The 144,179-nt window shown below is 35.2% G+C and overlaps 1 protein-coding gene across 1 annotated transcript; it reads right to left on the bottom strand.

Annotated features, from left to right (window-relative positions):
- Positions 1-38,350: 38,350 nt before the first annotated feature.
- Positions 38,351-122,232, bottom strand: SCN7A (sodium voltage-gated channel alpha subunit 7). Its single transcript, XM_039250145.1, has 25 exons — positions 122,042-122,232; positions 103,923-104,187; positions 100,830-100,942; positions 100,163-100,252; positions 99,199-99,327; positions 97,713-97,804; positions 90,109-90,315; positions 86,130-86,199; positions 84,388-84,529; positions 80,481-80,687; positions 73,381-73,483; positions 72,471-72,709; positions 70,752-70,925; positions 68,478-68,834; positions 62,014-62,451; positions 58,862-58,964; positions 56,875-57,029; positions 53,792-53,965; positions 51,652-51,759; positions 46,874-47,152; positions 46,040-46,093; positions 45,130-45,267; positions 43,491-43,592; positions 42,676-42,946; positions 38,351-40,077 (listed from the first exon to the last, which is right to left on the bottom strand). The coding sequence occupies exons 1-25, from the start codon at positions 122,230-122,232 to the stop codon at positions 39,011-39,013; spliced, it is 5,268 nt and encodes a 1,755-aa protein (XP_039106076.1). The 3' UTR covers positions 38,351-39,010.
- Positions 122,233-144,179: the final 21,947 nt, after the last annotated feature.

The following is a 144,179-nucleotide window of genomic DNA, read 5'->3' as shown; positions in this document are numbered from 1 at the left end:
ATTTTGGTGTATGGTGTGACAAATTGATCTAGTTTCATTCTTCTGCATGTTGCTGTCCACTTCTCCCAACACCATCTGTTAAAGAGGCTGTCTTTTTTCATTGGATGTTCTTTCCTGCTTTGTCAAAGATTAGTTGGCTGTATACCTTTGGGTCCAGCTCTGAGTTCTCAATTCTGTTCCATTGGTCTATGTGTCTGTTTTTGTGCCAATACCATACTGTCTTGATGATGACAGCTTTGTAGTAGAGGCTAAAGTCTGGGATAGTGATACCTCCCATTTTGGCTTTATTCTTCAATATAACTTTGGCTATTCGTGGTCTTTTGTGGTTCCATACAAATTTTTGGATAGTTTGTTCTAGTTTTGAGAAGTATGCTGGTGCAATTTTGATTGGAATTGCATTGAATGTGTAGATAGCTTTGGGTAGTAATGACATCTTAACTATATTTATTCTTCCAATCCATGAGCATGGAATGTTTTCCCATTTCTTTGTGTCTTCTTCAATTTCCTTCATAAGTTTTCTATAGTTTTCATCATACAGATCTCTTGTATCATTGTATAGGTTTATTCCTAGGTATTTTATGGTTTTTTATGCAATTGTGAATGGGATCAGCTTCTTGATTTCTCTTTCTGTTGCTTCATCATTGGTGTATAAGAATGAAACCGATTTCTGTACGTTGATTTTGTACCCTGCAACTTTGCTGAATTCTTGGATCAGTTCTAATAGGCTTCTGGTGGAGTCTGTCGGGTTTTCTATGTAAAGTCATATCATCTGCGAAAAGTGAAAGTTTGACTTCCTCTTTGCTGATTCTGATGCCTGTTATTTAGTTTTGTTGTCTGATGGCTGATGCTAGGACTTCCAGCACTATGTTAAACAACAGTGGTGAGAGTGGACATCCCTGTCGTGTTCCTGATCTCAGGGGGAGAGCTCTCAGTTTTTCTCCATTGAGGATGATGTTAGCTGAAGGCTTCTCATAGATGGCTTTTATGATGTTTAAGTAGGTTCCTTCTATCCCGACTTTCTCTAGAATCTTTATTAAGAAGGGATGCTGTATTTTGTCAAATGCTTTTTCTGCATCTATTGACAAGATCGTATGGTTCTTATCTTTTCTTTTATTGATGTGATGGATCACATTGATTGATTTGCGAATGTTGAACCAGCCCTGTAACCCAGGAATGAATCCCACTTGATCTGGGTGGATGATTCTTTTTATGTGCTGCTGGATTCGATTTGCAAGGATTTTTTTGAGGATTTTTGCATCCTTTTTCATCAAGGATATTGGCCTGTGGTTCTCTTTTTTTGCTGGATCTCTGTCTGGCTTGGGAATCAGAGTGATGCTGGCTTCATAAAATGAGTCCGGGAGTTTTCCTTCAATTTCTATTTTTTGGAATAGCGTGAGGAGAATTGGTATTAATTCTGTTTTAAACGTATGGTGGAATTCCCCAGGGAAGCCATCAGGTCCAGGGCTCTTATTTGTTGGGAGATTTTTGATCACTGATTCGATTTCTTCACTCGTTATGGGTCTGTTTAGATTTTCTATCTCTTCCCGTGTGAATTTTGGCAGTGAGTGCATGTTTAGGAATTTTCCCATTTCTTCTAAGTTTCCAATTTGTTGGCATATAATTTTTCATAGTATTCCTTGATAATTGCTTGTATTTCTGAGGGGTTGGTTGTAATAAGTCCATTTTCATTCATAATTTTGTCTATTTGGGTGCTCTCTCTTTTCTTTTTGAGAAGCCTGGCTAGAGGTTTGTCAATTTTGTTTATTTTTTCAAAAAACCAACTCTTGGTTTCATTGATCTGTTCAATGGTTTCTTTGGTCTCTATGTTGTTTATTTCTGCTCTGATTTTTACTCTTACTCTTCTTCTGCTGAGTTTGGGGCGTTCTTGTTGCTCTGCTTCTAGTTCCTTTAGGTGAGCTGTTAGATTTTGTACTTGCGCTTTTTCTAATTTCTTGAAATAGGCCTGTAGTGCAATGTACTTTCCTCTTAGGACTGCCTTTGCCACATCCCATAGATTTTGGATTATTGTGTTTTCATTTTCGTTCATTTCCATATATTTTTTAATTTCCTTTCTAATCGCCTGATTGGCCCATTCATTCTTTAGGAGGGTGTTCTTTGACCTCCATGTTTTTGGGGTTTTCCAGACTTCTTCCTGTGATTGATTTCAAGTTTCAAAGCATTATGATCTGAGAGTGTGCATAGTATGATCTCAATTCTTTTATATTTATTGAGGGATGCTTTATCTCCCAGTATGTGATCTATCTTGGAGAATGTGCCATGTGCACTTGAGAAGAAAGTAAATTCCCTGGCCTCAGGATGTAGAGTTCTAAATATATCTGTCAAATCCATCTGTTCCAATGTGTCTTTCAAGTCCATTATTATTTCTTTAGTGATTTTCTGTCTGGTTGACCTATCCATTGCTGTAAGCGGAGTATTAAAGTCCCCTGCTATTAGCACATTCTTATCTATAAGCTTGTTTCTGTTTGTGATTAATTGTTTTAAATATTTAGGTGATCTCATATTCGGTGCATAGACATGTATGATTGTTAGTTCTTCCTGATGGATGGACCGTTAATTATTATGTAATGCCCTTCTTCATCTCTTGTTATTGTCTTTAATTTAAAGTCCAGTTTGTCTGATATAAGTATAGCTACTCCGGCTTTCTTTTGATTTCCAATAGCATGATATATATTTCTCCATCCCCTTACTTTTAATCTGAAGGTGTCCACCAGTCTAAAATGAGTTTCTAGTAGACAGCATATAGATGGATTTTGTTTTTTTATTCATTCTGCTACCCTATGTCTTTTGATTGGAGCATTCAGCCCATTTACATTCAGTGTTATTATTGAAATATGTGGGTTTAGAGTCTTTGTGTCCTTTGTAGGGTTCATGTTTGTGGTGGTGTCTCTGGTATCTTTGTTCCTTGCAACCTTTCCTTCAGAGTGTCCCCCTCAGGATTTCTTGTAGGGCTGGCTTAGTGGTGACAAATTCTTTCAGTTTCTGTTTATTTGGAAAGACTTTTATCTCTCCTTCTATTTTGAATGACAGGCTTGCTGGATAAAAGATTCTTGGCTGCATATTTTTTTCTGTTCAGCACATTGAAGATCTCCTGCCATTCCTTTCTGGCCTGCCAAGTTTCAGTAGATAGGTCTGTCACCACTCTGATAGGTTTCCCTTTGTATGTTAGGACCCTTTTCTCCCTAGCTGCTTTCAAAATTCTCTCTTTGTCCTTGTATTTTGCCATTTTTACTATGATATGCCATGCCGAAGATTGATTCAAATTACGTCTGAGGGGAGTCCTCTGATCCTCTTGTATTTCAACGTTTACTTTCTTCCCCAAGTTGGGGAATTTCTCTGCTATAATATGTCTCAAGACTCTTTCAGCACCTTTCCCTCTCTCTTCCTCTTCTGGGATTCCTATGATACGGATATTGTTGCGTTTGACCATATCACTGAGCTATCGAACTCTTCTTTCATGTTCCTGGATCAGTTTATCTCTTTTTTTCTCAGTTTCCTCTTTTTCTATAATGGTGTCTTCTAAATCACTTATTCTCCTTTCTTCCTCTTCAATCTGTGCATTGGTGGCCTCTAATTTATTATGTATCTCATTTATCGCATTTTTTAATTCATCATACCTATTCTTATTCTCCATGTTGTCTGTTGCCATAATTTCTTTGATGTCCCCTATGCTTATTTCAAGCCCACCTATTAATTTTATGATTATAATTCTAAAATCTTGTTCAGTTATGCTGCTTATATCTGTTTTGAGCAGTTCACTAGCTGTCAGTTTTTCTTGGAATTTCTTTGGAGGAGACCTCTTTCATTTCATCATTTTAATTAGCTTTCTGGCTCTTGTTAGTTTTAAAGACTTGTTATGCTCTCTGCACCTGTGAGCTCTGCTGTATCCAAGAAGGCTTTTTGACTGCTCAGGGCCTATCCTTTCAGAGAGTGGGATTTTTTTTTGTTTTGTTTTGTTTTGTTTTTTTTAATGGTATCTCTTGGTCTCTCTTGTTGAGACCATGGTTATTTTATTTTCCTACTCGTAGTGATATTTGGGACTCTCCACCATGTGTACTTTGGCTTGTTTCTTGAGGTAGCCCTGGAGAAGAAAACGGACAGAGAAACATACAGGGAGTAGAGGCACTCAAACGCACAGACAAATCCAACTAACCTGCAAACCGAGAGGGAAAAAGAAAAAGTTAAGAGAAAAGACGGAGGAGGGAAGGCGAATAATAGGAAAAAAAAAAAAACATAAAAAGGTCAGAAAGAAGTAGAGAAAAGGAAAAAAGAAGAAAATCAACGTACAAAGAATGGTTTATAGCATATAACCAGATTTACCAGCTACAATTAAATAGCCTGGTGTATGCAGTGCTGGTTGAAGAGCATAGAGAAAGAGAGAGAAGACAGGGTGGGGATGAGGCAAAATTGGAACTAGAATGAACAGGCAAAAGGGATAATAAGCTTTTTTCAAAGAGCTAAAGGGTGGAATATGGTTGGACAAGTGAGAGAAGGACCCTGGTGTTATCCAGAGAAACTATATAGTCTAATTACTCCTGAGAGAAAGAGATGAAAAGGTGGTAGGTGTAGAATTTACATCTACAGAATGGACTAAATATGACTATTTAAGCAAGCTGGTGACCAGAGTTAATCAGGTCAGTGTTCCGGGAAAAAAAAGAAAGAAAAAAAAAGTGGGGAGGGCAGCTCTCAAGCAGGGATGTGCGTGGTGTGAGCCAATGCGTCAGGAGGGAGCTCTGCCTTGGTGGTTGCGGGGAGAAGCGTGGTGGCGCTCCAGTCCCTTCTTGAACCAAGCGCTGCACCTCGCTATTTTGGGTGTGTAAACTCCCTAGGCTGGGGGCGCAGGCAAAGTGTGTTGCGCTCTTTAACCCGGGCCAGGCCTAGTTTCCACATCCCAGTCGGAGCACCCCACTGGAATTGCCGTAGACACAACCTCACAGGCGATCCCCTCAGGGCAATTCCAAGCCTCTTTCCTAGCCCTGGGGATGGCGCCAGAATCACTGCTCCCTTCTCCTCCAGGTAGGGTTGGCGAGCATGGCCGGGGGTTGCCTGGGGGGGCCCGCTGGAGAGAGGGAAACCAGGCCCCTCTGTGTCTCGTCACCGGAAACATGAACTCTCTGGCAAATCTCCCAGTTTTTAAGCTCTTCACCTTCCCTCTAGAGTTCCAGCCAGCCAGGAGCGCCGACGCCCGGTTGGCACGCGCGAGGCTCCTCCAGGAGTCCCAGAAGCGAGGAGCACAACGGTGCGGAGGCGCGCAGCTCCTCTATGGGTCTAGCCAGCCAGGAGCACAAAGAAGTGGTCAGCGCGCAGCCCCTCCGGGACGAGTTGGCACGCGGGGACCTGGCGCGCAGGGATTTGGCGTGCACAGTCCTTCTGTGCCCTGAGCGGAGGTCCTTCTGTTTCCCAGCGACAGGGACCATGTCTTGAGCAGTTTCAGACTCTCTCCCTTTCCCCTCTCACTCCCCGCAGAGGGGGATCGCCCCCGTCCCTGGAGTCTCCAATCCCAGCCCGATTTTATCTTCCCCAGTTCGCATTCACGTTAGAAGGCTTTCTCAGTGGATTCTGCATCCTTTTTCTCCCAATCTCTTGGGTTTTGTAAGGTTTCCTATGGCTTCAGATCTTTTCCATGGGAGATATGGGGGTGAGTGCAAAGTACTGAGCTCCCTACTTCTTCTCCATCTTGCCCCCTCCCTAAATTGATCATCAAATTTCAAAATATTCAAAGCTTTAGAGAAGCAAATCAAGAACAAACCAAAGTACTATAGTATAAAATATAGTGAGCTTTTTGGAATTTGTTATGCTCAGAGATGGTGCAAAATGAAGATAAATACAGTTTCAAGATGAATTGATAAATCATGGTACCATATGAAACAAATTATTTTAAAAAGTTAGAGTCACCTTTGTTGGTTGTCATGTAGTACTACTCAGAAAACATCACGTGGGATAATAATGGAATATTGGGCTGGGTGATCCATTGGTTTCATGAAGTGAAGCAATTTTTGATAGTGGACAAAAAGGTACTTCCCATGTGTGCAGTAGGAAAGAGATTTAGTGTCCCTTTCTCCCTGCCATTAAGGAAATAACAGATAACATACACCATGCTTTGTCAATGAGTGTGTGTGTATGTGTGTGTGTGTGTGTGTGTGTGTGTGTATGTGTGTGTGTATAGTTAACGTTGACAACACAGGTTTGAACTGCATAAGTCTTCTTATATGCAAATAGTTTTCAGTATATATATTGGAAAAAAATTTTTTGGAGATTTGTAACAATTTGTAAAAACATGCAGGTGAACTACATAGCCTGGAAATATTGAATGTTAATATTTCATTGCTGTATTATGAATATGGCTGTAATACTGTATGCCATAAACATTTTATAATGATTCATTCATTAACATATAGACTAGGCTACCAGGAAGAAATCACACCAATTACACTAGACTACCAGAACGCAATCATATTGCTGCTTCTTTGTTATCAGTGGGTGAATCATTATGCCTATAACTAAAAATGCATTTATTTTTCACAGTATCTTTTTGTTTTTGATGTCTAGTGTTAGTAATACATAATCTACTTTAAGAGTTTATTTACAAGTACATATTATTCTCAATGTACCAGATTCTTGTTAGGGATCATCAAAAATAAAACCTCCTCGGTCTATCTGAAGGATCCCCGGAAAGATTTTGCCTATGAGCTCATTGGGAAAGTGTGGTATATATTGTTCATCATCCTCTCAATTCTCTTTTATATTTCAACCATTTACTCTATATCTATTTATTTTACATATCATTTTTAGTCTTCCAAGCATTTTGTAATCTGTTGCTTTTAGTCTATGCTGTATGAGTTTTTATTGTTTGTTTGTTTTTGTTTTTATTTTTTGTTTTTTGTTTTTGGAAGCTCTGGGACTTTTGCCTCTGTTTAAATCCAAGAAAGAACTATCTGAAATTCTTCCTAAATATTATACCAAACATATCTAGAGTTCATCAAACATTAAATGATAGTGTCACCTGTGCCTTTTAGAAGGTTAAAGGGTATGATTGAATTATGGGAGACAGAGGAGATAATCTAGTTGAATAAGCTAGTAACCAATAAATTCCCAAGGCTATTCACAAACGATGCTCTATAATTTAAGTACAAAAAGTAAGGATGCTAATAGCTCAAAATTAACCAATATTATATTTCAAAGCCAAAGCAGGAATGAAGAATTTGTTTTTCTTGGTGGTACCATGGAAATCCACACTTCTATCTTGTCCACAATTGCCATTCCAATTTTTGAAAGTGCAATAAAGTTTCTGAAGGAGCGAGGAATAGACAGTAATGTGAAGACAGTAAGTTAAACAATACAGTTCTGGAAGAGTTTGTTTTTTATCATTAAATAGGGCTAGAAATCCATATTTATCTTCTAATATCTGCTACATGGCCATATTCTAACTTGAGTAAAAACAATTATGCTGTTGTGAAAATGGAAGAATAAAGCAACAAATCTTTTGTGTATACATAGCTAAAAAGCAGGTTTCAAAAGTCCGGTTTCAAAGTAGGATTAAAAAGCAATAGAACTATAACTAAAACAGTGCAATATACAAGGAAAATTATCAGTCAGAAGGTGGAATAATAAGAAAGGAACAAATGAAACAATGAAAAAGTGGTTTCCTAAATGTATCACCCTCAGAATATTTGCTCTTCGAATTTGACATGGTATGAGTTTTTGTGCCAGTAAACTCATGTGAACAAAAATAAACATGTTGTGTTTTGCTTGTAGTAGAATTCTCAGTAGTATATCGATAGGTCAGTTATTCAGGAAAAATTCCCACTAAGTCAAACAGCCCACCAGTGAATCCTTTACCGGAACAATGCTTTTGCTGATCAGATGCTTTTTGTGGAATGCCTTTTGATCAAAACTGCTGTTCTCAAAGTTCTCTTCTTGAAGAAACCTTAAACCAGACTAGGTTACCCAATATATGGAACATTTGTTTTTAGACATTAGGCAACATGATGCACAAGTCTGTGATCCCTGAGAGAAGGGACATAGACAAAGTGAGTCCTCTGATGGTCTCAACTTACTACATGAAATTAGTTTCCAGGCTATAGCACAGGAAAGGAGAAATACAAAAAGAGCCTTATAATGTCCCTGAATTGAGAGGATAGAAACTGGAGTTTTAGAGGCTGAAGCAGCTAGAATTTGTGGAGCACAGTACCATTAATATATGTTAACATATTTACCTAACATATTGTATTTATAGTATATTTATTAAGTTCACCCTGAAAGATCTGAAATTTTCTTCCATTCAAGAGATACAAAACATATCCTGAAGGTAGTTCTAAAAGAGAAGTTTAAAAATATTCCAGCAATTGGGGGGCCTGGGTGGCTCAGACGGTTAAGCATCTGACTTCGGCTCAGGTCATGATCTCATGGTTCGTGGGTTCGAGCCCCGCATCGGGATCGGTGCTGACAGCTAGCTCAGAGCCTGGAGCCTGTTTCAGATTCTGTATCTCTCTCTCTCTCAGAAATAAATAAAACGTTAAAAAAATAAAATATTCCAGCAATAGTGCTACTGAAATCAAGATGTAGCTTCTCAACCTGTTACTTTTAATCGAATAACAGCTAATTAAATGTATTAATTTCAGTATCTTTACTAAATTGAAATTTCTGTCATGTGACATGAAATGTAGTTTGGAAATACAGGTATCATTTTTTATTATTTTGGTTGCTGTCAGAAACAGAGTGTTAACTAATTTGACTGTATAGTGTAGTCTGAATTTTGTCAGAGTAACAGATGTGAAAACAAAGATGAGGATGGAATATTTGAGAAAGAATAAAATTAAAGAGAGAGAGAGAACAGGCCCTAAATGGAGTCACTTGTGCTAAGTCGCAGGTCAGCAAACCAAGACTTAATATATAACCTAATTGCCATTTCAACCTCTCCCAGAAATACAACCTTAAACTAGTAAATCTGAAATTCCCTGGTTACTAATGAAGTAATACACCTGACTGACCCAAAGAAAGACGAAGTAATCATCTCTTTTCTTGTCCTTCCCTTTTCGGCCCATAACAGTTTTCTATTTTGTTTAGCATTGTGCTTAAGCAACAAGCTAGATTACGTCTATGAGGAAGCAGCTATTCTATGTCTCACAATATACACCTTCAGAAAATATGGACCAGGCTACATTAGAATTACGCATTAAAACTTAAATTTGGTAAATGTAGATGGACAATATAAGCATTAGGTGAGTAAACTTCTCAGTGGTTCATTTATTCACAATTAAAACTGTTGACTGAAATCAAGCATGTTAGAGAAATTAAACCACTTCATAGTATAGTCAAAAGACGACAGAGCCATTTCCTAATCTACTAGTTACAATGGTGTCTTTCTATGGACGTGACTCCTAATCTCTGTGTGTTTTAGTTTTCTCCTTCATAAATTGGAAAGTTTGTACTAAATTATTTTAAGGTCCTTTCTTCTCTAATCTTTTAGATTTCTTTTACATGAATATGTGCAATTTTCTAAGTCAAATTTGAATAGAATATTCTTTCACTGAAACATATCACTAGGAAAACTGTTATTTGTGAGCCACATGTATTTATATTTTTTCTGTGACTTCCACCTCTGGAAGATGTTGCCAAAATGGCTAATTAATGTATTTTAATACAAGTTAAGAGAAATAATCAAATGAGACTTAACTGAATAGAAGCCATAGGCTCAAATATGAAGGTATATTTATAGTGCTGGATTATGACTTTCCTTCAGAGATACCCCAGTACAAATTCTAGCACACAACCTACAGGGGACACCGTGTATATATTATTAATTTGCATACATAAAGTTCAAAATCATTTTTCTCCTTCCTCATTCATTTTTGATAAATGCTACATCTACTGCCACCTGGTGTTCATAATGTCAAATATTTCAGAAAGTCATCTGAAAACTTTTTACACTCTTTTTTTTTTAAGAGCAGTTTCAGGTTTACAACAAAATGGAGAGGGAAGTATAGAGACTTCTCCTACACCCCCTACCCCCACACGTGTACAATCTTTCCCATTATCAGCATTAGTCACCAGAGTGGCACATTTTTTATACAAAGGATGAACCTATATTGTTGCATTACAACCGCTAGAAAGCCATAGTTTGCCTTAGAGTTCACTCTTGGTGTTGTATATTCTGTGAGTTTGGAAAAATGTATAATGACATATATCCACCATCATAATATCATACAGAATATTGTCACTGCCCTAAAATTCTATGCTCTGCTTGTTTATCTCTTTCCTCTTCCCCTCTACCCCTGCTAACTAGTGATCTTTTCAATGTCTCCTTTAAAAGTGTCTGGAAATATGACCGTTAATTTATCCATTCACTGAAGAACATCTTGGTTGCTTCTAAGTTTTAGCAATTATGAATAAAGGTACTATAAATATCTATGCGCAAGTTTTGTGTGGTCATAAGTTACCAACCTCTTTGGGTAAATACCAAGAAGTGTGATTGTTGGATTACATGCTAAGATTATGTTTAACATTTTAAGAAACTACCAAACTATCTTCCAAAGTGGCTGTACTACTTTGCATTCCCACCAGCAATGAATGATTTCCTGTTTCTTCACATACTCATCAGCATTTGGTGTTGTAAATATTCCAGATTTTAGCCATCCTAATAGGTGTGTATGCATATCTCATTGTTGTTTTAACTTTCATTTCACTGATAACATATCATGCAGAACATCTTTTCATACCCTTATTTGCTAGCTATGTATCTTGTTTGGTGAGGTGTCCATAAGGTCTTTGTCTCATTTTTTTTTAACAAGATTGTTTGTTTTCTTATTCTTGAGTTTCAAGTGTTCTTCGTATATTTTAGATAACAGTCTTATCAGATGTATCATTTGCAAATATTTTCTCCCAATCTGTGGCTCATATTCTAATTCTCTTCATGTTGCCTTTTATAGAATTTTTTAATTTTAATGAAGTTTAGCTTATCAGTTCTTTATTTTATGGATTGTGCCTTTGTTGTTGTATCTAAAAAGTCATCACCACACTCAAAGTCATCCAGGTTTGCTCTCATGTTATCTTCTTGGAGTTTTATAGTTTTACATTGTGCATCTAGGTCTGTGATCAGTTTAGAGCAAATATTTGTAAAGGATTTGAGATCTGTGCCTAGATTTGTATTTTTGCATGTGGATGTCCAATTGTTTTAGCAACATGTGTTGAAGAGGCTACTTTTTCCCCCATAGTATTACTTTTGCTCCTATGTCAAAGATTAGTTGACTATATTTATGGGGGCCTATTTCTGGGTTTTCTATTCTAATCAATTAATGTATGTGTGTTTTCTTTTATCAGTTTCCCACTATCTTGATTACTGTAGCTTTATAGTAAATTTTGAAGTCAAGTAATATCAGTTCTCCAACTTTGTTCTCCTTCAATATTGTGTTGGCTATTCTGGGTTTTTTGGCTTTCCACATAAACTTTAGAATCAGTTGGTTAATATTTACAGAGTAACTAGATATGATTTTGATGGGATTGCACTAAATCTATGGATCAAGTTGGGAAGAACTGACATAAAATTTGTTTAAATTTATGAACAAGGTATGTTTACTTCTTCATTGCAATAAAATATGATAGAGGTAATTCAAGGTATAGTGGTTAGAAGTACCAGGTAGAATCACTGTCTAGACAGGAAACCAAGGAGAGAAACAGGGAAATGTCTGTAGAATAAGAGCACTGTTTAAATAGCATTTGGTGAAGAAGCTAAGTGATAGTATCCATGAGAACACATACTCTTTGGAAGAGATGTATGTATAGCTCTTTAGGAAACTCTATTTAATCCAGGGCCTTTGTTGTCTTTTAAGGTCAGACCCATCTTAAAAGTAGATTACTTCTGGGTGTGGCAAGGCTTTGATATAGAACTTTAATATAGTTCTAAACAGGTACCAAGCTTGAACATTGTCCCTAATTTCTCCTCTCATTTTTCCTACTCACACTAGTTTATTCTCTCGAAGGAGAGGAGAAAAGAAAAAGTAATGGCAAGTAAAGTCACATGTTGGGAGGCATCTGATGATGACCTTTGTCCTTTTTGATGAATACAAAAACATTAATAACCAAAGTACTATTTCAGAACTTTGTGTCTTCGCTTCTGCGTCAGCTTTGAATGGCTTTTTGTTCACAAATAAATGATCAAAGAAATCCTAGTACATGTTGACAAAAGGAGAGGTCAATGGCAGATGTTGGAGAGTTGACGGTCTCTAGAAAAATAGAAGCTTCTTGTTTTATCTAAGCAAAAGAGAGAGGAAAGAAACAGAGCAAATATTTTTTTTCATTTTTCCCCTGAGAGCCTTTTCTTTCTTTCTTTTCTTTCTTTCTTTCTTTCTTTCTTTCTTTCTTTCTTTCTTTCTCTCTCTCTCTCTCTCTCTCTCTCTTTTCTTTTTTCCTTCTTTTTTTTTCTTTCTTCCTTCGTTTTTCTTCCTTTCTTCTTTCCTTTCTTTTCTTGGGAAAATTTACACCAAAATCTCTCAAAGTTATTATTTCCATCACTCTTCCCACTATCCTAGCTTGAGTGCCATGAACCATGTTTTTATTAGAGTTATAAAAACAGTCTCCAAATCTGCTCTGTTACCCTTCAGCATTACCAACTCTAACCAGTCTCCATGCTCTCCCTTTTTACTGGGTGGCCCTCAGGATGAAGGTCAAACTTCTTAATGTATGCATTGTTCTCTCTAGCAGGACGGCTTTGCTTTCCTTTGCGGGAGCGCTCTGCCCCACACCTGGACTTAACCCACTTCTACCATCCTGCAGATCTCAGATATCACATTCTCTAAACCCTGCTTGATGAGCTAAGTACGGGTTAAATTCTACTTCTCTATGCTTCCATTATATCCTGAACTTCCCCTTAGCAAAACCTTACCACTTTTTATTATAATGTTTTGTGGGGGTGCCAGAAAAGTATCCCCCCAAAATTATGCTTCAGCTGGACCTGGGAGGTTGTTCATGACTTAGTCAGGTAGGTGATGTTGGAGGAAGAAGACATTCTAGGCAGAGGGAATATCATATGCAAAAGTAGGAATCTTTGCACACAGCAGGTCACTTCAGTTTCTATATAGATGAAGTTTAGGAAGCACTTGGGAGAATGAAAGATGATAAGCCAAGAGAAAAGGAGGCATGTGGTCATAAAAAGTCTTTAATATATACTGCTCCATTGTCTGGCATTAATCTAGAAAGGAGACATTCTAAATGTTTCACAAATATGAATTATCACCATTGCATTTTACTTTTAGAAGCATTATTTTTCTTTAAAAATATGTATTTCTTCAGATTATTGAAAAAAAAATAATCCAGGGGAGGGGCACCTGGGTGGATCAGTGGGTTAAGCATCCGACTTCAGCTCAGGTCATGATCTCACGGTCGTAGATTCGAGCCCCGCGTCGGGCTCTGTGCTGACTGCCAGCTCAGAGTCTGGAGTCTGCTTCACATTCTGCATCTCCCCCACCCTCTTTGCCCCTCCCCAACTCATGCTCTGTCTCTCTCTGTCTCAAAAATAAACGTTAAAAAAATCACAAAATTTCTAAAAAAAAAAAGAAAAAGAAAGAAAGAAAGAAAGAAAGAGAAATAATCCAGGGGAGAAAAAAAAAAAATAAACACCTAGGGAAGCTAATGAAATAAAAATGGAACAGTATGATCAAAACTGGTAGTTTTGTTTTGTTTGAAGTAAAATTGAGAGGGAGTAAGTGTTTATTGGATTCAGGTAGGAGAGTAGATAGAAGTATGTAGGATAAATCAAAATGTTTTGGCATGGGTAACAACAGATGACAATGATGGTTTTATTAACCATCCTCCTCCCCTCCAAAAAGTAGTATTGTAAGAAAACCAAATTTAATGGTGGAAGATGATGAATGAAGTTGTGTACATATTGACTTTGAGATGCTGTGAGACATGCAAGTGGAAGTTCTTAGTAAGAAAGTCTGATGTGTGGACATCAACAGAGTGGTCATTAAGAAAATTCCAAATATGATACTTAAAATGTATTTATATATATTTTTAATTACATTTTAACACTGAAGGAGTGCACACAACATAATCTAAGAATAACGTAGTATCTTTAAAAGGAAAAAACTTATGTCAAGCTGTGTATCTATATCTATATAAATATATAATTTTATATATATTGATAATCTTCTAAATTAAAAAGTTACAACTTAATAACATATAAAAATTACATTGCATGTAATTACTTTCTTGACTTATGTCACTTTAGAGATCCATATTTGGTAGCAAAATACAGAGAAGAAAACAAGAACTTAGTGTGTGTAACACAGTTAACATGTAGCAGACACTATGGTGTGTTACCCATCCCCCTTCAGGAACAATAGATTCATTCTTTAGGTTAGAGGGGGTTGGGGTGGGGGTGCTGAGAAATAGGTCCAGTCCTTTTATTTGGATATAGGTTAAACTTCCAGAAGTTGACTGAGGCTATTTTGCAATTGCACTGGAGTTCAATGTCTTCTGCCCAACTCTGCTTCCCTTGCTTCTGCTCAGCTGAAATTCCAGGGAGGGCTTCCCAAAGAGCTTCCATACAAATCTTTCTCTGATTCCTCTATCTCAGAAGAAAGTCCATATTGCATAGGAATATTGAGGAAAGTGAAGTCAGTTGCTCTGTTATATTGTTCTGAGGAAACTATAGGAATTTGAAGCAATATTTCTGACTTTGCCTTGAAAGTTTGAGAATAAAAGGGTTAGAGGCCAGGGAATGAAGGGGCTACATGTTAGAGCTGTGAGGGCTATGAAGAGTACAGAGCCTTCCAGGTCAGCTAGATGGCTCCTTGCAATGAGGCTATGATCTGGCTGCACTGATTCCCGACAAAGGGACATGAGCAGTCAAGGACAGGTGAAAACTCCTCATGAACTTATACCAAACATGGCCAGCAGTGACAGCCTCTTGTCTGGAGATAGTCTATAGTATGGTAAAAACCTGGAGTGCACCCCAGCTCAAGTGAAGCACAAAAGACCTAGATTTAATAAGTACAGATAACTTGCACTATAGGTTCTTATAAGAGAATGTACTGCATTCTTTGTTTCAATACCATTGTTGAAATAAAGGAGATATTGTTTGAAGATTCAATCATCCATAGGTACTTCTGATTTATGGACACCCCCTAAAACATACACCTGAACCAGGGCACCAGTGAACTCTAAACAGGCATCCAAGTGATGCAAGTTTTTTCCTGACCTCTTAGGCCATTAACCCACATTAAGGGATATTATCATAAGCATCAGTCTCATGGGACGTGGGGAAGGAAGAGGATGGCGACAGAAGGCTGAAATGATGGCCACTGGCTAATTGTAGCTTTTAATGATCTACCCCACAGGTTTTTGGAAGTCTTCCATATTACACATATTTGGAAAATGATCTATATCATCAAAGTAGGCTGGCAAGAACATTGCAGTTCTCAGGAATTAAAAAGATAATGACTCCATTTGACTGATTTATTTATTTCTTTTAACTTTCTTCTATCAATCACTTTGCTTTCCATCATTTCCCCCAGGGATTTAACTTTGCGGTATCACTAGTAATGAGCTGTAGAATAATGCAATCTTGTTTCTCTCTTACATGGAAGTTCAAAATTTCTCCATAGAAACAAAACTAAACAAATACATTTAATGTCAGTATTAAAGAAGATCTTTCCATTTTTAAAAAGAAGATGAAACAACTATGAAAGGAGAAACCATACTGTTGTGTCTAAAAGCCTGGGCTTTTAAGGCAGGTGAAGCTTGTAAATGTGTTGAACATTCTAGGTTCTGGTTCTTTCATCATGAGGACAATCACACTTTGTATGAGTCTGTGGGGATTACATAAGACAGTATCTATAAAAATACCTTAAAACTGGGCTTGGTCCATAAGACCCATGGTTAATGCTCAATGATAAACACACAAATAGAGTGATATATAGTTAAGGTTTTCGAGGGTTCATGACATCCCAGGCACTGGCACCCAATCACATTAAATTCTCATCACAAACCAGGCATCAGGCACATTTACTACTGCTATTTAACAGATAGGGATACTGGAGCTTATCTTAAATAAATAATTTTATACACAAATAATAAATGAAGCTACATCACTTCTCTGAGTTAACACAAAAATCAACAACCAAAGAATGGAGGGAAGAGAAGGAGAGAGAGAATGAGGGAGGTGGAAAAGACAAAGAGAGAGAAGGAGACAGATACAGAAATGAGAATGACAGAAAGAAAAGAATAGTTTTCTTTAGGTAGTTGGAACAAAGAATACTTTTCATTTCAAGGGACTTTAACCATGCAGTTTCCTCTGATGGTAGGGCCATCCCCATTCTTTGTGTAACTCTTTTAATCCATTATATCTTAGTTTTGAAGCCAATTTTCAACACCTAAGACTCAGTCATGTTCTCCTTGCCTTTTGCTTTGAAATTTTCTTTCCTCATGCTTGACACAATTGTAATTGTTTACTTTTTAGCCTATACAGGTGACTATAAAGCTCTGTAAAAGGGGACTATATCTACTTTATTTATTACCATATCTTAATGCCAAAGGGTGCTTGATAAAGAGAAGAAGCTCAATTATTAAATGAAAGAATGAAATAATACAGAAGAAGAAGACAAGTGAATGTGGACCACATGGTGATGATATATTCCACCAAAGAGCAAGTGCAGATATGAAGTGAGAAATACAATAGTACATTAAAGACTTATAATCTGTTGTATGACTTTTATATGTGAGGCAGGGTGTGAATGAAAATGACATTGAAGAGATAAGCAAAATTAAGTCATAGAGGGACTTGTATAGCATGCCAAGGAGCTTAGACTTTATCTTGTCAGTGGTTGGGTAATAGCTATTAACTTATGAGCACTTTGATTCTTGAGCTTTTCTCTGAACAGGGTAATAAAGAATTCATAATCTAAATCTAATAAGCACAAGGGAACCAATGACATGGACACTTGCCTACTTAAATTTATTCCTGATTTCATTATATCTTTCCTTCCCCTTTTTTGTTTTAAATTCTTAAAAAAAGTTTATTTATTTATTTTGAGAAGGGTGAGGGGGAAAGTGGGGAAGAGAGAAAGCTCCAAGCAAGCTCTGCACCATCATCTCAGAGCCTCATGCAGGGCTTGAACTCAAGAACCATGAGATCATGACCTGAGCTGAAATCAAGTGCTAGTTGCTCAACCCACTGAGCCACTCAGGCACCCCATTTCCTTCCACTATTTTCTTTCAGCTTCATTTCCTTCTTTTCTCATTTTCAAAACCAAACCATAGCCTATTACCCTAAATAACATGACCCCTGCCTGTCTCTTCCCCTTCATCTTTTGAACTCTCCCACTCACTCACCTTATTCAAGCTCATGAGTCTTCTTTCAGATCTTAGAATCCACTAAGTCTGTTCTGAGCTGTATTCTTTTCTAGGGATGCTGTAACAAAGTAGCACAAACTGGTCACCTTAAAACCATGGAAATTTATTCTCTCACAGTTCTGGGGACGAGAAGTGGAAAATCAAGGTATTGAGCAGGATTGATTGAGAGGGTTCTGGAGGCTCTTGAGGGCCAATCTTGTTGTTCCATGCCTTTCTCTTGGCTTCTGGTGGTTGCTAACAACCACTGGTATCCGTTGGCCTGTAAGTGTGTCACCAAGTCTCTGTCTTCATGTGGCATTCTCCCTGTATGTGTGTCTATGTTTCTGTGTGGTGTCCAAATTTCCCTCTTCTTGCTCCCTCTAGAATCAGTTGCTCCTGGTAAATCTATCATTTACACTGTAGACTAAACCAAAGAAAGCCATAATCAGAATTAAGAATAAGACTAGTATATGCTCTAATAAAGTGAGATACCCTGTGATTTATTAAAATTATAATAAAGCATTAATCTATAATAATTCTCTGATTGGTACTCTGATTCATGAAATCATTAATTCTACTAGAGTCCAACTTGGGGCCCACCTTGTTATTTGAAAAGCATTAGTTCAAAGGCACTCCTTCATGTGGATATATTTGGCTCAGTCAAAGAATATTGACTACTTCTGAAGAGAAAGTGTTCCTGAATTTATAATGTAAGTCAGTGGGAATGGTGAGAAGTCACTAGTCAGAACATTGTATTCCAAAAGCTTGGCTGAAGTTGCTCTTTTCCATTATGGGATTACATTACATAAGTAAGTAGAAAGGGCAGAAAGGAAGGAGGGAGGAAGAAACAGGGAGAGCAGGGGAAATTGAGGGAAGCTAAGAAAGAAAGAAAGTGGGAAAGGAAGGAAGAGGAAGGGAGACAAAAGGAAGGAGAAAGGAAAGAAGAAAATTGTGCTATGTTTTATATCTGGAAATGTGCTTGTCCCTTTTATGTACGTATGTATGTATGTATGTACGTACATATGTATGTAAATATGTGTGTATTATTTGTAATTGTCTTTGCTATGTTTGGACAATTCCTCTATGTGAATTTTAGGATCATCAGCTTGCTTGTTTCCAACAATAGCAACTATATTAAAAAGAACATTATTCGCAATTAATTTCGGAAGAATTTACATCTTTTTGATTTTGAGGCTTCTCATCAGCATGCCTATCCATTTATTACTTTTTTAAAAAACAATTTAATAATTTCTCCAAAATGATATTGCTCGTCTTTAAAATTATTTTGTAAAGGTTTATGTGCTCTTGGAAAAATTGTATCTTTTTTATTTGTGGTGTGTAGGTTAAACCAAACTCATTAATAGTGTTCTTCAAGTCTTCTAAATCTTACTGATTTTTTTGCATAATGTTTCTCAAAGAATTACATTTAAATATTACTTTCTATGAATACATAACTTTTATTACAATTCCATTGCTTTTTGTACCACCTATTTTATTTTATTTTACTTATTTTATTTTATTTTCGAAAGAGAGAGTGTGAGTGGGGGAAAGGGGCAGAGAGAGAATCTCAAGCAGGCTTAATGCTCAGTGCTGCATGGGGCCCAATGTGGAGTTTGATCCCACAATGCTGGGATCATAACCTGAACAGAAATCAAGAGTCAGACGTTCAACCAACTGAGCCACCCAGGTGTCCTCACCACCTATTTTAATGCTACCTTATTAGGTTATATATTTTTCTTTTATCATTAGGTAATGTCCTTCTTCACTCCCTTTAATGCTTTTTATTATATGTTTTATATTGTGTAATGTTAATATTGTTTCACCCTATCTTAAAATAGTATTTGCTGTGGTTTCTGTTTCTCTATGTTCATTCTTACTCCATGATTTCCTTGTATGTGTATATCTTTTGAGGAATACATATCCGGTCATTGTTTCTTTTATTTATATAGTGCCAAAACCATATTTTTTCCTTAAAGTTTATTTTTGAGAAAGAAAGAAAGAGGCAAAGAGAGAAGTAGAGAATTCCAAACAGGCTCTGAACCGTCAGCACAGAGTCCCAAACAGTGCTCGAATTCATGAACTGTGAGATCATTCCTGAACCACCCAGGCACCCCCAAATTGTATTTTTAAGAACAAATTATACGGAGTTAATTTTGTTCTTGTGTGTATTTATGTGATTTTATATTTATTTCAAAAAACTTGTTTTTATTTTGTTATTTAATTTTTGCCCTTTGAACTAAATATGAAACACACTAATTTGTCATATTAACACACAAAAGTATGTATATAGAGCTATAATACATTTTTCAATCAAAATTTTTCTGAACAATTTTAGATTAGCAGAAAAAAAAATCCAAGATAATACAGAGTTCCTGTATATGTCATTTCCAGTTTCCCCCATTATTAAAATCTTATCTTAATATGGTGCACTTGTTATAATTAAAATGAACTAATATCGATAGATAATTACTAACTAAACCCATGATTTATTCAGATTTCCTTAGTTTTCACCTAATATTCTGTTTCTGTTCTAAAATTCCACGTAGGATAGCACACAACATTTGCTTGTCCTGTTTCCTTAGCCCCCTTGTGACTCTGAAAGCTTCACAGGCTTTCCTTGTTTTGGAAGGCTTTGACAATTTTGAAGAGCACTAACCAGCAATTCTGCAGAATGTTCCACTTTTGGAATTGATCTGATTTTCCCCCGTGGTTATATTGTGGTTATAGAATTTTTGGAGGAAGATCACAGAGATAAAGTACTTTTTTGTCACATAATATCAAGGCTATATAGTATCAACATGATTAATGATTGTTGATCTTGACCATTTTCTGACTAATAGTGCTGCTCATGTTTCTCCACTGTGAGTCATCCTCACTCCCCCTTTTCACACTACACAAAACTATAGTCTAATAGGTGTATGTACTTAATATACTTACATATTTGAATTTATTTCTGGCATCTTATTTTTTTCTGTTTATTCTACTCTTGATTTTCTTCTTTTTCTTCTATTTTATTTTATTCTTGCCTTCTATTTATTGATATCTCTTTATTTCCTTTAATTTCTCATGTAATTATTCTTAACTGTTTATAGCATTTTCTTACCCATGTATACAATTTTTAAGAAAATATTTTATTCATTATATCTAACTTCTTGCCAAGCAAACAAAAACAGCTACCAGGAGATTAGTAATGTCTTAGTGTCTTTTTTCCAGAATTTTCTATGCATACACATGTGTCGATATAATTTAGCATAACAAATTATACATTTTAAAAATAAAATTTATGTATATATAATTTATATCCAATTCTCTATCTTATATGTACAGTTCAATGAGTTTTGCAAAATGTAGAGTTCGCTGTATAACCACAACTGCCAAGATACTGCAGAATGCTCTTTTGTCACCCAAGTTTCCCTTTGCCCCACACCCAGCCCTGGCCAACCACTGATGTGCTTTATATCACTGTAGTTTTGCCTTCTCGAGAATTTATTTTAAATGGGATCATAGAATATGTAGTATTTTGTATCTTCTTTCTTTCACTTGGCACAATAATTTTGACATTCGTTTACATTATGATTATCAGTAGTTCATTCCTCTTCTTCTTCTTTTTTTTTTTTTTTTCTTTTTCTGAGTAGTATTCCATTGCATGGATAGGTCACAGTTTAATTATCCATTCACCATTCAATGGACATTTTAGTTGTTCTAGTTTGGGATTATTATGAATCCACCTGCTACAAACACCCAATAAAGACTATACGGACGTTTGTATTCAGTTCTTTTTGATACTTACCAAGGAGTGTTTTTTCTGAGTAACAAAACTGTGCTTTAAGAAGTAGTCAAACTATTTCCCAAAGTGGTTGTATAATTTTGCATTCTCATCTGTAATATATGGCTGGTCCAACTGCTGTGCATACATACCAGCCCCTGCTATTGCCATTCTTTACAACTTTATCCATTTGAGTAGGCATAAACTGGTATCTCATTGTGGTTTTTATCTGCATTTTCCTGTGTCTACTTTAACTATTTTGGACTTATTTGTTACTTGTATCTCTTGTATGTATCACTTGTATCTTCCTTTTGTGAAGATGTGTATCCTTGTTTTATGCTACTTTTTCATCTGGTTGTTTATCTTTTTAATATTGATATGTTAGAGTTCTTTATGTTTTATGAATAAAAGTTCCTTTTCTGATACATGTATTAAAATATTTTGCTAAATTTAAAATTTTTTTTAATGTTTTATTTATTTCTAGGAGAGAGAGAGAGAGAGAGAGAGCGTGAGCAGGGGAGGGTCAGAGAGAGAGGGAGACACAGAATCTGAAACAGGCTCCAGGCTCTGAGCTGGCTGTCAGCACAGAGCCCGAGCGGGGCTCGAACCCACGAACCACGAGATCATGACCTAAGTGAAAGTCGGACGCTTAACCGACTAAGCCACCCAGGTGCCCCTAAAATATTTTGCTAAATTTTAATGGACTTTTATTTTCTTTGCAGTGCTTTCAGTTTTGCTGTATATATACTGAAATTCTGCTTTTGTACACATACACATTTAGGAATGATATTTCTTTTTGATGGTTTGACTTCTTTATTACTAGAAAACATACAGCTTTATCTCTGATAATATCTTTCTCAAACACACTTAATTTTTTATTTTAATATAGCCAGTCCAGCTTTTTTGGATCAGTGTTTGATCTATTTGTGTCTACTCTTTAAAGAATTGGTACTTTTAAAATCCTATTTGATACCTTTGTCATATAGGTAGAGTGTTTAGACTATTCATAATTCACATAATATTGATATAGCCGAATTAAAATCTACCATCTTGCTATCTTACTATTTGTCTTATCTGTTCTTTTTTATTTTTTGTTTTTTAAGTTTTCTTCCTTTTTAAAAATTATTTTAGTACGTTTAAAGATTCTATTATAGCCCCTGTATTAGCTTATTAGCCTTTTCTTTGTGATATATATATGATCTGCATATATATGTATATATGTATGTATATATTTCTCTTTTTAAAAATTTTTTTAAATGTTTTATTTATTTCTAGGAGAGAGAGAGAGAGACAGCGTGAGCAGGGGAGGGTCAGAGAGAGAGGGAAATACAGACTCTGAACAGGCTCCAGGCTCTGAGCTGGCAGTCAGCACAGAGCCCGACGCGGGGCTCGAACCCACGAACCGCGAGATCATGACCCAAGCGAAAGTCGGATGCTTAACTGACTAAGCCACCCAGGCGCCCCTGTATGTATATATTTCTGATATATATGTATTAATTGCAATATTATTAAGTACATTATGATATTAATTCCAGGTGTACCACATAATGATTTGACATTTATACCCATTATGAAATGCTCACCATGATAAGTTAGTTGCCATCTGTCACCATTACAAAGGTACTACAATATTATTAACTATATCCCTATGCTACACTTTACATACGTATGACGTATTTATTCTATATCTAGAAGTTTGTACCTCTTGATTTCCATCATTAATTTGCTCATCCCCCTCCCCCACCTCTCTCCCCTCTGGCAACCACCAGTTTGCTCTCTGTATTTATGTTTATTTCTGTTTTGTTTTTCTTTGTTTGTTTTTTAGTTTCCACATATAAGTGGAATCATATTTGTCTTTGTTTCTTTCACTTAGCACAATACCTTCTAGGTCTATCCATTTTGTCACAAATGACAAGATATCAGTTTTACGGCCAAGTAACATTCCATTGTGTATTTTGTTAGTGGGAATGTAGATTGGTGCAACCATTATGGAAAATGTATGGAAGTTCCTCAAAAACTTAAAAACAGAAATAGCATATGATCCAGTAATACTACTTCTGGGTATTTGCCTGAAGAAAACAAAAATAATAATTCAAAAAGATATTTGCATCCCTCTTTTTATTGCAGCATTATTTTCAATAGCCAAAATATAGAAGCAAACTAAGTGTCCATTGATAAATATTTTATATATTTTTAAAAATCTTTTAACATTTATTCATTTTTTGAGAGACAGAGCATGAGCAGGAGAGGGGCAGAGGGAGGAAGGGAGATACAGAATCTGAAGTAGGCTCCAGGCTCTGAGCTGTCAGCACAAAGCCTGACGCAGGACTTGAACTCATGAACCACGAGATCATGACCTGAGCTGAAGTTGGACACTTAACCAATTGAGCCACCCAGGTGCCCCAAATGTTTTATATTTTTAATGGTTATTCTATAATTTAGAATGTGCTTCTTTAAATTATCACAATCTAACTTCAAATAATATTACACCACTTCATGTACACTGCATAGAACTTTATTTTAATACACTTCCATTTCTTCAGTCTTTTCTTTTGTGTTATGTTTTTAGGAATATTTCATATATATATAATAAACACATTATAGACAATATACATTGTTATTATCCTTGCATATGCAGTTTTTAAAAAGACAGTAAAATGAGGAAACATGTATTTTATCCACATGTTTACAACATCTAATGTTCTTTATTCTATGGTTAAAATCCACTTTTAAATTCAATATCATTTACTTTCTACCAGAAGAACTTTTTTTGGCCTTTCTTATAGTGCAGTAGTACAGTTGATAAGTTTTCTTATCTTTTGTCTTGAAAAGTATTTATTCAAATTTTGGAAAGATTGCACATATTTAAAATTGGTAGACATTGGCCCACAGGTCACCAAGGGTTTGGTTTTTTCTAATCTGCAGTTAAACCCATTTAACATCATTGCAGATATTTTTATTTTAATATCTAGAATTCTACTTCCATTAGAATATTGTTTTTATATTTTCTACTTTTCTCCTTATTAACTCATATGTTCCTTTACATTCTAGTTTATAGTTATAGTATTTAAAATGGCTATTTTAGGGGTGCCTGGTGGCTCAACGGGTTAAGCCGTTGATTTCTGTTTAGGTCATGATCTCACAATTAGTAAAATCGAGCCCCACATTGGGCTCTGCACGGACAGTGTGGAGCCTTCTTGGGAATCTCTCTCTTTCCCTCTCCCCCTACCCCTGCCCTGTTCTCGCTCGCTCTCTCTTAAAATCAACTTTAAGAAAAAAATAGCTATTGTAGTATTATAGTCTGGTTACCTCATAATTTATATCATAACTGAATGTTTTTTAATTTCTTCTTTTTTTTTTAATTTTTTTTAATGTTTTATTTATTTCTAGGAGAGAGAGAGAGACAGCGTGAGCAGGGGAGGGTCAGAGAGAGAGGGAAATACAGACTCTGAAACAGGCTCCAGGCTCTGAGCTGGCAGTCAGCACAGAGCCCGACGCGGGGCTCAAACCCACGAACCGCGAGATCATGACCTGAGCGAAAGTCGGACGCTTAACCGACTAAGCCACCCGGTCGCCCCTTTAATTTCTTCTTAAGAGTCATATTTTCCTGCTTCTTTCCTTATCTGACAGTTTTGATTGGATACTGAAATTATGAATTTTATATTATTGTCTGCTGCATGTTATTATATTCCCTAAATATGACACACACCTAAATTACTTTCAAATTAGTTTAGAAATTTGAGGCTTGTACTGAAGTGTATTGCAATCAAGTCTGAAGCAGCCTTTAATACAGGGCAGGGATCCTGGAACTTAGTTGTCTTAGGAGCCCTTCTACCAGATTTCAGTCCTGTGCTGCCTACTGCCCACTGTCCAAAAATATTTCCCTCATACATTCCGTCAAGTTTTCTTGCTGTTTACTGTGAGATGGCAATTCCCACAGCAGTTAGTCTTTCACAAATGGAAGCAGAAGATCCTGACTTTAAGTAACCCTAAGTAAATTGCTCTCCCCAGTGTCTGCACCTCACCACTCACAACGGCATGAAATTTTATATTTTTCTCTCCCACATTTACATATTTAATTTTCATGCACTAAGCAAACAAAGAGAAGTAGGGATAACTAAGATATGGAGAACATAGCCATAACAGAGTAATAATATAAATAAAGCTTTCTACAGACAATCAGCAACACAGAATCTCCAGAGGACCTAAATAAATAACTCTACTTTATAATCTCAGAAGGAAAAAGTTACTCAGATACAGTTAATATTTCATAAGACCTATTGATAACATAATGACCACTGAGGTAAAACAATATAAAATGAAACAAAAGTCAGAAACCATTGTAATGCTGTCTTACAAATGCCAGTAAATGCTTACTATCATAATTTATCCTACAGAAAGGATAGTGTAGCACGTTTCAATCTTCTTGTTAAAGAAGATTTGTGTAAATCAAGAAGCTTATATCTGTCATATATAACGGCCATGGGAGCCACCCACCCACCCCTACCCCCAATAGCAGCAATTAACTTTAGCCGATTGTATTGATAACTCTGGCTGAGGTAGAATGCCCAAAAATTCCTATATTGTAGGTTTAACGCATAGTCTGTGTTGGGGGGTGGGGGGGGAGGGAGTGCCACTATTTTTCTTTTTTTCATCTAAAAGAATAAAAAGGTGACACGATCATACTGGAGATTAATGGTGGCTGTTCCAGGAAGGTGCTTAAAGCCTCTTGACATTTCTTGTCACTGGTATTAAGAAAATGGACTAGAGTGGATTCATACTTTATAATCTGTTCCTTTGGTAGCTCCTCAGCACTTGACACTGCCTCACAAGCACTTAACCTAATCGTAAGGTGGCCTCATGATAAGCTGCTTCTGCTTCTTATTTTCTCTGCAGTAGAAGAATGGCTCTGCAGTTTCATACTTGTGGCTTTAAAATATTTTATATTTCTGTGGAACATTACAGTTTTGGTCACTGCTACGATGTACGTGGGTTTTCAGGAGAAAATTAATGCAAGTCAGTGCAAGCTAATGCACATGCAATCGATGCCTTGCAAAGCTTTTAATCACACTTTCTTCCTGTACAGATCAATTGCTAAGGAAGGTATCCGATTACTTTCCTCATAGTGTGTTTGGGAATAGCATTAAGTGAAGAGATCTTGATACGGCCACCTGTTTATAACTGTGCATTATTCATGAGACCGTTCCTGTGCACCTCAAACGCTGCAGCAGCAGAGATCCCCTGCAAAGTGTGGCTGGTTTGGCATGGGTTACACTGCAGTAGAGAATCTGTGTGCAATGGAAGACTGCGGTGTCTTCCGCAAAAGCCAATGTGAGGATATGGAAATATATTTAATAATTTAAGGTCCAGGAGAAAAGCAGACATTTAGAGATAATTCTTAGTAACTTTTGGTGAATATGAATGAAAAGAAATCTGTACATCTACTTTCATCAAGCTGATTATACTACTGCAAGAGTCTTGTGTCAGTGCTTCACCTTGATCTAATGAAGTTTCACTCAGTTGAGAAACCAAATACTTTTGTTCATCAGAACTGTTTAGCATGATTGATGGAGCTTTTAAAAAGAAATATGTATTGGGCACCTGGGTGGCTCAGTTGGTTAAGCGTCTGACTTCGGCTCAGGTCATGATCTCACAGTTCGTGGGTTCGAGCCCTGCGTTGGGCTCTCTGCTGACAGCTCAGAGCCTGGAGCTTGTTTCAGATTCTGTGTCTCCCTCTCTCTCTGACCCTCCCCTGCTCACACTGTCTCTCTTTCTCAGAAATAAATAAAAAACATTGTAAAAAATTAAAAAAAGAAACATCTATTTAACAAGCAAAGATAGTTCTTTCACATACTGAAAGATCATGAGGCACCCAATGATCAAAAATGCACTCTTACTTCACTGTGAACTGTTTTATGACTTAATAATAGTTTCCTTCCAATTCAGTTGTCGTTTAGGATCCTGGACAGATTTGTAGTGAGCAAAAAGTGCAAGTCAATGCAGAGTTGGAAACTACTACCCGCAATACCCAGATGGCTAACAGAGAGTCAATGTTCCCATTATAATGGGATATTATATTAGACTGCTCTACCCTTAATTGCACTGCTGTATAGTCATTCTTCTAGGTCTAAATGCTAGAGAATGTGATCTTGCTATAATGACATGGATATTTTATTTTTATTTTTTAAAGAAATGGACCACTGCATAGAAATGGAGGGAAAAAGTTTGGGACATCACTTCAGTTGTGACACAAGGTTCTTATTTTTCTTAGTTAAAGAAGACAAAATATGATCTGACTAATCCTTACTACTTTACGACTATCTGAACCAGGCTTTTCTATCTTGTTGCTTATCATTCATTGATTATTGGACTTACTTGTTTTACTACAGATAGTCCATCTCCTCACCCATGTTCCAACTGGTGGAAAGAAATTAAAAATAATAGAATTTAGTTACATAACCAGCCTTCACTGGAAATAGAGGTTGTGAAATGTAGTATTTATTTGAGAAGTCCATGTGTTTAGGTAAGAACAGGAATGTTATTACCGTATAAGAATGGGAGATAAATGTTGAGGAACTAACAGTCACTTTTTACATACTGAGAGTCTTCTTAAAAATGAGAAAAGAAAGGGGCGCCTGGGTGGCTTAGTCGGTTAAGCGTCCGACTTTCCCTTAGGTCATGATCTCGCGGTTCGTGGGTTCGAGCCCCACGTTGGGCTCTGTGCTGACTGCCAGCTCAGAGCCTGCAGCCTGTTTCAGAGTCTGTGACTCCCTCTCTCTCTGACCCTCCCCTGCTCACGCTGTCTCTCTCTCTCTCTCCTAGAAATAAATAAAACATTTTTTAAAAATGAGAAAAGAAACCTTTATCTCACCTAAAGCTTACACTTAGAAGTAATTTTATGCACAGTTATTGCCATGCCTTGAGCTGTCTCTAGTTTTGGTCAGCAGAATGAGAGCGCAGGGCTGTTTCAGAAGGGAGGCTCTCCCTCAGGCTGAGCTGTGCCAGCAAAAAGTCAGTTTTGTGAACAGAGGAGTCAAAACAATTAGGAGTTGAAGCAAGAGGGAAGAACTGGGCAGAAACTAGTGAAAATGTTGTTTATCCTAATCATATGCATACCATTAGTGGGAGATCAAATGCTGTCCTATGACTGTATTACATTATCAGCGGTGGTGACTTTACTTCTAGTAATCTGAGTTATAGCATATATTAACTTTAATTACTTCATGTCTTTTTTCATGATCTGTTGAGCTAGATGATAACTTTTAGAGGTCAGACAGCCTGTATTCTACTTTGTATTGAAGTATGTTTTTGTATCAAAGTGTTCAACCTGGTAACCTGGGTTTGGCCTGTATAAGACAAGCTATGCTGTAAGAATTTTAACACTAAGAGAAGATGAACTCTATTTCGCATATTTCAATATATTATTTGATATTAATTCAGATAATTTTTGTGCTGTATTTTACCCTTTTCCTCATCTACCTCTGAAGTAGGTTTCCAAACATTCAGGTAGAAAACTGATTTCTTCTTTCATTTTGTGAAAAAGTATGATTTATTGGTTAAGCATTATTCTTTTGTTACTTATTTATTTGTTTGTTTCTATTTAGGTATAATAATCATACAGTGTTATATTAGTTTCAGGTTTATGATATAATGATTCAACAATTCTATACATCTTTCTGATTTCTTTCTAAATTTAAGCAGATATGTCAACACAGAAAAGAGAAGTGGTTTCCAAAATAATCTGGCTTTTGTTTTCAAAATCCTAAATCCTTTGGAAAACTTATAGGTTTTAGGTAAGTTTCAAGACATAAACACAAAATCTTGAAAAAGCAATGGAGGGTGGTGACTTTCTTTCCTTCAGACTAGAAAAAATAGTCTTAAAAATTTTTTTAATGTTCTATTTATTTCTGAGAGAGAGAGAGAGAGAGAGCAGGAGAGGGTCAGAGAGAGAGGGAGACACAGAATCTGAAACAGGCTCCAGGCTCTGAGCTGGCTGTCAGCACAGAGCCCAATGCGGGGCTTGAACCTACGAACTGTGAGATCATGATCTGAGCTGAAGTTGGATGCTTAACCGTCTGAGCCACTCAGGTGCCCCTCGAAAAAGGAGCCTTTGTGGGTAAAAGGGGAAGTTTGTTTCATGGCAGAGCTGAAAGAGATGGAAAAACTTGAAAAATTCATTTCAAAATCTCTACCATATATGCCACTTCTCCCTAAACTCTTCTTAACTGGCCTTTCTGTATCCAAGGTTCCCCCCTATTTTCTGTGTCCTCAGAGTCATATTTTCTCTGTTGTTCTAAGCCATCAGTTCACCTGTGGTTCCAAGCTTGTATAATACACTCAGCAAAGTGAGAAGTATCATAGCATGTATTCTATAATAAGCAATTTCTATCTTTTCTTTTCTTTGTTCGTTCTTCTTCTTCTTCTTCTTCTTCTTCTTCTTCTTCTTCTTCTTCTTCTTCTTCTTCTCTTTCTTCTTCTTCTTCTTCTTCTTCTTCTTCTTCTTCTTCTTCTTCTTCTTCTTCTTCTCTCTCCCTCTCTCTCTCTCTCTCTCTCGGTTTGACAAAGAGAAATGAAAGCTTTCTCTGGAAGGAATTATTATAAGAGATAAAATTTCAATTCTTTCAGTTTCAAAAACTATACAAGGCCAAAAGTTTAGCTGGTGTGTGCATCAGCGATAAGCTCTTATTATGGAGAAAGTCACAGAACATGGGATAATTTGTGAAGAGTTTAGCAAATAGGCTTTTAAAAGGTGTGGGAAAAGTTTAAGGAGAAATCAAGGAATTCTACTTCTAGGTATGAAGGGGGTGGTGGAGGCAACACTTACTAGAAATCTTTAGAAATCTTCTATAAGGGAGAGTCCTTTATAGAAGTTGTGGTCATAGGCAAAAAATGGAAACTGAATCCAATAATCTGGGAGGAAGAAAGCACTTCTTCCAGTGCTTCTTATTGGCCCAGCCCAACCAGAAGTCAGAGGGCAAGAGAACCCACTGAAGCAGCTGCTGTGAGTGAGCCTCTAAGAGCAAGGACGGAGAGTGGTTTGGGCAGGGCACAGCGAAGATATTCAGGACGGCTGACAAATGATGGTTGTAAATACATTAATTTCTGATAAATTTCATGTAGAGTCACCTGGAGTCTTATTAGAACATAAAAGTCTGAACCCCACCCCATAACTTCTGATTCTGTGGTTAGGTCTTTGAATTTGCATTTCTGAGAACTTCCCATGTGATCCTGATATTGTTGTCTGAGGAACACATCTTGATAACTGCTGTTCTAGAACAGGATTTATCCATGTAAAAAATTGATTATAATTTTTGATGGCCTAATTAATTTATTACTATTTCTTAGTCTTTGTGTTAGTGATGCTTTACTAATAATGATAATTTTAAGCAGCCTGATTAGTTGCAATTATACTTTTATGCTACTTCTAATATTTAGTATTTAGTACTAATTTAATGGTATTTTGGTAATTTTCAGTATTTATATGTCTACTATATTTCCACATAATTGTCCAAATAACATGATGACTCATTTATGTGATACTAGAAATTGAGATGTTCTATGTTAACTAGAGTTTTCTTTAACAATTTTAACAGACTTAAAAAAATATATTATGAGATTTTGCTTGAGACGTAATGTCATAGATGGTATTTACCCTGTTCTTTTCTGCTAAATAAAACCGGAAATGGCACAAACCACAACCGAACAAGGATCCTGAGGATGGTAAGAAGAAGGTAAGCTGGTTTGAGACCCTGGGATTGGAGACACAGCACAGTGAAAGGCATCTTGCATCCCAACACACAACACAAGAGTACCATCCACTCTTTTTTTATTTTTTTTATTTTTTATAGTTTATTTTTGAGACAGAGAGAGAGAAAGAACATGAGCTGGGGAGGGGGCAGAGAGAGAGAGGGAGACAGAATCTGAAACAGGCTCCAGGTTATGAGCTGCCAGCACAGAACCCAATGTGGGGCTCGAACCCATGAGCTGACAGCTTGGAGCCTTGACCCTGCTTTGGATTCTGTGCTTCCCTCTCTCTCTGTCCCTCCCCAGTTCATTCTCTCTCTCTCTTTCTCTCTCTCTCTCAAAAATAAATAAACATTAAAAACAGAAGATAGTCCAGGTTGGCTTATTCTTCTCCTGAATCTGAAGGGAGCCCCTCTGGCAATCTTAGACAAGCCTGCATCACTGACAAGAGTTTATTGAGGGTCCTAACAAAAATAAGGTACCCTCTTTTTCTCCTGGACCTGAAATGTCCCTTTTCTTGTGAAGCAGGTGAATGGAACTGACTGAGAGAGACCAAGCTGCAGCAGGTGGCCTGATCCAGAAAGACTTTTTGATTCAAAAAATCCCTCTTTGGTCTAGAGGCCTGCTCAAGACTTTCCTTCCCCTTCCAGAGGCACCAGGATGGGTGGGTAGAGCCAACAAGGAGGATGTAGCCAGAGGTAGCCAAGTTCAGAGCCTTTTATTCTCATGAGCTATAAGTAAGGGTATTAACCCCTCCTCCCTCACTTGCCCCCCTCCCCCACTGAGAAAAAACAGATTGCCTGATCTGTGGACACCTCTTCCAGTCCCTCAGACAACACCAACAGTGGGAGTCCAAGCCACACCAGATAAACCAAGAAGACCATAATAACACTACAACTATCTGAACAATTAAGCCACCAGGGAACCACAGCTCATAAAAATATATCAAGACCTATGTACTAAACCTAAACAGTGTGATTGCCTGCCAAAATGAAAGGCTTAAATGAGATCCAGTATTTCCTGCCATCATAGACAAAATTCCCTGAGTATAATGAAAAATAATCACTTAGCACACTAAGAACTAAGAAAACCACACCTCGAAAGAGAAAAGACAATTAGTTGTCACGACACTTAAGTAAATCAGATGGTGGCATTATCAGAGAAATACTTTTTTTTTTAGAGAAATACTTTAAAACATCCACTAGGACAATGCTTCAACAATCAATTACAAATTCTCCCCAAACAAACAAACAAACAAAACAGAAAATCTCTGAAGAAATAGTTTAGAAGAAAAAGTTAAACAGACTACAGAACTGGAAAATACAATAACAGATATATATATATATATATATATAAAGACTCAGTAGATGGGCTCTATAGAGTAGAGTGAAGGTAACAGGAAAACTTAGTGAATTTAGTATACTCATTGAACTTGAGTTCACTGATATCAAAAACTAAATTTGATAAAATGCACAAGGCTATGATTTCAAGTAGCTGAGTAAATGCTAAACAGGCTAAACACAAAGAAATCCATGTCAAAGATACACCACAGTTAAAATTTTGAAAAATAAATGCAAGGAAAAAAATCTTGAAAGCAACTAGAGGGAAATGAATATTACGTGCAGGGGAATACCAATTCAACCGATCATGAATTTCTAATCTGAAGTCATAGAAACCAGAAGGGAGTGGTATCATATTTCTCAAGTGGTGAAATAAAAGAACTGTCAGCCACAAATTCTGTATTCTGTTAATCAAAACTTGAGGAATGAAAGCGAAATAAAGAATGCTCAGAAAAAGAAAAGCTGAAAAGAATTTACTACTAGCAGACATTTCCTTTTTAAAAATTTAGTTAATGGGGGTGCCTGGATGGCTCAGTTGGTTAAGTTTTTGGTTTAGGCTCAGGTCATGATCTCACAGTTCATGGGTTCAAGACGTATGTTTGGCTCTGTGCTGACAGGGCAGAGCTGGTTTGGGATTTTCTCTCCCCTTCCCTCTCTCCCTATATATCTGCCCCTCCCCGCCTCTCTTTCTCTCTCTCAAAATAAATAAATATTTTAAATGAAATAAAATGTTATTTAATATATAATAACTGTAGAAATATTAAAGAGAAATAAAATATATTAATCTTAAAGATTGATTAAGCAAAATTCTTCAAACAGAGAGGAATTGAAGAATGCTGGAGCATCAGGAATGAAGAAGGAATAATGCAAAGAGCAGATATATGCGCACATTCAAAGAAACATTCATTTCCTCATGACTTTTAAAACCATATTTGTTGGAACATCAATCCAATTTTTAATTGGAAGAAAAACTATAGAATCATCTGATTCCCATGACAATGATACTTAAAAATGAAGAGACAAAGGGATGTAAATGAGAGTGAGGTTTCTATACTTTATGCAAAGTGGTAAACTGCTGATGCTGGTAAATGGCATAATTCATATACAGATAGATAATAGTAATATTCAGAATGACTACTACCAAAAACATATAAGTGATACACTAAAAAACTCTATATAAATCAAGATGGAATCCTAAAATATGTTCAAGTTTTGTGCAGGATGGCCAGAGAAGAGAAACAGAGAACTGAGACCAGAAGAAACAAATGAAAAACAATAATAAATGGAAAATGTAAGTGCTAACATATCAATAATTACCTTGAATGTAAATGCTCTAAATTCATCAAAAAAGCAGATTAAACAATGTGACCCAGCTATACACTGCGTACAAGAAACTCTCTTCAAATCCAATGACGTCTGTCTATTAAAAGTAAAAGGATTGAAAAAAAAAAAAAAAGACTGCCCTCACCAATGTGGTTAAGCATCATCCAAATCATTAGGGACCTGAAGGGAAGAAAAAGATGGAATATGAGCGAACCCTCTCTCTCTGTCGTTGAGCTAGGACACTCATCTTCTCCTGCCCTTAGACATTGGAGTTTCTGGTTTTTGGGTCTTAAGATTAATTCCAGGTATTACACCAGTGCCCCTCCCAGTGCCCACATTCTATGGCCTTGGCCTTAGACTAAGAGCTACACCATGCTCCCTTGGTTCTCAAGCCTTAGGATTTGACTGAATTATACCACTGGCCCTCCTGATTCTCCTGCTTACACATAGTGTGGCGTCACATTCTTTGGTAATCATGTGAACCATTTCTCATAATAATAAATGTCTTCTTATAAATCTATGTACAAGTAGCCCTCGCTTTTCCTAAGTTTGCTTTTACAAAAGACCTACGTTAGTACCTGTCTTTGCCCACTGAAAGAAATCCAAATGGGATTTTCACTGTTATTAGAAAAAAGAAAAGAAAAAACTTAACAGAAAAGTGAAATAGCATTTGCCATTCAGGCAATGAGAGCGGCCTGCCGAGCTCTTTCCTTAGAACTACACTCAGCCTTTCAGCATCAAACCACCAGACCTTTGAACTGTGTTTGTGAGAATCCGTATTTTCTTTGTCTTGATATATTTTATCCATTAGTCAGTTGTGTCCGAAGGTATCAGAAAAGCCTAAGAGGATATTTTTTGGTTTTGAGAATCAAAAAATATGTTTCATATAAGTTAATGGTAATTGTTTCTTCAGTTCATTATAGCTTATAAAAGGTTTTATAGGAACACTCTACTTTTGGGTAGCAGGGGATACCTGTGTAATCTGTTAGTTTTGTTTCTCTGGAAAACCCTAACTACAATCTTTTTAAGGATAAAGACAATCTTATTTATCTCTAAATTTTGTGTCCAATACCTAGAGGGTGCTCAGAGAAATCTCATGAAAGGAAAATGGAGGGAGAAAAGATGGAGAGAATGGTGATGAAATTTTGCATGACTGGGGACTCTGCACTCCTGGATCACTTGAAGAAGTTACTCTCATGTGGTCTAGACTAGAATCCAGAACTAGGGGTGTTGTGCCATCTGGGTGGTTAATAAACTAGCTGGAATTGAGAGAAAATCCTTTGAGCTCATGTGTGATTTAGGAGTCAAAGAAGATACAGAGGTTCACTTACAGATGAGGAGATAAGTAAGTGTCTGACCAAGATAGTGTTACATTCCTAACATAAAGATGAAAATTCCCACCTTGAGAGTAAAGACTCAGTCATTCAATGAAGCTCTTCACTGAATGTTGAGAATGTGGACCTGGAGTCTATGGAAAAGACAGTTCAGGAGAGAGTTCAAGAACCGAAGGACAAGGGGCACTTGGGTGGCTCATTCAGTTATGCGTCCCACTTTGGCTCAGGTCATGATCTCATGGGTAGTGGGTTTGAGCCCAATGTCAGGCTCTGTGCTAACAGCTTTGAGTCTGGAAATTGCTTTAGATTCTGTGTCTTCCTCTCTCTCTACCCCTCTCCCACTCACGCTCTGTCTCCCTCTCTCTCTCTCTCTCTCCAAAATAAACATTAAAACAAAAATTTAAAAAAAAAGAAAAGAACCAAAAGACAAAATAAAGCCTGTCTGGCAAGGGATCTGGGTGCCCAGGGTAATTCTGCTCCACTTTTCTATCCAGTCTCTGCAGTGGACATTTTGTCCCATCTTTGATTCCTCTTTCTCTTTATCATCTGGCCTGAAGAACTGAAAGCTTGGAACCTTAGGTATCATGTCTGTAAAGGGCTCCTTTTCTTTTTTTTTTTTTTTAAATGTTTTTATTTATTTCTAGGAGAGAGAGAGAGACAGCGTGAGCAAGGGAGAGCCAGAGAGAGAGGGAGTCACAGACTGAAACAGGCTCCAGGCTCTGAGCTGGCAGTCAGCACAGAACCCGATGCGGGGCTCGAACCCACGAAGCGCGAGATCATCACCCAAGCGAAAGTCGGACGCTTAACCGACTAAGCCACCCAGGCGCCCCAAGGGCTCCTTTTCTTAAAGATGTCTGTGTTGATTACAGTTACCTTCTTCTTTAATTGATAAAATCTTTCTTTTTCATTAGGGGCCCACTTTAATAACTCATTTTTACTAAGAAAGAACCCATCATTCTTTGCTAAATACATATTATAATTTACAATACTATAAAAATTGTTTTTACATAATATTTTTATTTTAATATTTTAATAATGATTTTATACTATTTTATACCATAGTATAAAATATACGGTAATTATAATAATTACCATATATTATAATTAGCTATGGTTTTATGGTTTCCCCTAAGAGTAAGTTCTCTAGTCTCAGATTTGTCTTTGTATGGATGTATGCATGTATGAATATCTATGCAGATATTCTGGGTTTACCTCTAATAACAACCATATAATAAATGTTGAATGAAAACACTTCTATAGTAGTTTTATCTCTTGTGTCTTTCAGTTTTCCAGCGGTTGTCTCTACTTTTAAAATTTCCTTCACCACAGAAGAGATTGAGAAAGAGATATGGGGGGGGGGGAAGAGAGAAAGACCTCATCTCTCTATAACAACTTAATTCATCTTAAACTTCTTCTGTCTATAGCTCGACCATTTATTATAAGACGGTTATTGTACATACTGGTTAAATATTAATGTTCTGAAACTAGACCTGGGTTGGGGTTCTGTCTTTGTCACTTACAAGTTCTGTGCCATACTGAAGCTCTTATAACCCTCCTAAGTCTATTTTGTTTATCTATAAAATGAAAATTATCACTGCTTCATGAGTTGTTGTGAACACTGAGTCTGTGCATGATAAATACTTAGCACAGGCTGGGCATAAAATCATCTGCTCAATAAATGGTAGCTATTTCCAGCATCTTTAAAAGAATGTTAAAGTGCATTATATTTATTAAGGAAGCAGAAAGAAAAGTTTTAAAGAAGCACACTTTGGAAAATCATAGCACATTAATCAATTTAATTTCAGCATTATCTTCCATAAAGCAAATTCTAATACTGAGATATATCTGACTTATTTTATGACTTTGATAGGAGGAGTGTCAATGTTTAAGTATCTCTGGTAAGCTTACTAACATGTACTTTACAAAATTTTTGTGACTCTGAAGAAAGCACAAGTTTTGCCAGTTTTGAATTTCGAGTCTAAATGAATAAGCTTTAATGTTAGGCTCATTTAAAAAAGTTGGTATCATACACAGTAGACAACCTGACTTATCAGAGAGAAAAAAACCCCAAAGTTTCATGTGGTTAACATGTATTTATTATTTTGTACATTATCTAAAAAGTAGAATATATTGTAAGACTTCTTTAAAAAATAATTCTTTACAGTTTTTGGAAGGTTAGTAGCAAACATGGTTTACAAGTAAAAGATAAAATTTTCAAACCAAAAATCAGTTAACGTTCTTGGATTTACAGAAGCAAGTTAAGATTCAGCTTAAACATCTGAAGCAGTTTCTATATTAAAGCATTTCCAAGAAATAGAAAACTAAGAGATTTAGATAAAGCACCAGCTGTCACCATGTCACTAAGTTAACACTAAATCCTCATTGGTTGCCATCCGATGATGAAGAGCAGAGGGGAAAGGAAAGGAACACTTCTAGAAAGAAAGAGAACCCTGAAATTACATGTACTTAGGGGTTCCTTCAAAGGCATCTTGGTCAAGTTCATACATTTTTGAGGAGCAGAAATAGATTATAAAGTTAAGGCTCAAGATCATGCATATTCATAATAAAATACAATTGCTGATATTTAAGTGATATTGAATGTCATACAACATATTTAAAGTTTGTCACTTAAGTCAACAGTATGCATATTTTCTTTCTGAATCCTTTGGGATTTTGTGGGCACACTGAAATCAGTCTTTATACAAATGGAACAAATATCAGAATCTTCAACTACATGGATATGAGTAGTTGCACTTTTACTATTATGTCAAAGACCAACTATGTGTCCATCTTTTAAAGATAATTTTAATTGTGAAAATTAATACTTAGGATTTTCAAGTTTTCCAAACATAAAAACATTTTGCAGAATGTTTGTGTGATAAGATTAAAAATAGCAAAAAATCTTGGGAAGGTAAATGACAAAGTAAATACTAATCTGCAAACGCTAATGTTATACAACACCACCACCAACAAACTTACACTCTAATCTACTCAGAGCCCTCCTAATTTCAGTGATCATTGTCTTTCTCTGTTATAGAGAACCATAAAATCAATGAAAAGTATTTCAAAGTGGCCACAGTTCCCCAGTTAAGGATCCAGTCACTGCAAAAATCCTTAGACATAATGGTAACCCTATACTCTTTGAACCAATATTATCACTTTCCATTACTACTCAATGTTGCATCATGGCTAAATGGTAAAAATACATCAGTGTTATGATAAGATATGAGTCTACTAACAGTTTCTGTATATATATCATTTTAGTAAATGTATACTCTTCTAAAAAGCATAAATGAGAAAAAATGAGAAAAATGTAGGCCATAACTATAGTACCCTTTGCACTTCTTATTGTATGAATCCATTCTGTTGAAGAACTAGAGCTTAGGTAGAACTAGTCAAAAAGATGAAAAACCATAAATCTAAAAACAATTAAACAATATTAGTTCCCAGCACCAAAAAGAGAAAGACAGAAAAGAAAGAAAGAAAGAAAGAAAGAAAGAAAGAAAGAAAGAAAGAAAGAAAGAAAGAAAGAAAGAAAAAGTAAGAAAAAACAAAACCCAAGGCTCCAGTCAACCAAAGTGGCTTGAATCAGTCCAAGAATATCTGTGGTTGATCCCAAAGGCACTTTCTAAGAACTGTCCTTTCTCTTTCCTCAGTTGGCATCTGTCTAGGCAAGTTTATAATTTAATGGCCTGTAGCACTGTATTTTTATTAACACTATCCCACATTAAGAAAGTACTTGTTTATTTGTAATTAAGTCCTCTTAATAATGATTTGAATCCTATCAAGTTAAAGTAGACATAAAATATACAAGAAAGCCCCTTTTCCTACTCATCTCTACTATCACCTCCTCAATCCTCTAGATGAAACACACACCATATAAGCCAGATAGAGAAAACAAACATTGGACTATGAAATGGCAAATTTAACCCATTTAACTCACTGAAGTGATTTTAAATGCTTATCTTGATTAGACTGAATATACAAAGGTGAAAGTCAACTTGACACGGAGTCTTGTGAGCTTAACTTCCATGGGTTGTAAACAACTGATTATTAAGTAAAATCTTTACTTCTCTGATCTTCATTCTTATTTCTGATTCAAACTTCTAACATTTTTGGAATATGTGAAAAAGGTAAAAAGGTGGCAAGTGGGATTAGATTTGGCTTTGGATAGTTGACTTTTTTTCAGCTTTGTCAAAATAAGCATTTTCTGTGGTAGCTTGAACTTCCTTGTCATCATCTATCATATGAATATCTGATGTATTTTTGTCATTTTGCCTCAAGCGGTAATTTTTATAAGCACGCTGAATTATGGTTGCTGAGACTGTCTCTTGTTTTCGTTTCAGAGTAGTTGTAATTGGCTCATATATGATCTTAAAAGGGTTGGCTAATACAAACCCTGATTCCATCTCTGAAATAAGTTTCTCCATCTTCACATCTGTACCTATAACTCGTTTAGTTAAAGCAAGCAAGATGTCAAGGCAATGAATTCTGTCCCCAGCAGCCATGGGAAGATCCATGGCAACAAGCTGGCCTTTGTTCGGTTTTGCCATAAAAAGAGGAGGGTCAAGAGAAGCTGCAAAATCTGAAAGTTTGCAAGAGTCTATGTACTGGGTCCTATCAGGATCAAACCTCTTCCATACCTGGAAGAATTTCTTAAAATCATCTTCACTCAATGTCTTGGCTTTTTTCTTAGAAGCGATATTTAAAAATTCCATGACAACAACAATGTACATGTTTACAATGATCAGCCATGATATGAGGATGTAACTGACAAAATAAATAATCCCAACAAAGGGATTACCACAATCTCCTCTAACCTGAGTCCCAGGGTTAATTTTATCAGGATCACAGTCTGACCATTTACTGTTGAAAATGGCATTAAGCATCCCATCCCAGCCAGCAAATATTGTAACTTGGAAAAGACAGAGCATACTACCGCCAAAGGTTTCAAAGTTGGCCACATCATTAATTCCAAATTCCTTTTTGACATAGGCAAAATTGTACATTCCAAAGATGGCATATATAAACATGACCAGAAAGATGAGAAGGCTAATGTTCAACAACGCAGGGAAAGAGAACATCAGAGGAAGCAGCAACTCATGGAACACCTTTGGTCCTTTCCCAGGACGTAGGATGTGGATGATCCGTGAGAGCAGTATCAGTTCCATAACAGAAGGAGGTACAAGGTAGTATCCTACCATCATAGGCAGAAATAGCCCTTGGTATAGGAGAAGATAAAACAGGTTAAAAAGTGATTTAAATATGATTGTATTTAGAGGAATATAAATTACTTTACATTCTACTTTTTCTATATGTTAAGATCATTTCATTAATCCTTCCCATGTAACAGAACATATTGAAAGTGGGGATTAGCCAAATACTCATTGTGGCAATTTTTAGGGTATCTAGCAAAATTTGGAAGATGATTACTTGTATCATCATTTTATTATGCCATTATAGATCAAGTACTTCTGGAGTCACAGATGGCATGATTCCATAACATAAACTAGTAGCCATAATTTTTTTTTCTGATTGCAGTTGGATAAAGAAATTAGTTCAATCCAGCCTTCACTGGATACCTAATAAAGGTGTCAATGCAAAACACAAAGATGAATGACCTGACTTCTGTCCTCAAAGACCTTATATTCCAGAGAGTAGAGGTAGACATTTAAAGTAATTATAGTGCAAGGCAGAAAGACCTAGTTGATAAATATAATTACAAAAATGTCTGGCATTCAGTGATTCACAGATTACAATTTAATTTATACATAGTATTTGGGCTCTTAGCAGCTTTAATTTGAATTAAATAAATGAGTCTTGGCCTAGAACTTTTTTGTAGGTTGTGGGTGGATGAGGACTTGAGAGCTAGAACTATAAAGGTAAAATTACAATTACCATAAAAGCACACGGGATGTTCTCTGGAAGTACTGGAGAGTTTGTGGTTAATTTTGTGTTGAGAAGTTGGGAAGGGGAAAATCCCACGAAGCTTCTAAATGTCCTGATATGTTTGTTGAATCTGAAAGGATCGTGTCTCATATTTCCATTCAACTTGATTACTGTCCTTAACATTCTCTCTAACTTTCTATCTTATTTATATCTTCATTTCCATAGTTTATTAGTGAATCTTCTTCTCCAACTCAGATTTTCATTTTTCCTTACAATCTTCCAAATTTCTCCATTATGCTAGAGGTATCTGCATTTAACTGTAGACAATTTTTTCTACATCTTCATTTCACATTTTCTTCACCTCCTTTCTTATCTAAAATCTGACTCTATCTTGAGGACATTATTTCCCTTGGAACATTTTCAAGTGCAAAGAGCTCTTTCCTCCCCACTCTATATTTCTCAGGGTAGAAAAATGGAATGACAAAGCATCTTTTATTTTTTCCAATGCCATTTCCAGATTCAAGTCAATTTTATAAAGAAAAAAAAAGAAATTTCTGTCCTGACACATTGCGGATCATGCCACTCAACTGTACTATAGCCTACCATTCCTTTGCTCTATGATCTATTCTTCCTCTCTCATTCATACTCATTGAAGACATTAGTACTTGGCTTACTGTAGCCCTTTCTACCCCATCACTTACCATCAATAATTCATTGAAAGGCTAGTCTCTTGGTCTTTGACTTTCTTAACTGTGATAATCTCCATCATTTTACTTTATTCACATGCAGTTATAGCCACATTCTAGACCCAAAATATTTTACCTTCTGAGATTTCATATTCAAACAGCTTTCTCTCTGATTGTGGTTTCCTCTCCTTGGAGATCTCTGATTCCGTAGCTCTCACATTAACCCCAAAGTCCCTCTCTTTCCTTTCTTTCAAGCTTCTTGTACCTGTCTATCAAAAGTTGAACTGCTTCTATTACCAAATGAATAAGCTGAATTTTCTGGAATCACAATTGGGCAAATAGTTTGTCTATCTTCCACTAGTGACTGTATAGAATAGTGCTTGACACAATAAACAGTTAAATATTGTCTCTAATGGAGCTTATATTGTGTGTATGTGTCTTATGGGGAAGCAGACAAGAAACAAACTTTTCCCTGCTTGAAACATTTTTATCCTAGATTCTACCCTCTATTCAGTATGTCTTTATTTATACTTTGCTTCATCCATGCAGTTTTCTCTGACCTCTACTTATTGATAGGTGCTCCCCCTTTCTTTTGCTGCTGTAACACCTTGTGCTCTTCCCTTATCATAAGCTTCATAGCACAATATTCAATATGTACTGTTTAATCATCTGGATGCCTTCCTACATTGTAAACTGTGTGCATACAGAGATTATGCCTTCTTTGTTTACTACTGAATTCTTTGCATACAGCATAATATCTATTCAAATATATTTGTTAAACAAAAGACTGAGATCCTCAAAGTAAAAGTAAATTGATGACAAATTCATTAAAACCTAACAATCTAGTATTGTGAAAGTTGTGAACAGTTTTAGAGATTAGAAAAAAAAAAGAATAGGGAACTAAAAGGTTATATCATGTTAAGACATAAAGCTCCTTCTAGAGACATCCTAGAAAAAAAATGTATGTGATATACTGAATGGGTAATTAAGTATTTACCCTGTGACCTCAGAACTAAAGTTTATGTATTAATTCAACAAGTTTTTTGAATATCTTATGGCTGTCACATGTATATCATACATATACAAAATACATACATACAAAAATATAAGCCATTTCTATTGGAATAAAAAGTGTCTCTATGTGTCTTGCCTACTAAAAGGCTATATCTTGGGACACATGTAGGATAAGAACTTGCCTGAATTATTAATACTATAAAAGAAAATCTAACAAAACAAAATCTTACCTGTAATAGAGAAAATAACCACCATAAAATCAAAAATGTTCCATCCCACAGTGAAATAGTTACAATGGAAAGAGATGAGCTTTAGTACACATTCTCCCGTGTATAGCAGAACAAGAATTAAGTTAATCCAGAAGACAGCAATGTCCATGTTTATACTCTGTTCGTCACTTTGTATCATAATGGTCATTGCTTGGAAGCAGATAAGAATCATAATGAAGACATTAAAAACTTGGCTTGTTACCAAGTCAAAGATGAATCTTTGGAACTTGTTCTGTGTGTAGAAAAAAAAAAGTGGGTGCCATAGCTTTATTCGTAAGACATATACATACCCATATAGTCTTTACATTTATAATTTCCTTCCCAGCATAAACAGGAAACTAAGTGAGGACCTAAGTTTTTGTCAAACTAGAATTATAATGTATGGTGAAAACAAACAGATCATCAAAACTTTGTTAAGGAACATTTAAATTTTGTCAACAGCATTTGTGAAGGTTTTAACATTTTTTAAAATGTTTATTTATTTTTGAGAGAGAGAGAGAGAGAGAGAGAGAGAGAGAGAGAGAGAAAGAACATGAGTGGGGAAGGGGCAGAGAGAGAAAAAGAAGCCAAAGCAGGCTCCAGGCCTGCCCTGTGGCTTGAATCCATGAACCATGAGATCATGACCTGAACCAAAGTCGGACACTTAAGTGACTGAGCCACCCTGGCACCCTGCATTTGTGAAGAATTTTTAAACCACATATTTATTTCAAAAAGAGAATGTATGAAATAAACAACTTTGTAAGAAGGTTCGAAAACAAATCTAGATATTTCCTTACTCTTGGGCGACGTATTGCTTTTTGAGAGTCCTCATTGAACAGCCCCCTCAGTGCATGATATTGTCTCTTCTGTTTCTCTGTTATAAAGATATTTGAGCCTCCCTGGTAAAGAAATGATAGAAAAAGATATTAAAATCATATGAATCTAAATTTCACCTTACATCAATATACATTTTGGAAAGCTAGGTAATCATTGATTTAACCTTTTATAAAGGGCTTAAAGGCAATGAACTAAATCATGTTTAACCATTTCTGATTTCTGCACACAAATCCATACTGAGCACATGTAAAATACATGTAATGACTGATATCAACCCTCTTTTGGATCACTTTCCTGTGGGTAGTCTACTCTTTTTTAACTTTTCTGTCTACTGAGGCCTACTTCATGTTGAACAAAGACAAAAGAGAAAGAGTGGGGGATAAATGGAAAGGTTTACTAAGAAAAATTGAACTCAAAAGCTAAAGGTAAAATTGGTTTGTACCTTCTAATGACAGGAAAAAAATATAATTGGTTATTTATGTTTTTATAAGTTCATATATTACTTTATTTACCAAATAATACTTTCATAAGATTTTTTTATACTATTACACCAACAGCACTTTGTACTTACTTCTTCATAGTACCTTCTAGAGCTTTTCATCTTTGCGTTCCTAGTGCTAATTTCAGTATCTGATACAAAATATATAAAGTGAATAAGAGGTAAATGGTTAATGTGTTAATCTAGAAATTAGGAATTGTTACTGCCCAAAGTCGGGATTTAGTTACTTAAATTTGACAAGGGTCACCAATTTGAAGTCCAGAAGCAAATCCTGGAATGTTATCCCATTGGGTTGATCCCAAGAAGCCAAGGCATCTAGTCAAATGTGTATTTGATCACTGATCTTCTAATCCCATTTGATTAGAGGAGGCTGAGAGCAGTTTATCAGATGCTGCTCATGGCTAAACTTTGATGACATGGCTGAAGATAGAATTTCAAAACTAGACTATTCTTTTCTTTCATTTTTTGGAAGGCTTCCTAACACCTCTAGAAAGTAGATCTCTGTGGTTAAAATAAGCAGACTTAAATGACTTTTGAGGCCTGTCATTTGAGGAAGCCTTTGAAGGCCTTTGTGTGGAGATGGGATCAAATGGGTTGTTCAATTCTGTCTCTGAATGGTCTCTTACTGATTTCAAGCACTGCTATTTAGGTCATGGAATTAGGATTTACGATTCTCCCTACTTCTAGCAGAAAAAGCTATTGCACTGACAAAGATATCTATGCTAGGTATGACTTTGAAGGCTTTGAACACATCGGAGAGCAAAAAAGTGTAGCTTATTTTTCTTTAACTTCTTCACATATTTGTGCAGATGTACCACAATATTACTTGTTGGTCAGCATGTCATTATTTACAAACATATATAGAAACACTTGCACTTTTTAACCTTTTGTCTGTTTAGATTTTAATATAGAAAACAATGTAAAGATGAACATTTTAGCAATATTTATCAATATGCAGGAACATCAATATTTTTTAATAGATAAGCACCAAATAAAAATTACATTAAGCTGAATCCAAAACCAATTATTTGAACCATGACATTTTTATAAATGTGTTTGATTTTCTCAGGCATTAATGAACTAAGAATATTTATACTTACCTTTATTTTAAGCTTGTTGAAATTAGCAATAATAACACCAATCAGCATACTCAAAGGAAGAAATAATCCAATAACAATAAAACTGATAAAGTAATAAGACATGTAGATGTTGTCTTCAAAATTAGGTTGCTTATTTACCTAAAAGTTAAGTTAAGAAATAAGCAATATAAGATAGGGCATAGTGGATTTTTAGAGCAGTGAAAATATTATGTATGATATTGTAATGTTAGTTACATGTCATTACACATTTGTTCAAACCCATATAATGTACAACACCAAGTGAACCCTAAGGTAAACTCTGGACTTTGGGAGACTATGATGTGTCAATGTAGGTTCATCCTTGGTAAAAATGTACCATTCTGGTAAGTGATATCAATAATAGGTTATGAATGGGGGGGGGTTGGCAGTGGGTATATGGGAAATCTCTATGCTTTCCTTTCAATTTTGTTGTAAACCTAAAACTGCTCTAAAAAGTAGTCTTTAAAAATAAAAATATATTAAAGAATGAAAAAATAAGAAAATGTTGATACTAATCTTTTAAAACATAAAATTTATAAAACAATTTGCAACAGGAAAATCCAACAATTCTACAGAAGTAATGTTTTCTCTTTGCTCTTTAGTGAAAGGACATTATTGCTTTGTTTATCTGGATTTTAAAATTTATTGCATTGGTTTAATCATTGTTATGAAGTCTGATAATCCTTCAAATGGGCTTATTGGGCTTCAAACACTGTACATAATCCTGGAAGGATTTCATTTTCTGTGAAATACTCAATCTTAATTTCTATCTAGTACAAGCATTTGCTTTGTTCATGCTATTTATTCTATTATTATTGGTACCCTATTCTTGAATCGTAACAATAACTTCTTTTGAATTTTAACAATGGTTTTAAGATTATATTGTACTTACACCAGTAGAATCAACTGCTGAATTCATAATGGTGAGCCATCCATTAAATGTTGCCTGTAAAAATGGTATGTATTTAATTCTTATGGAAATTTTAAGATCTGTTTCAAATAAAAAGTGAAATTCAATTTGTTATTAATATAGTAAAACATTTGATTAGTAAGACTGACCACATTTCAATATCCCCTGTATTTGAGATCTTTATCATTTTTCATTATTACATTTCTATTGTCTGTTAACAACTATTTAACAACTACTTATATTTACTTAGCTTAATTGTAGGAGTCTAAATGTAGTTGATAACAAAATATTGTAAGATAGTATAAATAGAAAGAGAGAGAGAGGTAGATAGATAAATGATGAATATATACACATTGCCCAAGTGTCATTATTAGTCTTAACTCCTAGACGTAAAACAAGTAATACAAGAATGAATGATTTATCTCCTCACTTCTGTTAGATGGTGGGTGACTGAGTAGCCATTCCTCATAGCACTAAGTAGAACAGAACAGTAGTAACTTGAGTTGCACCAAAAACTGTAACCCTATTTACTTTATCAGTGATGGTAGAAATAGGTTTGGCCAGTACCAGCCATCTCCCCCATCAGTCCTACCTTCATCTTCACTTCGTTCTATCAGGAAAGCAGGGTCTGCATTTCACTTTCATCTTTCCAAATGATCCTAGTGTAGTATGTTGCATAGTATGTATTTTAAATAATTGCCAAAATATGTTATAACCATCTAGTAATCATTCACATTTTGTCCTTATGTACACCTATAATATTCATGAACATCTAAAAATACTGATAAAAAATAAAAACATCAAAAGTGAACTTACTACTTGAAGCAGTGAAAGGAAACCATTTCCAACATTATCAAAGTTGAATTTTGCATTCTCCCATTGCATGGATTCGTTAAACACAAGGCTTTCACACTGATTCTTATTCATGACCTCAGATATAGGAAATCTTTCTCCATTTGTTGGATCAATGCATTCATAGAACGTGCCAGCAAATAAGTATACTCCCATGATGCTAAAAGCCAGCCAGATCGTTAAGCAGACTAGAAACACATTCAAAGCAGGTAAAGTTGTTTTTATCAAAGCTCTCACAACCACCTGGCATATAAAAAACAAACAGGTAAAATTTAGGTAAGAAATGTGAAATCACTTTAGTTGAATTGGAAATATGAAATGTGATGTCATATTGAAATAACAAAAACAGGTCATCTCTAAAGGTTTAATAGGCCTACATGCCAGTATTTGAATAACCTAAATTCTAAATTTCAATTAAAAATATACATTAAAAATCCAGATATTCTCAAAATATTTGTACTAAAAAAGTCACAAAAAAGCAACTGAGTTGATTAGTAAAATAATTATTTCACTGATTTAACACATTTATCAACTTCCTGTGTGGGGCCAGAAATGGGCAAGACACTGACCCTGTATGTATGTATGTGTACATATTATCTAGAAAGCATATAAAATGAGAAAGAAAGGCCTAGATTTAAGTGTGGGTGATTCTAACTTTAGGAAGGATTAACCTACAAAGCAGACATTGAGGTGGCAGGGGAAAGAAGAGGAAGACCAAGAGACTATAGATTAATGAAATCAAGGCAAGAGAGTGTTTCAAGGAACACTGAATGGGCCTCTGCACCCTGAAAAATCACAAACCTCCTCACTGTACCACTCTATGTCACTGGTGAGCCAGTCCAGAGCAGGAAGTTTGGGAAATAAATCAACCACTTGAATTTGATTAACAGTAATAATCTGGAATCACTGTCTTCTCTCTTGAGTATTATAATCAGATTTTATACTTATCACTCCACCATAGCTGTTATGGCAAATGTAAACCAGTTCCTATAACCAACAGAAATGCTCATTCTTGGCACAGATCTTTCCTTTAGCATTTACACTTTTGACTCCTTTCTATCAACCTCATTTCTTTCTCTTTTTTTTGGTGAAGCACCACAGATTCTCTTTTCTACCATTCTAACCTTCCTTTCCCTCAGCCATTACTGGAAACACACCCTTTTTGTTGTACTTTTTTGCTGATATCTCTCAGGTTTCTGACCTTGAATAAATATTTTAACTTTAAATTGTGCTATCAGTAACACTTTATTTCTAAAACTAAGTCACATATCTTTGTTGGCACTCTGGTTATTTTGAGAAGTCAACTGATACCTCTAATGAAAAAAAAATGCTATCCCTATCAGAAAATATACTTATGTAAGAATAAAAGTAGTAGGTACAGTTGATACAAATTTTCAGTAGTAAGAGTAGTAAGAGCACCTAACACTTGGGAGTTTATTAAATATATAAAACATTAATTTCTTAATCATGTGGCTCCCATAAGGAAGAACTCATTCAACTACAGAACTTCCAGAGGTTGAGATGAAGCTTAAAAGATCTGAATCTGCAATAGAACAGAATAGTCTAGAAATAAACCCATCCTGACATGGTCAATTAATCTACAACAAGGGAGGAAAGAATATACAGTGGGAAAAGACAATCTTTTCAACAAATGATGCTGGGAAAAATTAGCTGTCAGATACAGAAGAATGAAATTGGACACATTTTTATACCATGCACAAAAATAAACTCACAATGGATTTAAGACCTGATTATGACACCTGAAGCCATAAAAGTCCTAGGAGAAAACTATAGGTAGTGATCTCTTTGATGTTAGCCTTAAGAATATTTTTCTAGATATGCCTCTTCAGGCAAGGAAAACAAAGGCAAAAATAAATTATTTCTGATTACACAGAAATAAAAAGCTTTTGGACAGTAAAGGAAACCATCAACAAAATGAACAGTCAACCTCCTGGATACGAGAGAATATTTGCAAATGATATATCTGATAAAGGGTTAGTTAATATACAAAATATATAAAGAACTTATACAACTTAACATAAAAAACCCATAACTAATCAATTAAAAAAGAGGCAGAGGACTTCAATAGTCATTTTTCCAAAGAAGATATACAAGAGGCTAACATACGAAAAGAGACTCAACATCACTCATCATCTGGGTAATGCAAACTGAAACCACAATGAGATACCACCTTACACCTGGCAGAATGGCTAGTATCAAGAAGATGAGAATAACAAGTACTAATGAGGATGTGGGGTAGGGAAACCCTCGTTCACTGCTGGTAGGAACGTAAATTTCTGCAGCCACTATGGAAAATGGAATGGAGATTCCTCAAAAAATTAAAAATAGAAATATTACATAATTCAGTAATTCTACTTCCAGGTATTTACCCAAAGAAAATTTGACCCCTAATATGAAAAGATATATGCATTTCTATGTTTACTGCAGCATTATTTACAATAGCAAGATATGGAAACAACCTAAGTGTCTATGAACAGATGAATGGATAAAGATGATGCTGTATATATAAACAATGGAATATTATTCAGCCATCAAAACAAATGAGCTTTTGCTATCGGCAACCACATGGATAGATTTCAAGGGTATTGTGCTCAAAGAAGTAAGTCAGACAAAGATACCACAGGTTTTCACTTATATGTGGAATTTAAAAAACAAAACAGATGAACAAACAAAGCAGAAACAGACTCATCTATATAGCACACAAACTAGTCGTTACCAGAGTGGAGAGGGGTTGGGAGTGGGGAAGGGGATTAAAAGGTACAAACTTACAGTTATAGTAATAATATTTCTTCCCAACATCAGCAATGCATTTGGGGAATAGGTTGATCAGGCCTAATTTCTGTTATGATGAATCAATCACAGATTCATATGAATCATAAAAATATTACTATCAATCATGTACTTACATATATATTAAAGTATTAATGTACTTATGTATGTATATGTGTATATATAAATATCATATAAAGATTATGCTATTAAAATTTCTGAAACATATTTTTAGTAAAATACATACTTTAAATGACTTATATTTCTATTTGTTTATAATAATTATCTAAATTGTAGGATAAAACAAGTATCTATTTTTTAACCAAGTGAAAATATTTTAAGTGTTATGATTTCTAAATGTACGGCAGTTTTAATGTAATATATAATACACAAACTATAAGAAAAATACACATTAAACATAAATACTTTTCTTACTGGATACTACCTACATTGAATATGTTATATTTTGTAATATTATTGAAACAGTTAATGTTAATTAACCTGTTAATTAACAGGTAAATGTTAAATAATCTATATAAATAAAAAATTCAAGAAAACAGATGTATGATTATGAAATAAAAGATAAAATCCGACCTTTTCTTCCATTTCTGTACATAGCTGTTGACTGTATTTTACATAATTATACTATTTGGGGTGGCCATAAACTGTTTTCTCCATTAGGTCGAGTCATTTGGGGTGGGTTTCCATTATAGGCACCAAAGATTAAACATTGGTTGTTTCATGTGGCTCAACCTATTAGTTTCCCTCACATTGTTAAGGAATAGGTTTTAATGTGATGGTGAGACAGAGATGACAATAATTCATTATTTGTAATGTGTGACTTAAAAAATTAACTTATTTTGAAATTCAAATTTTTAGGGGCACCTGGGTGGCTCAGTCAGCTAAGCGTCTGACTTCGGCTAAGGTATTGATCTTACGGTTCGTGGGTTCGACCCCCGCATCGGGCTCTGTGTTGACAGCCAGCTCAGAGCCTAGAGCCTGTTTCTGATTCTGGGTCTCCCTCTTTCTCTGACCCTCCCCTGCTCACGCGCTCTCTCTCTCTCTTTCTCAGAAATAAAACATTAAAAAATTTTTTTAAAAAAATTCAAATTTTTATTCAGTAATGTTACTTAGTGTGTACAATATTCCTATAAATTTAAACAGCTAGGTGATCAAAGTTTCATTTTGTCAGTTATATTTTTAACGTTGAGATAATTGTATTAATACTCATAGACATCCAAGCGGGCTAGAATAGTATTGGTTTTTAAAACTTTATATTGCCTAAGTGTCCATCAACAGATGAATGGATCAAGAAGATGTGGTTTATCTATACCATGGAATACTACATGGCAATGAGAAACAATGAAATCTGGCCATGTGTAGCAACATGGATGGACCTTGAGGGTGTTATGCTGAGCGAAATAAGTCAGGCAGAGAAGGACAAATATCATACGTTTGCACGTATAGGAGGATTAGGAGGAACTTGATGGAGGAACAAGGGGGAGAAGAAGGGCAGAAATGGTGGGGGAAAGGGAGAGAGGCAAACCATGAGAGACTCTTGAATGCTGACAAAAACTGAGGACTGATGGATGTGGGGGGGAGGGGGGGATGGGCATGGAGGAGGGCACTTTGGGGATGAGCACTGAGTGTTATGTAGAAACTAATTTGACAATAAACTATTTGTAAAAAAACAAAAACAAAACTTTATATTACCTCTCAAATATTACTTTTTTTATCTTTATTATTTTTCATATCTTATGAGCAGGAAAGTCCTAAAGTCTTAATAAGCATAACTAATATACCTTTCTTCTATATTTTTAATCGTGGAATATAAGGTTTTTGAATTAAGATTGTTAAAGATGCAAATGAAAAGGCTACAAACTTTTTAATTTGTAGAAACTTAGTAATCCTAAGTAAAAACTTACCTATTAGTTTAGAAACTTTTTTCTTACCTTCATTCTTTCAAATTGAGATAGAACTCTGAGTGCCCGGAGGAATTTAATGGAAATTAGTGGTTTTAATTCTTCCCGCGATTTGCCAATTAAGCTAAGACAAAACACCTAAATATATTTAAGAAAAAAAAAGAGTAAATAGGTTTAATTTTAACTTTAATCAAAACAATCTGCAAAATAAACTTTGCATTTATTTAAAAAAGATAGTCAAAGTTTCCCAAGAAATATGCAAAAGATTTAAAATATAGCTCAATATATCTTAACAATGACTTACAGAAAAGTATAAGAAAATTACCTTGTGTTAAAGTTACTTTAAAAATATAAGTTTAAGATAAAAATAATTTTTGGTGGTAGGAATAATATATATTATCAAAAAAACCAAAAATGTGTATATTTGACAGTCTTTATGATCAAGGGCTAATATTTACATCCATTTTTTGTTTGAAATTTGATTAAGAATCATTTTCGTGATTATTTGACATACAGTAATTGTATATCATGTATTCATAAAAACAAAATTTGAAATATATTCATATATAAGTACAGTTATATTTATGTGAATTCACATATAAATAAGGTTAACATAGTATATAGAATAGGATTTGAGAGAAGAGGCATCAAAGAGGATATGAATATTATTAAGTTTAAGTACAAATTATAAAAATGTATACAAAGATACCAAGGTAATTTCTTAAAGTAAACATATGCATAAAAATCATTCAGGGTTAATAAATGTTAATGGAGATAGAGCAAGGTGGTAGACTTATGACTAACTTTTATAGTACCTTCATATTTTATGTCTTTTCAAAGCAACATAAATGGAAAATTTGTTCCTTTTTATCCTTACTAAGAGATGGTCTTAAAGTGAGCTTTGAAATAAACATATGGTTTATGTTACCATCTAGGGTTGTGGACACCTAAGAACAATGACACCTAAGAACAAGGAATGTGGCTTGCAGGTGTAGTGTGATTTTTGTTGGAGTAGAAGGCTAGTTTGCAGTATTTTATTTAGAAGACAGAGATCAGATATTATAAGTCATTATTTATACAGTGAGAAGCTTCAGTCAATCATTGCTTATAGAATTGGAATCATTTGTTCACTCAAATTCAAATTAAAACTGAGTACCTACTATGATACATGAATTATTCTAGGCATTAGGGATAAGAAGAGAACCACACTGGGAAAGCAGTTCTTCCCCAAAGGACGTAACCTTTCAACAGGGGAAGACAAACAATCACAATGAATAAACAATGAATATGAATTAATATATAATATTAATAGGTGCTATGAAGATGAAGAAAGCAGAGAAAGGAAAAAGGAGCACTGTGGTGGTTGCAGATTTGAATACAATAGTGCAGAAAGACCTAATTTCAGCAGTCTTATTTGAGTAGACATAACTGAGGTGAGCCAGCAAAAGTTTCAGGTGGAAGGAAAAATAACTGAAAAGGCACTGAGATGGAAGGAATCTCAGCCTATTGGAGGAACTTCAGGAAGGTCAGTGCTGGTGGAGGAGTCTGTAAGTTGGGATAGCAGAAATGGAAAGTAAGAGGAGACAAGACTGATCATGTAGAAATTTGTAGGCTTTGATGGCAGAGAATATAGCTTTTTACTCTGAGTGAAATGAGGTGATTGTTGGAGGGTTTCAAGAAGAAAAGAGACTTAGACTGACTTCTATTTTACAGCAGTAAAATATATGTGGATACTATGCGGAGCATAGAAGGAAGGTGTGCCGTGGTGGAGGCAGGGATCTGCACTTGAAATCTAACTGAAAATCTTTGGTAGCTGGGATCAGTGTGCTAATGGTGAAGGTTATGGTAAGTCATTTATTTTGTATATGATTTAAACATTGAGCCCACAGAATTTAAATATTCTCGGATGTCTATTCCATTAGTAGTGGGTACATAGGTGGCCATTAGAATGATTCAGGAATGAAATGTTGAACTTTTAAAATTTTAGGATGAGAGAAAAAAGGACAAACATTAAATATTACAAATGAAGAAATAGGCAATTTTGGTGACTAAAAATGTACAAAGAGAGGAAAAAAGTAGATATAAGTAAAGTGAAGAGTTAAGTGAGAGTAAGAGTAAAGAAGAAAAAAATTGAATAATAGCCTTTAAAACTTTTCTTTAAAATACGTACAATAACAACCATGAAGTCTAGCTTGTACCAGCTATTAGTGAAATAGGCTTTAAAACCATATGCCATCCACTTTAGAAGCATTTCCAGAATGAAGATGTAAGTGAAGATCATGTCAGCATATTCTAATAAGATTTTAATAGTCTTCCTCTGATCGATATATATATCTTCAAAAGCCTGTGGGTAAAACATTTGAGGATTAGTGTATATGTAATTTTTAAAAAATCTTTTGGCATAGAGAGGAATGAAATGCTGTCTCTAGCAAACAGATGGTGAGCAGAGTCATAGGCTGTAGATTCATGAGCTGGTTCACTCTGTTTGGATTTATTCACATAATTCATAAGTATCATTTTCTGACCCTATGCCTATAGCAGACATCACTAATTGGTCCCAGAATTTCTTATAGAGACTGAATTTGGCACTACAGTGATCCAGAATTATTCTCATTAATCAGGTAATCAAAATTAATATAAGAGGCAAAACCTTTACTCACATCTAATTGGTTCTTATCTCTAATTCCATGCAGCCAACTTACAGATATATGACACTTACTAAGAGAGCAGAGATTTTTTTAAGTGTGTCTTCAGTAAAAAAAATAAGGTAAAAACAGAGATGGAAGCAAACCATAAGACACTCTTAAATACAGAGAACAAACTGAGGGTTGCTGGAGGGGAGGGGGTGGGGGGGATGGGCTAAATGGGTGATGGGCATTAAGGAGGGCACTTAATGGGATGAGCACAGGGTGTTAAATGTACGTGATGAATCACTGTATACTAATTAACTTGAATGTAAATAAATAAATGCAAAAAAATAAAGAATTGCTACAGAACATAGAAACATGCCAAATAATGTATAGATGTACCATTTTGCCTGTATGGGAGACTCAATATTATAAGAGTATATTATGTCTCTATAAATCAATGTATAATTTCAGTGTGGTTGCAATAAAACATCTAATAGATATTTTTAATAGTAAAAAAAAATGTGTCTTCAGATATCCATACTGCTGTTAAAGAAAAAGTCACAAAGCTTGCTCTGCTGCAGAAATAATCAGGCAAACCAGTGGAAACAGATGAATATGAAATAAAACTATAATCATTTCTCCAAAGCTTCTCAGATTAATAGGTCAACCTTTATTTACTGTAGAGGATACAAAGTCTGATGTCATTCAGAGCAATTTCATAGTGTTTTTATTTTAGCACTGAAAAAAGGCAATAAAGTATCAATAATGTCAGGCAGTCTTGTATTAAGTGCATTCAAGGTCAAAAAGTAAACAAGGATGGGGCACCTGTGTGGCTCAGTCCGTTAAACATTCGACTTCAGCTTAGGTCATGGTCTCACAGTTTGTGAGATAATGTTACTTTTATTTAACATTAGATTTATAAGAATCACACCATAATTTACATATGATTATTTTAATCCCTGTTTATTTTGTTTAATGTTTATTTATTTGAGAGAGAGAACAGAGCGGGAGCAGGGAGGGGCGGAGAGGGAGACACAGAATCTGAAGCAGGTTCTAGGCTCTGAGCCAACACAGGGCTCAAACTCATGAACCATGAGACCATGACTTGAGCCAAAGTCAGACACTTAAATGACGAGCCACCTAGGTGCCTCTGTAAAAATTCTTTAGCCTAGACACTTAAAATTTCTCTGGTTTGTGGTAAATGTGTGGTAAATGTCAATATAAACTTTACTTTAAAAATTGTATGCAGTACAAATATATGAATGATAGTGAGAAACATGAATATTAATAGATACCTAATAGGTATACTTTATTCTAGATCTTTCTCTTTTTTCTACATATTATATCTTGCAATATTAACATGCATACAGCTTCTGAATTTTTAAAATAGCTGCACAGTGTCCCACTGGATGATTATAGCAGAGCATATTTAAACAGTCTCCTATTGTAGACTATTTTTACTTTTCAATCTTTTTCTGTTACAAAGAATTCTTTAGTGAATAGCATTGTAAATGCATTTCATATATGCTCAGATATTTGTAGCATAATTTCCCAGAATTAAGGTTGTTGGGTTGGGGCTCCTAGGTGGCTCAGTTGGTTAAGTGCCGACTTTGGCTCAGGTCATGATCTTACAGTTTGTGACTTTGAGCCCCGCATCGGGCTCTGTGCTGACAGCTCGGAGCCTGGAGCCTGCTTTGGATTCTATGTCTCCCTCTCTCTCTGCTCCTCCCCCACTCATGCTCTGTCTCTCTGTCGCTCAAAAATAAATAAACATTAAAAAAAATGTAAGGTTGTTGGGTAACGGGTAAATATATTTTTGGTTTGGGGCATTTAAGCGGCTAATTTGGTTGAGTTCAGCTTCAGCTCAGGTCATGATCTCACGGTCTGTGAGTTCCAGCCCTTCATCAGGCTCTCTGCTGTCAGTGCAGAGTCTGCTTCAGATCCTCTCTCCCCCTCTCTCTTGCTCCTCTCCAGCTCATTCACTCTCCTTTTCTCTCAAAATGCTTCACAAATGCAGGACACTTGGGTGGCTCAGTCGGTTAAGTGTCCGACTTCGGCTCAGGCCATGATCTCACAGTTTGTGGGTTCAAGCCCTAGTTGGGCTCTGTGCTGACAGCTCAGAGCCTGGAGCCTGCTTCAGATTCTGCGTCTCCATCTCTCTCTTCCCTGCCCCACTCATGCTCTGTTTCTCTCACTCTCAAAAATGAATAAATACTAAATATATAAATATATATATACATATATTGGTTCAAAGATAATTAACATATACATAGTACTTCTCTTTCCTGATCGAATACCAAAGTACCGGCACAGCACAACAGTATATATGTGCATATTATTAAACTTTGTCTCATACATGAAACTTTATGAAAATAAGAATTAGGTATCTCACATTCACGTTTCCCACTGTCATTCTTATATTTTGAAATTTTTTAATTTATTTAATATTGAATGAGGCATATACAGATTTTAAGACACTGTAATATATGTCTTCCAAGAGTAAAATCACCGAATATGAACTCCCCTGGTATAATAAATATCTGGGGAAAACTAATTTGGCATGGTGACTACAAGTAACAGACTTCATATACATGTTTTTCCCATAAAAGTTTCACATACTTACCAAAGCTCCTGTGCTGAGCAGAGTGACAAGGCCAATAAAACACTTAAAACAACCATTTTCCACTATCTTGCAGCAGGTTTTCCTTATGTTCTGCCAAATTCTTCCTTTCTTGGATTCTCCACTAATTTGGCCAGGTAAAGATCTTCTTCTATAACCTGTCAAGAATGAAACTGCTAAAAAGAAAAATCTTGAAAATTCATGAAGAAGTAGACATCCTGACCTTTCCACCATATTCTTTCATGATTCCTTATGGAATCTAAGACAAATGCCCTCTGACTTATGAACATTTGATTTTTACCCTTGCTGCTGTGACCACTGCAGGCATTGAGGGAAATAAGTTAACGTGTGAGAAAAGTGGGAGGAAAAAAAAACTGTGAAAGGCAGAGATGACTTAGAATATCCCCTAGCCTTGTGGGGCAGAGTCTGAGAAAAGAATTTATCCCCGCCATTTAAATTGCTCCGTTCCCTCACATACTACATCTATATATCACATTTTGGTCTAATGCTTGAAGATTCATTCTCTGAAGATTCACATGGTATAATAAGCATTCTCATTTAAGTACATAGGTAATCATGAACTGATAAGTATACTGTTAATTATGTCAGTTAAATCGATGTCAGGTCTTAGGTGGCATGAGAATGGGGATTGTGATTGAGACTAGTGAAGAAGCCCCCTGGATTACAGAAAGCTTTGTGGGTAGGGGGCATGTGCATGGATTGGACTCTACCTTCCTGTCCAGAGAGTTAGCATAAAGAAAACCCAAGATACAGAAGACTCTGCTTTAACAGGGAGAACATGAAGAAATAGAGGTGGGTGGAGTTTAAAGTCAGCACATTTCATTTTAGAATTTCACCTACCGTCAATTCATACAACTTTGACAAAAAAAAAAATAGAGGAAATTTTTCCTCCTTTGTCTTGAATGATACAAGTTCAGTGAGTTGAGCTACTGGGAGAAGGTTCTTATTTTGAATACAGGAATTTGAGCATTTAGCAGTTACCATGTTGATGGTTTCCAGTAATTTCAAATGTCAAGAACCTGTAAATATTTGTTAATATTTCTAGGAAATTAATTTGAATTATAAGTCATCAACAGATGTATGTTACATATCTAATGAGTCAATCAACTCACTGAAGCCTTATACATTTCTTTTTTTTTTTTAAATGTTTTTACTTATTTCTGAGAGGGAGAGAGAGAGAGAAAGAGAGAGAGAGACAGCATGAGCAGGGGTCAGCGAGAGAGAGAGGGAGACACAGAATCTGAAACAGACTCCAGGCTCTGAGCTAGCTGTCAGCACAGAGCCTGACGCGGGGCTTGAACCCACAAACGGTGAGATCATGACCTGAGCCAAAGTCGGACACTTAACTGACTGAGCCACCCAGGCGCCCCCATTTCTTAAGGTTCATGTGGAACATAAAAATAAATCACCATTGCATGTCATGTTTTCCTATGAAAGATATAGGATGTTTTCATATGAGTATTTTTAATACTGACTTTATTCCATGAGGCATAAAAATATACGCACACATGTATATATACATGCATGCACACCAATTTAATCTTTTTACCAATCCTGCGAGGAAGTTTCATTATTATCCTAATTTTACATATTAAGAAATGGACATGAAAGAGGTTAAGTAGAAGCTAGTAAATGGTGGCCTGGGATTTGAACTTAGACTGTATGATTCCAGACCCAATGCTCTTAACTACTGCATTAAACTTCCTAGGAAATAGACCCTGTCCCTCTTTTTCAAATGTTGACTTTTCTATTGAATTTCCCTATAAGTTTCTATGAGGATTCCTTTGGGCATGTGTGCATGTGAAAGTACACACAACGTTTGTGTGTGTGTGTGTATGTGTGTGTGTGTGTGTGCTACTTAGCTAAGTTAATAAACTCTCTAAAATTAAAACATATCTAATAGCATTAGTTATGTTAAGAGAAATTTAGTCTAATTTCAATATAATGATCAAAGGAATTTTTCTCTTACCATTTTTAAGTTGCTTTGGCTTTTCACGTTCATAGACCATTTCTTCTTCAGAGATAGCAAAATCGACTGTGCTGCATTCAGATGAGCTAGATTGCTTTACCTTCTGAAAAGTAAAGTCCCACCAAAATAGCTGTGATTTCAGTTTTTCACTGTGGTTCAAGGTTGTTTCATTTTCAGAAATAAGAAAAATTGGATACAAAAATACAACTTACAACTTGACTTTTATCAAGTTTAAAATACTGTTTAAGCTAATTTCATGATTGACATTAAGAGTTATACATATCTCTGTGAGTTGAAGCTTTAAAAATTAATTAAGAATTTGTTTAAGCTAAAATAACTTTCAGATTAAAATGAATATTTAGTTTGTAATACTCTTCTCCTAAAAGATGTATAGGATCTCTCCAGTATCCAAAAGAGTTTGAGTTCCAAAGACCTCTTGAAGTTGTTCACAAGATTTCCATATAAGCCATTTCAGCAGCATCAGAAGTAATTACCCATTGATGCTAACGATGGGTAGACAAGAGCACATTTACTTTGTATTGTAAAATCGAGTCCAGACGTTTTTGTGTATGCCATGATAGGACGGGACTGATGTGAGGTTATCTTGAAGTGAAATGAAGAAATGGCATAAGGAATAAGAGTCAGGAGTGGACCTGGCAAAGTGGTACCAGCCCTATGCAGACAGGCTTTTTGCAGTGATTGACTGCAATCACTTTCTCATTTGTTCTTGGCTGAAGGTCGAGACTAGATAGGATAAGGTAGCCATGACTTTGTGTATACGGTAATAATGAAAGTGTGACATGCATGGCTTTTATTTGAAATGTTTCTCATAATGCTTTATTTTACTTTACTTTAAAATAAATATATAATACATATATAATACATCATCCTTTAAAATAACCAATATTCTAAGTTAATAACATATACAATTGTTTTATAATTAAACAAAAAGATAAATGTATTAAAATATTTGGGGAAAAACAGTCTTTATTTCTTAAATATTAAGGAGATATCTAAGCAAAGTATGTCTAAAGGAAAATTATAAATATTTTGTCCTACCTTTGGTCTTATGCACAATAAGCGTCAAGGAAATATCATTAGGAAGCCTTATTTGCTTTAGATCTTACATAGTTGTTAGTAAGACATTTGGTGCTCAATTAAAAAATATATATCCATCTGGTATATATTAAACTTAAACTAATCACTTTTGTTATTTCAATTCTCATATTTTCTTTATTTCTGAAGAAATAAAGGCTATAGCAATGTACTGATATGAGAGTAAACAACAAATAAGTGAATATTATATAATGCTTGGGCATTCAATAATTAAAAATTATATATCTTATATTTATGTTATTTTGTAACTTTTACATAAACTATTTGATGTGATTTTTCCAAGCCCCTTAGTATATGTTATTTAAATTTATAAATAAATCAATTGGGATTCAAAATTATAAATAATTTTATTACAAGATGACTTAATGGCATGAGAGAGTGACCATGATATGTTGCTACATTATGAAAAAGTTATGACTTGATGTAAAGTTTTATGTTATTTTTCTAAAATTTATATAGTTATGTTGTAACTAAACAATGGCTTAAAGTTTAAATACCAAAGAAAGAAAAGAATGTATCTCAGAATTATCAGATCACATGTGATTTTATATTTTATTCTTTGGCTTTTGGTAGATCAGCATCTTAAAGTACTCAAGAGTTGCATAATCTGGAAAGTGTAAAAATATGTAACAAATGTACAGATAAGTGAATAAATCTATTGAGTAGCTAAGCACTCAATATGACCAAATAATTATGCAGCATACATTACAACTCCTGAAACCTCAACATTTACTATCATATTGTGTCATCTTTCCTATACATTTTCATATCCCAGACTTTCTAATGAGATTGGCAAGAAGTTTCCTGAGGTATCTCAGCACGATATGCCGTGATAAATAGCCCTTTAACCCAGAAATAGATGGTAGTCAAAGTTATAAGTAAAGATACAGAAGTGTAGCTGGAGAACAGTTTTCCCTGTTTTCTAGAAATGGGATTAATGAAAGGAAAATGAACCTACCCAATATTGGGCATGCTAAGGAGTGAAAATGTTTCTTTAACACAAAGATAGTTTCACTAGGAGCTGGAAGGATTTTGAAGAATTACAATTCAACTCCTATTAAGCCAATTTGAGAAGATATTGCAGAGCACTTGCCAAGCTGGAAGAGGTCTGGGAGACAAGATGGTGCCAGAGTCATTTCTGGAGATCTGGAAAGAGACACTCTCTGCCCCTCCCCAGTGCCTGTGAGTGATCTGAGATGATTTCCTACTGAGGTACAACACAAGATGCCCACAGAGCAGATGTGAAATCTGTAGATGTAGCTTTCTATTAAATCACACCTCCTACCAAGACATTATGGTGCTTGAAAACAAAAACAATACAAGTGTTTCCAGTAGGGTGTGCATTTAGAAGCTAAGTTAACAGCAATATCTACCCTTTTTTGGATGTGTTATTTTGTTGTTTCTTTTGTTGCTTTTTTATTTTGTTCTCTTTGTCCACGAGTTGATAAAGCTACACACTGTTCACAATTCAAAGTGATGGGTTTTCTTTATTCTTTTAGTCCAACTCAATTATCTATGTTACAGCATATGCTGCAGAAACAAAGTGACATGAATCCTACATTTTAGCAGATAAGAAAGTATTTTAGCCATCCTGCAGTCCAATTTCACATTTTAAAGATGGAGAGTTTAATGATTTCTCTAATAATACACATTGATTTTGGGAACTTAGATTTCTTCAGCATGTTTTCATCACCCCACACTCCCCACTCTTATAAATTCACAGACTTTTAGAATTATATTTTCTAATGTTTACTAAGTGTTTACTATGGACTAGACATTGTCTTGTGCACCTTTGAACTATTTTTCTTAGTACTATCCTCCTTAAGAGATGCATACAATTTTATCTGCATTTATAGACAAGTAAGCTGAAGCTTGCAAAGGTTAATTAACTTCATCAGGAGCATAAAATCAGGAGCAAGGAGTGCTCAAGCTAGGATCGAATGTGTACTCTAACTCCACAACTTCAACACTGATTCACTTTCTTATCACAATGCCATAAATTAACAGTAAGTAATCAGGATATTAAAACACTTTACCTCTTTGCTGCTCCCATCACCTGACTTGCTCTGAATCTCCTTATTATCCAGATTTTCTATGTCAGATTCTCCTGAAGCAATTGGTACAGTTTCTGAGACACTAGGACTGGGGATAAGTGATTGACTCTCATTTTCAGTCATTGTGTTCTTCTCTGTGCCACTGCTTTTTTCCTTATCCTTGAAGAAATCTTGGGTGTTGCTTAAATCAGAAAGGGTAGGGTCAGACATATTCTCTTTAACATATACATCATTTATATTGTCCATTGTCTTCTTTGAAATGTGTTGTTTTTTGCATGATATTTGAGGAAACATGTAGTTTATTCCTTTCTTAATCCTTGCCATTGCACGTTGGAGATTTTGTGCTTCATCATTCTCTTCAGTTGTCGGAGCCTTGTATGAACTACATGAGCTCACCAATGCCAGAAACAGGTAAATTACCTAAATGAGGAAAAAATGAGGTCAAGTTTATCTCACTTTTTGTTTCCTTTTAAACAATAAAAAATCTTAAAAAAAGAAAAAGCTAACCTGAGATTTGAAAACAGAATTAGGAACCACAGTGCCATTTAGGCTGTTCAGTTCTTACTCATATACAATGGGTCAGGTGCTGTGTTAAGGGTTTGCACAGTATAGCCAGAACTCATCTTAAGAACAAAACATTATATGAAATATCAATTTTCTTTTAAACTTGAAAAAGACAAGGCTTACAGATGTCAAATATCAAAGGTCACACAGATTAAACTTAAGTCTGTCTTATTCCAGAGCTTGTTTTCCTTCACTGAGCCAGGCTGACTCTCCCAAGGCAGAAAAATAAATCGCTACCTCAGGTGGCTGACCTCACTTCAGCACTAACTCAGGAAGATGTACAATGACATCCTCATGGGTTCTGCAAACCCACAAGGCATTTCATGGAGATAGTCCCAGTCCTAGTTCTGAAGGCTGTATCGAGTTTTCCCTGTGACATGCTAGCACAGGGTTTGAGTAGGTTAATTGATTCTCTGTGGTAATAAATTTGGTTGAATAAGAAAGAGATGAGTGATGGAGGAATCATTCCTAATACTTAAGTCATTTGAACTCAAGGACAGTGTATATTTTGACCTTTACTATCACTGAGAAATATGATCAAGCCATGTTTAGTTTCCAGAGAATCAAATTTTTATCTTGTTTGTAATTGTAGGGTATAGATAATCTTTTTAAATTTTAGTGTTAGAGATTCAATATTGATTATCTCTTAAAGTAATCATTTGACCATTTTTTTTGCTTATTATTGAAAGTCTTCCCCCTCTCTTCAGATATTTGAGCTTTTTTTTTTTTTTTTTTATTTCTAGGAGAGAGAGAGAGAGAGACAGCGTGAGCAGGGGAGGGTCAGAGAGAGAGGGAGTCACAGATTGAAACAGGCTCCAGGCTCTGAGCTGGCAGTCAGCACTGAGCCCGACGCGGGGCTCGAACCCACGAACCGCGAGATCATGACCTAAGCGAAAGTCGGACGCTTAACCGACTAAGCCACCCAGGCGCCCCTAGATATTTGAGCTTTTAAAGATTTAATTTACTTTATGTCTTATACATTATTTGTAAAGGGTAAAGTTTAAATGACATTAATTATGTTTAAAAATATATATGATATAAATATATCTAAATATATCTATAGATAGATATAAATATATAAGCTTACATACAGATAGTATGGGCAGGGGCTTTATGGCCCTTGTAGGAACTACACTAGTAGCATTTCTATCATTCTTAAAAGACAGTAAGTTCAGGATATAAGAGGTCAACTCCAAATATAATTTAAGGTACTTGGTTGTTTCTTATCCTCCGTTTGGTTATTGGCACGGTGCGAAATAAGGAAAGGGTTTTAGGTAAAAATTTCATGACTATAAGCTTCATATGAGCAGTAACCAAGTTTTCTCTTAAGCAGACAACTAACACAACACTAGGCACAAAATAAGTGATTAGTATTTGTTGAAGAAATTAATTATAGAATGAATAAAATAATAGATTTTGTGCCAGGATTTGGACAAGGAAAAATTTTGCTACAACAGTTGTATTTTTAAGAGCTTACAATCTAAGATATCTTCTATCTTAAACATATCTCCCCCCACACAAAAAGCAGATACACACACACACACACACACACATATACAGTGAAAATGTTAAAAGGCTTGGGGCACCTGGGTGGCTCAGTTGGTTAAGTGTCCAACTTTAGCTCAGGTCATGATCTTACTATTCCTGAGTTCAAGCCCCGTGTCAGGCTCTGTGCTCAGGCCAGGCCTGGACCCTGTTTTAGGTTCTGTGTCTCCCTCTGTCTCTGCCCTTCCCCTGCTAACATTCTGCTTTTCTCTCTCTCAAAAATAAATAAAAGTTGAAAAAAATGTTTTAATGTTAAAAGGCTGAAAATGAAGTTCTAATTCTTGGGACCTACGGTATAAAGACAAATTTTGAAAATACTATAAAATGCTACACTGTATTGTTCAAGTGTGCTATGAATTAAAAATAGCCTAGTCTCTTAAAGGATTCAAAAGAAAAAATGGGATGTGTAAATGACCAAAACTATAGAGGATTAACTACCTCTTCTAATTTGAGCATTAATAAAGAAGGAAGGGGAAAACATTATATTATATAAATTTAGCATGACTTTGTTCTAGTCACAGTGTTTTTATAAAGAGATTCAAAATACATATTTCTTATTTTTGTGTTAAATGATAAAATATGAAATAATATATATAAAAAAACACATTAAAATGTCTCCCCTGAAATTTGCCTTCTTCTATACCTCAATGATGTCTATCTATCGAGTAAGAATTGAACAACTCCTCAAAATAAAGTAATATGGAATAGAAAGAAAATTCAAGATTTACTTAAGTAATTATTTTTCAAGTATTTTCCAAGAAATTTTCAAGTACAAGTAATTATGGTTAGTAATTTAAGAAATTCAACACAGGGGTGTCTGGGTGGCTCAGTCAGTTGAGTGTCCGACTTCAGCTCAGGTCATGATCTCGCGGTCAGTGAGTTTGAGTCCTGAGTCGAGCTCTGTGCTGACAGCTCAGAACCTGGAGCCTGCTTCGGATTCTGTGTTTCCCTCTTTCTCTGCCCCTCTCCCACTTGCGCTCTATCTCTCTCTCTCAAAAATAAGTACACATTAAAAATTTTTAAAAATTCAATACATATGAAGTTTCTATTTAATATTATTCAAATTGTATCTTTATATATATTTAATTGGGTAATATTTAAATATACATGGAATAACATAGATATTTATCATCAATGTTTTATTTTTAAAAAGAAACTGAATTTTATATTTTCTATTGCTTCTCTTTTTATGTTTCTATCCCTCATTGTTTGATTTATGTAACCTTAGCTAGGTATATCATAATTCATTTAGTAGCAACTACTTAAATTGCAGGTGAAACACCTGGAAGTTTTACCTAACTAAAACTTCTAAATAATGTTTAATTACCAAAATTCTACAGATGTGGGAGATACAATTTTCTAAAGCTTAAAGAAAGTAAAACAAACATTTCTAAATATTTATAGAGTGCTAGCTATTTTTATCTAACTTACAATAACCCTATAAGGCATACATTATTGTTATGTTCATTCTTCTATTAGATATTATGAGGTTTAAAGAGGCAGTGTCATATAACAAAGGCATTTAATTAGTAAATAATAAAATTGGAATTTGAACCCATGTTTGCTTGGATCTGAACTCTATTTTATCTACAATTCAACATTGCATATAACGTTTAAAAGCTACTTAATACTTGTTTTTCTTTATGATCATGTTTTAAGTTTTCATTGAAGGCTGAATCACCACTGGAATTTTATTAGGCAAACAAGATAAAATTAAGTTTTTAAAATGGGAAATTCCTTCTTTTTATACCAATGCTTCCTTTTGGTGTGAAATACAATGCTGTAATGCAATGAGTTGGAAGTATGGGGTGGGGGGAGATCTACAACCTTACAGATTCTCTCCTTGCATTTCTTCTAGAGTTGTTATCATGGTGTTCCACACATGGATGACTGTTGGGAAAAGTGAAACTTAAAAGATTCAGCAAACCAAGGAATATGATGATCAATCAATTAGAAATGGAAGTTCATATAGCTACATTTTATTCTGAAATCCCTCTGCTCTTCAACATCAAGTTTCTGATCAGTAGGAACAAGAAAAATAAGAAAGAGTGGAATTCAAAAACAAAGAAGCAGAAGTGCACTTATATAATTGCCTCAGCATTTCTGCTTCTTTCCTTTTGAACTGTGTGTGTGTGTGTGTGTGTGTGTGTGTGTGTTGTTTATCTCAATAGCCATCAACCAATCAACCATAGCCGTTCCTATTGGGAATAGGAACTTATATTTCATTTGTGAAATCACCCTTATCTTATTACTAGTTAGATAACTTGTGTTTGGAGTGATGCCAACTCTAGCTCCATAAGAGGGTTCTGAGTAGCTGATAATTATATACATTAATATATTCCACACTCTGCACAACAAATAAATGGACCTGTGACCTAAAGCTAATGAGATAATAGGAGATATTTGCTGTGACTTGTAGAAAAGAAACAGGAATTTCTCTTCTCTTAGACTTGATGTGGTATGAACACATGAAGCTTTAGAAGACAGCAGCCATCTTGATAAAATAGAGGCTACTACCAGCAAAGGCATACAGAAGACAGATCTGAGATATACACAGGTCTGTCTATAATGACAGAATATGTGGGTCATGCCACAACTAAAGTGAAATCTATCTTTGATATTTTGAGTTATGCATGCTGATATATATGCTGATTTTTATTTTAGCCAGTTAAAATAGCGTTATGTCACCGGGAGTTGAAAATGGACTGATTAGCTACAAAGGCTTAAGTCACTGAAGTATTTTTACATGTTGGGCCCTGTTCTAAGCTTTGATGACATAGAGAAAAGTCATGATCCTTCCCTTTGTGGAGCTTACAGTTTAATAAGGAAGGTAGACAAGTACATCAACAATTAAACAGAATGCCAGCAGTGAGAAGTGGATGACAGAGGTTATGCCCAAGGGAAAACAGAAGCAGTGAGGAAGGCTACTGATAGAAAAATGGAGTCTAACCTGTGATATTTTTAGTCTTTTGGAAATGTATTTCATTTCTATGACATGAATAAAAAGCATATACTGAGTCATGCCTTGTAAGAACAATTTTCTTTTATAATCCATTCCTTTTGCTTAGAAGAAGCAAAAGCGATTTCCTCAATTCATGTAACACCACTTAAATTACTGGGAATTTAAAAGTGATAGCCTTCCCTCTTCACTAATGTACAATAGTTTTATAAGCCAGTGATTTTCAAACTTTACTGCACAATTTAATCAAATGAAAAAATTTAAAAATTTTTGATGACTGGGCTATGTCCATATACCAATAAAATCAGAATCTCTGGGAATGGATCCAAGGCATTACTATATTTTTATTAATTCCCCAGGTAATTCTAATGTGCAACCTAGTCTGACAATCAGTGTTACATTTAAAAGCTTCTTAGAAATTAATATGCATACAAATCACCCCGGGATATTGTTAAACTGTAAATTTCCCTTCCATAGGTCTGGGAAGTAGGAAGGTTATAGATCAGTGCTATCCAACAGAAATATGTTGCATGTCACATATGCAACTTTCTTTTTTTTAAATTTATTTCTAAGAGAGAGAGAGAAAGAGAGAGAGAGAGAGAGAGACAGCATGAGCAGGGGAGGGTCAGGGAGAGAAGGAGACACAGAGTCTAAAACAGGCTCCAGGCTCCAAGCTGGCTGTCAGCACAGAGCCCGACGCGGGGGTTGAACCCATGAGCTGTGATATCATGACCCGAGCCGAAGTTGGATGCTCAACCGACTGAGCCACCCAGGCGCCCCATATATGCAACTTTCTAGTGGCTACATCAGAAGCATAAACAAAAACAGAAGTTAATTTTACTGGCATTTTACTTAGTTAAATATACCAAAAATATTATCATTTTAAAATGTATTCAGTAGGGGCGCCTGGGTGGCTTAGTCGGTTAAGCGTCCGACTTTCGCTTAGGTCATGATCTCGCGGTTCGTGGGTTCGAGCCCCGCGTCGGGCTCTGTGCTGGCTGCCAGCTCAGAGCCTGCAGCCTGTTTCGGAGCCTGTGTCTCCCTCTCTCTCTGACCCTCCCCTGCTCACGTTGTCTCTCTCTCTCTCCTAGAAATAAATAAAAATATTAAAAAAATAAAATGTATTCAGTATAAAAATTATTTATAAAATAATTAATGTTCTTTTTTGGGGGGTAAGACTTCAAGCTCAGTGGGTATTTGACCCTTTTAGCACATCTCTAATTGGGCAATTTGTATTTCAACAGCCACATGTAGCTAGAGGCTACCATACTGGACAACACAGTTGTAGACCACTGGATCCCATAAATTCACATCATGAAAATACTAACCTACATTATACAAGCTTTTCAAGGAAAATTTAAAAGCACGGATTACTTACCAATAAGTTTCCAGTTAAAATGACCATCATGTAAAAAGGAATACAACCAAATTGGCCAGCAACCTTAAGGCAATCCCATAAAGTCTCTATCCACTCTCCACAGAGAATCCGGAGCACATTCAGGAAGGAGTGGAAGAAGTCATGCATGTGCCAGTGTGGGAGTTGACAGTCTTTGTCTATGTTGCAGACACATTCTTTGTAACTCCTACCGAACAGCTTCAGGCCAACCACAGCAGAAAAGAACATGAATGTGAACAACAACAGCACCAAGCCTTTCAGGGCCACCAGTGAATTACTCATGATCACCATCAGAATCTTAAATGTTGGCCAGTATTTTCCCAGCTTGAAAATTCTCAACTAATACAGCAATGCAAGAAACAACAAAAATAAAAAACAAACAACAAAAAACTATCACTATTTATTACGATGTACATTTAATAATTTTATCAGCATTATACACATATATATGCATTGTCTTTAATGTAATATTCAGTTTTGAGCATTATTAGTACTAACCGCTGAGCATTATTAATGCTAACCATTGTCACACAATTCTTAATATGTAACACGTATTCTGTATTTTTTACACTAAGTCCATAGACATCTTCTTGTATTGATCTGCCAATTTCCATTGAATATTATGCTGTTATAATTACTCTAGTTTTAGGTTTTAACATATGGTGGGGCAACTATCCATTCTTGGTTTTGCTTTTCACAGTACACTGGAAATTCTCCTATTGAATTCCATTGAAGTTTCTATTATGTATTTTAAAGTAACATGCCAAAGACCAAACACAGCATTCTAGGTTTAGTCTAAATATTTCTCTTCTTTACACTAGATTCTTTTGTTCCTATTGAAATGCACAGGATTACCTTAATAGCTTTGACCACCATATTACAGTGAACTTAGTCATCTAAAACCCAAGTATCACCTAGGCATCTGGGTGGCTCGGTCAGTTAAGCATCCAACTTCAGCTCAGGTCATGATCTCAAGGTTCATGTGTTTGAGTCTTGCATTGGGCTCTGTGCTGACAGCTCAGAGCCTGGAGCCTACTTCAGATTCAGTGTCTCCCTCTCTCTCTGTCTCTCCCCAAATTGTACTCTGTCTCTCTTTCTCTCAAAAATAAACAAACATTTGGGGCGCCTGGGTGGCTTAGTCGGTTGAGCGTCCGACTTTCGCTTAGGTCATGATCTCACGGCTCGTGGGTTCGAGCCCCGCATCGGGCTCTGTGCTGACTGCCAGCTCAGAGCCTGGAGCCTATTTCAGACTCTGTGTCTCCCTCTCTCTCTGACCCTCCCCTGCTCACGCTGTCTCTCTCTCTCCTAGAAATAAATAAAAAATATTTAAAAAAAAAATAAACAAACATTTAAAAAATTTTAACCCAAATATCATTTTTATATATTTTATACCTTCCCTAACTTTTTCCAGTATATAGTTCACTTCACAGAGTCAAGAGTAGGACTTCACATTTATCCATGTAAAACTGAATCATTTATATTCAGTCCATCTTAGACTTTCAGATACTTTGATACTGTCTTTTATCATATTTTTAATTTCGCAGTCTTGTTTCATCCATAAATTTGAGAGCTACATCTTGTATATGTTTCTCTTACTCATTAGAAAAGTCTATGGATGAGGGCTTAAGACAGGCTTCTGAAGAATTATTTGGATAAGATCAAGCCTACTTAGTTGTTCTTTACTCCTGCTACATCCCTTCAACTTCTTACTAGAATGTGACACTATATTACTTATCAAGTACTTAACATTTCCATACATACTCTTCTGATAACATTTATTTCCTTGCTTAGTTTTCTGATTCTTATTACCACCCTACATTGCAGGCATATACCATTCTGACTTAATATTTGTAATAACATTCTGCTGCCATGACTGATCTTTCATAAAGTTTTCTACTTTTTGTTTAGAATTACTCACGTGATTCCAGTTCCTTAGTCATACATTGACATTCACCTCTTGGGACTCCACATTATCCTGCTCCTCACAACTGACCAGTAACCCTGGCCCTGCTTCTTAAAACTATACCTCAAGTTTGTTACCTATATGGCTTATTTCCTTTGATGCTTTGGTCAAATAACAGCATTGGAAACTGCTTACTCTTCCTGGGGCACTTCCTAAGCTCTTTATATATGAATCAATTCATTTATTACTACAAATGTCTCAGTAGGATAGGTATACTATTCTTCCCATGCTGTGTCTGAGGTGGCTGAGATAAATTTTCATAAAATAAATTTTAGATATTGGATTATACTTACCACCCTGAATATTTTTAAAAGAGCCATTCCATGAACATTGGATAGATAAAATTCTGCTAAACCATGGAACACAATCAGGCTATCAAAAATGTTCCAACCTACTTTGAAATACCCATATGGATGCATTGCAATTATTTTCAAAATCATTTCTGCTGTGAAAATTCCAACAAAAATCTAAACAAAAAACAAAACACATGGATGAGAATATGATTCCAAAAACACCATCAGAACTCACATACACAGAAACTGTAAGTTTCCACTGTCACATTCTTCACAGTTCCTCTGTCAAGATCTGATTAGTTTTGTAGTCCGTATTATAAGGATAGACTCTGGGGCACCTGGGTGGTTCAGTCAGTTAAGCGTCTGATTCCCGGTTTTGGCTCAGATCACAATCTCATGGCTCATGGAATTGAGCTCCACATCAGGCTTTGTGCTAACAGCACAGAGCCTGCTTTAGATTCTCTCTCTCTCTCTCTCTCTCTCTCTTTCTCTGCTCTTCTCCTTCTTGGGCTCTCTCTCTCTCTCTGTCTGTCTCAAATAAATAGCTTAAAAAAATAAAGATAGACTCCAACATTTCACTTAACAGTCTAATGCCAAACATTGCCTACAAAATCTTCAATTATTTAACAAAAGCTATCCTGAATGAGAACAAAAGAATATTTAAAGATGAAAATCTTTTCATTTTGAATAATTTCTTTTGGGATATGGAGTACATATTAAGATATTTAATTTTTTAAACTGTAAAAGAATTTAAAAATTGCCTATGTGAAGCAGGAAAAAAAACAGAGTAAACCTATGAAAATTATCTCTTGAAAACTATGCTGGCAGAAATAACTAAATTTCTGTAGTGTTGGTACCAAGGAAATGTATAATTCAAAATGGGTAGCAGTTTGGCCATTTGTACTAGTACCAAGCAACAAAGAACAACCATAAAAGTAAAGAAAATTAAACATTGTATATTTCCTTGAATGTGACTTGTTTTTAAAATATTATGTTTTTAAATGTTTATTTATTTTTGAGATAGAAAGACAGAGCATGAGCAGGGGAGGGGCACAGAGAGAGGGAGATACAGAATTGGAAGCAGGCTCTAGGCTCCTTGATGTCAGCACAGAGCCTGATGCGGGGCTCAAACTCACTAACTGTGAGATCATGACCTGAGCCGAAGTTGGATGCTTAACCAACTGAGCCACCCAGGCGCCCTGAATGTGACTTGTTTAAACTCAGAGAAATCTATTTTGGTTTACGCACCGTATGGATAAAAAAAGACAAGTGACTCTCAACAATACCTTGCCGAAAGGATACATTCCTATTGAGGCAAAGACAAGTAGCTAAAGCAGACAAGGCAGGTCCAGTTGTAGTTAGGATTCAGAATTCAGGTGTCAGTGAGAAATCTGTATTTGTTATTGCACCTTTGCCCTGCTCCAAACTGTGGAGCTATGGGTACCAAGGGAGGATATATTTGGGATGGGACAGGAAATAAGTAATTTCCATTTAACCTGACTGTCAAGCAACTGACTAGCATCACAAACTTAAATGGCAGAATTTTAAATCTTAGGTATAAATCTTTCCATGATAAGAACAAATCAGGGCTGTAATACGTCATCTAATATGCATATAATGCATTTGCAACATACTGGAGTTACAAAATAAAATAATGAGGATTATGATGACTGAAGAAAAGTTGAAACCGCAAATGAAAATAATGTAAAAGAGCCTTACCAGGTTTCCAATGCTGAGAACATTGTTGGTTTCTTCACTCATTGGATAACATTCCAAGGTCAAAAAACACACGTTTAGAATTATGCATATGGTTAGGACAAGATCAGTAAATGGGTCCATTATAATCATATGGATAAACTCTTTCAATTTTAACCAACAGGGAGAACAATTCCAGATCAATAAAGTTTTAGCAAGTCTATACCAACACAATGGGCATCTCTTTCTGGATTTTTTAAGTTCTGAAATAATAAAAAAGTTAAACTTTAGCAAATTGTTGTTTTAGTTCTAGCTAATAAGATACTTTGACTTTCATATGCAAAGAGATGTTTAAAACTAGACCTCTGATTTGGAACTAGCAAATAGAAATATTTTGTACTAAGAAAAAGCAGAGCAAAGTCAATTTCCTCTATTTTTTAATGCTTGTTGAGTTAGATAAATGAAAAGGAGACACACTGTATATTAGAAGCAAAAGCTAGGAGTTTCTCTCAAGAAAACAAACACGGAATATAGTTGAGAATATTATGGTTTATAATTTGTAGATTTATAAGACTTTATAAAATAGTACCTTTTAACATTGTCAATGATAATAAGTTACTGATTATGTATTACAAAAGCAGAGACAATACAAAAAAGGATCTTAATATATTAATGTTATATAATCCATCTTCTATTTGTAGTTAGGAGTTAATACTCCCATGTTGTTTTCAATGGTAAAGAAAATTTCTTAGCACTCTGGTAACTTTTTCCAATGGTTAAAATACCATGCTTATGGAATTGCTCACTTTAATATTCTCATGTCATTCCTTAAAAATTTCTTATCATCTAAAATTCTGAAAAAAAAATGCAAGATTCCTTTAAAGTGAACCTTATGAACATACCTTTCAGGGTCCCTAAGTATTTTTTACTTTACCTTCTTCATGTCTTATAGTAGCAGTAGAATCATCCAACATATTTAAAGAAGTGATCAGAGAAGTTGGGGATCTTTTCTTCATTTCCATCTGTGTGGTCTTGGTCTAAAAAGAAATTAGATGAGTCTAATGCTGGCTTCTCCCTGTTGTAGATATAAGGCTATAAGTATAAGAAGGTTTATAACCTTCTTTAAAATGTTGATTCTTACCTCCAGAAATCTGTTTGGGTTCCATTATTTGTTACTCTTCACACTATAGGCAGTATTAAACTGACTTAGGATTATTAGCATAACGAATGTGTATAATTTGCAACTCAACAAAATAATTTTATACTACAAGGTCAACTATAAAAGGAGGAAGTCAAAGAATATTAGTGTATTACCCATATTTGACAAAACATTCAGTGTATACTTTATAGGGTTATTGCAAAATATCCAGTTGGCAAACATCCTGAAATAATATTTCTCTAACACCTTAAATTTTTCTTTAAGGGTATTTTAAAACTTATAAACTCTTTTGATAAAATAAAAAAAAATTTGGTTTTGTGATAATGAAATAATCTTAAATAGTATCAGGTAAAAGAATTGTTTGGTCAGAACATATATGATATTCCATAAAGGAATCACTTCTTTCTGTCTCTCATGTCTCTTGAGTAATGGCTTTAAGATACTCTGTTTTGGCTAATGTAGTTACACAGAGTTCAGAAGAAGCCCTTGCTTTGGAAATACACTTCTAGGCGGTGCCTGGGTGGCTCAGTCAGTTGAGCGTCTGACTTCGGCTCAGGTCATGATCTCACGTTTCGTGGGTTCAAGTCCCGCATCAGGTTCTGTGCTGAAAGCTAGCTCAGAGCCTGGAGCCTGCTTCGGATTCTGTGTCTCCCTCTCTCTCTGACTCTACCCTGCTCACGCTGCCCCTCTCTCTCTCAGAAATAAATAAAACATTAAAAAAAAAAAAAAGAGCGTTTGATTTCGACTTCAAGCCCTGCATCAGGCTCTGTGCTGACAGCTCAGAGCCTGGAGCCTGCCTGGGATTCTGTCTCCCTCTCTTTCTGCCCCTCCCCCACTTGCTTGCCCTCTCCCTCTCTCTCTCTCTCTCTCTGTCTCTCTCTCGCTCTCGCTCTTGCTCTCTCTCAAAAATAAATAAACATTAAAATTTTTTTTTAAATAAAAAGAAGGAAATATACTCCTAGGGTTTCATGTAGATGTAGATGTTACAAGTTCATAGTTATCATAAATAGAACCCTAGATGTTTCTAGTGATCATGTATAAAATTTATATTTGAATTTAAACTCTAAGAAACTGATAGTCGGTAGGTAATATTACACCACAGAGTTCCAAACAGTTTTTACATTTAGCAACACAAGGATGGTGAGATTTGTATGTTTGTTAACTTGGCAAATAGGTGCGACTAAAAAGGGGGGAAAATAGTAAATAAATTTGAACAGGCAAGCCTGCTCTAGAACAGAGGTCACTGGCATGCGGCTGCTGCTACACTAACACTGCAGGAAACCGTGGCTCATTGATAACTGATACAAAGCACACTCTGGTTGGCAAGTTCTGCTGTGGTCTATCTGAGGCAGCATCACAGATATCAAGGGAATCATCATATTCATCTCATTCAGTATCAGTCACGCTCCCTCCAATTTCATAAATACCAGAGTCAGAGGAGGTGAAAATCAACTCTACTTCATACTGATTCCATCAGGAAAATGACAGATTCTGTAGGTTTACAGATCTCTGTTCCCTCACTATTTGTTTTAATTGAAAAAGTAAGCTAAAAACCCGTGATGTGATGTTAGTTTATTTACTTAAACTATACTTACTCCAAAAAGCATTTTTTTTTACTGACTTACAAGATTGCATAAAATATAAGTTGTAATTTATATAATTTCAGATTTTCATGAGTCAAAAATCAGTAGAGGCATAATTGCTCTGTTATTAAGGTCTAACAGAGATTTCCAGGTATATTTCATAAAGATGAAACTTTGTGATATAGTGAACAATACATTCCACTGTTATTAATATAGAGGGATTGCGGGGCGCCTGGGTGGCTTAGTCGGTTAAGCATCTGACTTTCGCTTAGGTCATGGTCTTGCAGTTCGTGGGTTTGAGCCCCGCGTCGGGCTCTGTGCTGACTGCCAGCTCAGAGCCTGGACCCTGTTTTGGTCTGTGACTCCCTCTCTCTGACCCTCCCCTGCTCACGCTGTCTCTCTCTCTCTCTCTCCTAGAAATAAATAAAAAAAAACATTAAAAAAAGAATATAAAATATAGAGGAATTGCTTCTCATAGAGATGTTTTTGATGACCAATGTCTGATGGAATCACCCCAAGAAGTAATTCAGTAAAGATAATCATCCGTGTGGGGTGGGTAGAGGAGAGTAATAATGTTATTGTGATATAGTCAACGGTTCAATTTTCTACTTACTTGGTTTGGACTGTGGATATATTTAAAATTAAAAAAGAAAATAAGTTTATTTATTTATTCTGGGAGAGACAGAGAGCACAAGCAGGGGAGGGACAGAGAGAGGGAGGGAGAGTAAGAATCCCAAGTAGACTCTGTGCTGCCAGCAGAGTCAGATGTAGGGCTCAAACTCAGGAAACCGTGAGATCATAACCTGAGCCAAAACCAAGAGTCAGACCCTCAACTAAATGAGCAACCCAGGAACCCGGAACTGTGGATATGTTTTAGAATATAAAACAAATAAACCACATATCAGTCTAGTAAATTAGACTTCAATGGAACTTATTAAAAATATTGATGAATGCCAACAACTAAGGATACGGCCATTTATAATGTAAATTGAGAAAATCCTGACTCAGTAATCTCCTTTTTAGAAGCTAATAAGGGCATATCCAAAGTTAAAATAAGACTGCAAAAAGGGTTTAGGATTCTTGTCCCAGCTGGTTTAAATTTTCTCTGGAGAATAGGTATGAATAAGGAGGAAACCAGTCATATATCTAGCATTTAGCAATGATCAGCTGCTGTATTCATCTTGAATTCAGACTTCTCTCTATTGCAGCCAGCCACATTGGCCTTTTTAATCTTGATTCACTCTGTTCCCTCCCCCATGTAGTATGGACTCATTCTTCAGATCTCAGTTCAAATGTCAGTTTCCTATTAGAAACCTTTCCTTGGGGCGCCTGGGTGGCTTAGTCTGTTAAGCGTCCAACTTCAGCTCTGGTCATGATTTCACGGTTTGTGGGTTCGAGCCCCACTTTGGTCTCTGTGCTGACAGCTCAGAGCGTAGAGCCTGCTTCAGATTCTGTGTGTCTCTCTCTCTGCCCCTCCCCAGCTCATGCTCTCTCTCTCTCTCTCAAAATAAATAAATGTTAAAAAAAAAAAAGAAATATTTTCTTACCAGGGAAATCCTTTATTATAGGCTCTCAAGCATGTTTCTCACTTTTATAGCACTCGCCACAGTTTCATTTATGTTTTTTTAGTAGCAAATAATACCAGGTAGTGAATTACCAGGTACCCAATATCCAGCCTTAACAATATCATATTCCTCAGTTCTTATGTATTACTCTCCCTGCTTTATTTTAAATATTTCAGGAAAATTATGTCAGACATCATATAATTCTCAGAATAAGTCTTTGGCAAAACATAATTGTAACATTAAGATCACAATCAGAAAATTAGTAATTCCTTAATATTATCCAATACTCAGACCATGCTCAATTTTCTTTTATTGCTCAGAAACATTCTATTATAGCTGGTTTGTTCCATTCAAAATGCAGAAAAGATCCACATAATGTATTTAGTTTGCAGGTTTATTGATTATCTCATGCCTTTATTTTTTCTAATTCGACTTATTTGTTGATGATAATGGATCACTTACACCTATAGAATTTCCACATTCTAAATTTGGCAGATTGTGTCCTTTTAGTGTAATTTAATGTGTTCTTCTCTCTCCTATAGTCTCTAGAAAAAGACAGATCTAGAGGTTTACTAGACTTAGCTCAGACTATGGCTAGAATATATTTTATGTCGCATTTTATGTCTCCTGTTTCATAACATCAGGAAACACATAATGTCTGGTGGTCTTAGAGGTACAATTTTGTGTTTAGGGTAATTTTATAGTCTATCTCACCATTAGACCATTAACTGCATGAAGATAGATGCTATACTTGTATTTATGAATATTTGAAAATATCTAATGCTTAGTACAATGCTTAGCATATAGTAGATTGGCAATAATGTTTTATTTAATTAGATAGATGAGTTAGAAGGATGTCATTTTAGATGGGCAAATATTTTTGAAAATATTTATATTCCTACAGTTGTATATATCTGATTCTCTTCTGGGGGTTTTGCCAGTGACTGTCAATTCTTAACAAAGTTTCAGCTGCAAACAGGGCAATTGTTGGAATAATATAGTTTCAACATGGAGCCTCCAGAAAAATAAAGTGGTGAAAAAGAAGTCAAATGTGGAGAAATCAGGCACCAATAAATACAGGTCAAGCTTTGTAACTGGAACTCCTCAGTGAAGATCACATTGGAGGATTCATGAAGATGCTTATATGTGTGGAACATAGCTAGCACTCAACAATATATACTATAATAATCATCATCATTATTTTAATTATCCCTAAAAGGGGGGGTATAGTCAAAGACTTAAGGATTTTCTGTTGGTGGAGTATTCTCCAATACGTATGTCTGTATCTTCTTGTGTATATTCTAAGCCATGGTAAGTGTTTTACAAAAATTTATTTCATTTGAATCTCACAATAACCTATGAAAGAGACACTAAAATTATATACATCTTACAGATAAAGAAGTTCAGAAAGGTTAAGAGACTTGGTAAATATCATACATGTATTAAGTAGCAAAAATAGACTGAAATCTATTAGCTATTTGACTGACAAACTGTGCTTTTAGCTAAGATGATTTACTGCTTTCCTGTTATGTGAGAATATGAAACATTTAAGTAATCTCTCAGTAATTCCAAAATTGGAATTAGAATCTGATTAGTCTTAAATCAGATCAGTCACCTAAAGGATCTTCAGTATGTTTCATTTTAAATTCTTATCTTTCTAGTATTTTCTTGTATATAAACAAAGAAAGGAAAAGAAAGTACATCTTATGAAAATGACCTTTGTTCTTACTTCCCAAATAAGTTTTTCATAACAAAATGTTCTAGTACTCTTCCAGAAAAAGATATCCTTTACAATTGAAAGATTTTAATTAAAACCAGAAAGGCTTTATGTGATCTAAAACAGCCAAATGAATGGAGATATTAAGAAACTGGGAAATTATTCAAGATCTTCCTAAGCAGAGTTAATAGGGCATCTCATCTTGGGATAAGAGAATATTGTGCTCTTGGATACATTTGTGGGTAGCCCTTGACATTTGAAATACCACTTTGAAACAAATTATACATTCAACATATCATTCAGACCATCATCATTCAAGCAGAAGGACCCCACACTCATTTCTAGAGACAGAAATCTTTTGTAATTTTTCTGTGGCTTCCTCATGGGTGATATAATGGCTACACTCAATAGCCTCTCTTTATACATGTTTTCTTCATGCTGTTTATAATTGCTTCTTGTTTCAATGGTATGCATGTTATGAACCATATAAACATGGTATCTATCAATAACTTTTAATTTGGTATGATCCTTCATTATGTTATTCAGGTCCCATAGTTTTAGTAGAATGACTTTTCTAGAGCTTCTTCACTGGCAATGACTAAATAAAGAGTTACATATGTAGGGAAGTTAACAATTTACCCTTGTGACCCAGATGTTACCTTTAGTTTTAATGAACCTCTTAGCCAGTCTTACTGCACATGCGACTTAGCGCCAGAATGTACCTTGGCTCTTTGCTTTTCCCTACCTCTGTTTTTTCTCTTCATATGATAGAGTCTCAGTATAGCTCCTTTCTGTCCTTTGTCGGCTCCTTCAATCTGTCCTTTTACCATCAAGATTCTTTCTCCAGTGTAGACAATATTAGCAGGTGTTAAGGGTACAAAATAGTAAAAATCTAAAGGAATGGAAAAGGAGGCAGGGCACAGCTCCCCTCCCCCAGGTGAGGCCTTATAACCAGCCACTCTGGTCAAGGAGCACTTAACTTTACTGTGGCCAGTTAGGGCCCAGCACCCTCCAAAGACCAAGCTTCCAGGTGAGAGGGTTCTGCACAACACAGGGGAAGGGAGCAACACCTGGAAGAGGCATGGATTGTACCCTACCCCAGGCCACTGGATCCTGCCCACCACATACCTCAACAGCTCTGGGTACTGGGTGTTAGGAGACTGGGCTAAACCTAACCTTCTCCAACTGAGAAGGAGGTAGGAAATTGCCAGGTCCTACTGAACATAAGAGGGCTACTTCTGGTTGCTTTCCTGGTATGGAAGCTCCTTTTAGTAAACTTACGGCACAATTTAGATTTTTAAAGATAATTTCTATGACTTCTTCTTTCTAGTGCTACTTCTGTCAATACTTTCAGATTCATAGATTAAGTCTTTTCTGAAAATATACTTAAACAGCACTAAAATAATTGAAAATTGGAGTAAAACCTTATTAAGGTTTACTAACCATGGATTTAATTACTCCATGGAAAAAATAACTCTGTATCAAAATGCATAGTGAATTTACTCTTGAAAGAATTAGAATTTACTCTTGAAAGAACTTGAAAGAACTAGTCAGGTGCATGTTTTTCTCTTTTTACAACTTCAAGTCTGTACTTTTAGTCCAGGCTTTTAGTACTTCATGATTTCTAAATTATGAGAGGCATTATCGCTATTGAGTTCAATACTGAAATTTTCTAGTTAATTCTGATGTGCTGTCTGAGCAGACTTTAATTAATTAACTAAACTTGCATAAAAAGAAGTTTGAAAAATAATATATCTATACTTTTCAGCAGTGGTAATACACATTCTGGAAGAATAAAATTTCTGCCTTAAAGTAATATTTAAAGATGTTGGTCACTCTTACCATAGGACACTCAGGAAATGTTATGTAGCAAAAGTGAGCCCACTTACTTTGATCTTTTTATCGCATACAATGCACAGATACTGAGCACCTAGTAGAAATCAATATACTCCAAGATCTTGAGATAACTCAAACTCTGTGATTCTATGAAGCACTAAGAGAAATTTGTACCTCAGCTGCTTTGTCTCCTTCTTCAAGTTCTTTTACAGTCTGCTGAAACTGTGGCTCAGTCTTCTCAGCTTTTTCAGCAGCTTTCTGCTTTTCTTCCTCACAGGACATAGCAAGTGTGCCCAAAAACAAACTTGCTATGTAAAAAGTAAACCAAAAACTTATCACGACAAAAAATATCATGTAGACCTTCCCAGAAGCATACAGGATCTAAGGAGAGTTGGAAAACAAGAAAAAAGAGGGAAATGTTATTTGTCTTCCTATAATCTCCTATTTTAAAATGAAAAATGAAATTTTGTTATGAAAATAATTTGGTTGTGAGTGGAATGTAATCACAAGACAGTTTTACTGGCTCTACCAGGAAAATAAGAGAAAAGCTCCTTAACTTTAGATATATATGTAAGGTACAGAATACATGGTACAAAACCAGTTAGAATTTAGTAATTTAATTAAGTTAGAATGAGCATCTGGTGTTTAGATCTTCACTAACAGAGAAAACATATTGGAAGGAAAAAACTGTCATCTCTCAATAAAGAAAGCTGGACGGTCTGAATGTGAAAGACTATTTCCTTTATAGTAGAATCTTTAAATACATGGAGCGTAATAAAGTCAGAGAATGAATGTTTAGATATTAGTTTCTTTTGATCATTACTTTATGGAAACATCATAGCAAGGTACAAACTCAGGTCTATCCAAAGAGGCAGAGAAAAGGAATATTTCTCTATCTGATACAAAATCTCTGGTGAAGAACATTTAGACAAATCATATGGGAAAATCATATAATTCACTTATTTGAAGTCATTTATGGATAGGAAAAATAAAACCAAGATTTTAGATTTCAAAAGTGAGCATCGTCTAGCTTTTATTTCATAACAACTACATAAGATAGATGAGAGAATTTAAAAATTAGAAATTGTAAGTAATTTATAGAGTCCACTATATATGAATAATACAGGCTACTGATTTATCATCATTTATCATTTTATATAAGCAAAATCCAAAAGAAACCCAGGTGAGAGTAGTCTTAATTTTAAGCACCCACTTGAATCAATAGATAAGTATTATTTATAGAAAATATTATATTGATATAACAGAGTTAAAAATGTTTACAGATTAATATGTCCCAACATTCAATAAAAAATTATTTTATATTAATCTATACTACATTTATCTTTAAAAGTTTTTTTAATAAATCTTTTTCCCCAGTGAGTCACCTATTTAGGATTTGGTTAAATATTTTCCCACTGAACTAGCTATCATTTACATTCAAGAGTCAGTAATAGACATTACGGTATATACTGCAGACCATACACATTAATAAATACTTTATTGGCACAATGATTTGTCAAAGATCTCACAGCTATGGAGGAATGCCTAAATCCAAAGCTTTTGCTCTTTCCACTATTTGAAACTGGGATAAAAGTATAAACTCTTATTATGATGGAAAAGTATACAGATTCTAGTTTTACTATATTTTAGTTTGGAATTGGGGCTAATTGGGGCACCCAAAGCATAGGTTTTGTTATGAAAATCAAATGAAATACCGTATGTGAAGATGCACGTAGCCTATGTCGAGTATGCAGTAAATGTTACCTATTGCTAAACATAGCGTTATGTTTGTGTCCATGAGGACTGACATTTGTTTTGTTCATTTCTGTATCCATGGTGTATCAAAGAGTGCTTGGATCATATAAATATCTGATGAGGATTGTATTCTTCAAAACATGAGCTGTTTTCTTTGGGAATAATAGCTGAATTTCTCTAGCCATGGTCAATTCGGTTTGGGGCAATGCTGCAAGCAAATATCCAGTCCAAATAGTATGCAATATTGATGAAAGTCCTATGTGGACTCCACCAGGGTATGCCCAGACTAATTTTTCATTTCATTGGTAGTGGGAAAGCATTTCCTTTAGAATAATGTTAACAAGAAAATTAGAAAACATACTTTGAGGGCTATAACCAAAAAAGACAAAACATTTATTATTATATAAAGTGACACTATCCATAAGCGTTCAGTTATATTTGTTTATTTATATATTAAAATTTCATCAAGCATTTCTGTGTGTTTGATGTTGATACATAAAAATTAAAACAAGACAAAATACTTCTTTTTAGGTAGTATATCTCCTAGTGGGAGGAGCCGCTGAACAAGCAATTAAAATAACCACAATTAGAGGCAATTATAGGGTGGCATGGAATTCTGGTGTAGGATTTGCCTAGCTCAGAAAGGAGGACTGGAGCAAAGCTAAAGATTTCTTTTGGTTTTGAGGTATAAATTTAAGCCATGAGACTGAACACAGAAAGAATCTTGAATTTAGGCTGAGGGTACGACATACATTGACAGAAGACATTATGGGTAAAAGCTCAATTGGGAAACAGCAAGCATTTTTTACACTCCAATAAAGCAGAGAATACATATTGAGGTATTGTTAGGAAATAAATCTGGAAAAGTATGCAGAAACAATACCTTAAAGGTCACCACAAACCATGCATTTAGACTTTGGATTTCATCTCATAGGAATGTGGAAATCTCTGAAGGATTTTTAGAAGTAGGATAACATGATAAGATTATTTCAGAAATAAAAAGTTCCTAGTGTTGTGGAGGAGGCATTGATACTTGTCAAAAAGTTGAGGAAATAACATATAAATACCTTACAAAATTAGAAAAATATAATTTACATTTTAAAAAGTAATTTTAATATTTTCATGTATTTCTTTTACTAGAAATATAATTGTGCTGCATGTGTGATTGGTTTTAATTGATTTTCATTTAATAACATAACACAGCAAGAATTTTTTGCTAAAAGTTCTATCATTATTAATGACCTGTACACACACATATATACACACCATAATTTATCTATCCAGCCATAAAAAGTAGGGGATGTATGTGCTCTTTAAAAAAAGAGTGTTCTGGGGCACCTGGGTGGCTCAGTCAGTCAGCCTCTGACTTTGGCTCAGCCCAGATCTCACGGTTCATAGGTTCGAGCCTAGCATCAGGCTCTGTGCTGACAGCTAGCTCAGATCCTGGAGCCTGTCTTCGGATTCTGTGTCTCCCTCTCTCTCTGACCCTCCCCTGCTCACACTGTCTCTCTCTCTTTCAAAAAGAAATAAAACATTAAAAATTAGAAAAAAAAAGAGTGTTCTTCAACTATAAGTACTTTGGAAATATAAAGTAATGTATTTATTTTACCTAATATACTTCAGTTTTAACTATGCTGCTAAATGAACATTGCATATTCTACTGTGATGATACTTCTCTTTAAAGAGATGCTAAATCTCCATTCAAATGAGTATTATATCTTTCAAAGAAACTATGGCACACAAATCATCAGTTATGAAGAGAGACTCTCAAGAATTTGGATTTCAAGTCTTATAATAGTAAGCTTTCTGTTATAATCAGAGCATGATTAAATATTAAAGGGGAATGAGAAGAAATACAAGAATTAAAATGAAACAGTATATTGTCGGCATTAAATAAAAAGTCTTAATACATGGTAATCTCATTGGTTTAAAATTTTTTGACTAAAGAATTAGTACTTAGAAATGTTATTTACTTATTTAATACCAAATGAATGACATCAAATGAATGATCTCTGGAAGGTACATGTGTTGTAAGTTTGAAAAGTTTACCCAACCACTCTTATCTTATTGTCTTCATATAAAAGGCATATACATATTGGTCTTGCAAGATTGTTTCAAAGATTAAATGAGATATGCATAAGGGGACAGACTTGGGTATAGCATCAGCATATAGTTTGATATTCAGTAATTCTGATTCTCCTTTCTTCTGCCTTCGAATTCTTTTCCTCACAAAAATTTAATACACTATGTTACATTAGACCATTATTTTAGAAGGGAGTGGCATGGCACCATTTTTATGTGCAGTACAGATTCTCTCTGTTCTTACCTGGTGATAAAGTGCTTCAGGGTAATCCTGCGTCATTAACCGAAACAGGGCAAGTAAGGCCCAGCCAAAACTGTCAAAATTTGTGAAGCCATAATCAGGATTTGTGCCAGCTTTCACACACACATATCCTTCAGGACACTGACTAAAGAAGATAAAGAAAAGAAAAACTGCTTACTCTTAAGTGACTTTCAGATAATGGCCAAATTGTGAATTAACTACTTACTTAAGCTAAAAGGAAAAGGGGGCTCACAAATGAGTTTTTGCCCAAAGTCTTGTTAAAGATTTCTTTGCTACCCAGTAGCAAAGTGATGGAAAATGACAGTGCTAAAAGCAAAACTGCAGTAACTGAGGGTTTAATTTTTAAATGCTCTCACCTCAAGCCCTCAGATCCTATATTTAAGGATGAGAAAACATTTATGACATTGACAATTTATAAGCACTACTTGCATGTAGATTGAAAGATCAGATTAAAGATTTATCTCATTTCCTTTCATGGAGTATTCATACTTTTACTTATCTTCAGGGGCTTGGGTATTACAGTAGTGGCCCAATAAATCATGCTTCCCTCTGTCGACACCCTTGTATACTTTCACCCAATGTTATTCTGGCTTTGGCCATGAGACTTGTTTGGGACTTTTGTTAATAGTTAACAAATGTGATGCAAAGAGAGGTTTAAAATGTGCTTGTGCATTGAGGCTTGCTAAATTGATAACCCACAGATTCTGAACAAATTGATTTTTGTTCTTGTCTTAAGGCACTAGCTTTTGGGATAGTTTACATGCAGCAAGGTATGGTGGCTACAAGTGAAACACTGCATGACTTTTTCCTCTGATCTTGAAATATATCAATGTGATTCTGATTGTTTATGACTATCAACAAGCATTTCAGGTCAGATCTGAGTTGGGATGTCCATGAAAAGGGTCATCTGGAGTGTGATGTGGCAGACACATGAGACGGGTTCAAGAAGTGGACCTGAGAATAGATGGAAGTCCGGCCATAGTTGGGCAAAGAGTTGAACAAGCAACAAAATGTCTAACTCACCTGAATATATAAACTACATAACTTAAGCTCCTCTACCCCACTATGACTATATGACTTTTGTTAATTTGGGCCCCAGAGCCAAAGAATGAGCTGAGCTGACAGATGGGCATCCAATCATTTCCAGCTGAGGAGAGTAACAAAGAATTATAGGAGTGCTATTGTAATTCTGTTGAGAAGCACTGTATTTCTACTTTCTTTTCTCTTCATTTGAAATAATAGGACAATAAGACTTGAGAGTCTTGTCATACCACTGAAGAATTATTTATAAGTACTGTTTTTTGGAAGAATAAAATCTTTATTAATGTAAGTTACAGTCATAAAAGATATACAAACCATAAAATAATGAAATAATAGCGCATCTTTCATGTTTCCTCTTTTCAAAGACTTCTGGCCAAAAAAAAGGTTATATCATCTTTCTTGATAATTCCCACTAGCTCTGAGGCATACTGAAAACCGATCAGATTTCAACCCTGCCACTTATTAACTTCTTGACCTTGAATAGATCATTTAACTATTCTGTTTACTGCTTTTTCTTATAAAATCAGATTAATAGTATTCCATGTTGTATACTTCTCAGCATGGTTTTAGTGATAAAATGAGATAATGTTATCAAATGAGAAAAATCAGCCAAAGCAACAATCATTCAATAAATATTCTGGATTGAGATACTGACTTGATACAAGAACATTAACACCACTTACCCAGCATCTGTTCTGTTGCCACAAAGGAGAGCATATATTTCTCCTTCCAAATAATAAAAGTTTTCTGTTTCTGAAAAATAGGAAATAAGTTGTATTCTGTATCTAATTTCGCATGAATAGCATATGTGATATCTATCTATATCTGCATAGAAGAGGAACATTCCTTGCTATAGTGAAAAGGAAGGCCCCTTTTTTTTTTTAAGTCTACAAAACCTTACACATCCGTAGCATGTGATGCAGGGTCCAAAAGACCTCTGGCAATCCACACACTTCACTGCCCCAAAGGGACAGATCAGCATTATAAGAGAATCCATTTTAAAAATAGAGTTCTGGAAAATCAATATAACCAGCCAGGTATGACCAGATCTGTGAAGGAAAAATTCCCAAGCCTAAAGTGTTTGAAAGTTGAGGACCTTTTCTTCCGGGGCTTGTTCCTAATAATCCTTCATAGAAGACCATATTTCTGCATTTGGGTTTAACTGCCATTGTCTTCCTACTCTGAAGCTTATTTTTCCACATTGAGTATCCAGTGCCAGTTATTTGCCTGATGTCACCCAGTTCCAACCACAGTTCAAGCTAATCTGAATCTTAGCCCATACAATTTATTCAGGTATCCGTAATGTGCTGTAATTCAAAATATAGATTGAGTATTTATAGATATGACCTACCAGGGATGGGAACATGCATGCTTAGGAGCATTTATTTTAGATTCTGAATTCAAATGACAGAGAATCAATACATGAGATCAGTACTGATTGTACGAGTTTGTATATGAAATTGTATACATATACATTTATGTGTATACACACACACACACACACACACACTCACACATGCACACAACTGAATTACTCCAATCTCAAATAACGTCACTTTAACTTGTTACCTAAAATATTTTAGGAGAATTTTTAAATCATAGTTAGGAACCACTGATCAAACCTTTTAAATGGCAGTCAAAAACAAAATGAAATTTGGTGGAAGTGGGATGTCCCTAACACTCTTCTAAGTACAAGGACTTTGACATGGCAATTAGGCTAAATGACATTTTACAAATATAATATTTTCATGTTTTTAGAGGAAATGGAATGACTATAATTGGACAAATTTTAAAGAGATAATCTTTAAAAAGTGAATTCTTTATCATATAACATTATGCTAAGATGAGCCTGGACTTTGTTTTCTTAGAAATAACCAGTAAAATTTTGTTTATATTTTATATAATTTACATATTTTTGTTGTAACTAAAGGAATCACAGAGTATTTCAACTGGAATATAAAATTTAGTATCCATTTTCTGTTGCCTCACCACTAGAATCAAGACCATAGAATAGACACATATAATAAAGAAACATTTCACATACTCATATGCCAATAATTTTATATGGCTTGCATCATCATGATATTATGGGGTAAGCCATAGAGTAAAATTTATTACGATTTGTTTTGTAACTTAATATACATATATATGTATATATATATATACTTACTATAAGAGCTGAGCAAAATTTATTTTGATTATTACTATTGGCTTAATATGTGTTTATTATTTACCAAAGGCTCATTTAAAATGATCAGCAGTAATTTATTTATTTATTTATTTTTTTAATTTTTATTTATTTTTATTTTTATTTTTATTTTTTTTACAAATAGTTTATTGTCAAATTAGTTTCCACATAACACTCAGTGCTCATCCCCAAAGTGCCCTCCTCCATGCCCATCCCACCCTCCCCCCCACATCCATCAGTCCTCAGTTTTTGTCAGCATTCAAGAGTCTCTCATGGTTTGCCTCTCTCCCTTTCCCCCACCATTTCCGCCCTTCTTCTCCCCCTTGTTCCTCCGTCAAGTTCCTCCTAATCCTCCTATACGTGCAAACATATGGTATTTGTCCTTCTCTGCCTGACTTATTTCGCTCAGCATAACACCCTCAAGGTCCATCCATGTTGCTACACATGGCCAGATTTCATTGTTTCTCATTGCCGTGTAGTATTCCATGGTATAGATAAACCGATCAGCAGTAATTTAAATCCAACAATTGTAAGAATTTCTATAAGGTAGGCCATTTTTTAATTTATAAGGTCACTTTACAATTTCTAATGAGCAAACTTAAATTTATATTTTATTTTATTTTATTTTATTTTTTTAAGAGAATCTTTTATTTATTTATTTATTTATTTATTTCTAGGAGAGAGAAACAGCGTGAGCAGGGGAGGGTCAGAGAGAGAGGGAGTCACAGACTGAAACAGGCTCCAGGCTCTGAGCTGGCAGTCAGCACAGAGCCCGATGCGGGGCTCGAACCCGCGAACCGCGAGATCATGACCTAAGCGAAAGTCGGAAAGTCGGACGCTTAACCGACTAAGCCACCCAGGCGCCCCTTAAATTTATATTTTAAATAAACAACTTTATTAAAGAAATAGTATTGTGAGAACCACATTGAGATACCATCTCACGCTGGTCAGAGTGTCTAAAATGAACAAATCAGGAGACTCTAGATGCTTGCGAGGATGTGGAGAAATGGGCACCCTCCTACACTGTTGGTGGGAATGTAAGCTGGTGCAACCCCTCTGGAAAAGAGTATGGAGGTTCCTCAAAAAGTTAACAATAGAACTCCCCTATGACCCAACAGTAGCACTGCTAAGAATTTGCCCAAGGGATACAGGAGTGCTGATGCATAGGGGCACATGTACCCCAATGTGCATAGCAGCACTCTCAACAATAGCCAAAACATGGAAAGAACCTAAGTATCCATCAAGTGATGAATAGATCAAGAAGATGTGATATATTTATACAATGATATATTTATACAATCGAATAGTACATGGCAATGAGAAAGAATGAAATCTGGCCATGTGTAGCAACATGGTTGGAACTAGAAGGGTCTTAACGCTGAGCGAAATAAATCAGGCAGAGAAGGACAAATACCATATGTTTGCCCATATAGGTGGATTAGGAGGGAGTTAATGGAGGATGATGTGGGAAAAAAAGGGGAAAAATAGTTGGGGAGAGGGAGGGAGGCAAACCATGAGAGACTGTTGAATGCTGAGAACTAACTGAGGGCTGATGGGAGTGGGGAAGAGGGGAAGGGAGGTGATTGGCATCGGGGAGGCACTTGTTGGGACGAGCACTGGGTGTTATATGTAAACCAACTTGAAAACAAACTAAGAAAAAAAAAAGGAAATAGTATTGTGAGAATTCTACTTTGATGAAATTGAAAATAAGACTTTGGTTATATTTATTTATTTATTAAAGGATAAAATTTGCAAAACTTAGCAATTCCAAACATATGTCTTTCGTACTGAACTGTCTGAAGATTGGAACTTTGTGATTCCCATAAATTAAACTGATCCAAATCAGTACAGGTTTCCCCCATTATCCAAAAGCAGAGCATTCCTAATGAAATCTTTTGTAAATGGAAATGGCATAAAGAAACAATTACCATTAGTTTATAGGGAAAAAGTTTGTGAGCATGGCCAGGCCCCAAAAATAACCTCTCTTAGGTTTTTCTGATATTTTAGGATATGTCTTGCTAACAGATGCACAAAATAAACTGAGATAAAGCACTGGTGCTCACAAACATAATTCAAAGCTCTGGCAGCTTGATGTTGAGATGCTGAGTGTGGTTCTGGGGGAGGGACCTTTGGTGAGGCCAGTCTGCTCTCCGAGTGAGGGTGTGCACTACCTCTATGATGGCTTGCTGCAAAGCAAACACTGAATGCTATTTTTGTTTAGCTTTTATCATAAAAGTGAAAATCTTCTTCAGATTTCCTCTGGTTAGTGAAAATAGGTACTGATGTAGGGCTTTGGTAAAAGCTAAGAGGCGAAATGTGAACTTTGAAAAAGCAGGGAACACATGTACTTGAGCATAGGTACAGCGTTTACAAGAAGTTTGTTCCGAAGTTGATTGTCCAACATTTCTGTGAAGGCTTCTCTGCCATTAAGAAAAACTTTAATTTTTTTGATGTAGAAGGCAAGTGATTCTTACCTCGAATATAATATGGATTTCCAGTTCTGTTGTGCAGAGTCACAGTTTCATTTTCTTGGGGCCACCGTAAACATTTGTGCTTCAGATTGCCCATGAAGAGCCCCATGCCAATCAGAGAAAATACACTCAGAAAAAACAGAGTTAGGATAATGACACCAGTAAGTTTCTTCAAGCAGTGGATCAGGATCCCTACAAAAGACTTCAGACCTAAAAAGAGAAAGGTTTTTGATAAAGTAAAATATCTTAGTAAAGCAACATTAGCAAAATCTTTCGTGGCAAATGCATATTCCATTGAAATCAGCAGCTTTGCATTTTGTAATGTAAAACACATTATCTACATCTAATAAATAAAATGAATAAAAATCCAAACTTTGAGGTTTCTATCTTATTGCTAATTTATTATACCTGATGAAAAATGATTCAGACACAATATTTAAAATTACTTATTTGCTTCCACTTACGATAAAGAACAAGACTCTTTCTCTTGGTTACTGTTTTTCATACCAACCACCATTGTTTATAAGCATAAGTAAAAATGTGGAGTTATAAATTGAAATGGATTACAGATGTTGAAATAAGAAATAGTTTGAAATAGCAGTATTCTATACTATTCTTTCATTAAGTTTCAAAGAAGTCAATTTTAGAGCCAATTAAATAGAACATGAAAAATTTTATTAAGAATGAGAATAATACACAGTTGTGATATATGCAGGCTTTATTTACATCAGAACACTTATGAACTGAGAATTCAGCCTTAAAGCTGGGTTTATTTAAGGAACTCATTTTTCTATTAAAGAAAACCTGCTCAAGAAACCCTATGCACTGTTGGTCAGAATGCAAATTGTTCTAGTCACTGTAGAAAACAGTATGGAGGTTTCTCAAAATATTAAAACTAGAACTACTATAAAACCCAGAAATTACATTCCTGGCTATTTATCCAAAGAAAACACTAATCTAAAAAGATATATGCACCTCTCTGTTTATTGCAGCATTACTTATAATAGCCAAGATAGAGAAGCAACTTAAGTGTCCATTGATAGATGAATGGATAAAGAGATGTCGTTCACATATGTGATAGAATATAATTCGGCCATAAAAAAGAATGAGAACTTGGCATTTGTGACAACATGGATGATCTAGAGGGTATTGTGTTAAGTGAAATAAGCCAGACAGAAAAGGGCTAACGCCATATGATTTCACATACATGTGGAGTCTAAAAACTAAACCAAATGAACAAATAAACCAAAAGAGGACAAACAGACTCATAAATATAGAGAACAGACTGGCAGTTGCAAGAGGGGAAGTGGATGGGAAATGGACAAAATGACTAAAAAGGAGTGGATAGTACAGTCCTCCAATTGTGGAATGAATAAGTCATGGGGATGAAAGGTACAGCATGGGGAATATAGTCAATGGTATTGTAATAGGACTGTATGTTGACAGATGGTAGCTACACTTGTGGTGAGCATAGCATAACAAATAGAATCACTATGTTGTACACCTAAAATTAATGTAATATTGTGTATCAATTGCACTTCATTTTTTTAAAAAAAGCTCAATTCTGAAAACATAAAAAAACAAAAATAATATAATTGTACTTCATAGATAATACTATGTATTTTCCTTCATTCCTTCCCTCCTTCCTTCCCTCCCTCCCTCCCTCCCTCCCTTCCCTCCCTCGCTCCCTCCCTCCCTTCCTTCCTTCCCTTCCTCCTTCTCCCTCCCTCCCTCCCTCCTTCCTTCCTTCCTTCCTTCCTTCCCTTTCTTCCTTCCTTCCTTCCCCCCCCCCTTTTTTTTCCCTTACTCTCTTCTTACTTGTTGCCAGTCTGTTTATATTTAGGGTCCTAATAACTGTTCAGCTCAACAATAGAGAAGAATATACTAGTTCTGTGATGTTATCAATATTTCTATGCTTCCATTTTATTAACTTAAAAGTGGGGTTAATAATACTTGTTTCATATATTATTGTGAAAATTGAAAATCTATTTTGTATTAAATTTTTTACATCTTTATTTTTAAAAGAGAGATAGACAGACTTTGAATGGGGGAGGGGTAGATAGAGAGGGAGACACAGAATCTGAAGTAGGCTCCAGTCTCAGAGCTGTCAGCACAGAGCCTGACCTGGGGCTCGAACTCATGAACCATGAGCCAAAGTCAGACACTTAACCGAGTGAGCCACCCAGGCACCCCTGAAAATCTATTTTTTAATGACCTTATCAGATGCTTGGGTTTCTTGAGTGTCTTAGGATAGGGTTACAATAAAGTTATTCCTATGGTTTAAGAAATGGGATATATCTAGATTAAGTATGCAATTTTTAGGAGTGCCTGGGTGGCTCAGTCAGTTAAGCATTCAACTTTGGCTCAGGTCATGATCTCACGGTTCATGGGTTCGAGCCCTCCGCGTTGGGCTCTGTGCTGACAGCTAGCTCAGAGCCTGGAGCCTCCTTCAGATTCTGTGTCTCCCTCTCTCTCTGGCCCTCCCCTGCTCACCCTGCCTCTCTCTCTCTCAGAAATAAATAAAACATTAAAAAAATTTTAAGTATACAAATTTTAATTGCTATCATCCAGAAATACTTATTTATACCCTATTTTTGCCACTTGGAATTATACTATTATTATTTTTGCTATGTGCAAGTTTTATTTATTTATTATTCATTAATTTTTATTTTTATTAACATTTTTAATGTTTATTTATTCATTTTTTGAGAGAGAGAGAGAACAAGCCAAGGACAGAGAGAGAGAAAGCCAGAGAGAGCCAAAAATTCCAAGCCGGCTCAGCAATTTCAGTGCAGATCCTGATGTAGGGCTCGAGCCCACAAACTGTGAGATCATACCTGAGTGGAAACCAAGAGTCAGACACTTAGGGGACTAGTTACCCAAGTGCCTGCAAGTCTTTTTTAAAAGTGTTATGTTAGAAATATAATTTCTGTATCAAAATACATGTAAGTATTGATTCCTTTATATTCTATTTGTTTTTTAAGAGACGTTGAATCAATATATAAACCAAAGATATAAATATATAGTCAAGCCTTCACTAAAACTGGATGTTTAAATAACATCGCTGCCAATTTATTAGGAGAAAAATGGAATTAGTTTACTTTTATATAATATTTTTGATTACCATAATAAATTTCAAAATATGCATATTTTGTACGTACTTTTCATTTGGCAACTGTCATGAATCCTCTGTATATTTTTTTTAAATTGAAGTATAATTAACATACAGTATTAGAGTAGTTTCAGTTTTCTGTATATTTTTTCTACTGAAAAAATTTTTTTCATATTGTTTTATTAGAATAGTAATTCTTAAATAAGAATATATACATGTGTGAATATGTGTCTGATCTATATCTATGTCTACCTATATCTGTCTATATCTATATCTATATCTATATCTATATCTATATCTATATCTATATCTATCTATCTCTATCTCTATCTCTATCTCTATCTCTATCATCTATATCTATATCATCTATATCTATATATCCAAGGAGCTTTTATTTTAATGGTGATATTTTGTTTGAAGGTTAAAGGGATCACCATTGAATTTTCCAAAATCAAATTTTTTACTCATTTTCATTGTTATCCACCATTCATTGCTATCTACCTTTCAAAGGTCTGAACCGTATGCACATTTTTATTTTGATTTCCTAGTATAGCTTTTCCTTTTTTTATTTAAAAATTTTTCTTAGCGTTTATTCATTTTTGATATACAGAGCGAGACAGAACGCAAGCCAGGAAGAGGCACAGAGAGAGAGAGGGACACAATCCGTAGCAGGCTCTAGGCTCTGAGCTATCAGCACAGAGCCCAATATGGGGCTCAAACCCATGAACTGTGAGGTCATCAGCTGAGGTCAGACGCTTAACTAACTGAGCCACCCAGGTGTCCATCATTTTATTTTAAACTTTCTTTTTATTTTAGTTTAGACATTTCTTTTGTGGAGTTTTATTTACTTAAGATTTAATATTAAAGACTACATCTTGAAATTTTTTTAATGTTTTATTTATTTCTGACAGAGAGAGAGAAAGCATGAGCAGGGGAGGGTCAGAGAGAGAGGGAGACACAGAATCCGAAACAGTAAAGTCTACATCTTGACAGACAAATTTAACCCAATTTTATTTATTTTCATAAATTGGCTATACTTTTGGATATGACTTTACCATTTTGGTTTTTGATCTATATATTCCCGTTATGATTTACTATGTGTCATATCTTTGAAAAATAAACTCTACTCTTTCTCTTTTTCCTCTAGTATTTAAGATAAAATATATGTTTTGAGAAACTGTATCACACTTTTGTTCTTATTTTGAATATTTGTTCAAAATACATTAAAAATAAAGCTGTATTACTATAGTCTCTCCATATAAGATAAGGAAATAATATTTACTTTCTCACATTTCTCTATTTCCACTTCTCAGTTTTTGTTCATATAATTTAGGACTTCTGACCCAGTTATAATTGTTCAGTCTACGTATTTTGCATTATATATTATCTTTCATGATTTACAGGAATGGTAATATTCAAATCCTTACCAAAGCATGTCAGGAAACATAAATTCATGCCAAAGGCACTTTTGGAGGGGACTTGGATGAATATGCCTGACTTAAAGCTCCTCAACTCCAGCAGGTAGCTGCCATGCAAGAATGCAGGTGGGTGGATGCTGATAATTCATCCAAATTAATTTAGATTGTAATGTTCAAAATACTAGATTTTTGTAATGTTGGCATCTATTTCAAACTTTTCTAAGACACAAACCAAATATGTCTCAGTTTAGGAATGACCTGCAGATGTCTGTGCTATTACTTCTGATTTACAATATTTGCATTCTATTTTTCATGCCACCAACAACAGTAATTTGGAATTCATTCTGTGTTTAAATGATTTCAGAGCTCACTGTGATTACGTCTGGTATTAAATCTCCCCATTGCTGAATATTTCATTTTCATTCCAGATATTCAGGAAAGATACATATACAAAATGTCAGAACTCTTGCAGGGCGGAGAATATCTTCCTATTGACTTCACATATGGATGACAGACAAGTATAGAATATTGGTGTCATAACGTCCCTGCCTACACTCCTCCAAGCTCTGAAACTCCACTGCCTACTCATGTTCAATATTATCAAGAGATCTAAAAATAACCTTTCCATGAGCAATTTTCATTGCTTTTTTGCGTATAGAATTTTTATAATACTTTTATTTTTTAAAAGTTTAAATTTAAAAAATGTTATGCTATGTCTAAGCATATCTTTTAGGTTTTTTGTCTACTATAAGATGAACCTTTTCCATGAGTGACAAAAATCTCAAGTTGAAAAAAAATTTAAACTTTCTAGTGTATTTTTGAATAATTTATCTTTTACATTTATCCTTTTTAGGGTCACTAACTGTCCATAATATGGAACTTAATTTTCTCTTTTTCATTAACCTATCCATTTTTAGTTCTACTGTATTAATATAGAAATGCCCCCCCCTTAAGGAATTTTCCTAGTTTTTCTTCACAAAGTGGTTTTATTTTACCATACCATAATATTGTCCATATAATACTATATATCTTTTTAAAGTGTATTTGTTTATTTTGAGAGAGAGAGAGAGAGAGTATGCATGAGCAGGGGAGAGCCAGAGGGAAGGAGGGGCAGAAGGAGGGAAAGAGAGAATCCCAAACAGGCTCCACACTGCCAGTGCAGAGCCTTAGGTGGGACTCCAACCCATGAACTGTGAGATCATGACCTGAGCAGAAGTCAGGAGTCTGATCCTTAACCAACTGAGCCACCTAGACTCCGCAATAAGACTATGTTCTAATGCTTCTATTATGATCACATATTTATTCATCAAGAGTATTATAGATTTTATCACTTTTTTTCTGAAAGGTGTTTTTATTTGTCTATTTCATCATTTAATTTTCATCTTCCGCTTGAGTCTAGGTTTTTTCTTTTTTTAATTTTTAATTTTAACTTATTCATTTAAATTCAAGTTAGTTAACATACAGTGTAATACATAAGAAATCATCTTTCTTGTAGTGCCTTGAGAAGAAAACCTAGACTCTTTGGAAAAGTGTCTATTCATGTCTTCTGCCCAATTCTTCACTGGATTGTTAGGTTTTGGGGTGTTGAGTTTGATGAATTCTTTATAGATTTTGGATACTAACCCTTTATCTGATATGTCATTTGCAAATATTTTCTCCCATTCTGTTGGCTGCCCTTTAGTATTGTTGACTATTTCCTTCTCTGTGCAGAAGATAAAAAGCTTCTCAACACCAAAAAACAAATAATCCAGGGGAGAAATGGGAAGAAGACTTGAGTAGACACTTTTCCAGAGTCTAGGTTTTCTTCTGAAGGCCTACAAAACAGATGATTTCTTATGCTTGTTCTTATGCTGTACTGTTTATGCACCTTGATTATTTTCTCTCTTGAAAAAATGAGCAGTTTCTATCAGCCTATGTGTTTCCAACTCCAGTGAGTATGTTCTTCATGTATTAGATTGGATTTGCCTAATTTGTTCTATAATCTTAAACCTAAGCCTAAAATGAAGACTCAGACGATGCGATTTTATGTTCTAGCAATTTTCAGAGAGTAATAAGGGAGCTAGAATTGTGGGAATTTCTACCAAGGTAACTCTCACTACTGCTTGCTTCCCAGATTTAATGAATCTGCCATGCATGAGCCATTTTTCTTAAACGGCTTATTGAGCAAGAATTCATTAATCATATAATTCAGCCATTTAATGTGTACAAATCAATGTTTTCATTTATCTACAGGGCTATACAGCACCCACCACCACATTCTCCAATCTTCTTGCTGTTTTACCCCTCCTGGACTCCAAGTACATAGTATGCATCTATCTGGCCTTCTTCATGGTTTTGCATGGACAAAAATTATCTGTAGATCTCATTTTTGGTATTATGACATTTGCCCCTGGGTTTATTCATCCACCTATTTCATACTTCTGACTCAGTGGCCAAAAACACTGAGTGGTGTTCTTCCTATCTGATTGTTTTTATTCATTCTTAACACAAATTAGAAGGTGTGGGTGGACTTCTCTAGGATATTTTCAGAAATGGGAGCTGTAAATTAGTCCTCAGCATCTTCCATCAATGTGGTCACAGCTCTACTCATTCGGCAGAAACTCCTCGAACTCTGTGGTATGTGGAATGCACCCTACCCAAGCAATCTGAGCAAAATGGGATTTATCTTATTTTATATTACTTTGCTCATTTCAACTCATTTTTAGATGTAGTGAGGAAAAGAAGGTAGATTAGATATTTGTCTAGATAGTTATCTCTCAGAAGTATAAGAACAGTTTTGTAAGTTTATATTTAAGATGAAGAATGAATAAGAAAAATAGAAACTAATATATTTCGATTAATCTGTTTATCTTGTTATCATAAGTATTGAATCCATCTCAAACAAATAACAGTCGAATGTGATTTCTTTTTCCTTTCCTGGAATGACTGAAGTAAACTTATAGATCAGATAATTCATGATTTCAAAGACAAAACATTGTTCAATTTAATACTTCTCCAAGCAATAACAGGGGAGTGCAAATTAATACAGGGGAGTACATAAATCAAAATAAAGACAAGGACTAAATGCCATTTCTTACCTTGGTTTAAAGGAATAATTTTCAAAATTCTCAAATTTCTTGTAATGCTAAATATTAGAATGAAGTTTAGAGGTAAATATCTTGTTATATGCCTGTGGAATTAAATTAGAGATATTTAGAATTCATGTTGAGTTCATACTGCTTACCTTTGGCTTTTTACTTTTTACCTTTACTATTTAAAACTTATTTTTAAATCACATATGCAAATGCTTTCCTTGTTTTCATCTGCAAACACTTGAATTATTGATTGGAAGACAAAGATTGCAACAGTGCAAGCTTGCCAGGTAATTATTAATCCACAAACAAATTGTGACAGTTTATAAAAGCTTGACACTGTGAGTAGTCACAATTCCATACCAAATACTCAATACTCTGTTCATAAGTATTTTGTTATCTAGTTAGTGAAGTGGTTAAAAATAAGAAAAAAATCTATGGCTTTTTAAGTAATGAGATTTACTTTAAGCACTTAAGTTTTGATGATCCTGATGGTGATGATGATGGTGATAACGGTGTTCATGATGATAGAAAGTGTGGTATACAGTGATTAAGGGCACTGACTATAGCCAGAGTGCTTGTGTAGAAATCCAGGCTCCCAACTTACTAACTGTGTGACATGGAAAAACTACTGATTCTTTTTTTGCCTCAGTTTCCTCAAAAGTAAAGTGGGGATAATAATGCTTTCTAATTCAGAGACTTTTTGTGGGGATTAAATAGGCTAATGTATGTGAAGTGCATAGCATAGCATCTGGCACACAGGGCTCGGTATTAACTATCAGCAATGGCAATAGCAGAAATAATGGCAGTAATAGAAGTAATAGTGATAATAATTTTAGTGATATTAGCTACTTTTTTTTAATGCTTACAACATTTATTATATGCTTTTTCTTTCTTTTAAAAAAATCAACCCTAAATCTAAACGTAGAATATTATTTTAAATTATTTTTAATAAGAGTTTGGTGCCAGTCATTGTTTCCTTAGCCATAAAACAGAGCACACTAAATAGAAGCATTGGAAAATAAATATTCTTCTCAATCATTAGAACTTAATGTAACACTTTTGAAAGTGTGTGTGTATATGTGTGTAAAATTTCTTATTCTGATATCTAGTATGTTTACAGGTCTTAAGTAATGCAGCTAAGCAAGATGTAAGTTGGAGACAAAATCAAATCTGTTAGGACTGCTTCATAAATCTCTAAGAGATTCTCTGTTCACTAAAAATAATCACTTAAATTCCAAAATTCAACCTCTGTTGTTTTTGCTTCAGATATAAAACAGAGATAATATCTCATTCTTTCCATTTTAACTACATATTCTGAGGGCTAGTTCAGTTGGACTTGTCTGAGAGAATATATTATAGTTAAATTTATAAAATATTTTTGTTCACAGAAATTTTACAAACAGAAAATTTTGTCAATCTTTATGTTTCTTTATGAAAAGTACTTGCTTAGCAAGTTATTAAGATGTTTGCAATTTAAAGAAATACTCACTCAAACAAAGTTACACTGAAATCGAGCCAGTTCCATGGATCACCAAAGAAATAAAAATGTTCTACCCAGATGCCTCTTGCAATGACTTTTATAAGTATTTCAAATGTGTAAATTCCGAGCAAAGTATTCCTGCAGAAAAATTTTCATATAGACATTAAAAGAATAATACATTGTCAGCTCCAAAATACCAAGTCTGTGATAACTATTTGTCAACTAATCAACCAAGCAACTAACCAATCTACCAACCAACTAGGTAAGCAAAAAGCATATGGCCTTTGAACCACAGGGTAGGGCCTTAGTTAGGGCTTTTAGGCTGGGTTATCTCTTACAGCGTTAACCATGAAATTTGACTATCAATTTTTTCAACAAGCCCTAGCTAGAGTTATAGTCTTTACCAAAATATATATATATATTTATATATATTTATATATGTGTTTTGGTAAATAACAAAAATATAAAATATAAAATTTATTCAACATTGGAAATCACACAATAATTAACTGAATTATAATGGAGTATGAAGAAACTAATTTTATTATGTGCATATATAAGAATTTTTCTGGTGAGTCAGTTTTACATTTACTTTCCAAAATCACTTAGTTTTAAGAATAGAATTAAAACTTGAGAGTTAGTACCAAGAAAAGCTTCTTCTCTAGAAATTTTAATGGGCCTTTCCATCACTGTTGCTGATGCAGACACATTATTTACATCCCAAACTATTTTCATCACCAAAACATTAAAATTGTTTAATTGACATGTTTTTATCTGCAAAATTCACTAATTGTGTTGTATGTATAAATATTATATTATGTACAATGAGTACTATAATAAATATTATACATGAAATAAAAAAGGAAATTATAAAATGTTAAATAGATAGTATATAATGTACTGTAATACAGTATATTACATATAAAAGTATAATTGTATATGAGATAATGTGTAGTAAAATTAGATGACTTACTGTAATGCTGGGCCCCAGTTTGGCAACTCAGCCATGGGCATAAATATGCAGTCAATCAAGACACTAATTAAAATAAACAGTTGGAAAAAGGTAGGTTACGGTCAAGGAATAATGGATAAAAAATAATATTGGAAATAAGTCTCTATAATTTGTTTATATGTATATACATTAGATAAACTAGCTTCTTTTTTTTAGTGTTTTATTTATTTTTTAGAGAGAGATAGAGCATGAGCAGGGGAGGGTCAGAGAGAGAAGGAGACACAGAGTCTGAAGACAGGCTCCTGGCTCTGAGCTAGCTGCCAGCACATAACCTGACTCAGGGCTTGAACCACGAACCGTGAGATCATGACCTGAGCTGAAGTTGGATGCTTAACCGACTGAGCCACCCAGGCACCCCTAAAATAGCTTCTTAAATGTCAGAAAAGTATACTATTCATATTGAAAAACAGGAGGATTAAGATTTGTTAATATTTACAACTGTTGTGTATACTAAAATATATATTTTAAATGTATTTTCAAATGTGGAACACTTAGTGCAGTTATAAGCCAGATTCCAATATGACCCAAAATCAGATATTAATTCAGAAGAGAAAAAGACTGCAGTGATGTTTGACTAGAATAGGTGCATCTGATATTAGTACAGTCTAAAGCCAATAGAAAAGGATATGGATGAACCAAAATTTTAATAGTTGTTCTTCGAGTTGAACTGAAAGGAGAAAATGTACACCAAGTGGCATTGAATCTGAAGATTGTTCTCTTTTTATTTAATACCATGAAAGTCTGTAAAACAAAACAAAACAAAACAAAAAGAACATCAACTAGGAACTATAACCTCATCTATTACAAACCATATTGCTAATGATCCTTTCAGTTGTGAATTCTAACAGTTACACTTTTCTTATGATATCCTTTTACAGACTTAATCCAATGGAAAGGCTAATTTTTAAAAACATTTTCATTGATATTTAGGCTTATTTACCACTTTTTCTTTTGCTAGTGTTCTACTTAAGAAAGCCATTTGCCACACTCCAATCCTCAAGTTTTCCTGTCAAATATGTAATAGAAAGAAATCAATATCTTGATGGCTCATGAAGATGCATTTAAAGAAATCAGAATTTAGTGAATATTAAAAAAGTTAATTTTATTTCAGAGCAAATAAGGTAAGAGATTACAATAGTAAAGATGACCTAATTCACTGAAATATTTTATTAATCACTAGTAATTATCTATCACATAAAAATCCACTTGTATGTTATCATTGACATAAACATACCTAAAACAGAAAGTTATACTATGTAAAATAAATGTATTGGAATATAGAAGCATTAAATTAAAAAATAATGAAAGACTAGGAACTTCCTAAAAATGAGTTATATATGTATACGTGTGTACATATATGTGTAAGTATCTTATATTGTTATGTACTATAGAGACACACAGTGAAAGTATCTATACATGCATATATGTCTTTGCATGTGTGTCTATATATACATACATACACATATACACTTTTATTATATATACATAATCTTTGGAAAATTCACTTATTATGGTATGAGTAAAAATACTCTATATATAATGACTTTTATATAGATTATAATATAACATAATATATAACATAGAGTATACAATGCAATGTGAACAATACATTCTAGTACATGATATATATTAAATATAATCTTTATATACGCTAAGATTATATTATATATGACATAATTATATATTAGAGGTATCTATGGTGACAGTATATTGGCATTTACATTTGTATATATATATATTAGTGAATATAAATATATATTCATTGATATTTTAGTAATAAATGTCCTAAATGGAAACCAATCTGCTACTTCTCCTCAATAAAATACTTTCCTAATATACAAACTTGGAAATTTTGGCCTGTGTTGTAGTTATTTTCCCTCTTTCCATTTGAAATGCAAAGAGAAAAATAAAAAGGCCAAGAAAAGTCTTATTATTTAAAATGTGATTTCTGTTATTTTCTAGAACGATCTCAAACTTTATACAAGAGGTATGATATGTGCCATCAATAAGCTTATGTTATTGTGAGGGGATGAGTTAATTCCAGACATAAAAAATTTTATAGTGCTGAAGTTACTTAATTTTAGAATTATTTATTGGTATGCCACCCTTAACAGAATAAATTGAATATAATTCACATTTAATGACCTTGCATAATCATTAATAAAATACTTTTTAAACTAAACTATTCTTGCAATTTTTGGCTAATTTTATTTAGCCAAAAACCTTTGGTTTTGTCTTCAGTAACAAACTTAGATTTGCCTACCATATCTGTATACACTACAAAGAACTCAGAACTCTGCTATATTAGAGTCACTTCTAAGGTTATTATGTTTTATCAACTGTTAGGTCTTCCGCACAGCAAAAGTAAAAGCAGAGATAATTGAGATGAGGACTTAAGATTTTCACTAAAATGTTCTGTAGATTTTATAGGTGTTTTATAGCTAATTCTGTATAAACTCCATGGAAGCTACCAGAGATACTGCAATCTTTGTTATTCTATACATTTACACTGTAAAATACCAATACTCTTCCATGGTTCAAAATACTTCAAAGAGTTATGGTTTTGCAAAATCATCACTTTGCCTTTCATCCAGAGTCTTTGGTTCAATTCCATTTTGCCTGTTTGGTAATATCACTGAATGCTTTACAAGAAAATCAAATTACATTTGTCCACAATAGGGCTAATCCTCATATCCCCCAAACTTGGCCTTTTATTAAAGTTGTTTCATTTTTGTTAGTAGCACCACCCTTATTCCTGTCTTCAAATCCTGCTGTTTCTTCTCAGGTTCATTACCTTTTTCCCTCCTCTGAGATGATCCTATAATCCAGGCCCCTTGACTTAAAGCCTGGATTACCCTCTTTCCTATATCATCTTTCTGAGATTATCTCTTCCACGTGATAGTAATTTAGAAATCTTCATAGTAAACTTACTTAAACATTGCATTCATCACATCAACCTTTGGCTACCACATTAAATCCCTGTTGACATCTTCATTACCTCATTTTATTTCCCACAACTTGCAACAGGGGTGTAGTTCTATCATTACCCTGCCTCTTTTCTATTTCAATTAATATCAAGATCTTCTCTTTGCATTGTTAAAATTTGAAGTGTTCTGTAAGCTGTAACTCAAATTCTATTTTCTTGAGGAAGCAGATTTGTCAGCCCACACTGCTTTCTGCCTTTATTAAACATAATCAAGCTTTTTAAAAAATCATTTTTATGCTTGCTCTTGGATTGTTCAAATATTTAGTAGATTCTTCAAGTCATTCTGGGGATAAGACAGGATATGAATATACGGATGAGTAAAAATGATAATCAAAATATATGTTGGTTTTATTTATCCAACTACTGAGTAAGCTTATTAAGTTGAATATTTAAAATTGTACATATTATAAAAATTTTATATTATAATTATTTTAAAATCAATAATCTTAAGTAGCCAATCTTCACACTCCCATAAGCCAAGTCACTTATATTAAGACATAACAGTCGGTATAACCTATTAAAAGTAATGTAACTCAAAACAAACTAACCTATTAGGCAAACAACCAGTTTCGATAAAAATCTCAAATACATGTGAAATATCTTATCCAGTTTTATAATTTAAAATAACTCTTTGATGTATTCTTCATTCTTTTTTTTATCCTATCTCAATTACTTTTTTTGCACATCTGAAAACAATAATGAAAATGAGTCATGATAACTTCAATTAATCCTTACATTTTTATTCTTGTAGTATGGGTCCACATCTTCCAAGGGCTCCGACACCATTCCTTGAGGAAGATGCCCATAAACAAATGGAAGCTCTTTTCCAACTTCCAAGTCAGTGTTTGGCTTTAAATCTTCTCTTTGTTCCTCATCGTGTTTTTTAGTAATATGCTGTTTCATAAGTTCAAGAGATTCCCTGGTGAAGGGGACAAGGCCCTTCTGTTCTGGGGAAGCCATTTCCAATTTTGTACCTGCAAGAAATGTATTTTCTTCAGAGCTATATAAAATTTGGGTATATAAAGAAAAATTTTTAATTGTAAAAGTTTAGGATATGAATAAAAGAGAACAGCAAACTGAATATATGCATTCAAAGAAAATTCCCAGGTTTTTTAGATATGAGTTGTTAGACTAGGTTTTGTTATACTTGATATTATATTTATTTGTAAGTTCATGAGTAACCAATGCTACTTCATTTACTTATCCACTGAATTCTCTTTGTTTTATTGAAATCTGCCTTTCAGTTTCTCCCTCAAATAAAAGAGTTCTAAAATTCTAGAGATGTTTGGGGAGCCAAACCCAATTATTCCTCTCTCAGCTGTATTTAACCATTAACTAGACTTATCTTCTTTAAACTCATTTTTCATTGCTTTTGGGCCCCATTCCTCTGTGTCTCCTTTCATAGCTCTGATTACTTCCCTTCACTCAGTTCTTCTGTCAATTTTTAACTTTAATATTCTTTAAAATTCTGCCTTTGCTTTCTGTTATATCCATGTTTTGGGGGAAATACATAGGCAAACACTGAGTTTCAATGACTATGCATGGATATTTACCATGTATACTTCCCAAAACACTCCCTTCTTTCAATCATCTATGTGGCAATTCCACCAATAACAGCAATTTAACAAGTAAAAACAAGATTCATTGTTTTCCTGAATGACTAGAATTGGTCTTTTACCTTTTAGTCATAGGAAAACAAAACAAAGGGCACCTGGGTGCCTCAGTAGTTTAAGCATGGAACTCTTGATTTCAGCTCAAGTCATGATCTCACAGTTCATGAGATCAAGCCCCAAGGGAGGTTCCTCACTGTCAGCATGCTTGGAATTCTCCCTCTCCCTCTCTCTCTGCCCCTTCCCTGCTCACATGTGCATGCTTTCTCTCCCAAGATAAATAAACAAACATTAAAAAAATTCCTCTGCACTGAGTTAAAAAAAAAAAAGTAAAACAAAACCAAAATAAAACCACACACACAAACTTAATACCTTGAAAATAGCTCATGAAATTTTTGTTTGTCATTAATTCCTCTGAACAAAATAATTTCCTTACAATTATTTTCAACTATGTAGTTAAATATTAACCGTTATTTAAATATCTATATAAGGTAGTTATCTTTATAATCTATATCTGGATTGCTCTAGTAGTCTCCACAGGTATCTCTTCAGTTTTTTCTTTTTAATTTTTTTAAATGTTTATTTATTTTTGAGAGAGAGAGAGAGAGAGAGACAGAACGCAAGTGGGGGAGAGGTAAAGAGAGAGGTAGACACAGAATCCAAAGCAGGCTCCAGGCTCTGAGCTGTCAGCACAGAGCCCCATGCAGGGCATGAACTCACCATGAGATCATGACCTGAGCCAAAGTCGAAAGCTCAACCAACTGAGCCACCCTGGCACCCTTAGGTTTCTGTCAGTTTTATGTCTTTATCTATTTCAAGTCATCCTACAGGCCACTGAAGTTAGTGTTCATAAAATATAATTTCATGCATCAATTCCCCACTTACAAACTGCTCTATTTTCTCACGTAAAAATATGTTCTTTTGCTGATTTTCTTCATCTCAATTCCTGTCAAACACATCTCACTTATCACTCTTTATTGAGGGGACTCAAAATGCTTTGAATTGGTATAATTTATAAATACAATCTACAGATAACTGAAGTTTGTCCTTACATATAAAATCTCCCTTTAAAATATTTAATGAACTTTCAAAATTGTATTCCTTATATAGAATTCCTTGAATACATATTAAACAGTTTCTTTTTTTTAAACATTTATTTATTTATTTTTGAGAGAGAGAGAGAGAGAGAGAGAATGTAAGCAGGGGAGGGACAGAGAGAGAGGGAGACACAGAATCTGAAGTAGGCTCCAGGCTCTGAGCTAGCAGCACAGACATGGGGCTTGAACTCATGAACCGAAAGATCATGACCTGAACGGAAGTCAGTTGCTTAACCAACTGAGCCATACAGGGGCCCCCATGTTAAACAGTTTGTTAATGACTCAAGGTTATGGACTAGTATAATCAAAATCATAAATCTTGGAATTAAATAGGGCTATATTAAAATCCTAAATTCTGTTACTAATATTCTTAGCAGTCTCAGTAAAATTACTTGATAACCTTGAATCTGTCAGTCATAAAATTGGGATTTCTTTTCAAGGTAAAGAAGGATAAATAAAATTGCATGGATGAAAACGCCTAGTACAGTGGTTGGCACATAATAAGAAGAAGGAAGTAAATATACATTTTTAATTGTAATAAGATTTTATATCTTAGAATAATGGACCGAATCTAGTAGAATAATTCATAGGAGGAATACATGTAAGGTTTTGAAATTTGAATGGAAACAACCCAACTGTACAAGTGCAGTAGATGTGTTTTTGCAGCAGAGAAAACTGCTAAGGGGGTTTACTTAATAGTAATTGCAGTGTAAACCAATACTGGTTGTGTCTGACCCCAAAAGCTAATAAAAACCTTTGTCTGTTTTGAAGGAAGATGGAGGACACAGTCTTTATTCTGCTGCATTTCATGACCACATCCAAAAGGCCTGTATGTAAACCTGAAGGGTTTTCAAATGGGATCAGAATGTTGATTAGACTCAAGTCACATCATCTACAGACTGGTTAAAAGAATGGGTAATATGTTATTTGAAGCAGAAAAGACTCAAGTGGAGTGTTATGGTTTCCAAGTATCTAAATGTTTCTCACTAGAAGAGAAATTAGACTTAAGTATTATTTAAAGAAAGAAAAAAGATGAACTAGGATCGCTGAGGTGAAGCCAGAATAGGTTTGGTTCAAAATAATAAAGTACTTTTTAAATAGCTGTCAAAAAATGGAATAGGTTGATTTGGACATTAATCTTTCCCCATAACTAGCAATATGAAATCATGGACTTGTTGACAGTTGGGTAGAATAATTTAAATGGGTCCAAATAATGATTGGTTCCCACTTTATAATCTTAGAACTATCCAATCTTAAAATCATTGAACTGAATTTTCACATAACCTAAAAATATCACATGACCTAAAAGTCTGGACTGTTAGCTAAACTGAACCCATGCAGCACCAAATTAACAATTAAGCTTGCATATGTAAAGAATATTGTCCCTAAAAGTAGACACAAAGGGAGGTTCAAACTTATTGGAAAGATGCTATTGTTAATGAAAATATTTTTGGATGCCTTCTATTGAAACCTCAAAATTCATTTTGCAAGCCAGTCTTATTTCATAGCCTAAATATAATTTTTTTTATCACCTCATACATGAAAATAATCTTTGATTCCTTATTCAGTCACCTACTAGCTGTAAGACTGATAACATAGCCCATTATACTTTCCTCATATGCAAACTCTGGAATCCTTTATTTACCTCACAAGTCATAAATATTAAACCAGACCATACAGAGAGCCTGGACCATAGTACTGACTTGGTCAGTGCTAATTCTCTCTTCTAACCCAGTCAGTTATCCCAGAATACACTCTTAGTAATGATTTTGATGTTGAATGAAACTACTCTGGGTTGTAGACTAGGTGAATGAATGGACAATAGGCATTATCTTCTATTATATGACAAAGAAATGCAAGCACTTATCAAATGGAACTGGCTTGCATCATACTTTTAGATGGCTGAGTGCAGACTGTAAATTATTGATCATTAAATTATAATTCAGTGAAAGCATTTCTGTGGGGAATTGAAAAAGTATGGCCAGGTATTATGCTTTCCAGTGAGTGATCTTAATATAATGTTAAAGCCTGAAAAATATAGAAAGATTAATAGTTAATCTGTCCATTAGACTGTCTTTTTAAAAAACTGAATAGCTAAAGTAGGCTTTTGGTAAGAATGTATCAAAGTCAACTCAGACTTGGACTCTAATAAATTCCAGTTGTACTAATTTTATACTGTTGATTAAAGTGCAAGCCAATTCTCTTGGACGTCAGTTGAAAGAAGCAGAGCCAGCATCAGTATGGGCAAAAGAGGTACATTCTTATAGAAAAAAATAGATCCTCCTTAAAGCAAATTTTAAGCATTTGAACATAAGCCCATATTTAGCATAACAATTATGGCAATTATAATTATACTTACAATTACTGAGTGATTATCATTAGAGAAGCATTCAATTTAGATGTGTTTTTAATTCTATTGCCTCATATTATCACATATTAATTTTGTGGTTACCATTTTACTAGTGAGGGAATTGAAATTGATGAGTTTAATGATTTCTCCATCACTGTATAGTCAGTCAGGTGGTGGAGGGAGATGTTAACCCAGGTATGTCTACATCTAAATTTGAGTATCTTTAAATGATACCACAAAAGTGTTTATAAACTAAATTTTCAGAAAAGTGTAAACAATTGATACCTCAGTATGGCTATCTTAGAGATATCCAAAAACCAATGGGCTTAACTGGGGTGACTTGCTTTACTAACATACTGATAGATTGACATCAGGTAAGACTGTCTGGAAATTTTCTTTATGTAAGCGTCAAAGTCAAATATTTTGGAAAATTTTGTAAAATTGAAAGCAAGCTAGCATAGTAGATATTAACTTGGAAGGGAGGAGGTGCTGCCTAATAATGTCTTCTACACAGATTGGGTAAATTTGTTGTATGAATCATGGTGGGACTCCCTCCTGCAACACAAGTAGAAAATATAATAAAGATGATGACTTTTCTAAGGTCTTTTGGACCTAAGGAGTGACAACCTGACTTTTCCAGACAAAACAAATGCATCAACTCAAGATTTCTAATTTGGATTTAATGACACAAAATAAGAAAGGCAGTGGAGAAACCCTTTTTTTTTGTGTGACCAGTGCTATATTTTTGGTGGTTTGAGCAGAGGTATTATGCCCACTGAACTGGTTCTGCCATATGATATTGGCTGTGATCTTGGTTATGACTTACTGTGCTCTGCCTATGACTTCTTACCATATTTTCTTCTGTAGATACCTAAATTTAGGATTACTGAGAATTGAGTTTTAATCTATCATATAATTTTATTTTCCCCAGAGTGATTTTGTTATTATCATTAAGTATTATTTTTTAATGTTTATTTATTTTTTGAGAGAGAGAGAGAGAGCAGGGCAGGGGCAGACACAGAATCTGAAGCAGGCTCTAGGCTCTGGGCTCTCAGCACAGAGCCTGATGCAGGGCTCAAACCCACAAGTTGTGAGATCATGACCTGAGCTGAACTTGGACACTTAACTGACTGAGCTATCCAGGCACCCCTCATTATACATAATTTGAAACATTAGTATAATTAGAATCAACATAGAAACTGAATAGTTTGTGTCAAATAAGAATGGGAAAATAGAGGTTATTTAATAATTGATACAAGGAAGTTCGTGGAAAATGCTTTTCTTCTTCATTGTTTTCACAATTAGGGTGAGCATTCTCTTTCTGTTAGTCATTTTAAATCAAATTTAGAACCTATATTCCATAATGCCTTTGGAGCATGAAATAGTGTGCAAATGAATTTGGTTTCCTTTACAGGCATTTTGAAGTTCAGTCATTCTCTGCCTTCTAGTTATGCTGATGGTGTGAGTTTCGTATAGTTCTATTTGTTTTTCTTTTTGTACTGCATTGTTTGTGGAGCATTTATGTGAAGGTTCAGAACTGGGCAGTTTCCATTATCCTTGCTCCATATACTTCTAATATACAAATAAGATTTAGAGGGTTCAATGATTTAAATGCAAAATAAAATTTAAAAAAATCTAAACAATGAAACTTATTTATAAAAACTTAAGTGAGTATATTTATACTAATTTAAAATGGAAGTCTTAATTTACTAATGCAAACTGCTGGCTAGGATTTGAGGAAATAAACACTTTAATAAACCTTTTTTTTTGGTAGTGTTAATGGTACAACTTTTCTAGAAGGAAGTCTGGCACTAGTTACCTAAATTAAAATGTATACACCTTCTCCCAGCAATCTAATAGAAATTCACTTCATTAGTACACCTCAAACCAATTTACATGCACAAGCTTGCTCTGAGCATTGTTTTAATAGCTAAGAATAAAGCAGGTAACATGTATTTCAGATGCAGCTGCTAAAACAAACAAATAAGCACACACACCACACACACACACACACACACACACACACACACATCTGGATCATATGACTGACTGCAATACCATACAAAGAGTATGAAATATGGAAGAAATACCAGTTTAGATTAGAGATGGGAGAAGTAATGTTCTGTATTTTTGGGATTTGAGGTATATCTGAAATACCTAAAAGGAAAAATTCAGAGATTAATTAGGAACTTGAATCTGGAGCTTAATAAAGATAATTAAATTGTATATGTGTGTGCATATGTTTTATATACATACATAAATGTATGTGTCTATATTAGTATATATACATATGTACACATATAACTGTATATGCGTATGTGTATGTATATATATATATATTTTGTGTATATAGTTTAAATTATATTAAGATATGAGAGTTACTCCTTAAGTGGCTTCTCATCATAAAAATACAGAAACAGAAAGGTGTAACAATGTCTTTAAAGTGTTGCAAGGAAAAAGAAGGAAGGTAAAGCTAGAATGACACAGAAGGCAAAAGTATTTTTCAAGAATGAAGACAAAGATATTTTTATTTATTTTAAAAACTTTTTACTTATTATTTGAGAGAGAGAGAACAGATGCATGAGTGGGGGAGGGGCAGAGAACTAGAGAGAGGGAGAGAGAATCCCATGCAGGCTCCACACTATCAATCAGTGTAGTGCCCGACAGGGGGCTCCATCTCATGAACTATGAGATCATGACCTGAGCCAAAGTCCAGAGTTGGACGTTTAATTATGGAACCACCCTGGTACCCAAAGATATTTTTAGATGTGTCAGATGAAAATTTAGATCTTTAAGAAGAAACGCAGAGAAAGAAAAATAATAAATATGTGGGAAAATATAAAATATATAAATAAGCTAATTACCAAAACTAGGAGATAGCCCAGTTGTCCATGAAGAGAATACATGGAAAAATAAAAACTGTAGCATATCATATAACACAGTCCAGCAATAAAAAAAAAAAATGAACTAATGATATGCATAAAGAGGACTAATTCCAAAACCATTATGCTGAGTGAAAGAAGCATGCCAGCAAATACCACAAACTTCATGTTCCACCTTATATGAAGTGCTAGAACAGACAAAACTAATCTCTAGGTGTGGAATAGGAACCGACTGGGAGGGACGATGGAACTTTCTGGGGTGATAGTATTTTTCAGTAGCTTATTAGGACTACACAGGCATACACATTTGTGAACACTGATCAAATGAGACTCTTTTTTAAAAAAATGTTTTAATGTTTTTATTTATTTTTGAGAGAGAGAGAGAGAGAGACAGCATGAGTCAGAGAGGAACAGAGAGAGAGAGAGGGAGACACAGCATCTGAGCAGGCTCCAGGCTCCGAGATGTCAGCACAGAGCCTGATGCAGGGCTGGAACTCACAAACCATGAGACCATGACCTAAGCCAAAGTTGGACACTTAACCGATTGAGCCACTCAGGTTCATCCAAATGACACTCTTAAAGTTTGTTCATTTTACTTTGTTTTACCTTTAAAAAGCCCATAAACAAATACTGGATTCTAGTTAAATACATGAATTATGAAGTGTTTATGGGTGAGGCCTGATGGTGTTTCAACTTATTTTGAAAGGCAATGTGAAAATATGAAGAATTGATGGATGGTTTGAGGAATGCATAAATAGATAAATGATAAAGTATATAAAAGATAATTGAAGACTCTAGGTTCTGAGTGTGCGAATGTTCACCAAACAGGTCTGTCAATTTTTCTATATGTTGAAAAAATTTTTAAATAAAAGTTTGGGAAAAACTTTGGTTCTGGAGCTAGATTATCTGGATTCAAACCTGGGCTTTAGCATTTTCTAATTGTGACCTAGAGCAAGGTACTTAAACCCTCCTTTCCTCAGTTTCCTCAACCATAAATGTAAATAGTAAGTGTTTACCTCTTAGGGTGATAGGAGCATTGAAAGAGTTAATAAATATAAAGCACCTAGAATACTGTCTGCCAGGTGCTACACAGTATTACTTTAAAACATGATATTTTTATGTTTAGCCATCTTTTTAAATTGAAATTATGCCCCATTTCCTGGAATTTATAAAATGAATATGCAGTGTCATTTAATTTCTTACTGATAAATCAAGGTAATAATATTCAATACTAATCATTTCAGTACTATGTCATCCTTAAATAATTTTTCAAACTCAAAGAGTTCCACTTTTTACATTTTATTCTGCTTTATCTATTGGTATCCCTTTCATCATCAGAGTTGTAGATTTTATTCCTGCTGCTTACAAGTTATTTGCTTCTCTTTGCTTCCTCTTCTAACAATTGCCTCTAGCTTGCTAGGTGTAAACACCATAACAATCGGCTGTGAGGTGGCAGCCCAAAATATTCAACAACAACAAAAAAATCAATCTTGCTTTAAATGTTCTGGCTCTTCATGAACCTTCTGCCTCTTCCCTATCCATAAGTGTCAGTGTTTTCTTATCCTGAGATATAGCCGGAAGGGTTGAAATTGATGAAGGTTGATTCCTGGATAAATACGGCAGAACATACATCTCTTTAGAGTCCCAGATTTCAGTCAGCTTTAGAAGAAGCTGATGGTATTTCTTTTTACCATAAGTGTAATCTAAAACATGTCACAATTATTACCCAATGACTTAATGTCCCAATGACTTAATTAACTATTCCAATGTGGGAGGACTAATTGGAAGGCAGCTGGCTGGACAGACCTACCATGTGATGGAAAATAGCCATTTACTCCTATAAGCATGCAAGCTCTAGTCTCTAAAATTGGCTCAGGCTTCACTCTATTTATTGCATAACTAATTTATATTTCTGGATTCTTCTTGTATTTATTTTTTTTTACTCCAGTGTGGTGATCACTTTCTTTATTCCAACTATTTTTCTTGCCTTGTTACTGTTTTACTCTTTCCTGACTTAAATGACCTTGGATTTATGGTTCTCATCTTTATATTCTCTGTGGTTGTGTTCTGCCCAGAGTTTAGCCAGTTTTGGCTAAAGCTCCTCAATATGTGTGTCTGACCTAGGATTGACCTATTTTGGGTCCCAGTTCTGGGCTTTTGGTAGCTTCAGATATCCTGATTGCTCACCTCCTTCCTTCCTTTGTTCCCTTGCCCTCACACCTCTCAGACTCCTGGAGCACATTATTGTAATATATTCTCTTACAGAAATAACTATGTTTTTATTTTTATATGTAGTTCTACATTTTAATATTTTAATTTCAGATATATGTAAAATATGAACTTCAGTTTTTCTTTAAAAGATTGTTCTTTCATTTTGATATGTCATATAGGGCAGTACATTTAACCACGGTGTTTGTTTTTGACATAATTTATTTAGTAATCATTTGTGGAACATATATTTATTAAGTGCCAACCACTGTGCCAGGCAGTAGTGCTGGAACTACTAATAAAATGCAGTCACTGAATTTAAGGACAATGAGAGACAGTCTTATAAACAAATAAGAACCAAGTCACTTGGTCATCTCTGAAAACTAAGCTTCAAGAGCAACAAGGACTGATATTAAAATCATCTCCAACATGTCAAAGTGTCCAATAATATCAGAACAATTAATGTCTTTCCTCTTAAGGGAGGAGCAATCTAGGACATTAAGCTTCAGAATGACACAGTCAATATACACAATAGAATTAGAAGTTCATAACAGTCTCAGATAACAAAGTCTCCCTATTTGGATATGATTGCAGATTTATGAAGAAAAATGAACAGAAGGAAATCTTAGTGGCAGTTGAAATACCAGGAAGGGATGCAGTTGACTGGGAAGAGGATCTCAGTGAGGGTCTCCTGCCTCAGTAACAAATGCCACTATACCAGTGATAAAGTCAATAGAAAGTGAGGTTGCCAGGAACACAAAAGTAAAGTTGATCATACCTCAAATATCCACAATTGAATCTTGCAGGACAAGAAAGATTTTGGTTCCCTACCAGTGAGTCTGGGAAAGGGGTCTAACCTAACATTCTAAACCACTCTATGTCTCCGATTTCTCCAGATGTTCTCAAAACTTCTACTGCTTTGTGAAATTGGCCTCTAGACTTTCTGAATTATCCCTTATTACTCCAACAAAATGAGCAAGTTGTAAAAGAGCCAGGATCTTCCTAGAATTGTACTTATGGTAAACCCAATCTGTCAGAGTCTTGACCAAAAATTTCTGACCAGAGGCCATTAGAGCTCAACAATTGAGAGAAAAATATGCTTTGTTACTTCCCAGAGGAATGAATGCAAAGGGGCTCTGTTATGCAACCAGACTCTACCCTTGCCTTCAATACTGAAGTCCTTGATGCAGCTGGCCTCCCCTAATATGCAAGACCTGATCTGCTTCTGTTTAAAAAAAAATCCAAAACCGGCACTCTCTCTAGAGTTCTTGGGAACATTCACAACTGGCTAACCTCCATGAATATCCTCTTAGTCTGCAGTGAAACTGTTAGATTTCCATGAACCTTCATTGTTGCCCACTTTTTGAAAAGTAGAATTAAGCTCATAGGTCCACAAACTATGCCCCAAATCTGTAGCCAGGTGGAAGAGTTCAAAAACCAGTTTTGTATGGCCAATCACAGTCTGGCTCTGGGTTAGCTTGAGATAGGTACAAGACCTTCAACAATGTACCAGACCCCAGGCAGCTGACTAGATATGGTAGTCAAATCTGTTGCTCATGAATCCTGGGAATCCGAGAGACAGAGAAAGTGAGAGGAGGGTGGTACCGAGGGTTGTAGGGAAAGAAAATCCTCTTAATGCACTTGACTTGAATTATACCAGCCCTTCACTGCATATTAGAAATCTCCTGGCACGAATATTGAAAATCTAGGAGGCAGCAAACCAATCCGGACAGACAATCTCAGAATACCCTGGGTGTGGGCCTCTTGGGATGAATCTAATGCTGCTTGCTAGACAGAAATGTTCTTTTGGCAGATAGCCAAGCTCCTCCCACCCACCTTTATAAAGCAAGCAGAGACATCATTACATTTTGGGGGATTGTTTGTTTTCTTATCTGAGCTTCTAACTATGAGAGGCAGAGCATATATTAGAATTGCTGAGGCAAATACCTGCTTTAGAACATAACTTTTCCAGAAGATCCACATGTTTTTCACCTCTTTGGACACCTTTTTCATCCCCCATCTCTAAAATAGTCCTCACTCTCTGGGTGCCTATTTGGTAATGATCTTACCAGATGTTGCCATTTTGCCACAGAGATCCTGGTGCAAAACAGCTCTAATGTTTGAAATCAAAGAAATACAGCTGGGACATCCACCTTATCTTGCTTCCAGTTCCTTCCAAGATAATTTCCAATACTCTAATCTCATATTTACGTAGCGTGGCTATAAGTTACAGTTTGGATTCATGCTTATTGTTAAGAACTAATTATTAATAGCATTCTCTTTCCTTTTCCAAAGCATCTTTAGGGGGGCCTGAGTGGTTCAGTCGGTTAAGCGTCTGACTTCAGCTCAGGTCATGATCTCAGGGTTTGTGGGTTCGAGCCCTGCATTGGGTTCTGTGCTGACAGCTCAGAGCCTGGAGCCTGCTTCAGAATCTGTGTCTCCCTCTCTCCCTGTCCCTCCCCCACTCATGCTCTGTCTCTCTGTGTCTCAAAAATAAATAAAACAAAACAAAACAACAACAACAACAACAACAACAACAAAAACAAAGCATCTTTAGTTGGCTGATGAATGACACAGCCATCCAAACAGTGAGCCAATGCTCAGCCTTGTTAGCTGAGTTCCCAAAGAAGAGGCTATGAGGAGAATATTCTGTATCGGCAACTGGAGCTGTGTCTTCTCAGAGATAACGAAGTACAGCCAAGAGAGGGGATGCCAGATGTTTTTCCTCTCTACTTATCTCATTTCCTATTGCTTCCCTGTCCCTTAGTGTGATTCCCAGAGTAGAGCCTGCCAGGGATGCAGTCAGGCTGTGCAGACAGATTCCGCACATGTAGGATGGGAATTCCCAGGATAGCCACAGCTTTCTTACTTTTTTCCTACCTTAGGGAATGGAAACCATAGCATCTAAATAATCAACCTCTATGCTTTCTGGGAAGCTGGAGGTGATCCTAGGGATGAGCTAGATTAGCTTTGCCAAAGAGAATTATGAAATGTTCTACTCTATACTAGATGACACACATTTATTCTCCTAATATATTTACTAAAAGATTTAGAGTAGTTTACAAGGATGTAGGCCATATAGCAAGACAACATAAATGAAGAAAAATGACTCAAAAATAAAAACAGAACACTGTGATAATATCCCAAATGCCAATTTTACTCTGACATGAAATAAGAGGTAAAGGGTAAAATGACTTCTTACTTAGTTTCCAAAGTATTATCAAATTATTCTCTCAATCATACATAGACAATGCATCAAGCCTATTGTGCCAATGACATTCAGATAGCTTTAAAAGAAAAGTAATAATAGTAATGAAAAGGCTGATAAACAAGTTAACTTAAAACTGGAAGGTACTGCATGCATAAGTAAAGGAGACAGAGTTAATGTGATCATTAAACAGAATCTATATTGTTGACAATATAGAAAGCATACCCATTTAGGTGACATGACCAATTTAGGTTGAGACCTAATTTGCTCATTGAGACCACTTAAATGCAGTTCATGTATACATTATGGCTTATGTTTCATCCTTCCCACATTCTGTAATTACTCATAGCTAAATTCTCTGGTATAGAGCCTTTTCCTTTAGAGCTCTCTATCACCTTTTTTTTCCCTCCAGGGTTTAGAACCCAAATGATATTAGAGGCATTGATTTTCTTCTTGTGGAGAATACAAAAATAATATCATTGTCTTTTAGAAAGCTGAAAGCTATGAGGAAAGATGATGGAAGCTCATGAAAGTCTGATAGATATGGATAAAGATTAAAACAATCAATAACATTTACAGTAAAGCTCTAGAAGACATCACTGAGACTCTTCTTAATGGAGGTAACCTTGGTATGGAAGCAGTGGATCCCTCATACAGTTTACCTAAGAGTGTGAACAAGTATTATTTTTTCTGTTTAGCCATAGTTTCTAAAATAAAGTTGTATGTGCTCTTTGGCCCAGCAATTAAGTTGTCCTATGAATATTCTTGTTGAAGTTTGAGAAGTCATGTTTGCAAAGATGTTAATCACAACACCTTAGGGTGGACAATCAAATAGTCCATCCTAAGGAGCTAAAACCATGAATTTCAGTATGTTGCTATTATGGAGTACTATTTAATAATAATGAAGAATGAGATAGATATGTCTGTGCTCATATTAAAAGATCTCAAAATAGAGTACTAAAAAACTTACTGTTGAAAATGGCTTTCATCGTTCATCTTTGAATAAAGTATTTTATAAGAATTCTATGCATCGCGTTATATATGCTAGTGTGTGCATGCTTCCCCCCTGGAGAAAGTAAGCTTTTATATCCATGAAAAGGGTTGAAAAAGTGTCATGGGATTTTGCCATATTTCTATCCTACTTGAACATAGTTTACCACGTATGTGTATTACCAAAATCCATAAATGCAGAGTTTATACACTGAAGGCTCAGGAATAAAGGACAGATTGACCAGAGTGGCACCAAACCACCTTGAATTTTGTAGCTGTCTCTTCATCTTGACTTGAGCTTACTTGGTTTTCTGCTTTGGGATCATTTTTCCACTTGCGCAGTTTACTTCTTGTTTAGTTGTGATTACCTGGCTCCTACTCTTTTACCTCTCCTTAGCATACATTTTATCTTGCCTGACTTAAATGACATTTTCTCCTTTGTCCTTGGATCTGAATTCTTCCTGTAGCTCTGCTTTGCTCGCAGGTCAGCCTATTTTGGCTTCAGTATATCCATTTAATTTTGGACTCTACTCCCTCTGACCATTTCAGCCAAGTATTCCTAGAAAATATTCTCTTGCAGACGAAAATTATAAATAAGTTTCTCAAAAACATAAGTATATCTTGACATTTTGTTTGATAATATTCCTTAAGAATTTTACTCCAGGCATTCTTCTGGATTCAAAAACTAGGAAAACAGCCTTGTAAACAAATGAGCACCACCAAAAATCCCAACAGACAGGGCCCATCTCTCCCTCAAATAAAAAGTTCTCTTCTGAAAACTGAATTCCCCCCAGATCTAGTAAACTTGATTCTAGTAATGGCTCCTTAAAATAACCAGGAGCTGAGGTCCTTGTAAATATCTTCCTTCTAGATAGGAGGAGCACAGGTCATACACATGCAGAGTGGTACAACTTATACTGAAGAGAAGAAATCTGGAATAAAATGTCATGTGACCAGATGTGACTGAGCATCTGGTCTTAGATTCACTTACCTGAATCAGCCCAAGGAAAGCTCAGTGGCTTTGAAAGCCCTGAATGGATGCAGGACAGTAAGTCTCTGTGTAAGATGGAGTTTCACCAGGGTGAGCCATTATGACTAGCAATGGAGAGGAGGCATGCTTCCAGGAAAAGGAAGGAAAGCTGCCTCAGTTTTAAGTATGCTCACTTGAGCTTCTCTATGGCAACCTCATGGTTCACAAGCATGGTTCACTTATTTCTATGGATACGATAATAACTTCTAAGCTGTGCCTGTCCAATCCACCAAAACAAGCATGTTGGGGAAAGGCCAGAATCTTTACAAAACTAATTGTTCTTGTGACCCTAGTCAGTCAGACCCTTGACCAGAAGAAACCGGCCAGAGGCCATTGAAGAGCTCAGGAAGGAGGAATGAATTCTTGCCTTTGCTAGAATAATACAAAGGAGAGATTGTTATGCATGTAACTTCTATACCCATCAGTAGTCCTGAGAACTTTTGGGCTATGGTTTTAGATGCGACCAGATCTGTGGAATGCAAAATTAAAAAAAAAATTTCCCCAAACTGGCACAGTCACTGGAACCCTGGAGGCCTCGTAGAACTGGCCATTTGCCTCTCTGCCCCTAAGCACTCTGAAAGAGTTGCTCTGCTTTTCCAGGGTCTACTTTCACCCCAAAACTATTCCAGCTTTTCAAATGTAGAACCAAACACAAAGATACCCAACCCTTTCTCAAATTGGACAGCAACTTTGAAACACGTTAGGGTGAGACTAGATATGGACCAGAGCCAAAGTTCTAGCCTGTAATCAGGTGCTTGGACCCTGAAACCACTGGGAGAACTCCAAGAATTAGAGACTGGTGAATCAGGAGCCTCGCCCTAGCATTTGAAGTAGAAAGTAAGAAATATTCCACTCAGTATCATATATTCAATCAGGAACTATGGCCTCCAAATCAGTATCCTCTGATTCTAGTTTGAAACCAAATGCTCTGTCTTAATCTCAGACTTTTAAAAGTCCTAATTTCTCTGGCCAGGGCAGTGGGGGAGCAGTCAGGGGTGAGGCAGAGATTTTGCTTAATGTTGATAGTCAGTCTGGCACCTAGCTGGCCCACAGTCAAAGCTGTCCACAGAGTGGTTATCCTCAGCTAGCAATAGGTTGAGTCAATTCAGTCAGAAATGCTGGATCTATAACAGGGAAAACTGTTTGCCAGACAGAGGAAAGATCTCCCATCAGCATGGAGTAAAACTAGAATAAGCCTAATTTATAAATAGAAATAAATGAACAAATAACATGGTAATCATGATCCCAGTTGGGCCAAGAGATGCTGACCAGATGAAAAATATCCCTAGAAGCGCTCATATGAAAACTTTCTCTTCAGCCTTAAAGGTTTCCTTTTTCAGCATTGCGGAGGTGAGGACTTACTTGCCTGGCCTTGGTTAGCTGACACTAATAGAAGAGAAAGGGGCCAACTCAGGGAAAAATGAGATTTGTCTGTACAAGTTCATATAATGATAGGTGACTGCATTGTTGATAGTTAGTCAGTGTGGGTGGAGCTTACAGATGTCCTCTCACAATTGACCAAATGATGTTGGTTAGTGAAAATAGTAGGTCCAGACTCCCAGAAATAAAAAATGTTCCTTGTATACTAGTGTCTCCCCCATATGCTTTCAAGAGAGTGTCTTGGTAGATATAGGGTTGTCGGTCAGTCGCTGAGTACCCTGGTTGTGGTATAGATCCTGTCATAATGAGATCTAGGGCTGAGGCATATTAGGATACTTCCTCCCTAAGTAAGGCTTTTTCATTTCCAGAGTGCTTCATCCTACCTGGGCAAAATTAGTGGGAGTTTATATCGACGACCCTACCAGAGCCTTTCCCACAGGAGGTTGTGAGACAGAATGCCCAAGTCCTAGGTGCTTGCTTGGCTCTACCTTCTGCTCTCTAGTGGAGATTTACAGGCAGCAGCAGGTTCTGGGGCCTGCTTATATCATTTGGGGTCTATAGACCCCTTTTCCTAAGTCTACATCCAATTTCAGGTTTTATTGTTTTCAAACACATCAATGGGAAAGAAGGGGCTCACAGTACCTCTTACCTGAGTCCAGGATTATAATGAATCCCAGCAGTTAAGAATAGAATATTGCACCTAAACTTTCACTTCTATATTAATTACTGGGCCAAATAAGTTCAGCAATATCCAATATACTTATATCCCAAGGAAATAAGACCACATATCTAAAATAAACTTTAAAGCTAAAAAGAAGAGGGTAATGCATATTTTGAGAAAATCTGAAAGCATTTAAATATGAATTATTAACCATGGCACACATTTTTGGAGGATAGAGTCTCAGGGGTTAGAATATACTCTAAACCGTACAGGTGAGAAATCAGGACCTGGAGAGATTGAGATCTGGATTTGAATTTCTTTTCCTTTAGTGCATTGTAGTGAGGCTGTCAAAGATCCTTTTATTTTTATGTTGAACTAGACATAAAATGAGAGCTAGAATAGTGAAGTGGATAAATACACAAAATGATCCCTTATACAAGCAACAGTTACACATGATATTATATTCACAAAACCTTTATGTAATTTGTGTCATTTAGTCCTTAACAGGATATGTAAGTTTTGATGTGTCATTTACAAATAAGAAGAATAAAGCTTAATCAAAATTTAAATAACTTGTTTCATTTTTGAAAAATGAAAATCTGTTTTTATCATTCTAAATCTCAAAGTCTTCTTCAATGGACTTTCAACTCGGTTTTGATTAGCCAAGTAACCTCAACAAATTACCTATGGGTTTTAACTTTATTTGTAAAACTAGCAGGTGGACTGTAGAAAGTTTAATTATGGCTGGAAAATAGCAGGTATGGTGCATAGGACTCTGTTTATTATAGGCCCCAGATTCTTTATTTTACCATAAACTATTCTTCTGAACAATAGCCAGGAAGAAAAGGATCCACGAAAAGTACCACTCAACCTTTTCATTTCAAGACAATTTTCTGAGCAATATCCAAATTTGACTCCATCATTTCCATTAATAAAGGGAGCATATCAATGTGTCATTCCACATATTTTTATTGTTTTTCCTGTTTTCACCAATATCATAAGTATTGGAGGCAACATATAACCAGAGTCACAATGAACACATCATCACTTCTAGAAGAAAATCTCTAGAAGGTATGTATTTTATAGAGCTAAACATGGCAACAACAACAACAACAACAAACCTGTTGATACAAACAATACCAAAATGTCAAGCCATTTAAACTGAGAATACCATTTTCCATTTTCTGTTTTTTTATTTTAAAAAATTTTTTTATCTATACCTCTAATTTTATACCGTTGATTCATACATGAAAAGCACCAATCTTAAAATTGCTAAGTTACTTAAAATAAGAGACAAGATTCCTTCGAAGTGTACTCCATCTTGTGTAAGCTTTTATTCCTTCCATTCCATCATTGTGTCATGTAACCTGAAAGTCATTGCCATTATAGGGTTTCTAACATTTTACACTAACAGAGCATCTGGGCTTCCGAGGCTTACCTGGTGGATGAGAAAACTGACCATATACACAATGCAGAGTAAACATCCGCAGACCACTGCTGCTCTTGAAGTAGTTTGCTTAATTCAGGTCCAGAATCTAAATTGACTGCTGAAGACCCTAGGGTGTGTATGGGGTGGGGCAGGCTGCGAGTGGGTGGGAAAGGCTGGCAGCAGATGGCCGCTATCACCATCCCGCGCGGTTGGGCACACAGCAAGAAAAGGGACTTACTTGCTACCATGTGTCTGGTCTCCAACAGCACCTGAGGGAACCCTGAGAAGCAGAGCTGCCAGGATCCCTTTTCTCCTTCTGGGCTTCTTTTTCATCCAGGATCTCTCTGGCTTCCTGAGTTCTGGTTGCTTAGGAGGTGTTGCTAAGCTGGCGTTTGCCCTCACCAGCTGATGCTACCCGGGCCACGGCGGCTCGGTGGTAAATGGGCCCCACTGAACTGCCAGCTAGAAATTGCGTCTCTGGGGCGGCTGCTCGGCCACTGACCCAGAGACCCCTCTTGGCCAGATGCGCAGTGGAGCAGCGCCTGCAGCCGTGAAGCTGTTTTTGTGTCCTTCCCACTCCTCCCTCCCCTCTGCGAGCCTAGCCACCCTCTCCCCCGCCCGCGTTCCCAGGCGGGTGAGAGACTTCCTCCAGAGCGGACGCGGGCGGGGTGATGGAGACGGAGCCCAGCAGCCGCCACTGCTGGGGCCAGAAGGCAGACAGCTGCTACACATCTCCTCCGCAGCTGCCAGGGAAGGGAGGTGGCGAGACGAGGGAATCGGGGAGGAGGAGGAGAGAGTTCTTCGAGGGCAGGAAAGATGGAGAGAAAAGGAAAGACGGGATGCATCTTTGGCTATGGAGGGGTGGGCATAGGAGGGAGAGGAGGGGAGGGGAAGAGATAGGCAACCAACTCCTCTTAACCCCCCGACTGCTTTCCCTCGTCGCTTGCCAAGCAGAGCTTGTCAGGGTGTGATGATCAATTATCAGCCTACAGCATTCAAGTCTGAACTTTGCTGAGGTGTAGGGGTGGAGTGGGGTTAGGTGGCTGTTTCGGAAAGCATGTCTTGGAGCTACTACAACCTAACTCTAGATTTCTTTCCCACTCTGGTGATTTGAGATAGGAAAGGTAGAGAAAAAATTAGGCATACTTGGAAAAACTGGTGTGAAGTCTGGGGGTGAAGGGGAGGAGTGTTGGTCCTTCTTTCCCAAATGGACTTTGGAAACTTTGCTATGGCATAGAACGTTCATTTTATAACCCTCTCTTGCTTGAAAATGGCGAAGTTTCCTTAAAAAAAAAAAAAAAGATTTCTACAACACACCAAGAAAAGACAACAAAAACGAGGAAAAGGAAAAGAAATCATGTATGCCTGTAAGAGGCTCCAAATTTATATTCCAAGGCATGAGACAGAAGGGTAAAGTCGAACTAAGCTAACACTGGTTCTGTGCAAACCACGTCAGGGACTGAGGGTTTTCATCCATGATTCACTGAAGAGGCCTAATGACATGTATTTTGCTGGTTTAAGTTTTACACTTGTCATGACAATTTTCAAATATAAACAAAAATACAAAGACTATATAACAAACTCCTGTGTACTCATCACTCTGCCTCAATCACTCTGCCTCAACTATTGTCAACATGTAGCCAATCTGTTTTATCTATACTTGCCCTCCCGCCTTGGTTTAGTTTATAAGTAGTCCAGACATCATATCATTTTGTTCAAAACTGTATCAACATAAGTTTCTGAATACGGACTTTTAAAATACAACCCCCCTCAGATACAACCCAATACTATTATCATATGTAAAAATTAACTATTACTTCATAGTGTCAAACATCCACTTGATTTCTTTTTAGTAGGCAATGTACACATTACCGTCTTCTCTTTCGCACACGTTGTGATGACACTACAGGTGAATTTTCTAGTGCATAGAACTTTCCTTTGGGGCAACCCAACTTATGTCTCCCTTTTCACCCAGGAAAATCTATGCATATTTCAGTACATTCAAACATAAGGAACATTTAACAAATTTAATATTAAATATTAAATAAGATACTTGACATAAACTGCTTTGTACAATGTATAGTGAACAGGCAGCTAAGCCTAAGATGCTGTGCAAACCAATAATAGAAACAAGAGATAAACAGAAGGGAAACCAATGATGTTGGATTTATCTTCTGAGTTGGGCAATCGTTTTTTGTTGTTGTTCTGGAGCAAATCTGTTGCCACTATTGTTAGATAACATTCCTAAGTTGATTTCACCTATTTTGGCAGTTATTACATTCCTAATAATGAGTTGATGAGATTCTTTTGAATTGGTTAGGAGGGGGAAGCTACTTGTTTTCCACACTTCTTCCTGAAGAACCTTATAATCATGTTTCTGTTTCCTAAGTATGTATTTAGAAGGCAGAAGCTCTAGAGCTGCATATCTTGCCTTATCAAGGAAAACCTGCTTTATCACACTATACTTGAACCTGATAGGCCCCTAGGGGAATTACTTTCCTTGCAGCTGCTTAAGTGGGGGCTGTTTATTCTAACCTCAAAGATGTCAGTGTCAGGAGTGTGAATGGGACTCTTATTTTTATTGACTCCACATCACCACATCCAGGGTTGGTAAAACCTTAAGCAATTCTTCCAAAATGCAAACAAATCAAAATTCCTCTTTTGAAGATATTTCCTCTAGATGTGTCACCTTTTCCTTGTAGTCTAGCATTCATCTTTTAACTTTATGGACACTCTTATTTAATACGAATTTACTTTCTGGTTGAGGGTCTTCTTTATCCAGACTCTTACTATTGTTAATAACTTTCCCATCCATTTGGATGCCAACAACATTTGGATGAAACAACTAATAGCGTAGCTTCTGATTTCCTCCCTAATAGATGATCTTTTTCTCCACTCCATCTTAGCTATAATTCCCACATTTTGAGTCTTGTCATAACTAACAACTGCTTTGTTTTTCTCCATAACACTTATCTAGCATGCAAAGTGTCAATTGCTTATTTGTTTATTTTCTGTTTTATTTTATCAGAATCCATGCTGCATGACAATTCTTGCTTATTCCCTGCTACGAGATAGCACTTAGAACACAGGCTGGAATATAGTAGGTACCCAGTAAGTTTGCTAAAGGAATGAACAGCAAGCATGCCTCTAATCCACTATGTGCTTCTCAGAACAATGTAGTGGTTCACCAGAGAAACAGATTATAGAGCACACATAATATGAAGAACATGACAACTGTTTGTTGGTCTGCTTTCATTCTGTCTAAACTCTGGTACTTATATTCTTTAATGCTTTTGTAATATATAGGTATGAGAATTTCCCCAGGCTGTAGAACCTTGATACAAATCACAGGCTGCTCTGAAAAGAAATGGTAAAAATAAGAAAGTCCAATTATATCTATGGGAAATACCAGACACTCAAAGAAATAAAGCACTCAGCATCGAAGAGGTACTTCCCTTACCCTCATTCTAATATAATAAAGGATAGACACTGGTTTGGGATTGCAGTCAAAATCCAGGCTTAGAAATCTTTCAGGATAAATATAATGTAAATCATATTGTAGAAAATATCTCCCTGAATCATTTGAATTTTAAAGTTCTTAAGAATGTTTGTTTTTAGCAAATACTAATTAGCTTTCTATGTGTCATGTGCAACATCATAGACAAATACCTAGAATCCTTTTTGTCTTAGTCAGTTAGGGATGGTATAATATCCATCACGGGGCTCAAACTTACAACTCCAAGGTCAAGAGTCACATGCTCTACCAACTGAGCCAGCCAGGTGCCCCCATCTTTTCCCTTTTTGTCATTCTCACATACCTACATAAAGACAGTACTACAAAGGCAGTATCAGTTCCTTATTACTATTTTTATGTGTGTAGCATTCTACTTACGATTCCATTTACATGCTTGAGTTCCTTAGATCTATTCTAAGAAAACCTTGACACAGTTTTCCACTCTATACCAGGTTCCAAACTATGAGTCTGGACAGTGAATAAAACTGTAAAGAGTTGTTTAACAGTGTCAGAGGAACACAATAAATGGCTTGCTTATTAGTGATTCCTAGAAATGAAATAATAGACCACAGATAGCTAAAGCTATTTGGGTTCCTCTACAAAATAGGAGGCAAAAACCTTTTAGAGCATACATTATCAGTTTCTAAACTGACTTTGATTTCTTAGCTCCCTGGATGTAGAAATATACATATCTGGATCACATATATGTTATGTATATGTAAGTAGAGAGAAAAATATATATAATATACATATATATAATAACATATATAAGGATATTTCACATATATGCATATATATTATCATAGGATTTATAGATAATTGATAACAAATTGCACATTTGTAATTATCTTTGTATTCTATTTTATTTTTTCATTTGAAAATATTCTAGGCTTCTGCCAAGCCTCATTAGGCATTACTTGATATGTGATGGTTGGACACAAAATTGCAAAATGGGATGCGTTGTAATCAGTGTTTATATAAACATATATGTATATATAAACACTGGTAAAATGCTGGCTCAAAAACTTTTCTTACATCTTTTGCTTTCCCAAATGTTTTAAGACAAGGAGGATAGAAACCAGAAATTGCTAATGGGATCATCAGTGAAACTATGTAACATTTGTAACATCAAAATACAATACAAGAAGTGAAATGTATGTAGAAAACATTAAAATAAATGATTTAGAAAAGTGAAACAAAGAAGTCTAACCTAATTGCCTATAGAGAGTGATACTGGTGAGAGAAACTAATCCTTTCTGTAGACGACTAGAAAATCTCAGGAACTGAAGACACCTGGTTACCATACAACTGGGCAAAGTTGGGTGTCGTAAACAGGAAGTTATTATAACATTTTTACACCACAGGAGGCCAACTCTAGCCCACTATGCTAACTGTTCTCTTCCTCAACTCTTGGTGAGAGGTATTTCTCTAGAAAATTAGGATCGCAGAGCCTTGAAATCTGCAATACTAAACAGAGGAGAATGAAGGAAGGTGCTGGACTGAAAAGAGGAACATTAGTAAAACTGTATTCTTAATGATGAGACTCCCTTCTGCTCCAAGTGCTTTGCCTTAAACAGCACCCAGAATTCTGATAGTTACATTTTATACATCTGAAGACAGATTCTAGCATCATCTTCTAGAAAACAGGATCTATCCCACAGGATGGGCCCATTGATTTTGGCAGTTTGGTGTCTCCAAGACAAAAGCTGACTGATAACTGGATCATCCTAGAATAAAGCCTTCTATTCTACAGGATTTGTTCCCTCAACCCTCAAACACATACATAAATGTATGGAAAATCCAATTAGTTACTTAGTGATCACTAAACAAGAATCACTGAACATTTGAGGACTATCTTAAGCATGGCAGAGAGAAACTGAAACAAATCTATAAAAAGAAGTAACTCCTATGGACTTAGAGACAGAGCAAAGCATAAAAGAAAATTCAAAGACAATATAATTAATATGAGAAATAAGAGTGGTATATCCATGGAACAAGGAGAATATGCCCTATTTTAAAGGAACAGTATATGAAAGATCTCTTGGAATCTTTATCTATGATAGATGATGTCAATGATGATGATGATAATGAAGAAAGAGTCTGGATAATAAAATTGTGGAAACCACCAAGAATGTACAAAGAGATGGCAGAATAGTAAAAATAAAATTCAAGAATAAATTCCAAAGTTTCAAGCTTCAGCTGACAGAAGATTCAGAAAGAGAGAACAGAGAACAAATGAAAGCCAATTCATAAATAAATAATACAAGACAATTTCTTAGAATTGAAGAGTCTATGCCTCCCAAGTGAATGTACCCACAGAAAGCCAATCAGTTTAAATGAAAATAGTTCCTCAATCAAAGAAAATCATCATGAAATATTAGAATCTTTGGACAAATATTTTAAAACACCTAGACAAAGAAAACAAAAAGTGAGTCAAAGTGCAAGGGATGGTTAGTATACCTATTGCCCAAATCTTGAGTGCAATAAAATTAACCAGGACTCTTTTCAGAAATGGCTGTTTCTAGGACTAGGGCTGGAAGTATACAGGATAAATCTGGAGTATCTTGTAGTGCCAGAAAATAAGGGAGGAGGAGGAGGAGGAGGAGGAGGAGGAGGAGGAGGAGGAGGAGAAGCAGCAGCAGCAGCAGAAGAAGAAGAAGCAGCAGCAACAGCAGCCAACCTTCACATTAATGGGGCTGTGTCAAAGCAAAGGGACATGAAAGCCAACTGAAAGAACTACTAATGATCAAAGCTGGAGCAATTTGAGCAATAGAATAAAGTAGTGTTGGATTATAACTCAAAGTATAAAATATCCATGAGTCCAGACTGATATAAATAAATGATTGAATAAATTAATAAATGTGGGAGAAGAAACAAATCTTCCATGCAGAAGAATTCTAAATAATTTATGTCTATATACCACATTAAAGGAGAGGGAGAGTAACTCCTCACCCCTTAAGTGTGGGCTGGGCATAGCAACTTCCTCCCAAAGCATAAAGTATGAAAATGTGGAGAAAGAGAGTACCTTTGGAGTGTAGAAAACTGAGAAACATTACTTCATCCAGGTGATCAAGGTCAACATCAATAGTCACAAATCACGGCGATAGTATGAACTCTTGATATGACTTGGTAAAAATGCCATTTCCCATCTGTCATCTTCCTCCCAAAATGCATGTTCCCAGGCTAAGAGAAAAACATTACGTAAATCCCAATAGAGGAACAACCTAAAATATGCTTAAAACTGTTAACAACATCAAAAGAAGAAAGACTTATAATTGTTATATCCAAAGGAAGCTTAAGGATATGACAGCTAAATGTAAATACGGTTACCCGGATGGGATTCTGAAGTAGAAAAAATGACATTATGTTAAAAACAAATATGTTTGAATTAATTTATGGACTTAATTAATAATTATGCATAAATATTGGTTCATTATTTATAACAAATATGCCATACTAATTTAAGATGCAAATAATAGGGGAAACTGTGTGTGAAGAATAGGGGCAGTGGTATATGGGAACTCTCTAGATGATCTTAAAATTTTTTCTTGGTAAATCTAAAACTGTTGTAAATAGCAAAGTATTTACTTAGGATGAAAGCATGATGAGGAACAAGGTGTTCCCATAATCTCAAAGAATCTAGTCACAAAATAAGTATTAATTACAAAGAGAAAAATAGTACCTTAACAGTGGAGTAACCTGGCAGAGGCCAACATAATGAAATGATCAAAATGAGTATAGCCAACTATAAGACGTGCTAACATCAAGTTCCTTCTGATAAAATGCACTGAGAAGGTATCAATACCACATTTGTGGTATTTTGTCAAGTATGTATAAAATCAATTTAATTAGGAGAACACATAAGACAAACCCAAATTGAGGCATATTCTACAAAATAAGTGGTCAGTATTCTTCAAAGGTGTCAAAGTTGCTAAAGGCAAAGAAAGAGCAAGGAACTGTCATATTCTATAGGGAATAAGGAGACACAACAAATGGATATAATATGTAGTTCTAGAGTAGATCCTGGAGCAGAAAAAATTCATTGGTGAGAAAACCAGTGAAGTTCTAATAGATACCATAGATTAAAAACAACAACAAATACGGAGTGCCTGGGTGGCTCAGTCAGTTAAGCATCCGACTTCGGCTCAGGTCATTATCTCATGGTTTGTGGGTTCGAGCTCTGCGTCGGGCTCTGTGCTGACAGCTCAGAGCCTGGAGCCTGTTTTGGATTCTGTGTCTCTGTCTCTCTCTGACCCTCCCCTTCTCATGCTGTCTCTCTTTCTCAGAAATAAATAAAACATTAAAGACAACAACAACAACAATTAGGCATTGGGCTATAAATAATAGAATATTTATTAGTAGCAGGTTTGGAATCTAGAAGGCAATGAAGTAGTAAGTTCAAATTTCTAGAGTAAGATGATCTCCAATCTATATTAACCATCAGTTAAATAAGAGAAGAATGTAAATGATTTTCAGACATTGGAGTTCGCAAAATTTATTTGCCATCTATAATGGAAATAACACTTTTTCATCTATGCATACTTATGTATGAAGTTATTAGATAATGTGGTCTAAGAAGGAAACAAAAAAAAATGCTCCTGGGATCCAATAAACAGGGTTTCAAAATATCAAAAATGCAAAGAGGCATTTTCTAATGAGAATGAATGTGCCAAAATGAGAGATGTGCTATGAGTCCCAGGAGGGGCCAGTCCAGATTTGAGGTAGGGGTACATTGAGGTACATGGAAGCATTTTACAGATATTTTGAAGGGTATGAAAATACTTAGCCAATGGCTAAGACTTTTTTAATTTAAAAGTTATTCAATTAAGTCTGCAAAAAACAAAAGTGCATATATGTAAGGACATAGAATTATAGTACTGTCCTTGACTTAGCAGAATCTTATCATGAAAGCAATCAATGTGGGGTTACTCAGTGCGATATAGCCACATTGGCAGGATGTTTGCATGGAGAAGGGGTAAAAGAGAAGACATATGCTAAGTTTTCCATAGTAGAAATGTGGTAGGTAATATTTAATACTGAGGAATCAAGAGAGAGAAGTATCCACAGAGTATGTATAAATTCTGTAAAAGATTGTATATGAAAATATCAGCTAAAATGATTGAAAGGTTGCCTACTGGTAACCTAGTGGGAAGAAAAGTTAAGAAGAGATGGTTTTGCTATAAGCCTTTTAGGATTGTTCAACTTTTTAAACTATGCTTATGTTTTACCTTAATAAAACTTAAAACTAATTGAAAATAGAGCGGCCACCAGAATTTCCCAGGAAGTTATCACACTGACATGAAGACATAAACAATGTCTTTTCTCTCCCCCAATTGCTGCTTTATTTCTTTATCTTATCTGAAGAAAACACAGACTTGAAGTGAGACATTTCACAAAACAACTGTTCATGAGATGACTCTCCAAAGAGATGGCATCTCCATCTTCTCAATCAGGAAAATGAGAGGAACTTTCAGAAAACCACCAAATCTTAAATTGGTTGTTCTCTTGATAAGTAAATATTGCATGCATAACCACTTCCTGAGAATTTCACCTATTCATCTTTCCAAATTCCACCCCCACTTTCAGTGAAGCCTTTCTGCAGAGTTTATGTTCTCCTTCCAGAAGTATTGCATCCCTTGAAGAAACAGAATGTAACTGTCTTTCAGGACCACTGCTCCCCCCCTCCCCAACATTACAGCTGATGGGTACAACAAATCTTGAATGAATCAAGAGTCAACTTGGAATGAAAAATTTTAGGAGGGTTCATATCCTGCCAACACTCTCTCAGTTTCTAAAACAAACATCAGCTAAGGTAAATAGCAAATCATCTGAATCTAGCATTTTGAAATGTTTATAAATGGTGAAGAAATCAGCCTTTTCCCCTTGAACATGTTATTCAAAACAAAAAGAATTAACTATCATTTCATTCTGATCTTCTGTTCCAACATAGCTCAAGCCATTTTGTCTCTTGCTTTATTTTCCCTTCAACTGTTTATCTTTCATTTTTAAAATCTTTAAGGAACTCTTTGTTGTCTCCTACCAGATAGAGATATCTACCCCAGCTATGGGCCTTCATATTAATTTTCGTAATTAGGTTATTACTTCTGTCACTATTTGTTCTATTTGTATCTTCTTCCCAGATATATTTGCATGTATTTATCCATATTTCTGGAATATAACAAGGATTCAGAGAACATATTGTGCTGACCATCATGGCTCAGTATGACTTTGGAGATTCCAGAATTGTTGAATATGTTATCTTTATTTTTTTAAGTTTATTTATTTTGAGAGAGACAGAGACAGCACGAGCTGGGGAGGGGCAGAGAGGGGTAAAGAGAGAGAATCCCAAACAGGCTCTGCACTGTCAACACAGACCCGGATGTGGGGCTTGAACTCATAAACTGTGAGATCAGGACTTGAGCTGAAACCAAGAGTTTGGATGTATAACTGACTGAGCCACCTGGGCATCTTCATGTCTTATCTTTAAAATAAGATATTAATATATCTATGTTTAAGGTCATTGGGATGATTAAACAATGCAATGAATATAAGGCTCTTGACATAGTAATTGCTTAAATAATGTTATATTTTATCGTTATTAAACTTTGTATTATAGATTATTAAGGAATAATTAGAACAATAGCAGAACAACAATGCCATTTCCAGACATCTACTTTAGAATAAAGTAAACATAGACAGGTTAAAGGAAATAGTGTAACATTGCAAACAGACAGTAGTAATTTTAATTAAGAAAGTACTGATTTCTTAGTAATTGTGACTTTTAGTGTAAAGTACAATAAGGATTTGGATATGCGAGGCAGAAAATAAGTTGTTCATGATAAGTAGGAAAGAAAAGATTTCCAAATGTATTGAATGTATTAAAATTATTTACCATTACTAATAAGATTTATACTATTTTTTATGTTTTCATATTAATTAGCATTCCTTTGCTTCTACTCAAAGAACTCCCTTTAGCATTTCTTGTAAGACAGGCATAGGGTAATGAACTCTCTCAGTTTCTCTTGTTTCTGAAGGACAGCTTTGATGGCTATTGAAATCTTTGTTGCCAGTTATTTTTTTTTCACTATTTTGAATATGTCATCCTATTCTTTTCTGGCCTAAAAAGTTTCTGTTGAAAAATCTACCAGTAGACTTAAGGGGGTCCCTTGTATGTAACTTCTCTCTTTTCTCTTGCTTTTCTTAGAATTTTTCCTTATCTTTGACTTTTGACAATTTAATTAGTGTGTTTTGGCATAGCCCTATTTGGGTTCAACCTATTTGAGGTCTTTTGGGCCTAATGGATCTGGATCTCCATTTCTCTCCCCAGCTCCAGGAAGCTCTCAGCCATTGTTGCTTTAAATATATTTTCTGCCCTATCTCTCTCTGTTCTCATTCTGGAATTCCCATAATGTGAACATTGTTTCTTTTATCAGGAATTATATCCCATAATTCCCATAGGTTTTCTTCACTCTTTCTTAGTCTTTTTTCTTTTTGTTCCTTTGACTTAATAAGTTCCAATGTCCTATCTTGTAGGTAACGGACTCTTTTTCATGGTTGACTCTATTTTTAAAGCTCTCTATTGAATACTGCAATTTAGTTATTATATTTTTTAGCCCTAGGATTTCTTTTCTTTTGTTTTTTTTTTTATGGTTGAAATTTCCTTATCAAACTTCTCATTTTGTTCATGCATTGTTTTCCTCATTTCATTTAGTTGTCTGTCTGTGGTTTCTTATAGTTTACTAAATTTCCTTAAGAGGGTTAGTCTGAATTCTCTTTGAAACTTCATAGATATCCACTCCATTAGGGTTGTTTATAGCAGCCTTATTAGTTTGGTGGTGTGATATTTTCCTGGTTTTCCATGATTCTTGATTCCTTACTCTGGCATCATCACATTAGTAATTGGGCTCCTCTTCTAAAATTATTAAAGTTAGACCTATAAAGTTAGGTTTTTCTTTGCATAGTTCTGGTCTTGGTTCAAGTAAATATGTGTAAGAACATTAAAACAGAGTATTGAGCATAATTATTATATTAACTGCTTAATTAGTCCTGCTAATAAATTAGTTTATAATCAGTGTTCTTATAAAATATAATATATTGTTTAACAGAAACAATTTTCTATACAGAAGTCATATTTAGAAAACATTTTTTTGAGAAAGCCAGAGTGAAACAAAGAAGAAATTTGAAGTAGTTTTGCAGGGCTTCTTAATGTGATTATTTAAGACTATCTCTCTCTCCTTATCCAGGCTTTTTGCTTTATAATGACCAAAAATTGAGTTATTTAGTCCTTCCTAAGATTTATTTTTCTCCTCTCTTCCTGATTCCTTTTCTCACCTGCTTCCTCTGGGAACTTGATCAATCACTTTTCACTTTTTTCTCCAACTTCAAATTCTGCCATTAGACTAACCTGTAGATACGCTACACATCCATCTACAGAAAAAGACAAAAATGCACAAAACTAAGAAGTTTTGTACTTACGGTCACCTGGCTGGCTCAGTCAATAGAGCATGTGGCTCTTGATCTTAGGATCATGAGTTCAAACCCCACATTGGGTGTAAAGATTATTTAAAAAAGCTTAAGAAAAAAAGTTTTGTACTTAGTTTCATAAGATTTGTGAACCAGTTTGAAGCTCATTCATTAGTCTTAAAGTAAGTAGTGCAGTAAAACAAACTCCTGGTCATCTGTAGGCTACTATCCTCTTTCTTCTCTCTGCCACCTTCTTAAAGGAACAGCTTATACTTGATGGTTTTGTTTCTTCTACACTCATTCTTTGATTCTATTTTAGAATTTGGCTTTAGGCTTTTTCTCTGCTACTTGCTCTTGTCATGGTCACGAATAAAAGCACCTTATATGAATAAAATACTTTGCCAAAGACACACAGGTAGTGGTTGGTGTCTTCACAAATTGCCATATTAGTTTATCTTTCTTTCAATTTATGTTTATATTTCACTCTACACTACAAAAATTAAAATTGGACATGTTTTGATGCTGATTAACTGACGTTTTGTATTACCATGTCTCAAAATTCAGTAATTTCATTTTGTTATAACTTTTACCTCTCTGGAAAATCATGGTATTATATTAGGATACTGGAAGTGGGAAGGCATTGCATAAAATTATTTTAAAAAATTGCTAAATGCTAGAATCAGTGGACCCTTTTCAGTTTCTATTTGGTTAACACCTCTATTGTATTATTTCCTTCTTGAAAGAAATCATTTTCTTTGTGCTTGCTGACACCACACTTCTCTAATTCAGAGAGGTAACAGAGAGATCTTTTTTTTTTTTTTTTTTTAATTCCAGCTCTTTCTCTAGGTCATGTTATCCAAAAGAAACTTTCTGCAGTCATAAAAGTGTTTTATATATTCCTGTCTAATAAGAGTTGACAATGGTCATATGCAGCTACTGAGTATTTGAAATATAGCTAGTGAAACTGAGAAACCTCATTGTTAAATTGTATTTTATTGTAATTGATTTAAATTCAAATAGTGATATGTGGCTAGAGGCTACCGTAGGACAGTGCAGTGCTAGAAAACAGTGTAATCTTAGAGATTTTTTTTCCTCAGTTGCTTCATTTGCAAAAATATAGGGGTCAGAACAGTTGGCTTTAACGATTCTTTCCACTTCTAGCTGTAAAATTTTAATTGTGTGTGTGTGTGTGTGTGTGTGTGTTTTACATAAAAAATGATTTCCTTGGGGACCTGGGTGGTTCAGTGGGTTAAGTGGGTGACTCTTGATCTCAGCTCAGGTCTTGATCTCAACATCATGAGTTCAAGCCCCACAATGGGCTCCATACTGGGCATGAAATCTATTTAAAAGAAAAAATGATTTCCTAAAAATATGAATCCCAAAGATTTTTCCTTGTTATACCTTGAAACAGTTTAAATACTGAAGGGGATAATTATCACTTGGTTAGTTATTGGCATTTATTGCCAATTGCACAAAAGCAATTGCACAAAGGAAGTAGAATGCCACAAATTATAGTTTAGTTGCTAACAGAGTCGATTTTAAAAGTTCTCTTCAAGAAAACAAACTGTAACTATGTGTGGTTAAGGATGTTAATTAAACTTATTGTGATTATTTCACAATATATATAAATATTGAATAATTATGTTATATCTCAAAAACTAATATAACATTACATGTCAACTGTATCTCAATTAAAAAAAGAAATTATAGAAATTATAGTTTGCTTTTATGGGAAGCATATGTATTAACTTCCTCAGTTTTAATTGAACTAGAAAGCATTGACTCAAATAAGGTAAGATAGGATTGATTAGTGATTTAATAATTATTCAATTTTTAATACTTATGAGCTGTATAAATTATTTATTAAGGAATTTTCCCAATATATTTTTCAAGGGTCTACGTACAGGGGGCATTTGAGTAAATATGATTGATTGAAAACATTTCAAATTAAGTTTTTCTTTAGATACATTATATTTAAAATAGGAAAAATGCCCTACTGCCCCCTGGTGTTCAAATTAATCCTTATTTGGTACACATTTTCAGTGATGTACATTTCATCTACTCTACATCCCCTTGGTTTTTATTAAGCTTTTTCTTGTTGGAGATAAGGTGTTGTGGAAAATTTTTGCCCAGATCTACTTTTATTTCAGCTGTGACTTCGGTGAAATTATTATACCTGATATGTTTAAGTTGATTCAATTGGTATATTTGAAATAATTTTTCTTGCCTAAGGTCTAATTTCATCTTCTGTTGGCTGTCTTTACTTCACTCTGTTTCTCCTTCTTTTTTTTTTTAATGTTTTTTTTTTTAATTTTATTTCTAGGAGAGAGAGAGAGAGAGAGACAGCGTGAGCAGGGGAGGGTCAGAGAGAGAGGGAGTCACAGACTGAAACAGGCTCCAGGCTCTGAGCTGGCAGTCAGCACAGAGCCTGACGCGGGGCTCGAACCCACTAACCGCGAGATCATGACCTAAGCGAAAGTCGGACGCTTAACCGACTAAGCCACCCAGGCGCCCCTGTTTCTCCTTCTTTCCTTGCTTTTTCTCCTCTCTCCCTCTCATTACACAGTTCATACATTAATTTCCACACATTTTCTGTAATGCACATTTCATTTAGCTTGCCCTTTTCCCCTCTTGTTCAGATAACTATAAGGAACAGCAAAAATCAGTTATTAGACATTCAGAGTGGACAATGATCCCTAGATAGCATCCAGTTCAACTCTCTCATTATAAAATTATGATCTATTTCATAAGGGACATTGAAAATAACAGATGTCAATGATAGAGTGCTTGACGTCTTGTCCACTCAGGCCTTTTCATTCTTAATCCTTCAGAGGAAAGCAGAAGGAGTTTTCACTGTTAAGTTAACACACAACTATTTGTAGGATACCTACTATGTGCCAGATATTTTGTTAGCCCCAAGGCAGACTCCTTTATTCCCTCATGAAATTATAGTTTTAGAGAGGATATAGATAAATAAATAGAAATAATGTACAATGTGATAAGTGCATTAAAAGAACAAACAGAAGGTACTATGGAGGATCAAAAAAAAAAAATTGTTCCAAATCTAGGTGACAGGGATCAAAATAACTTCTCATCAGAAGTGATGGGTAAGCCTTGACAAATGCAGCAAATTTGACGACCCTTTAAGTGTCAGTTTGGTTGTAGATACCAGAAATTCGGCCATGAGGTATAAGAGCAAGAAGCTTATATTTCTACAGATCATAACTGTTCAGAAATCGGGATTGATGTATAAAGAGAAAAGAAAAACAAATTGAGAACCCACTGTCTTCCTGACTAAATAACTGAACCTTGCCTAATCCAGGCACAGGGAAAAGTAAGGAAAGAAGAGAAATAGGCAAGCTTGCAGGAAAGACATTAGAAGGTTTGAAAATCACTTTAGTAAAAGAAAAAATAATAATAATAGCACTAAAGTTCTTCAGAGAAAGAATCACATTTGAAATTCCAGCAGAGAATAGGCAATTTATATAAAATCAGCACCCAAACTTTATTTTAATAAAACAGTTAAAGAATGAAAGGAAAGTTTCAATACATTTTTGGGGAGGGTAATTGCAAAAAAGTGATCATTTATATTGGGACCTAGAAAAAGAACGTTTTAAGGCAAAATTAGCTTCAAGATCCGGATATTGTTTTAGAAAAATCCTTGTTTTAGAAAATTATATTTTGTATTTTAATGATAGTTTAGAATTTGTCTTCTGAGACATCTACAACTGCAGATTTTGAAATTTATACAAATGCTGTAATTGTGACTAAAAGAACTAGAAGAACATATAATCGATTGCAACTGCTTTTTGGCTTCCACCCTTATAGTCATTAGGAATAAATGTCAGTATTTGTAATGGCACAAAAATTAGTCTTGCTGCACTGGTAATGATTTTCAATAGTCCAAGAGCAAGGAAGAGAAACTGAAAATGCATTTTGAAAGTGAAGGTAATGTAAGAAATATATTACTGTTTAGGCAATTCTGTGAGTTTTGGGGACTCTGAGACTAAGAAAATTATGATTATCTGAGAACTCACAGTTGTATCTGAAACATGATGCCTTCATTTTACTTAAAATCAGTTGTTTTAAAAATGTTTATGGTTGAAAATTTTATTGATAGCATTATATATAATACACTCTTTAGCTCTGTCTCAAACTTATGGCATTCATTTCATGGAGGGTTAATTATTTATTGAAGTCAGAGGCATAATGGAGTATGTGAATAATGCAGTATATTGTACTCTCCTACAATTTGTTTGCTTGAAGATAGCCTAGATTCTCTTATTAGTAGGGCTCCTCGTTCCTCACCCAGTTCCTTCATTCTCTAAGATCTGGTTATTCTTTACTTGTTTTGAAACTTCGAAGAATTCTAAGTTGCTTACTCGGGTCCCAGTTATTTGGGGGACATTTCAGCCTATGTTCCTCTGACATTTAACTAGTTGAACAATGATGCCTCTAAAGAAACTCTAGGCTTTCCCATGTATAGGGAAGTCACAAGACCATAATAAATAGGCCCCTGACTCCAGAAAAATGCAGGTTACCATTTTTTAAATTAAAAACATTCTCAATTCTATAGGCTTGCAATCTAGTTAAAATGATCATTTAGAGTATTCTTAAAGGGGAAATGATTTATTAAAAGGCAGCACACAAAGAGCAAAGGTACTGAAAATATGGAGCTTTGCCTTGACAATTGTTATTATGGCCAAGATTCACTGAGTACAAATTATATGTTGAGCTAAAGGCTCTTAAGGGAAGTAAGATTATCATCTGAACATAAATAGTAAGTCCAGGTAGTCTTCTACTGGGGTCTGTGTCCTTAACCCCTAGCAGATAACCTCTTAACCCTTAGATTCTAAGCCAACTCATAGTTCCCAAACTTTGGTTTGCATAAAAAGAGTTTAAAGAACTTACTACGAATCTAGCAGACATGGATGAGTCTAGGAATATACATTTTAAACTGTCGCCCAGACTACAAGTTTAGATATACTGAAGTACTGTGCCATGCTGGTTTGGCATTGATCATGAATGTAATAAAGGAGTGATTTTGTACACATGAGCCATCAGTTCTTTGTTTTTTTTTTTAATTTTTTTTTTTTTTTTATGTTTTATTTATTTCTAGGAGAGAGAGAGACAGCGTGAACAGGGGAGGGTCAGAGAGAGGGAGTCACAGACTGAAACAGGCTCCAGGCTCTGAGCTGGCAGTCAGCACAGAGCCCGACGCGGGGCTCGAACCCACGAACCGTGAGATCATGACCTAAGCGAAAGTCGGACGCTTAACCGACTAAGCCATCCAGGCGCCCCAGTTCTTTGTTTTCTACTTATCAGAGAGTCAGCTTCTTCACTCACTACCCTTCATCCCCTAAAAGCTGCCTCCACACATTCCTGCCCCTCACCAGCCAAACTCCCTTCTAGGCTGCTCTCTTCACTCAAGAAGAGCAGCACTGTCTTCTCCGAATATTCACTTTTCCTAATGTAATTGCTTTGGCTAAGCATTGGCATCTTCTTAGAATATTACGCCAAGAGTTGAAAGAACATAATACTCCCCCTAGGCCCACTGGGACTGCTGAGGAGAGAATATTGAAAAACAACTTTCCAAGCTTTTTACTAAAAGCCATAAGTGACAAGTTAAACTCTAATCCATCTTCTAAACACGATTAAATGGAGATGCTAAAAAGAATGGAAAGATAGAAGCAGTCTTCTCTTATGGTAATAACATAATTTCCAGTTTCATTGTAACTTCAATGTAAAAGAGAAATGTTAAACAACTTTAAAACCAATTAGTATATTGATCATTTTTATTCCTTACTTCTGACTACCTGTTCACCACTTTCATTCTTTTTGAAATGTATTTCTAAATTTGTTTTACAGTGACTATTATTTACAACCATATAAGCAGGATCCATTTTTAGTCATCACATCAAGTTTTATAATGTCTGAGAGGTGTATAGCGGATGCAAGAGATATTAACACAACCGATGAAGTGATCTAAGAAGTTCTATAAAAATATGAAACAAAAATGTGTTTGGGTAAAATTATTGGTATTGATAAAGCTTGCTATTAGCATTGGTCTTATTAATATTTTCTGAGTTTCAATGTATGAATTATTTTTCAAATGATAAGTTACTTGGGGATATTAACCTGGTATGCTCTAGCAGTATGTGTGTCCCAGATCTTGAAAATGTGGTAGCTTGGAATTTGCAAAAACTGGGGGATTCACTCTAATGGTTTTGAAACTTTGGAACTTTGAAATATGGAACATATTTCTAGAGTTTAACAGGTAGATTCATGTTATATGAGTATATCTCATGCTACTTATTGCTACCAAGCTTTTCAAACTCATTTATGTTTCCTAGACCAATTCTTTGGTCCCAGTTGCTAGAGATGGAACAACTTTTTGTGGACCTTATCCCAATGATTTCAGTACAACCTAATGCTAAATTTTGTGATGCTTGCTCCTCTTCTGAGGCAAAGAATATTCTATGCAGCAGGTGGAGGGATTTACCTCCATGATGGGAGCTGACACAGTCAGGTGAGGCATCTGGAAGTGAATCTTCCAGGAGGAAAACTTTGATGAAGGATAGAAGTCCAGAGGAACCAGAATAAATTCCCTCCCAACTTACTCCTGGCATGGACTGTTTGAGATAGGGGAGTTCCATCCTGCTTCTGTTGTTACATCCTTGTTACAAAGCTGTACCTGCTTCAGTAACACAGTCCTGTATAGCTGTTCTCTCTTTAATAGAAATCAGAACCCAAAACAAAAGCTATTTTCTTATGTTTTGTGGTTACTACAGTACCTCAGACCTCGGCTCCCATGTACTGCAATCACCAATAAAATCAAGCAAACAAGCTTTTACTTTGATTCTATTTTTATGTAACCCTATCTAAGACAATGTGGCTGACTAAGCAATGTTTAATAATATAATTTCAAGTTTCTATGGGTATAGGAGTTTATTCAGCTCCCATTGGAGGAAGGATGGAAAGCCATATGGAATACATTTCACCAGGGAAGCCTGAGTTAGGGGATTTAGAAATTCTTCCAATAAGGAGAGTTGTATGCATGAGTATTTCTAGGAGATTGGAATTGTGGGTGATGGAAACCTCAATATAAGATAATGAAGACTTCTGAAAGGCAAGGAAAAAAAAAACATGATAATATAAAAAGTGAAGTTGGGAAAATAAAGAAGCAAAGGAGGCAAAAGTTTCAAAGTTCAGCTAAGAGAGGGAACCCTGGCTTGAAAAAGAAAGTTTGGAATAAATGCTTTAGTAATGTCACACTACCTTTACATTCTTCCAGATGCAATTTGATGACAGCATATTACCCTTTTTATATATTATTAGATTTGATTTGCTAGTATTTTGTTTAAGTTTTTGCATCCATGATTTTGAGAGACATTGGCATACAATTTGTCTTTCTCTTAATATCCTTGTCAGATGTTAGATCCATGGTTATGCTGACCTCATAAAAGAATTCAGGTAGTTTTTCTATATTCTGAAAGATTTTATGTATATGTCTAAAATAGTTCACATGTGAAACCATGGCTTTAATGCATTAGCCAATTTCTTAAATAGGTATGACTATTTACGTGTTCAGTTTCTTCCCATGCCAAATTTGGAAAATTACATTTTTAATATATTTGTTCATTTCAGTTAAGTGGAATAGAGTTGTCCATTATACTCATTCTTATCTTTGTAGACCTGTAGAATATGTAATAATATCCCATTTAAAATACGTTTGATTTGATATTTTCCTTTTTTATGATCAGTTTTGTTACTTATTTTTTCAAAATTTTAAGTCTTAAAAAACTAAATTCGATTTTATTGAGTCTATTGTTATTTTCTGTTTCACTGTTTGTATAATTTATCTTTGTTATTTATTTTCTTTCATTTTGATTTGATTTGTTGATATTTTTCTAGCTTTTTAAAATGGATTCTTCAGTGATTAGTCTTTAGGCTTTCTTCTTTTCCACAATATGCGTTTAAGTTTACACATTTTAATTAGCACTGCTTTAAATTTTTTTAAATGTTTATTTATTTTGAGAGAGGGGGAGCATAAGCGGCAGAGGGGCAGAGAGAGAGAGAATCCCATGCAGGTTCCATGCTGTCAGCGCAGAGCCCAGATGTGGGGCTCCCTCTCACCAACCGTGAGATTATCACCTGAGCTGATACCGAGTCCGATGCTCAACTAAGTAAGTTACCCAGGCACCCCTTTTTAAAAAAATTTTTTTAAATATTTATTTATTTTGAGAGAGATAAAGATTACTTAGCACTTCTTTAGCTGCATTCTATAAGTTTCTGTTTGTTTTCATCTTCATTTAGCTCAAAATATTATTTTATTTGACAATTTGTCCAATGGGCTATTTAGAAGTGTGTTATTTAATTGCTGAAGAGTTAGGGATTTCCTTTTTTTTTCTTTTAAGGTTTATGTATTCAGTTTTGAGAGACACAGAGACAGTGTGAGTGGAGGGAGGGGCAGAAAGAGAGGAAGAGAGAAAATCCCAAGCAGTCTCAGCACAGAGGGCAGAGCCCCCCTCGGAGCTGGAATTCACAAACCTAACCCTGAGACCATGACCTGAGCCAAAACCAAGAGCACCGGGTTTAAGCCACAGAGCCACTCAGGTATGTCTCTTTTTTGTTTGTTTTGTTATTTGCTACTAGCTTAATTCCACAGTGGTCAGATAAATATTCTGTAATATTTCTAAACCTTGAGATTTATGGGAAAGGACCTTGAGCTATTTTCTGAAATGCTCCAAATGCCCTTGAGGGAAATAGTGTATTCTGTTGTTAATGCATAGAATGTTCTATATGTCAGTCACTTTTGTTAATGGTGCTGTTCAAATATTTTATATGATTCCTGATTATTGTTGGCTTCTTTTATGAGTTACTGAAAGAGGTTTGGGAAAATATCCTACAATGAGTGTAGATGTGGGTATTTTTCATATAATTTTTATCAATATTTTATCTATATATTTTAAAGCTAGATTTTGGGTACACAAAGATATAATACTGTGATATCTTCACAATATGTTCAACATTTTCTCATTAGGAAGTGTCAATTTATTTCTACAGATGCTTCTTATTTTAAAGTATTTTTGTTTGATTTTAGTAAAGTCCTTTCTTTCTATGGGTTAATATTGCATGGCATCTCCTTTTGTTTCTTTTTACTTTCAATCTTTCTTATATTTAAGGAATGTTTACTGTAATTAGAAAAGTTAGGTCTATTTTCATTCAGACTGAAAATCTTCATCTCTTAATGTTATCACTGGCATATTTGAATCTAGATCTATTAGCTTACTCTTTTTCCTTAGTTTTCCCTTTTGTTCTTGTTTCTGTTTTCTTCTTTCCTAAGAATTAATAAAATGCATTTTTCAATATTTTTATTTTCCTTTATATTAACTTCCCTATATATTGTGTTCCTATTTGGGGAGGAAGAGAGATGAATTTCCTAGAGATTACACAATGGAGCCTTGATTTATTGAGTCTATCTTAAATTAATATTTTACTCTTTTGGGATAGTACAAATGGATACATAAATGATGGTAAATTCAAATTACTGCTACAAATAATAATTTGGATAAGCCTCAACATCATAGTATTTAGCCAAAGAAGATAATATACAAAAGAGCACATACTTTAGAATTGTATTTCTATAAAATACTACTGCAATCAGAAAAAACAATTTATGGTGATAAAAATCAGGATAGTGTTTTCTTTTGGGTAAGGTGGTAGAGAGAAGTCACAGAATTTCTCAGGTGCTGGCTATTTTCTCTTTTCTTCTTTTTCTTTTCTTTCTTAAAGTGAGAGAGAGAGAGAGAGAGAGCGACCATGTTTGCACACACACATAAGTGAGTGGCTGAGCAGGGGAGGGGAAGAAGGAGAGGGAGAGAGAGAATATTAAGTAGGCGTCACATCCAGCACAGATCCTGATGTGGGGGCTTGATCTCACCACTGTGAGATCATCACCTGAGCCTGAAATCAAAAGTCTGGTATTTTAGTGAGTGAGCCACTCAGGTTTTCATCTGTATGATGGTTGCATTGTCTGTTCCATGGTACTATATCCATGTTATGAAAATTGATTGAGGTGTATACTTATACATGTACTCTTCTATAGATATGTTGATATATGTATCATATTAGCACATACAGTAACCTTAAATTAATCTAGTTTCACTA

This window comes from Hyaena hyaena, unplaced genomic scaffold (genome assembly GCF_003009895.1).
Source record: "Hyaena hyaena isolate Hyena2069 unplaced genomic scaffold, ASM300989v1 scaffold_363, whole genome shotgun sequence".
Taxonomy (NCBI): Eukaryota; Metazoa; Chordata; class Mammalia; order Carnivora; family Hyaenidae; genus Hyaena; species Hyaena hyaena.
The sequence above is the reverse complement of the archived record's forward strand: the minus strand, read 5'-3'. Positions and strand labels throughout refer to the sequence as shown.

Coding starts and splice junctions, on each gene's coding strand:
- SCN7A (XM_039250145.1), bottom strand. CDS start 122,232: ATGGTGATAGCGGCCATCTGCTGCCAGCCTTTCCCACCCACTCGCAGC. Junction 80,688..84,387: donor CTGAAGCACTTTATCACCAG/GTAAGAACAGAG, acceptor AACTCTCCTTAG/ATCCTGTATGCTTCTGGGAA. Junction 40,078..42,675: donor GGTTATTTTCTCTATTACAG/GTAAGATTTTGT, acceptor TCCTATACCAAG/GGCTATTTCTGCCTATGATG.